Below are 133,292 nucleotides of genomic sequence, written 5' to 3'. Positions count from 1 at the left end.
ACATACAAAAAAATGGAGAGCAACTATCATAGTCCTGACTACGTACAGGTATTTTCAAATATATAAATGGTGGCTTGAACCTAGAATTATAGCGCTAAAACTCTAACTTGTATGACAGTCACATCAAATTCCATGGTATTACCAACGGTGCGTGAACGAAAGAGACATGACTGGTAAAGTAGTCAAAATAAGGGTGAAGCAGTCATCATTGTCACAATCTGAAAACAAACAATTATCAACAAAAAATCGCAAAAACATCTATCAAATTTAAAAACCACAGGCATTGCCTCCTGTGTTTGACGGCAAAAAATGTAAAAGTCACATAGGAAGAAATACAAAAAAACTTTGTCGTTGAAATTATTAAAAAAAAATCATTATTGCACATGGCGAATAGTGGTATACAGGGTTAAAAATCAAACGTAAGTTAAAACTAATTTCAGAAACAGACCGAGATTTTAAGTTATCTAGACGTTCTGCAGAATATTTAAGAATCCAAATATGGCTACAACCACTACGCGAGTAATATATTTTTGTCCTTTGAAGTTCTTTTAACTTTCAAATAGATCAATAACATTATGACATGTAGCAGAACAATAAGACATTGGCGCAATCTTTAAACGTAGATTCACGTCATATGAACCAAAGAAACAAAAAGTCCCACACACCAAACACACCAGTATGAGTTCCTAAATTCACTGAATACCAAAACAAAATTCTAGCAGATAATTAAATTCGTCTCAAAGGTTCATAAATTTCAAAGAAGATCATTTCTATCAAATTTATCAAAGTTATTCTACCTCCCAAGTTTGAATAAATGTCTGTAAGTTTTGTTTACATTAAATAATACTTTCATCCAGATCCAACATTTCCAAACTTTTTTTTACAATCATTACGTTCTAATTTTTTTAACAAAAATCATACAGTAATTGTCAAAATGTTTGAACGAAAGTATGGTATAAAACAGATAATATTCACGAAGGATTGTTTTAATATAATTTAACATGTTTGAATTATAAAAATATAACGAAGAAGAGTAATATAATTTCGTACAAGATACATTTGAAACACCATGACAAAAATTTTTACATAGGGGAGTGGGGCTGGGTTAGGGGGAGGGGGTTCTGATCCTGAAATCCCGGGCTTAAAAACAAGACATCCCGACCTCCCAAAATTTGAAAAAAAGTATTCCCGGATCCCTTTGGGTCAAACCCGAAATCCTGAGCATAAAATAGCCGCTCCCGGAGACTCGATAAAGGTCCTTTCCCCCTCACACATGGGAAGTGACTACATACCACATATGGTATAGGCTATTCAGGGAAAATCATCATAATGTGAATGGAACACAATCTTAATGTTATGACTGTGGAATAAAATACAGGAATGTATTTCTTAGAAAATGCTCTCAGAATATTTAAAGAATAAATTGGTCATTGTATTTTATTTCCTGTTTTACATACAATACAAAAAAAAAGTAGATTTCTCAATAAATAAAGATGTTGCCAAATTAACTCCCCTTGATACCTTAATTGAAAAAATTAAATCAAGACAAATATAATCGTTTTTCGTATAAGTATAAGTTATTTAAAATTAAGATCACGAATATTAGTTTTGTTCAAAATTAACATTACTTAATGTCATTTCTGCATCAAACTTTGCTGACTTGATTAAAAAGCTACACCTATTTTACCTATTTTAAAATCATAGATGACGATATCCGTACTATCCCTAAAAGTTTATTTGTCTGTCATTCACGGTCTTCGTGTCCTCCTTTTTCATGTCGATATCCAACTGTTCTATTCAGTGGTTCTATTCCAGTATATTCATGTTTGGTATTAGCAGATGACGCAACAAGTGGTTGATATGGATTGAGATATCCTGAACCCCTTGGATTTTCATCTGAAGTACTCTGGCTGTCCTCTTCGAACTTTGTAGTGTTATATTGATGGACATCTACCTCAGTTGATATAATTGGTTGATACGGGTTTAGATAACCTTCGTTTACCTCTTCTTCGATTGTGTTACTGTTTTCCTCATCTTCATTAATATCCAAATTGTTTCCTTCATTTGTAGGCATTGGTATATCACATAACAAACTCTCATCAATTTCGTCATAAATATTATCACTATTGTTTTTTTTATCTTTTTTTCAATGGACAGGATTTGTTTCCTTAGAACAGACCTGACTATTTGACTTTACCTTTTCTAATGCTGTTTGTCTTTTCTTTTTATAACAGATATATGTTATCAAGATAAAAACAATAATTGCCAGAATACCTGAACTTCCTATATAGATAGAACTTTCGTTATTCAAAAACCCTGAAAAGTAAAAAATGTAAACAAATTTATATAATTTTCGAAACTGTTAATGATTACAGGAGATGTGAATGTATTGGTTATAAAATTATACAAATACACGGTATATCACTTTGTCTTCAGAGAACTCTACGAATATAAAAAAGAAGACGTGGTATGATTGTCGATGAGACAACTGTTCACAAGATACCAAAATGACACAGAAATTAACATCTATAGGTCAACGTACAGCCTTCAACAACGAACAAAGCCCATACCGCAAAGTCAACGAAGCCTTTCTAGATTATTAACATTAATTTGACACTCACAAAGTTTAATTACCCTCTTTCTCTTGCTTTCTATCAATCTGTGTTATGCATGTGTATATTTATGGAAAGAGCATCTTCCATAATTTTGATTTCCAATATTTAAAATGGTGAAAATATGATCTCTTTTGTGGTGTAAACATGGCAACGATCTGCATTAATTTGATTCACAATATTGTAAAATAGAGAGGGAAGCATGTCAAATATATGTCTATAAAATTTGGTCTAAAAGAGAACTCTAATTTATTAGAGTGGTACCTTTCCTGAAACCATAGACATTCATCTATCTAGAGGTTTAACATTGCTAATTTTTCCATAAAATTTTATTGAAAAGATCGAGGGTCAAATCTCTGTTAAAAAACACTACAGTAATATCTGAACCTATGGCGGTTCAAATGTGAAAATACGGACTGTCAAAAAGAAAAAAAATAGCATATACCAGAGGGACGATCAAACTCATTTATAAAAAAAATAGCTGACAATGCCATCGCCTAAAAGAGAAAGACAAACAAATGATTTCAACTTCACCATTTGGAACTCTTGGTTGACTAGCATCCTGAAAGCAGCAACCCTCTATCATTGGATTCATGATATGAAATACAAGCTCGGGAATATCGTATCAATTTGGAGATATATATTCCTAATGAAGGCGCCGCTGGAATGTTGCTACATAAAATGGAAATTTGAGAATTAGGAAGCTGAAATCATCTCTTTTGTCGACAAGTTTATTCATTTAGCGAGAGAACATCATCTATATAGGGGTAAGTAAAGTTAAAGTATATTGCTAATTTCTTTAGCTAGCTATAAAACCAGGTTCAATCCACCATTTTCTACATTAGAAAATGCCTGTACCAATAATATGACAGTTGTTATCCATTCGTTTGATGTGTTTGGACTTTTGATTTTGCCTTTTGATTTTTGATTTTCCTTTTTGAATTTTCCTCGGAGTTCAGTATTTTTGTGTTTTTACTTTTTTCTTTTGTTTCTTAAAAGAAGTGCATGTATGAATCCAGCCTCATTAGGATAAAAGAAAAAGTCGGCAAGAAGAGGAACACAATTTGTTCTCATGGGAATGACGATAGTTTTTTGAAAAACACGTCCTCCAAACGTAACAAATATCTTGTCAATCAAGGAGTAAGGCATCTTGATAATATCATTTTCAGAGAATCTGTCGTAAAATATTCGGACGCCATCACAATTGCGAGTTGGTTGACCGTTATGGAATGTCCGTTTCATTGATGATAGAGGATATATTCCTTAAGTAGTTACTACAATTCTTTTAGATTTTCACAACCGTGACCTACCGCATTATACTTATTACTGGGTTTGTACTAACATGAGGAATACGACGGTTGATACATTTAAAGCATGATCTGTTTACCATATTGGGGTTAAAGTCATAAAACTTTGATCAGATCTAGGAGCACAAAATTCATGCTCGAAACATAAAATCTAGCATTTTGATATGTTGATTCTTGAGTCTGAGTACCAAAATCATGCTCGAAAGTTTTATGATCGCAAACCAGGAGTACATGAAATCATACCCAAGTTTTTTGTGGAGTTCGTGTTACTTAGTCTTTATTTTTTTATCGTGTGTCTTTTTCTTTTTTAATATTTTTGTAGCCACGGCGTTGTCATTTTATTACGGAATTTCGACTTACCATTATTTGTATTAATCTTTCTCATGGTAGTCGTTGCTGCAAAGAAAATAATAATAAAAAAATCATGCACGTTATATATTTGTATTTTTTTATGTGGACATGAATTAAAAGGGACATTAGCTGTCACATTCATATTCAAATTTCAAGACAGGAAATTTAATATGTATACAATAGTGGACTAAACCTGGTTTTATAGCTGTTTAACGTTTTGGCCAACGTTTTGCCTTTAACTCATATTAAAAGAAATTTCTCATTGCATTCAGATAATTACATTGCTTTGATATTAAATTGTTCTATGCAAAATTGACATTTGATGGATTTGTCTGCCATTTGGTCACATAGCTCTTCGCGTTGTTCGGTATTTATATGTTTTGTCTTTCAAATACTTGGCTTGGACGTTTTTAATGATCAACAGTAAAGCGCTTAGGACAAATACCATTTATGAAGGTTGTTTTTTTCATGTTTTTTTATAAAACTATATTGATACCACTTCATGCACACTGTTCATCTTAGAGTCTACATGTACCATAAACTAAGAAGTCAGGGATTTGTTACTGACTTGTTTTTTTGTACATCTTTCTGAAAGTTTCTCTGTTTACCAATTGATACACAGTTCAAATTTCCAGAGGCAAAAAATAAAGATATATCTGGGTTTCATTTAACGAGTTCCTTTAGTCAACTAGATCATCTCGTGTTTCGGTACTTATACATCAATAACATTCAAATGTTAGGGTTCAGAACTGTACCGATGAAGGTAAATTCAGAAAAGCGCTTCACACGAATATAATTTATGATGTGTTATTTTCATTGTTTTCTTTGCCAAAAGTTTTGCCTCAAATGAAAAACGTAATATTTTGACATCTGTTTTTTTATATAAATTAATATGATATAGGAACGAAGTTGAAAAGAAACTGTCAAAGCGAACGCGTTGAAATATTTAAAACACCGTTAGAAGATGCCAAAGAAACACCAGCGCCCCAAAAGGAAACATAAACAATAGGGAAAGAAAAATCATCTCTTGTGTGGTAAATATTTGTGTAAAGGTTGTGGTGTTGTACTGAAATATTCCAATCTAGAAAAGGGCAGTTTTTGCTTTCACTATTAGATTTATTTAAGAAATTTACTTTAGGTAAATTTCAGCAATTTAGTTATTTTGTAAGATTATTTAACAAAAAAAGTCCCCAGAATAACTGTATCTTTTTGCTGAAATTATCAATTAAAAAGAATTATGACGGTTATCAAATGAATGTATGTGACCCAAAACAATAGGAAAGTATCTGCTATTTAAGGGACACAATTCGTGCATATACTATAAGATTGTGCGGATGTTATGTACTGCAAAGAAGATGAACAGTAAAGGGGGGGATAAATAAAGAGCTGGTGGAGTTTTAATTCCCCGAGGGTATCACCAGCCCAGTAGTCAGCATTATGTGATGACATGAATTATCATTGATATAGTCATATTAATAAATTAACTGTTTACATACTTTTGAATTTTTGAAATACTAAGGCTTTTCTATATCTCAGGGATAGATTACCTTAGCGGTATGTGGCAAAACTTTTAGGAATTTATGGTCCTAAATGCTCTTCAACTTCGTACTTTATTTGGCATTTTAAACTTTTTTGGATTCGAGCGTCACTGATGAGTCTTTTGTAGACGAAACGCGCGTCTGGCGTAAGTAAAAAAATTATTCGTGGTATTGATGATGAGTTTATGTACATGTTTATTTGTGGGATGTTCTCGCTGTGTAGAAAAACTATTAGTGTTTCGGCTGTTGTCTGCTCTTTGGTCGGGTTTTTTGTCTGTTTGACACATTTCTCGATTCCCATATTCAATTTTATTATATGTTTGAACCACAGAAACAATATTTAGTATTCGCATACGAAATATTTTTGATATATATTGAGTGTTCAATAATATACCAACATGCATTGTAGAATTCTTCTCCAATTATTGATCACAAAACAAATGTGTGTGTGTTTGTTTACTGTATAGGTCAAATACCCGTTTAAAGTATTAATTTTGATTCTGTAGAAAAAATATTTTCTTTACAGTTAAATCATTGTTTTGGCTTTGTACGAGTAAATTGTTCAGGGACGTAACGTTTTGAATTTTCAACGGAGTCAGATATTTTTGTTATGTTACTTTTTTCTAATAGAATCCTACTTCAATAACCACTAAACACCCAAATTCTTGGCCAAATGTTTTTTCTTCAAAATTAAACAACATAACGCCTGGACTTATTTATATTGTAGTCTGATAAATATTTGATGGAACCCGAATTTCTAGTGATTCATCAAGTGTAATAGACGTATTTATCTCTTTACATATCTCAACAAAATCTGAGATATAGCGATTAGAAGTAACTGCAGGTTACATTTTAGTACGAACATCAATAAGATCAGTTATCTAAAGTTTTATAGATGGTCCGAAATTGAAAAAAAATCCGACACACTTAAAATAAAACTCCAAGAACTTGAGTCGAACGCCTTCTTCTGTATACAATAAAATATCATAAATTAATGAATCTAGCATTTCACCAGTATATCTTAACGCGTGGATTACATGAATGGCACTCAGGAAAACATTGTTATAACTTTTTTCCGACTGTCTTTATTAATGCTTAGTCTGCACCCAAATGTAAATAACAATTACAAAACAAATCATAATACCCTATAAGGGGAGTGTCTGAACAAAAATGATTTTAATTCAAAAGGAGTAATCTCAATGGACCATAAATCTGAACATGGCATACTGGTTTATTGTTTAGTATTGTAAGACCTTTACATTTATAATTCAAAATCCATTTGCTGCATACAGACAACGCTTGTTACTTTATTTGTAAATAATAAATATTTTGTTTCAAGTATATTAAAAAAAAAATACAAAAAGAAATTGAAACTATCAATACATATCTTCATAATGGAATACTTGTGAATTCAAAACAAAGACAACTTACATGAAATAGCGTCATCAGAAGTGTAGGTGTTTGCATACATACATCCATAGACATTGTCACATCAGAAAACCAAAATATAAATGTTATTGAATATGAAAAAACATCATTAATGTAATATTTATCTATAAATATATATATATATATATCGAATTAACAGTATTAAGTAAAAACAAAATGTACGTTCCCAAATAAAATGCTGAAAGTTGGTGATTTTCGATTGAGGTTTTTGTTTTTGTTTTAGTTTTGTTTATAGTCTCATAACACGCGGTGTTATTCAATGTCCTTCCAAAGCCTTTTATAGATACGTTGAAGTGTGTTTTGCTCATTGTCGTAGGTTTTGTATATACTTTACTAAGAATATTTGGCATTTGACTTCATGCCACGTCTTTGTGTTTAAATTTTGTATGCATTTACAACAATTATGTTAAGCTATTTCTAGTACAATTAATATGTACATGCCATTCCAGCAATATAGATAGTAGTTAATTTTATCCTTGATTTTATTCATCTTTTAAATTTTTTATATTGGTAAAATCGTTAAGTGGAATTGATGACAATGAACAACTAAAATAAGGCTTCAAAGCGACAATGCCTATTGAATAAATGAATGAGAATTAAATTCCAAGATTCATGGTTTGAACAGTGTTTACCACATGATACGTCTTTACCGTCAACTGACCGTCTCGTGAGATGTAAGTTCTTAATGTAATTGTTTAGCATAAGACGCTGCTCATGGCATATTATTGTAGCAAATAAAAACAAATATATATTTCATTATGAGCATGTTTATGTGACATTTTCTTTTCTTTCATATGATTTATGTAGTCTTATTAGAAAGTTGATTTCTTCAGTATATATAATAAAACACTTTATGACTGGTTATGAGGGTAATAGCAAGTGTGTTGTCCCTTTGATACTAACTATTGCACTCGGCTTTGTTTTTTTCTATTATTTTGTTGTTGTAATGTTATAACATAATACATACTTTAATTGAAAAATGTTAGATTAACCTTTCTGGGCAATTTAGATCACCACCAGTTTAGGGTAGTGTTCGAACATGTCTTTGTTAATGTCTGTGTCATTTTGGTCTCTTGTGGACAGTTGTCTGGATTTGACAAAACATTTTGGAATTTTGGTTCTCAATGCTCTTCAACTTTGTACTTTATTTGGCTATTTAACTTTTTTGGATTCGTGCGTCACTGATGAGTCTTTTCTATTATGAGTTTATTGTCATATTGGCAATCATACCACATCTTCTTTATTATATGTAGTGTTTTGAGGACGATGCAGTGTGTATCTGTCTTATTTGTATCATGTTGATCATGGTGTTGTAGGTATGTATATCGAAAATGTAGAATTAATTTCTCTACGTCCACTTTATTTGTTCTTCATATACTAGTATATACATAATATGCCCATTTATAAGTCTAAAAGAATCCTTCTACTTCGATTGGTTTTTGTTGTAAAGTTCAAGTTTCCAAATACGTTCACATTTCGAGAATATACAGAGATTTTATTCATAGTAAACACATGCAAATAGAGTTGAATGGCAATCAATGTCAAGTCACCGTTATAGTCCTGCTTTTTTAACAATCTCATTTATAACGCTTAATTTTTCTCACATTTGAACATGTTGAACATACCGTTTTGTGTGTATTTTGTTTTATAAACTTAAAATCAAAGACTTATTGCACATGCAGTTTTGAGATATTCAAACCATTTGAAAAACTAAACAAACAGATTTGAGCACGCGATGAAAAAATAAGATATGATAAGATTTGGTATGAGTGCCAATGATCACTACAAAAGTCAAAAAATGTGAAAATACCAATAATTGTATAAATTTGCATAAATATTACTCGACACTCTTTCTTTGTCTAAATTATTGTTAAAAATTCTTAACATAGTTTGAATTTGTCTAAGAAGTTACTTGATTTTTCTTGACAAGTGTCTTGATAGTATTAACATTGTATAAAAATTTCTCGACTCTTTCTGATTCATCTGATAAGAGTCTTGATTAGTCTCGACCGATACTTGATTGTCTTAAAATTGTCTCAAACTGTCCTGACATATTCTTGACATTCTTAATAAGGCTTGTTCTCATTTTGCCTTAGCTGTCAAAATTATTATATAAAATTAATCCCATTTCGCCTTAGTGCAAATTTTCAGGTTAAAGAGAATAAACTAAGGTGAAATGGGAACTTGTGTAAACAATGGAATTAAATTATTATAATAATAATAATTAAACTGTCAATTGTTCTTGAACAATTGAGAGGTCTTTCCTTTTTTAATGTAAAATACATGTTCCAACAGACGTAGAATGTATTGAAAAGGTCAAGGGCAACCTTAAAAAGCTTGAAAACACACTAAAAATCCTTTAAATAAGGTTAAAAACACTAAATTCGCTATCTGGGACATGACCTTGACCTTTTGACCTTTGTCAAGGTCATTGGTCCCCAATGCCATTACTGAAGACCCCAAGGGTCTAGGACCTTTGGTTATACAGTAAAAGCTGATTTTGTCTTTTCAAAAACCTAAAACAGGGGTTATGCCCCTTATAGAAAGGTCAAATCTCTTTGGTCAAAATGTAACAAAGTTGCGCCATAATGACCCAAACATTTTCCACCATTTAAAACTTCTGTAAGTATAATGGTTTCTGAGATTATCCCATAACAAGGTGTTAGGTCAAAGGTCAAGGTCAACATACAAATTTGACCTTGAGGTATTTTTTAAAGATACATGAAATGATGATGATTGGTGAAGATCCTATGTGTCTACGACTTACGGTTTTTGAGTTTTGGTGGCCAACCGACACCGGTTAATTTTCATAGGGGCATAACCCTACCAATGAGTCGTTGAATCTTTTCGATCCAAATGTAACGAAGAACCGGGGTCTGGTCCTGAACAAATTTCACCCTTCATTTTTTTTCTACCTATTACGGTTACGGTGTTGGAACGATAACAAGGTTTTTGGGTTTCGGAGGGATTACTCCGAACCGACAAAATATTTCGACTCACAGGGTGAGTTCCGGATAGGTATTCATGACACCGATACAAAGTGTGAACATGAAAGCGACACGTCTTACGGTTACGGAGGGAAATTTTGTCAAAGTTTGGCGGAACAAGAAGAATAATAATAATAATTAAACTGTCAATTGTTCTTGAACAATTGAGAGGTCTTTCCTTTTGTAATGTAAAATACATGTTCCAACAGACGTAGAATGTATTAAAAAGGTCAAGGTCAACCTTAAAAAGCTCGAAAACACACTAAAAATCCTTTATATAAGGTTAAAAACACTAAATTCGCTATCTGGAACATGACCTTGACCTTTGACCTTTTGACCTTTGTCAAGGTCACTACTCCCCAATGCCCTTACTGAAGACCCCAAGGGTCTAGGACCTTTGGTTATATAGTAAAAGCTGATTTTGTGTTTTCAGAAACCTAAAACAGGGGTTATGCCCCTTATAGAAAGGTCAAATCTCTTTGGTCAAAATGTAACAAAGTTGCGCCATAATTATCCAAACATTTTCCACTATTCAAAACTTCTGTAAGTATAATGGTTCCTGAGATTATCCCATAACAAGGTGTTAGGTCAAAGGTCAAGGTCAACATACAAATTTGACCTTGAGGTATTTTACAAAGATACATGAATTGATGATGAATGGTGAAGATCCTAGGTGTCTACGACTTACGGTTTCTGAGTTTTGGTGGTCAACCGACACCGGTTAATTTTCATAGGGGCATAACCCTACCAATGAGTCGTTGAATCTTTTCGATCCAAATGTAACAAAGAACCGGGGTCTGGTCCTGAACAAATTTCACCCTTTGTTTTTTTTCTACCTATTACGGTTACGGTGTTAGAACGATAACAAGGTTTTTGGGTTTCGGAGGGATTACTCCGAACCGACAAAATATTTCGACTAACAGGGTGAGTTCCAGATAGGTATTCATGACACCGATACAAAGTGTGAACATGAAAGCGACACGTCTTACGGTTAACGCGGCTAAATTTGTCAAAGTTTGGCGGAAAAAGAATAATAATAATAATTAAACTGTCAATTGTTCTTGAACAATTGAGAGGTCTTTCCTTTTGTAATGTAAAATAAATGTTCAAATAGACATAGAATGTATTAAAAAGCTTTAGAACACACTGAAAATCCTTTAAATAAGGTTAAAAACACTAAATTCGCTATATGGGATATGACCTTGACCTTTGACCTTTGACCTTTGTCAAGGTCATTAATCCCCAATGTCATTGCTGAAGAGCCCATGGGTCTAGGACCTTTGGTTATATAGTTAAAGCTGATTTTGTCTTTCCAAAAACATAAAACAGGTATAATGCCCCTTAAAAAAAGGTCAAATCTCTTCGGTCAAAATGTAACAAAGTTGCGCCGTAATGACCCAAACATTTTCCACTATTCAAAACTTCTGTAAGTATTATGGTTTTTGAGATTATCCCATAACAAGGTGATAGGTCAAAGGTCAAGGTCAACATACAAATTTGACCTTGAGGTATTTTTCAAAGATACATAAATTGATGATGATTGGTGAAGATCCTAGGTGTCTACGACTTACGGTTTCTGAGTTTTGGTGGCCAACCGACACCGGTTAATTTTCATAGGGGCATAACCCTACCAATGAGTCGTTGAATCTTTTTGATCCAAATGTAACGAAGAACCGGGGTCTGGTCCTGAACAAATTTCACTCTTTGTTTTTTTTCTACCTATTACGGTTACGGTGTTGGGACGATAACAAGGTTTTTGGGTTTCGGAGGGATTACTCCGAACCGACAAAATATTTCGACTCACAGGGTGAGTTCCGGATAGGTATTCATGACACTGATACAAAGTGTGAACATGAAAGCGACACATCTTACGGTTACGGAGGCTAACTTCGTCAAAGTTTGGCGGAACAAAAAGAATAATAATAATAATAATAATAATAATCAGAAGAAATACAGTAAGGTCTTTCCCTTTAGTAAAAGGAAAGACCTTAATAATAATAATAATAATAAACAGAAGAAATACAGTAAGGTCTTTCCCTTTTGTAAAAGGAAAGACCTTAATAATAATAATAATCAGAAGAAATACAGTAAGGTCTTTCCCTTTAGTAAAAGGAAAGACCTTAATAACTTTCTTAAACTATCCTGGATTTGTACCAATCTTGGACAGAAGCTTGTTTATGATCAAAAGCTAGTATCTAGAAAGAAACTTAGTTTAAAAAAATCTTCTTTTTCCGTATTTTACTTATAAATGGACTAAGCTTTTCTACCAGTTACATTACATATAGTTTGCAGTTAAAGTTTGAAAACATTTATTAGATTCATAAACTATCCTGGATTTTTACCAAACTTGGACAGAAGCTTCTTTCAATCAAAAGATAGTATAGAGAGGAATATTTTTATTATTTTTTTCCTCATTTTTGTTGAGCCTGCGATTAACAGCAAAAGTAGGTGAGACACCAGGTTCCGCGGAATCCTTACAAATTAATTAGATATAATTAGCACAGTTTTTATTTTAATTTTTTTTTATTAAAGTTTCTGTTATATAATAAACAAGTCTGTGGGAAGACATGTTTTTTTTTTTTGGTCTATTAAACTTTTTGTGTGTTTCATTATGTAAAGGATAAATAAATTATTTAGATTTTTAGACAATATTTCAAGAGAAGCAACTTTCCTACTCAAAAATGTTTTTATAATTCTAGATTTTTCCTGATTTCACAACTTTCGAAATAAAAAAAATGGTCACTTTTATTAAAAATATTCACTCAAGAGAAACAATTCCCTAATTACATGACGTTTAAATTGCTATAAAAACACAGAGGTTTAATTTGTTTATTTAGTATTTTTATCTAAATTCACATTTCGCCTTAGTTCAATTCCCACCTGGCCTTAGTATATTTTTTACCTTTTTTACCTGGAATTCACAGTTAAGGCGAAATGAGAACACACCCTTAATAATGTCTGAATAATTGTTGACATATTCTTGACATTCTTAGCAATGTTTGAATAAGAGTTGGCATATTCTTGACATTCTTAATAATGTCTGAATATGTCTTGATACATCATTGGCAGTCTTAAAGCTGTTTGAATATATCGCGACACACTCGCGACCGTCTTAAAGATGTCTAAACACTATATTAACAGTATAGATTTTGCCTGACTTGTGTATAGGCACATTCTGATCTGTTTAACCACTTTTGTTTTGTTATATACTAATTTCTAATATTCTTAAACTAAACCTGAAGAATCAAGGATTTGTATAGTAAGATACCCTTTGAGCACCCTGAGTAGGAGTACATCGAATGACTCATATAGTTTAATTTTGATTTATTTTTTAAAAACGTTTGGTTAAATTGGTTTCACTTGGAGTATATGCCTAAGTTATGGACAAAATAGCATTTGGGATTTTTTTTCCAGTAATAAACCTGCCAGTCAAATTTGTTTTACTAAAAATAAAATGGTTGACCTGAGGCAGTTTTTAAAATATGACCTTGTGTCTCTTGTGAATCCCATCAATCCTCTCGTATGTGTGTATGTGTGTGTGTGTGTGTGTTTTGCTAAAAAGGGTATCACTTCATTGTTTTTTTAGGGACAAAGAAATTGTTCCCATCTTGATTCAAAAACTCATTACTTTTTAGTAAAGTCAGATTCCTTTTTATTCAAAATTGAGTGTTGCATTTCATAATTTGATCTCCAATGCTCTTCAACTTTGTACTTGTTTGACTATTTTGATATGAGAGTCACTGATAGGTCTTATGTAGACGAAACGCGCGTCTGGATTACTAAATTATAATCCTAAACTAAATAGTTGTTATACTTTTTTCTAGCTTGTTTCTCTCAAGAAATCAAAGAACAAAAACAAAAGGTTCAGATCTTAATTGTGCATGTTTGTGTGAGATCTATTTTATTAGACCAATGATTTATATGTGAATCATAGAGTGGACCGTTTATAAAATCAGTTTTCTATTATTCTATTTACGAGCAGATAATAAATGTCTTTTAATCTTTGGGAAATTATTCAATTTGTGTTTATGTTACATTATTTCACTTTATAATGCTGATGTGAAAAATCCTTTTTAGTTCAAAATTTTTTAATTAAAATGAAGATTTTGATTTTGTTCTAACGACAAACTTTTTAGTAGTGGCATGGTCATGCGACTTATAAGTTGCATGGCTGATTACAGGTAAAAAAGTAATTGTCCGTATGAAAGTCGTGTGTACCCTTAGTGTGTATAACTTATTTGGAAGTAAGTATTGCAGCGAATGACATTAAACAAATTGTCTTCTGTTAAATCAAGGATTTATGTAGTAAGACTATACAAATCATTGAAAGAATAATGATATAATAATTCTTTTCTATTTATAAAAACCAAATATAGGTACAATTAAAAACCAATTGTTCAGAGAACAATTGAAGGTCTTTGCACCAATAAGGATCTATTTTGATATGAAAATATTAAAATTCAGTTGAAAATGTCAGTTCCTATGGCTTAATGATGTATAAATATGAATTTTGAGCAAAGGTCAAAATCTAGAACGTCAAATTTACTGATGACCTTGACCTATATGTCAAGGTCATAAACCAGGGACCCCAAATAAAAAGACCCTAGGTCTGTAATATGTATAGTTAATGAGTTATATCACTTTACGTTTAATTCTTAATATAGGAGGGGCAAAAACTCCCATTTTATGTCTACACACCCTTTTAACCAAAATATATAAGTTACGACATGTCGCAACTAACAATTTAGTAAAAATAATTTGTCGGTATCTTATAAGGTTAATGAAAATTAGTGAAAATAGGCCAAAATCAAAATTTAGAATATGACTTTGACCTTTGACCTTTACCTAATTTTCATTTTTTTGGACCAATGATCTCAAAACAAAAGACCCTAGGTCTCTTTCACTTATGGTTTTCCAGTTTAAAATACATTTCAAAATTTCAAATACAAAAGGGGAACTAACTCTCATATGGAGTCTCTATACGGCTTCGGTCAAAATAAAACAGAACATCCTGAGGATGTAACGAGCAATTTGGTAAAATAAATTTGTCGTAATCTTTTATGGTTGCGAAGGAGTAGTGGCCACAAGAAAAACATGTTTGGGGAGATAACTCTTACAACGTAAAGTATTTGGTTACGCAGTGGTTAGTTTTAAAAGTGCATACGCTTTACGATATCATATTCCAAATATCTAAGCGACATCTTTTGAAGCATCAATACTACGCAAGAAAAGAATTAGGCGGAAGAATAAAAAAATAATAATAATAATAATAATCAGAAGAAATCCAATAGGTCTTTCCACGGAAAGGTGGAAAGACCTAATAATGTTTATTTACCATATCAACATTGAATATTAAGCATGTCGCATGAAATATGTATTATAACTATAAATCATTCTTCAATCATTTATAAATTTAAAGAATCTACATAAATTTATAGTTATTTACAAATCACATTTAAATTGGTTTATATATCCACATTTGTACTGTTAATGCTTTAAATTTAATACCAAAATTTGTTTTAATAAAAATATTTATATTCCCAAATTGATAATCATTTTATATGTAAATGCCCAAATTTGATTTTTGTTGTAAAAAGTGTAACTTGAAAAGTTTATATTATGTAAAGATAAATAAAGATAATGATAAATCTGTCGACAAATATTTGTAAAAAAAATTAAGACCATATTCAGAATGTCGAATATTTGTCGAACAAATTCGAACAAATTTTAATACGAATCAGAATTTTTCTCGAACAAATTAAAAGAAACAAGTCATACTTTTGGAGAAGGTCCAGTAATTGTTCATGCAAATTAAGACAAACATTATTCTTATAAAACTTTTGAATTTGTATATTGAATGTAACTCTTCATTCAAGTCACATACAAAAGTAATCACGGAGCCTTCGCTCACGACAAACAGCAAGCTACAAATAGCCCCAAAATTGGCTAGTGCAAACCTTACATACCGGAAAACCAACTGTGTACACTAAAAAAAAAAACAAGACACAAGAAATGCTTCGGCGCAAAATCAACAAACGATCATTACTAAACAACAGGCGCCAGACTTCGGATATCAGAAAACAAATGATACGTGTTAACAGGCATCAACCTACACTTTAAGCTGAAGTAATAGCTGCCTGCTTGTTATCAATCTTTTTTGGTTATGGTTGATTTAATCTTTTAAGTAAGACGCATACACAGTAATTTATTTCTCGTCGTAAATACCAGGCTTAAAATATTGTACACCAGACACGCATTCACAAGAATCACAAAGGACGCTCGAATAAGAAACGTTAACAGCTAAATGAAACACGAAATTCTAAAAAACGTGTATGCGTGGTAAAGTATTAAGGAATGACTATAATATTTTTTCTGTCTATGAAGATATAACATAAAAAATGTGGTGCACACTGAATAACGCGGGTTATTTAACAGTATACACCACATTTTTTATGTTAATTCTTCATAGACAGAAAAAATATAACAGTCATTTCTTAAAATTTAACTCTAAATTCCATTTTAAACCGTAGAAAACCATAAAAAAACGAGGATGACGTCACGGTCACATGACTTAATATGTATATGGGCTCATAACAAAATAACGTCAGCCAATCAGAAGACGCGTTACATCCAAAATTAAATTATAACGAAATGGCAAAAAAATGCTAATATTAGTAGTTTCTATTTTGTGAAGACTAATTATTTATCATTTTAATTACAAGAGTGATAGTTCATGTCAACGCGGAAGATCGGATTACTTGACTGAAAAAACTATAGGAATGGAACCCTCACTGGCAGTACCATCGACTAGAGATTAAGATAAACTCAGCAGAATTACAAAGATTATAATATTATCAACGCCAGATGCGTGTTGTGTCTCTAAAATATACATTAATGACGCTCAAATAGAACTTTATTTTGAATGGCCAAATAAAGTAGAGATTAACATGCATTGAGAACCAAAACTGTAATAGGTTCTGCCATATATAAACATGCAACTGCATGTACCTGCAACATGTTAATGTGTTAAGAAAATCACGTACTAGATTGACAGTTTCGTACTTCGAACAGATATTTTCGGTTTTTTGTTAAGTCAATGCACGATGTAGTAGAACAAAAATCTTATGTTAATTTGTAAAAGAAAATACTAAGTATGTGAAATCCAACTTTTCATTAACCAACTAACTTCATGTACATACATTATGTAATTTTACATTAGTGTTTTAACTTTTTGTGAATGTCAGCTTAATGTCAATATATAAAGTCCTTGTTTTCTTTTAGTGAAAATAAAGAAGAAAACAAGAAAAGACAGACGGATTTTTATCAGACCGGCACACATTCTACATACTTTTACATCTTCCATTCTTTTCAACAGTATTTGCGCAACAAAAATACTGTATTGAGTAAGTTGTGACTCCTCCAAATTCTAATCTACAAAATAATAGAGGTGCTGAAAAATATGTGTTTATTATGAAAGCTTCCCTTCTAGAATATATGTAATCAACAAGCTGTAGTTTCCAATCTATCACTAGTTTAATAAGACAACAGTGTAAATCAATTTAAAAGCACAACTACATGTATATACTATAATTATACTACTATACATAATTTAATCTGTGACAGTAGTTTTGGTAAGCATAGCTCTTAAAAAGATCATAAAGCCATTTTTTTCAGACTTATCCATTATAATAAATTCAGTATTGTTTAGACAATTCTGTAAGCCTGTCCTAAGTCAGGAGCATATAGTTCCGTGGTAATCGTTTGTTGCTGTATATAATGTGTTTTTCTTTTATTGTTTTTGAAAATATACATTGTATCAGGTCGGCAGGTCCCTCGATTATATTTGTTTTATATTTGTCTTTTTTACCTTGCGTAGGTTATATTGTGGTATGTGCTTTGCTTATGCTTTTTTTTCTTCATTGAACACATATTGAACTTTAAATAAAATATCTTGATACACTGAAGTCTGCATTATATATTTGGACTAAATTCAAACAATTTACAACGAAGATTGGTTGAGTAGAAAACTTTACGACAAAACAGATAATTTCATCTTCCGAACTGTGAACTTATAATTTCTATGTAGCAACAATTCAGGATCCTCTGCATATTGAGTGTAATTTTCTAGAGCTGGCATTCCTATCCTGATGTCCTTTATAGATTTTGTTTGCTTACACAAAAAAGATATAAATCACGCATTAGAAGTGGTGACGTTGAAATCGTTTCAAGTTGTACGGACACCTTAACGAGTTGTTTGACTATTATGACTTATATGTTCCAAATATGATGAGGGGAGTGTACCCTGTTTCGTAACCACTATCCCGTTCTATGTTTCCCTTTGTGATCTACTCAAGTTTAGTATTCGCCTATTTGTTCTAACAAGAGCAACACGACAGTTGTTACATGTGGATCAGGTTCTGTTTGCCATCTGGAGCATCTGATATCACCTCCTGTTTGGATGGTGTTCCTTTTGCTCAGATATTTGTCAATAGTTTTGTCGGTGTGTTATGACTTATGGGTTTGAATGTACCTTTTGTATCTTCCTCTTTTCCTTATATATATAATAGTGCTAATAGATGTACAGCATTTTTTGACACAATTTTTGAGTTACGTCATTATAAAGATTTGATATAACTTAATTTTTCTAGTATCTATTAACATGTTTTCTAGAAATCGATTTCAGAGCATTTTAAAAAATTTTCATATCGTAGATAATACTACAATACCGAATCGGAACGACGATAATTATTCACCTACATCAAAATTTCAGTGCTTCGTTGGTCTTTTTAATCGACAGTCGAAACAACATTACATTCCAAAACAGAACCTAAGTATTGACGAAAGCTTAATCGCATCTAAAGGCCGGTCATCAATAATACAATACATTCCTTCAAAAGCGGCGAAATTTGGAGTCAAACTTTGGGTATTAGCCGAGGCCGTCAGTGGCTATATTTGTCAAATCAGTGTTTACAAAGGCAAACAATATGACCCAACACCGCAAGGAATGTTACAGGGTGCTTACGTAGTCAACAAACTGTTAGATACCGCAGGATTGTTTAACAAAGCTTATCATTTATTTACTGACAGTTTTTTCTCCTCAATTAATCTGGCTAAAGAGCTTTTAGCAAAAGGAACATTGTTCACTGGAACATTACGCGCTAATCGGCAAATGCCAAACACAATCAAGAACGCTGTTTTGCAGGAAAAGGAGAGCATTTATATTAGACAAGGAAAAATTCTGTTATGTGCATATAAAGAACGGAATGGTCGAAAACCAGTTAGAATCATATCCTCTTTTTCTAAAGCAGCACAAGAAAATGATAAACCGGCTATGATTTGCTCGTATAATAAATTTATGGGGGCGTAGATTTGGCTGACATGATGACAGAGAGTTACAATGATGGACGAAAAACGTTAAAGGTTTGGAAATAGGTTGTTTTTAATCTTATGCACCGTATGGTAATAAATGCATACATTATTTATAAAGAAAACAATTCCGATAATCCGAAATTGTCAAGACTATCCTTCACACAAAGGCTGATAGAGGATCTCGCTAAAGATCACATGGTGCTAAGAAACGAAAACCAAGACGACAATAGACAAAATAAGAACAAACACGGGATCAGAAAGTTGCCCGGTCACAGAGAAAAAGATTGCGATGTATGTTCAGACAGAAATGGTTACGGGGGTCGAAGGAGGAGTAGGACTGTATGTCGAGTTTGCGGAAAAGGTGTTCACCGGCATTGTAAAGACAATCATTTATGTGTTGAATCATGATTAAAATATATTTTTTGTTTCTAATCAAATGTTTTTATTTTATAACAGGTGTTCAGACAACCCACTACAATTACATGAAATAGTCATTTATAATGCATCGAATCCTCACCCCTCACATAAAGATGTCTCTGTACCAGGAGCATGACAAGCACTTTTGAAATTACCCTATTTGACCTATTTCTTGATGGTATTTTTTTTTTTAATTGATTTTAATCGGTCATTCTATTTGGATTGGAATTCGCTCATTGAATGTTTTATGCCTGTTGTATTGTTTGATTTCGATTCAGCGTACTTCTGAAGAATCATTATTCCATAAAAGGTGCACATGCAGTGCATTAAAATTGGTTTCAGTAATTAAACTTTTCGACTGCTATCATAATTTAGTGAAACTGTAATATTTCTTTGATATTATTTTTTTTATACAATACAAAAAAGAAAATCAGCAGAAAATCCACACAAATTAAAACAAATTAAAAATTGCATAAAAGTATGGCCAACGCGGCTTAAGGGCATACGATACAGTTTTGAGCCTGTATTTACAAGTTGATGAAAATTTGCATATAGGCTATTTTTTACCTGTTCAAATCAAATATGCAATAAAAAATATACCTTCATGTGCTACTTTTTGAGTAAAATGAGGCCGAAATTTGTATATTTGCTCAGAATCCAGATTTGTGTCCGTATTTTCTTTTTCGATAGAAAGACATAACATTTTTGTTTTAAAAGATAAACACAATTTTTTGTTTGTTAAATAATCGGTAATTTCTGTATTTTCTAAGTATCATTAAAAATTATGCAATTTTTATTCCGAAATAACTCTATATTTATCAAATGTTCATGAATAGAGGAAAAAACGTCATTTTTTGCTGCATGTTTATCAAAATTAAAAAAATTGCGCTATTTACAGTTTTATAAAATTTGGGTCACATAATCTCCTTGCAAAATGAAAAAAAATTGCTGTTTTAAAAAATCGGGGTCCATGCACTCGTTTTCAAATTAAAGCAGTTTGAATGATAAAAATCAGTCGAAAAATGCGCCTTTTCCCGATATGTCATTGTTTGACGTCGCGAAAATAACATTTTACGTTAGCAACGTCATTACCTTCCCTGTAACTGTATCGTATGCCCTTAAATGAAAAATTGAAAGCACTTTGCATGCAACTAAGCAACGTGCTGTAGCCCCTCCCACAGTACACAAAAGAAGCGACGTCACTGAAACCTATTGTTCGACGTCAAGAAAAAAAACATCGGCCGAAAATCGGCCCGTGGCAGTCAACGTAGTATATACAAATCGGCCTAAAATCGGCCCATGGCACAGAAAACGTTAATTAATGATCAAATTACTTGTTTATTAGAAATAGTCTATTGATTTTTGATTGACGAGAATGAATTTAGTTACTTAAATAATCAAGTGAATCTTGGAGATTTTTCAAAACATTTAATTCAATCTTTTCGAAATTCTTAGTCTTTGAGTTTGTACCTTTCGTACCATATTAGCTGTTCCGTTTGTATCCGACCGAAAGCAACTTATGACATTGTACAAAGTTATGCTTATGGCAGATATTTGTGACGTCTGCCATCTTAATCTCGTGATTGTGTAATGATAGACATTTTCGTTATTGCTATCATGACACATGTATATCATGGTGGTCAGTACTTCGGGAAAGACATGATTTTAAACATATCTTTCTGAAATTGTCTGTTTATTGATTCATTATAGCGTTTGAAAACTTTATTTTACTCTTTTTTTTAAATTTTGAAAACTTATATGTATACATGATATGTCTGTATTGTAATAAACGATTAAAACTCGATACTTTGCTTTGGCTTACTTTTATGCTCAAAATTCATATCGAAGGCGCCCATACAAATGAAAAAAGTAACGTCATAAACATAAAACGTAAATACGGGAAACATTACGTTAACATTTTGCATTATCTTCTTAACAATTTCTTGATAGATACATGCCATACCTTTGACGTTTACTGCAGGTTTTTGAATGAATATAATTGATAACTACAAATGACAAACAGAGAGATAAAATCCAATCCACAGCCATCCTATGTAGAATAATACGGAACTAATTACTAAATATAGTTTTTGAACTTTGAGCCAGGAAGTCAACATATACTTCAAATCAAGATATAATAAATATAAATGTCCGTCTATTTACTGCCATTAATGACATTAAATTATGAAGTTGGCGTGATTACAGTTAACATGAGAGAATCAATCATCAGTGTCACAAATATTTCCATTAGGCATATAAAAAAACGAAGAAATGGTATGATTGCCAACGAGACAATTCTCCAAAAAGGATCAAATGACAAAAAATAAACAACTATAGGTCATCGTACAGCCTCCAACAATGACCAAACCCACACAACATATTCAGCTTTAAAAGGCCCCGAAATGACAAATGTAAAACAATTCAAACGAAAAAACTAACGGCTTTATTCATGTACCAAAAAAATGAACGAAAACCAAATATGTAACACTTCAAGAAACGACAACCCTAAATTACAGACTGCAGACTTGAGACAGGCGCATAAACACAAAATTTGGCGTGGTTAAACATGTTAGAGGACCTCAACCCTCCCCATAACAGTCGTGTAACAGTAAAACGTAATAACGAAACATAAAAAATCAGTCTGGTCGTCACCCGTTACTTGTATATCTCAACAAGAAAAGAAACTAAGAATTGATATGATAGTATTTGCAGCTACTGACAGCTAGTTCAAAGCCACTTACAATTAATTAAAATATATATAATGCAACTGAGACAAAATTATGAGTCTTTTTTTTCATAAATGACTGAAAATTGAAAGACAAGCGTTTATCGATCAAACTAGAGTGCATACATAATACAAGATTCGTATACTAAGTATGATTGAAGTCTGAATATATGCATCATAGGAAACTTGATATTATTAATGATCCATGACTTATAAAACATGGTAGGTGTCGTTTAAAAAATCAACTTTCTAGAGTCCGTATCTCAAAAAAGGCTTTCATTGTCGCCTATGAGAAAATTAATTGTTTATTTCAATCTACAGACGGTACACAAAAAAAACTAAAAAGTTAGTTGTCGTTTACATAAATTATCGCCGTTGAAATATTTTGAAATGATTTGTTTTTAGCAAACAGTTCAGAAGATAGAGAGAAATCAAGGAGAAATAATCGCAGTTACTGAAAAAAGATTGCAATTTAAATAGTTTTTTATAGTGATTGTTGTGAACTTACTTTTTTATAGAACAAACGGGTCTGAGCGGTTAAAATACTACATGGGCATCACAACAAGTGTTTGTCTAATTAAACAATTACCACAACTTTATAGGGCAGTTACGTTTTTATGCAAACAACATGTAAAAATACAATAATTTATTATAAAACACATTGTGAACTTACTTATTTAAAAAAACGGGTCCGAGCGGGTAAAATCATACATGGGCTTCACAACTATAGTCACAGTCACAGGATTATCACAGTGCAATCACTTAAAAGGTAGGTCAGTAGTGATTTTTCGTTTTGCGATTTATGAATGGAATGTGAAAAACTATATCATGAGTGAACGTGGTTGATAGTTTAGATTATTTTTACCGATAACCGCTACGAAAATCAGCTGACGGCGACTATATATATATATATTTGTCTCATTTACAATTACCACAACATGCACAACTTTATACGGCAGTTACTTTTTGGTGCAAACAACATGTAAAAATACAATACTTTATTTTAAGAAATGAACAACCAACGTTAATGTGTTTGAATTGCCGATCGCGCTATATTTAACAGGGGAAACTACGATCTATAAATAGAGCAAAATATATATTTCGAACCTGATGCGGAGATCAGCAAAATACTATAGTGTGTAAAATGTATGCTGTTTACCTTTTATAAACTAGGTATCAAGTTAAATACCAATCATCTTATTCTTCAACTTGTCCAACAGCTCTTCACTCTTCAAAACAATATCAACAATTGCTGGGCGGAAGTTGACGTCAACAATAGGGAAGTGAAAGGACGGGAATAAATATAACGTTACGTCGTGTAAATTGTACTTTCACAACCCTGATTCCTTCCTTTCAACTTTCACTTTTCATTTGCTAAGTATGTTTTATGTAGCTTTACCTATTTTGATAACACTTTTTTTTTCAAAAGTCATAATTATTTTCATTATTACAATATTTCAAACACTGGCAAATTAATTCTATATTGAATTGGCAAGGCAAACTTAAATTTTATGTGACGTATAAAATGTTCTGACGTCAGAGACGCGCGCGAATCAACATGATCAATGAATGTGTTTCTAGATAGATGTTTTTTGTGTTCTGCTTAATTGTTCCGTTTAAAATTGTTACACGATGATGACTGCTGTACCCATATTTTGACTATTTTTTTATTATGTCTGTTTAATTCACACATCATTGTGAATATAACGGATTTTGGTGAGACTGTCATCAAAGTGAGAGGTTTATGCCCGCGTCACACTGTCCCGATTTTTACACCGATGGCAACACGATTATGGAAATTTTCAAAATCGGGACTGATCGTATCCAGATCGGGCTATTCGTAGTGCCATCTTTAACCATCGTAGAACCATTGGCCACTTTTTCTAGCCTTCGGGGACAACTTCGGGAAGGGTTCTAATTTTTTTAACATGTTAAAAAATCCCCGAAGGTGCGTCCGATGCTGAGGGTTCGTATTGAGTTCGTATCACCATCCTCACCATCGTAATGTCACCGGGAATGCATCTTTGAACATCGTATTGCATTCGTGTTACCATCGTTTCCATCGGGGAAATTTGACATTACGATGTATACACGAATGAATCACGAAGCTACTCGAAGGTTTTACGATGGCAACACGACTTCGTGAAGACCTCGTAATCCCGTCGTGTTGCCATCGAATAAAAGCACGAAGGCGACAAGATGGAACTACGACGGCAATAAATCCAGCTAAATGTAAGTTAATTTTTTGCGCTAAAATACATTTAAAGTGCCATGCGCGATATGCACTGGTCAGTCTAATACGACAGTTAAGAAAGACGTTCACAAAACATGGAGCTCATATCATATGATTCTATGAGAACAAGAAAGGCGACAGCGTTGTTTCTGTTAATTCAAATGGAACAAGAAGAGCAGCTATTACAGGCTCAGGATTTACTTTTACAAGTGAAATATTATTTTTTGTCAATTTTTCATATCAAGTAACACAATGAAAATCATAAACGCGCCTCGTACACCAACACTGCAGGTACACGTATATAAGAGGGAAACCAACATTTTCTTCATTATTCTGATTTTTTATGTATCGTCTGAGTTGTTGTCACACGAATGTTTACTCCATAACCATTTTGTTTTCTATATGTCATATTTTGCCGCATTTGTTGCTTTCCCCACATCCTTCCTTTTGTCTATATTATTATGATATTCTCCTGGAAAGAGCTCTTTTTGAATAAAAGGGATCAACGAGCCCATTACCTTACCTTTAAGATAGATCAGTAAACATGGGCATAATTATGGGTGATTATTCAGACTAGTGCACACATTTTACAGTTCAAACAAGGCAATGCCGAGCGTGGCATCCCCTCGTATGTAACATATTGGGGACAAATATGGACACTATATTTGTATATGATACATGCAGAAAATGGTAAATTGAATATGCACATTTGATACATAACTATTTTTTTAGAAATCAACCAAAACATTCAGTAACTGGAAATACCTTTAATATTGTCTTTAGAACCAGTAGGTAAAAAAATGAGCAACCAATTCCCTGTGTATTATGCTATTTCAAGGAGAAAAAACAAGTCCATCTGCATGACCTTGACCTTTGGCCTTGAACGTAAAAAATGTCAGATCATTACAAGGAGGAACAATATACCAAATATGGTTAAAATCTTTTGAAGCATATTGGTTTTAGAGTGTCCACAAGGGTGATATTGCCTTGTATTACAACTACCACTGTGACCTTGACCTTTGAACTTTAAAGTCAATAGCGATTAAGATATTCTTAACGAGTAACACCATACCAAGTTTTCAGCATTTTGGTTCTAGAGTGTCCATAACAATTTTATCTACACGCAATTTACATGTAGTAGGCGAGGGGATAATCAACTAAGTTTTATAAGAATTAGACAAAAAGATCGATTTCCCGCCATGCATGGCAGACTTGTACAGAAACGATATGTTGTCGAAATTCTGTTCGTATCATAAAACGCGTGATGCCTTCGGTATATAATTTAAATGCATCGTAAGCTGTACGCGACGTCTTTTAGACATCGTATGGCCATCGCGCCATCATCGTAATCCATCGTGTAGCCTTCGTAATCCATCGTGTAGCCTTCGTGATCCATCGTGTAGGCTTCGGCTGAAATATGAAGCTTAAATACCCGTCTTTGGTTAACCTTCGTATGTCCATCTTTTGCTATCGTATATAATTTCGGCACCATCGTATAGACTTCGTTATTCATCGTACTTGCTTCGGTCACTTTTTGGTATTTTAACGAGATCGGGACCAACTTCGTACGAACTTACAATTTTCGCATTCGGGTGTCCATCGTATATAAAAATCGGGACAGTGTGACGCGGGCATTAGCACTTTAAAACGCTGTTTAATCGACCATTTTCTCTTTTTGAAAATGTCTGTACCAAGTCAGGAATATGACATGTCTTGTCCATTCGTTTTTTATGTATTTTGTCATTTGATTTTGCCATGTGATTATGGACTTTCCGATTGGATTCTCCTCTGAGTTCAGAATTTTTGTGATTTTACTTTTTATTTGGTTTTTACCTGTTTCTATATATAGCTTTACGGGGAAACCTTCTTACAAAAAAATAAAGATATTACACGAAAGGAATTATTTGACATTCGGAGTACACAGACGTTGAGCTGACATTATGAAATGATTTGTAAATATGGATTAAACAAAGATGTATGCTCCTCAAGACAGACATTTTTTTGTATGGCAATTTTAAGAAAGGTAAGTATGCCATTACCATTATCTACTTCAGTTGTAGAGTCGGTAAACTCTTAGTTTCTACGTGATCATGTTATTGTCTAGTTACACTGATATTACAGATTGTTCTAGGTCAGTCTTATTTGTGAGAATCATGTTTTTATCGAAAGATTGATATGCTGTTTCTGCTAACAAACCTCTTTGTTATTGATAATCGTATGAAAGAATTGAATTAAATGATCATACATTTGTAGCTTAAACAGGTCAATTGTTATCAGTTGAAAATATTGCGTCACTATGCAAAATATATTAAATACACATACATGTATATAACATGTATGATAAAACATGATACGAAATATCATGTGATTGTTTGATTAGTTTAAACATATAGATCATAAACTTTGATGTAATAAGTATAAAAGCTTATCACAAACGTGAATTCAAACAAGAAAACTTTTTAATGTATAAAAAAGAACCAAAAACAAATATGTTGCAAATCAACAAACGACAACCACAAAATTACAGGCTCCTGACTTGGTACAGGCTCATAAATATAGAGTGTGGCGTGGTTAAATATGCTCGTGGGATACTAACCCTCCCCTAACCTGAGACACCGGTTAAACAGAACACATTAACAAGGCCTTGCTCATCAGATGGATACCAATAGAAATAAGTCACGTTGCCAGAGGAGGACTAAAACGATAACATGAAAATTTATTGTCAAATCTTGTGTATTGGGGGTAAACGGGTAATCTAAGGGTAAATACAATGCATATCATCTGAAAGAAAAACTTTTTATGAATCGAATGGTGTATGGGACAAGAAATGTGAGACTGAATTAACAGAGAAATAAGAGTTTTAAGCGGAGAGGTGAAAAAAGTAGTTGGGTACCTTCTCGTAAATGTACGTTGATAGTGGGTCTTCCAATGGATAGAAACAAGTGCCTGTGGTAAAAACTTCCTTTCAACTTAATTTTACTTTTCATTTACTAAGTAAGTGTTATTTAGCTTTATCTATTTTGATACAGCTTTTTTTCAAAAGTCATAAGTATTATCATTATCATAATTATTTCAAACACTGGCAAATTAATTCTATATTGGCAAGGCAAACTTAGTTTTTAACCTGTTTCTATATATAGCTCTACAAGAAAAACCTAATTACAAAAATAAAAAGATATATTACACGACAGGAATTATTTGACCTTCGGAGTACACAGACGTTTAGCTGGCATTATGGAATGATTTGTAAATATGGATAAAACAAAGATGTGTCCTCCCCAAGACGTATGACAATTTTGAAAAAGGTTAGTATGCCTTTACCATTATCTACTTCAGTTGTCAACTATTAGTTTCTATGTGAACATGTTATTGTCTGGTTACAGGCTGTTCTAGGTCAGTCATTGCTTGTTTGTGAGAATCATATCGAAAGATTGATATGCTATCTTTGCTAACAACCCTCTTTGTGATCGATAATCGTGTAAAATAATTGAAGATTAAATGCTCATAAATGTGTAGCTTAAACAGGTCAATTGTTATCAATTGAAAATACGTCAATATACAAAATATATTAAATACACATTCATGTGTAACTGGAGGGGTTTTTACGTTGTGTATTTTCTGTGTCAACTTTTACATATTTCACCCCAGACCGTGTAAAGAGTAGGTATCGGAATCCTGAGTCTCTGATCCTTCATATTTGGCTTTTCAAAACTTAAATAACACTAGCAAGTTTTCATTGTTTATTAGCAAATTACATAATTCAACAAATAACAACAATTTGTAAAGATAAAAACATGAAACATGAATATGAAAAGCAAGTAAAAATTCACATAAAAGTGACATAGCTTAATCTGTCATTTTAACCTTTGTCTAGATGCATTATAATTCTAGACATAATAGGAGAAGACGTTACTAAGTTGAAAAACTTGTGTCTAATCCATTTGTCTCTTTTTGGAACAATAAAATATGTTTAAACTACCTTTCGTGTAGACAACGCCTTTCGTGTAGACAACACCTTTCGTGTACACAGTGAGCAAGGTCTGTGCAAGACCATTTAGTCAGTGAAGTCTGTGCTAGACCTTTCGTTAAGACCGTGACTGAGGTCTCTGATAGACCTTTCGTGTAGACGGTGACTTAGGTCTGTGCAAGACCAGGTTGGCAGTGAGGTCTGTACAAGACGAGTAAGCTCGTAAATAAAAGCTAAAATGAGAGGTCGTTATATCAACCAAAGAGGCTTATGAAAACAAGCCCAGGACATATATGGAAGTGTTTAACGACCTTGAATGCTAAACAACCCTCGCACGGTCGGCTCGGTGCCCGAAGACGATTGGTGAGCATTTAAATATTTTTATGCCATCGGTCAGGAACGAGGGTCGTCGTCATTTTGGAGGTCGCCATCTTGGTTTTGTGAGCTGTTTTGATTTGGTTTGTTTACTAATTTGATGTTATATTCCTCACAACGGCTGATTTCAGGGCCGGTTTGCATTGGTCAGCTTGACAGCCCGCTAACCTCGATGAAGGAGTAGTGGTAGATGAGTCTCGGACGTAGTATTATAGAAGACAGGAATCGTTATCAGGATTAACGCAGCGAGGCAGTGAAAAGAAGGTCAATCACCCAACGCCTAGGATACGGCCCTTGCACGTTAATCGACATAACACTCCCTCATTATACAATGGGTTTTTGAGTGCATGTTAACGCGGGTACGCCTACTACTGCACGTCTACTGTACGGCTTGCCTGTACAATTATTTATCTTAGCAATTATTTAACAAATACTATTCAAATATATACATTCTATAACTAAGGCCACACCAATTTAATTCCTTGTTCGACGGACCCGCCCGCACCTTTTTTTTCAAAACAGAATTTTTTTATTTTTTTTATATTCCCGCTTCCCGCATCCGGAAATGTAATCGTGTCCATTTCCCGCACCGTTTTTTTTTTGGTAAATATTTTAAAAAAGATATCAACAGTTGTTTTTAAACAGTCTAACCTGTATATAACAATTTTAAACATAAAAGCACCCCACCACACTGTGTAAATATCTGTGAGAATATTTGTTTCAGCACGAAACCTATTTATCCAGAGTGGAGTGCTCCTATATAAATTAATTTATAACAGCGGAAATACCTGTAAAGAACAAAAAATTGGTTTCTTTCCCCCTTACTTATACTCCCTATCAAAAAATGTTCGTTGTTAGAATAAAGTACAAAGAACTTCTGAAAGATTTGCTGCAGTTATATTGTATGCTGGCGAAACAAAACTATCCATAGCCGCTGCATGTTTATGCACCTATCCTGATTGATTCAGGGGCCTGTCGTTCAGCAGTTATCGTTTGTTGATGTTGTTCATTGGTATTTTTCCCGTTTGGATATATAAATTAGATCGTTGGTTTTCCTGTTCGAATTGTGTACGCTAATAATTTTGGGGTCCTTTATAGCTTGCTGTTTGGTCTGTATCAAAGCCCTGTGTAAAAGGCCGTACTTTAACCTGTGTTTGTTATTATCAGGTTGAGAACAACCCTCCCTCAGACAAGGGGTCATTTTACTGATGTAGAAAAGAAAATAGAAATACCAAGGATTTGTATAGTTCTTCTATACAAAACCTTTGAAAACTTAGAATGTTGTACTAAAAAAGAGGAGAGTTACATCATATTTTAAACAACATTTTTCTAAAAGAGGGGTCCACTTATTTTGAAAAATATTAAACTGTTAAAGTAAATGTGTTAACATGGTTAAAGTCCAGGAATATTACAAAATTCTTGGACATGTTTTGACCATTTAATACCAGATAGATATATAGTTCTTTAAGAAAATATGAGCCCTTTTGTACAAACAAATATAACTTATATTGATCCCTCATAAAACATGTAAAAGAGATATTTATAACATTAAGGGGTTGCCCCAAACTGATTATGACTTGGATGGAGAATTGTCTCATTGTCAGTCACAAATACATAGACCAGATTTAATTATTTCTTGGTGAACAGGGAAAAAATACTTCAGAAATTAAAGAAATGTAAAAAAAATTGTGATAAATCAAGTTTTAATATTGTCAAAACCTACTATTTTATGTTTACAAAAAAAAATATAATCGCTCGCCTTTACTTTTCAAGATTTGCAAATTAAATATTTTTTATTAAAATTTTCAAATTGCTCGCTCGCCCCAAATTTTTTAGTCCAAAAATCCGTAGAACAAGAAATTGAATTGGTGTGGCATAAATTATAAGTTGCAAATTCAACAAAATCTGAGAATAAATTCAATGAATTATAGCACAAAAATGTAACAAAATATGATTGAAATGTTAAACAACAATTTTTTTCAATAATTCATATTAACAATAGTAATTAAATGTTAATTTTACAACAGTCCATTTTAAAGGGAATTACTACTGTTTCGAAACATAGGATCGCCGTTGCACATGTATATAGAACATGTATGACAAAACACGATACGATATATCATGTGATTGCTTGATTGGTTTAAACATATGTTATTGTTCAGAATCTTTACAAATGGATGAGACACAAGTTTTAACACTTAGTTTTGTCTCCTCTGACAAGTACATTCACAACTTGAATAAAATAAATAAACATTAACACCGTACTGTGACCTTTACACATTGTGACATTGATGGAGAGTTGTTTCATTGACACTCATACCACATCTAATTATACACAAACATTTAAATTACATTTACCAATCAGACATTTGATTACAAACATGACAATATATGTGTAGGAGTATAAAGATAAACCATATATGTTGACTTATCTTCCTTCTACTCCATTTATCACTCGATATGTATTGAAATACGTATACATGCTATTCAGTTATTAAAACTTTCGGTTTTACGTCCTGTCGCTACATATTTTGGTATCACACAAGGGCGTGTTTTCATAGATTGGTAATGAAGTCGTTACAATAAATCCATTGTATGTGTAATTAATGATATGGAGTTTTTATTAGTTTTTGTACGATTTTGCCCCCAGCAGAGCTATAGAAAAACAGTACATTAACGAGTGTTACACAAACTCTTTTTCGACGATACACGGACTCTGTTTAGTTGTTACATGGATACTTTTTATGAATAGAATCACTCGTGCATGATCAACGAGTTCATGGGCACTTTACTTTCAATAAGATTTAATTTTTTGGTTCACCGACATACATGTATTTCCTGTCTTTTTTTTTTTTTTTTATAAAATTGCGTTAGCATCGATATTTTTTTTAACATTTCCAGTAAAACACTATTCATATCAGTACACTAAGGGATTCGCCATTTAACTTCAAAAGAAGGGGGGTTTGTTTTTCTCCTAATAAAAAAAGATATTTTGATCCCAAATTTTATGAGAAAATAAATACTATGGTCAAGCAGATAACCAATTTCTGTTCTGCATGATTCCTGCTTTTTCGAAAACCGTATATATGATAGTGCTAATTTGAAAAAAAATAAATATTGGGTGATGGCGTTGTAAAGGTAAATAGTTAATATATTCAGAAAAGAACATACCGCCACCTTTTGTATGGAGTAAAAAATGGGTTAAAAACGTATATTTTTCAATACATGGACATGATTAGTATTTTGAACAATGCTGAAAGTAAAGAAATGATGATACCGACGTTTATTTTTCAATTAAAAAAGACAGGAAAATTTAAAAATCAAATCTCATCAAAAGATAAAATCCCTATCAACTCACCAATGCACGATTGATCCTATAAATAAGTGTTCTCATGTCCAAATAAGCAGCAACTCTTGACGAAAATCATTGAACTTATGTCCTTAATCTTGGACGGTAGGTTGCGATTGGACCATATAGTAACACGTGTATCATTAATCGCGATCAACACTTGCAGAGACGAGCATGAATTAAAAAAAAGTATTTTAATATGTACAATAACAAGACAGAGTCTATTTTTTCATAATATTTTATTCACTAATGAAGTAGAAAATTCATTATTTTGATACATTTAAATTGTTTCAGAATTTATATACAAATCTATCATGGGCAGATTCAGTCATTTACAGAAAGGAGTTCCCAACCCCGGAAAAGGGGGGGGGGGGTTCTAACTAAATGTCCCCATTCAAATCCATTGATCGTCCAAAAGAGGGGGTTCATGTAATTCATGTATTTGGCAGCAAACGTGCGATTTTAACGAATTTTTTCATAAAAAAAAGGTCCCAGTCTGTTTATTTCAAAGCAATTAAGGCCCCTCTCCGCTTTCCGTTTCACCCATAAAAATCAAACGTTAGCTAATTACCACTAAAATATTTCTTAAATATATTACTTTTTTACGAAGTTGCATTTCAAAAAGTCTCAAATGTGAAAACTTACATCTTTTTCTTGAAATTGTTCTTTTTTTTATCAAATTATTAGATTCCTGATTTTTTTTCTAGAAAAAAAAACTCGGTTGTAGGGAAATGAAAATAAAAATTGTTCATGGTATAACTTACATTTACTGCTTTTAGGCCATTTAAGTTTCTAAAATGTTCAGTCTTGCAAAATGTAATACTTGATCTGACTACTCGTGCAGAAAAAATGTCCGGCAACGGTTGTTACCGGGCTGTTTTTTTGTAACTTTGTATTGTATCTAATACATACCGTACAGCGACACTGATAAATACAACAAATTTGATGTAAAGCTTATCTTAGACTTACTTATAGACTAAGATATTGATGTGTACTCCGACTCGAAGGTCCCTGATGATTCGGTTCTTACTTGCACTTTTAAGTATTGTGATTACGAAAACATCATTGAACTTCAAACAATATCTGAAAACCAATCTCAAGTGTCTTCTGGAAACAAAAAACACTTTCAAAAATATAATGTATCGAACATTCCTAGTGATATTTTTGGCAGCGAACGTTGCGTCAGAAGTCTTGAAAAGGTAGTTGACTCTTTACTAAACATCAGAAATATAGAAAACCGAATCAGTACTATATACAATACCTTAGTCAATGTTCTTCATAAGGAAATGGATGATTAAACGGACTATAAAGACTTTACTCAAAACAGAAGCACACGTAAGCGAAGTAAGACGAGGCCGTATTGGAACGATAACTTACGTAATCAGCTGGCTGATGTGAATAAAGCCGAAAAGGTTTTTATGAAATTTAAAGGAAACCGACGTGAGAAATCGGAACTGAGAAACATATTAAAATAAAGAGAAGACAATTTGACAAAAGTTTACGACAAGAATAACGCAAATACAAAATACAAAGACTAAACAACATAAAATCATTCAACAGCGGAAATCAAAAAGAATTCTGGCGATCGAGAAGTTAACAAACTAGGTCCTGGAAAAACGCGCACTAATATTGACTGCGTAAATATGCTTGATGAGTCCGTGTCTCATAATCCCACAGACATCCTGCAGAGGTGGAAAGAATAGTACTCTAATCTGTTCTCTAGCGAAGTTGCAAATGTAGAAGATGACACCACGGGCATTACGGAAGTTAATGAGTCGATCTCATTCCGAAAACTTAAAAGGGCATTACTTAATTTGAAAAACGGGAAGGCAACTAGTATAGATAATTTGCCTAACGAGTTCCTAATGCCTGGTGCTAAAGTATCATCTGTGCATTACTTAAAAAAGGAAAAGACTATCGTGATCCATTAAGTTACAGATGTATAAGTCTGATGTCAACCGTTGCAAAGGTCTTCCGTCAAATTCTTAACGGTAGATTGATGAAGTATCTGGAAAACAACAAACTATTAAGCGAGGAACAAAATGGATTCCGACGTCTTAGATCTTGACTTGACCACCACATTTATTATGTATGTACTATACTGAGAAACCGAAAATAAACTAACCTCGACACATATCTTTGTTTTGTTGACTTTAGCAAGGCATTCGATTCAGTAAACTACACAATCTTATCAAACAAACTGTTAGGTGCGGGTATTCACGGTAACATGTTCCAATTTATAAAATGTCTTTATTCAAACTTGAAAACAGCAATATGACTTTCGCCAATGATGTTTACAGACTGGTTTTCAGTAGATTCCGGTGTACGCCAAGGACACAACCTCGCACCTACATTGTTTGCGTTATTCATTGACGATCTGGTGCCACTTATTAAAGGTCTTTCGCAAGGAGTATTTGTTGGAAACGACATGATTAGTTGTTTATTTTACGCGGATGACGTCGTTTTCATTTCGGAGTCAAGTGAAGGCTTACAGTCTCAACTCAACGTTGTACATGACTGGACAACGAAAAATCTTCTTAATGTGAACATAGAAAAAAACAAAGCTATGCATGTTCGTAAGGCATCTTCCAGTAGATCAGATGTTTTGTTCAGACTCGGATACAAGGAATTAGATTACGTAGAAAAGTACCGTTATTTAGGCCTAACACTGTCCGAAAACATCGACTAAAGGGTGTCTGTTAATGAACTGTCAGCGGCAGCTAGCAGATCATTAGGATCGGTAACATCCAAATTCTTGCATATGGGAAATATGGACTTCGAAATATACACAAATATATATAACAACACAGTTATCCCGGTTATGGATTATGCGTCTGGAATATGGGGTATCAAGCGCTATGACTCACTTGAGAGACTACAATACAAAGCTATAAGGACATTCCTTGGCATTAGCAAATGTGCTCAGATTCCTGCTGTCGTAGGGGATATGGGTTGGCTACCTGTATATATTCATACGCAGTGTAATGCGATACGCCTATGGTGTTGCCTCATGAAAATGCCAGACAATAGACATTGTCGTAATGTGTTCTGTTGGGACATTGAAACCTCTACACGCTACAAAATACCTGGTTTAACAATATCAAGACAATTTTAAATACTTGTAATCTTATGCATTTGATCAACTACAGTGGCGAGAATATTTCTACAAACTACGTTTTAGAAACTGTCAAAATGAAATGTGTAGATGACTTCAAAGACAGATGGAGTAATGAAGTGCGAACAATGCCAAAACTGAGAACGTATAAAACTTTTAAGTCCGAATTCTCAACGGAACCATATGTAAAAAGACATTTATCAAGGGTGCAACGTTCAGCACTTGCAAGGATTCGTTCTGGAACTTTTCAACTAGAAATTGAACAAGGTCGTTACAGAAACATTCCACCTAATCTACGCATATGTAAATAGTGTAATTCAGGTTCGATTGAAGATGAAACACATATCCTCATCTATTGTGACCGTTATACTGATGCACTTTAAATGTTATAATTTTGACCTCATTTTCTTATATCTGTAATATTTAAAGTTAATACATAATAGTGCATCATAAGCCTATTTGGCTGGCTGAATCATTATGTCAATACTCAATTATAAGTTTATCATTCCAAGTCTCTGCGATTCGGAAAGTGTTTTATCAAAAAAGGTTTCTTTTAATATTTGCGTAAGCTCATCCTGAATCAAGAACCAATATTCCTGATAAAATTATGCAGTTATGCCATCTTCCCCTTGTGATTTATCCCTTTTCATTAATTTAATTGCTTTAAAATTTCAGCTTTTGTAATTTCACTATTGCATAAATAAAGGTAACAGTAGTATACCGCTGTTCAAACTCATAAACCCATGGACAAAAAACAAAATCGGGGTAACAAACTGAGGGAAACGCATAAATATAAGAGGAGAACAACGACACAACACTACAATGTAACACACACAGAAACGGACCAAGCATCAGACAAAATCCGACGAGAATAACAAATATAACATCATAAACGTTTTTCTGTTTCAGATAGAGTTTTATTTACATTATCTAGTAGTTTTCCCCAGCCTTTCTATTACAACCCCCCGAGGTAAAAAGTTTCTCATTCATTGATACAATTTTTGTATGTGCCATTTTCGACTTTTATTTTTTACCATAGTTTTTCTTTTCCTCGTTTTTAATATTTCATCTGTTTGCCTTTCAGAATACAAATATGATCAATAAACACAAAGCGTCCTGCTTTCAATCGTTCCATCTTATCTTAGTAAGTATAATTTTTACGATTGAGGTTTTGATGAAAAGAGCTTCAAATCATTCAATATTTTATCAAAACCTCATAGCTTTGAAACTAGCCGAATGTGACTTGATGAAAGTATTCGGTATGATTTTTTTTAAGCCATTGAGAATATTTGAACAGACTTTATTTCGGGATTTAATATGTGGTACGAGAAGGACCTTGATTGATTTTGGATAAGTTTGTTAGAGATCAAGGTCACTCTATTCACTTGATAGGCTAACATAACACAACATGTCGGCTTCTAGGTATTTTCCGTAAAAAGTAAAATCACAAAAATACTGAACTCCGAAGAAAATTCAAACTGAACATTTCTAACCAAATGGCCAGCTCAAAAGCTTAAATTGAATTGACAATAATCATAGTCATATTCCTGATTAGATACAACACGCTAATTTTGCCTTCAAACTTCTTATCAGACGCTTCCATCAATAAAGTTAGGAGGCCAAATAAAATACAATGGTGAACAGCATTGATGATCCAAAATATCTAATGGTTTTAACAAACGTATCTTATAGAGTAATGTATTCCTAGGATAGAAAATATTTCAAGGAACTCAAATCTTGGTAAACAGATAAAATATTACCATATCAATGATATTTATGTCAACACATGTACAGTTAAACAACAAGCCAACTTCGAACCAAACTTTTTTTCCATAATGTCCTATTCGGAACTAGAAAGATTTCTTTATCTTGTCTGTAGATTCAAAAATGTAACTCCGAGTAGTATGTTGTGTTGTAAATGTTGTTCGTTGAATGTTATCTTTTTTCCATATTTGCATTTTTTACTAAACATGATTTGATATTGACTTATCTTTCTTCAAATTATTCATATATATTGTAGGATCAATTCGTTAGAGGCCAATACCAAATCAGCTGTTAAAAGATTTTTTTTATAAATTATTCCGTACCAGCATGGTGTTGCTGTTTTAATCATATAAGTCTGTATATGACAAACAAATTTATTTTATCTTTATATGGTCAAATCTATGATAAGCAATTCATTGATTGTTATTGTGACGCAACTTTCGTTTGATATGTCATCTTTTAAACAATACGTCAGAACTGCGATAAATCAGTATGTGTGCATAATTTTACAGTATTTTAGGATCTTTTAATCACGATTTAGATAAAATATACCATTATTGCAAGGTAATACTACTTTCTATGGATTTAAGTAACAAACTTAGTTCATGTTCGAGTTCTGTCGAGTTTTATACAGAAGCAAACTCTCATTGGTATTAAGGCTTCCGGTCAAGGTGTCAATAGCTAATAATAGATTGAATGGTAGACCTTTGTTTGCTTTCACCATGACGTTGCATCTTCCATCGGATATGTTCATTATATCGTAACTACAATACACGAGTGGAATTCCCACGATTTTGACCGAATTATACTTTTTACTGGATTTGTAATAACATAAGCAACACGACGTTGCCACATGTGGAGCAGAATCTGCTTATCCTTCCGGAGCAACTGAGACCCTCAGTTTTTGGTGGGGTTCATGTTTCTTAGTCTTTGGTTTTCTGTGTTTTGTCTTCTGCATTATTGTTTGTCTGTCCTTGTTTTTAGCCAAGGCGTTGTCAGTTTGTTTTCAATCTATGAGTTTGACTGTCCCTCTTTGTATGCAAGGTGATGTAAATGATAACATAAGTCAGTTAAAAGTGAAAAGTTTTGTGTAATGTGTCCAAATTATAAATTTTGTCAGAATTCGTTTCAATTAGAACTCAAAGGCAAATTCAAAAAGAAAAACTGACAAGAAAATTGTTTTGAAGGAGTGGAGAATCTTCTTTCTCCAAAGTGAAATATCACTGCATTGTTATTAACATCAACATTTCAATGTAAACAAAATACAACACGATCACGCTAGCATTGCTTATTATGACCAGGATCAACAAATACTGTACTCCCCGAGGGAATATCTTGCCTAAGCTGTATTTTACATAATCTATGTATAACTATAACGAATTTTTGGTCCTCAATGCTTTTTAACTTTCCACTTATTTTACATGTTCAGCTTTTTTTTAATCGAGCGTCACTGATGAGTTGTTTTGAAGACAAAACACGCGTCTGGCACAAATAAAAATTTTCCATCCTGGTATCTATGATGAGTTTGTTCACTAGACACAGAAACTTTTTATTATTATAATTATTATCAGTATTAGACATAGAGATAACAAAACAATTACAGAACCATTCATTAACCATTCACCTTATATCACGAATTGATAGATAAAATGATATTCAGGAAATTATCAAAGCCATTATGTCTGTTAAATCTTGAAGTGAAATGTCAGAAAATACTAGTCTAAAATAATACAAAATAGATGAAATAAATAAAATAAATAAAATAAATAAAATAAATAAAATAAATAAAATAAATAAAATAAATAAAATAAATATGGGAAATCGAATTAAACAATTTATGAACAATTTCAGCGTGAAATTATAAGAAGACTATTATCCTATATCATATTCATTTATTTCATAATTATTGAAAATCATAAAATATATCAAAGTCAAAATCCACATTAAGCATTTTTAAAGTTTAAAATTGTGTCTTGAAAGTTTATACGAAATGAAAAAACATATTTTAGCATCTGCATTTAAAATGAAATGATTACATGATGTGTTTTCGTATAAATTAAAAAAAAAAAAGAATTTTAAGATAAAATATGAACAAAAGCTTTGAGGCAAACATATGTGTAACTAATTCTTTTCAATTAGTAAATTGTTTATCAATGAAATATATGAATGTGAATGTATTTTCTTTTTAGATTTTTATTATAACACCAGTTGCAAGTTACCCTAAGTTTCAGTGTCCAACCCGTACCGAATGGAAGTTCAGAGCTGCTGGAAAGTGCAACATTTCAGGGGGTTATTATTGTTTATTTGACGAGAATATTGACAGCTATACAGAATTATGTGACAAAAAATCATATAACTGGCAATCAGGTTTGTATGTTATGGCATATATATAAGATACATTTGTAATAAGGAAAACAACTGTCAATTTCAAAGATAAAATAAATTGCGTTAGTATGAACAATTGTCAGATGCAGATAGCATATTGTATCAAAGAAACGTTAAAAGATCAAATGGCGGCGCGATACCACCCCACACGTACATGTTATTACTACTATGTTGGTCGAATGAAACAAGTCGAATTTCATTCATCTGTTATTTCGTTTGACATATTCCTATTGAAAATGCTGTATTCAAGTTTCTATTGCTTCATTTTCTTTTTAAACTTTTTAATTTTGCTTATAAATTTGTGAACGAGAAAGTAGGAGGCATTGAAAAATATACAAGAGAAATATGATGGTACTTTCTTTTCATACACGAAAGAAAAATGTTACGCTATGACACCTACATGTAAACATCCAAAAAGGAAACAGAAAATTTCTTGTTTTGTGGTAGGTATTCAGTTGAATCATTGGAAATAATAATAATAATATCTTAAATTGAGACACACATGATTATTTGTTGCTGGATGAAAGGCAATCAACAATACATAATAAAAAATAAACATATTGATATTTTCAGACTTAAATTGTCAGAATACCTGAACGATGTGAATTGTTAGATTGATACATATAAAATTATTGGAGTTTTCAATTGAAGGGGTAAAAGATGGCTTGAACATAACTTCTACATTTTCCTTTACATACAATTTTATTCAAAGTGTTTGAAATTGTTAAAATATCAAATATGGAATATGTTCATGTTTTGATTGACATTATTTCAAATGTTTTTTGAACTTTTATGCAGTAATCAAACAACTCAACTAGCAAAGTACGTCTAGTAATACACTTGAATCTGTTTTTCATGCACGTTTTGTTATACTATATACACATTTACGGTCCGTGTAACACTTATCAATTCAAAGTTTTAAAAAGTTTTGAAATTTTAGATTTTTGGAATTTTGATCAAAGTTTTAAAATATCAAAATTTCAAATTGTGTTAAAGTTTTGAAATTTTGAAATTTTAACCAAATTAGTAAAATATCAAAATTCCAAATATCGTTTATAAATTTGATATTTTAGAAACTTGAGCAAACTTTTAAAATACTAAACCTAATGTGCAATTTTGATTATTTGACTTTTTGAAAGTTTGATATTTTAAATGTTTGCTTAAAATATAAAAAATATAAAGGGGCGACAAGAGGGGTACCTGTAATCACTGATGTAAACACGGCTTTGATAAGAACTATTCTTAGTTATAAATAAATAGCATGAAATATATCAAATCATTCTTAATAACAAAATAAATAATGAAAAGAAGAAGTCGGTTTTTTTTATGAAACATATTAGACATCACATGGGATAACAGTATCCTGAAATTTTAAGGTTGTGCATCTATCCAAAAAAATTATAATTAAACCTATTTAAACCGGAATCAACTACGTTGATTTAAATCTGTTATATAAGGTTAGCGTTTGAGATAAATAATTCAAAGCTATTTTGTGTTCCCAGTGCCCAACATTTAGAAGTATCAGTGAAAAATGACCAACTCGCAGTAAACCATATAGTATTATTCGCCTTTTTGACGTTCCTGATGAAGGTAGATCCAGAAAAAGCGCCTCGGTGGGCTGGCATACAACTTAAAACGTTTTCCTTTCTTGTTTATCGATTGCATGATGATAATATATTGCCTTTTATGATGTATTTCAGTTCCAAGAAATGATACGGAAGGAATACTTAAATATAACGTCGCAATAAAAGTTGTGCTAGGCGTATTTCAGCTGGCCCCTAGACAAAAAAGTGTACTGGTTCAGCGATTATAGACGTAATACTAAACTCCGAAACATAACAATGAACTAAAATCAAAATCATACAAGACATAGAAGGACAGAGGCTCCTGGATTGGGACAGGCGCACAAATGCGGCGGGGTTTAACATGTTTCGTGAGATCACAACCCTCCCCTATACCTCTAGCCAATAAAAAATGAAAAACACACAGTAATACGAACAGTAAAACGCACTTCAATAGGAAATACAAGTCCTATGTCAGAATAGGAAACAAACTAAGAAAGTAATTAACATGCATGACAGTGATAATAAAATAACAAAGGACTACTATATACATAAGGCTAGCAGTTACTGTCATACGCCAGCTCCAGACCTCAATTAAACTAATTGAAAGGTTTTATATGTCCTCATTATGCACACTCTCTCCCTGTTGCATTTATTGCTAATTTGTTCCAGAACATTCATGAAATATTTGTCACTGGCAACAACAAAAAATCGATAATTTAAAATAGGTTGTTTACATACAAATTACGAAGAAACGTAAGATTCAACTTCCGAGGACAAAGTTGCCCTTATAGATGGATTTAAATATGTTTTAACTTCACTTTGGTCAAACACCTCTTTAATTGTTTCGTTCTTATTTTGCTTGAATTTCAAATTTCAGTTTCAGCGTTCCGTATGTGAATTCTTTACTTCAAATTCTGCGTTTAACATTGTACTGGTTTTTCGAGAGTGACATTGGTGTACGGCCAAAAATGGAAAAAATCCATCATGCAGCTGACAGTGTGGCTTCTCTTTGCACGCCCCATTCTGACTGGGTGTACATGTGAACTTTTAGTTTGCTAAAAGTCGATTGTCGTACGATAACTTCAAATATAAATACCCAAATAACAAAATGCAAATACGGGACAGTAATATCCTTTAATACAAAAAAATCTATTCCTTTTGTTTACTATAATAAAACAGTGGTTGATTTAGAACCTATAATGGAGCTACGTGTATGATAACCAGTCCAAACGTTGTCTTTAAGGTAGCAACCATGTAACTTTAAAAGTAGGGTGAGGTTGTTTCGTCGAAGCGCTAACAATTTTATTAAGTTTTTCATCGCCATTAATCAACTTGTCTGGTTCAAAATTTAACACTAAAAGGCATGGATAATTTTTCTTTTGTCCTCTTCTGGCACAGAATATTATATCATCAAATTAGGGATCAGAATATTTAATGTACTATTATCGAAGCCCCTAGTGGTAGTATCAAGTAAACAACAGGGACTATCTAAATATTGGTTCCCCAGACGATTACCATTTATCGCTGATAAAAACTTTTGAACACAATTTTCAACTTTCAAAATGCCGACACCTACAACTGGATAGATGGGTGCTTAATGTAGTACAGCGGCAACTATTACATAAACATGAATGCAAGTTGGGTGCTTAATGTAGTACAGCGGTAATTATTACATAAATATGAATGCTCGTGAAAATAATGTTTATGGTTTACGTTTATATATGATATGAAAGGTTTCAACTTTTACAAAACCAGAGCTATAGTTTTTACGTTGGATTTAAAAGTTTACTTTATTTGGCCTTTTCAATTTTATTTGACTTTATTTGCCTTTTTAACTTAATTTGGTTCGAGTGTCAATGATAAGTCTTTTGTAAACGAAACGCGCGTCTGGCGCAAAAACCGGAAAAATTATATATTCCGGTATTCATCTATGATGAGTTTTTGTAGATACCTTGTAACAGTATCTTGGCTCCAATTTGCTGTTATTGGATTGCCGTCTTAATTTCAGCGTAAAAAAGATTATATTTAAAACCTCCCATACTGTGGACTAGCACAACCTTAAACCATGCATTCAGTATCATGAAGCGCTTTTCTTGATCGACCTCCTTACGGAACGCTTAAAGCTGAATATTTAGGGCAAACAACTTACAAAGAACAGATAAAAACGTTTAAGGTGATCTTTCATTCTGTACATGAAATGATATATTCTTTAGCCAACATGATTGCAGAAAGTAAGAAGTCGTAAAGCAAAACAGAAAAAAAAAATGAAATCAAAAGAGATAATACATCGTGTATTGGGCCTTTTTATGGCTTAGAGTTTAGTAGAAAATGTATATACATGCTCAACATAACCATACTATTTGACCTACTGCGAGTTGTTCAGTTTTTACTGTTACTCCTGTTTCTCCTAAAATATGGGTGCTAGAAAAACCAGCAGGTAAAATGGTCAATATCAGAGCCGTACGTCTGGTTTTTAAATGAATTATCTTCTTTTCGGAAATATTAATTTTGTCATCCAATTTTTCACCGCTTTCAACTGTCCGTTTTATTTCATACATAAACTTTTAAGTATCAGTATGTTTTTAGAATGAAATTCAAAACAGTGTGGCTGTGGCCATTGATTGACACATTAAATTCATCCATTGACTGGGACAATTTAGGTGAACGTTTGTATGTAACGACAACTGCGCATTATGTACTTTTTAAAGACACTTAAACTATGGGGTCACCAAAGGTTCTCAACACCTTAATAAAGTAATTCGAAAAATCAATCAGAAATAACACGATATTTTGATTTATATCAATTATATAAATCAAAACATAAAGGTTATTCCTGATTAACTTTTCGAATTATTTTATGATTAAAGGCGTTAAGAAACCTTTGGTGACCCCACAGTTTAAATGTCTTTCGTAGGTACGTCGTGAACAGTGGTCGTTACAGACAAACGTTCACGTAAATTGTCCCAGTCAATGGATGAATTTAATGTGTCAATCAATGGCCACAGCCACACTGTTTTGAATTTCATTCTAATTCATATTGTTTCGTTTCGTTCCGCTTTTATTTCGTTTCGCTTTTTCAGGTATCCCTCTTATTGCCCCTTTTCTATTTTGATATTTTAAGCAAACATTTAAAAAATCAAACTTTCAAAAAGTGAAATAATCAAAATTGCGCGTTAGGTTTAGTATTTTAAAAGTTTGGTCAAATTTCTAAACTATCAAATTTATAAACGATATTTAGAATTTTGATGTTTTACTAATTTGGTTAAAATTTCAAAATTTCAAAACTTTAACACAATTTGAAATTTTGATATTTTAAAACTTTGATCAAAATTCCAAAAATCTAAAATTTCAAAACTTTTTAAAACTTTGAATTGATAAGTGTTACACGGACCATTTACTATTTAACATATTCATTTCGCATTGAACATTAAGAGTGCTATTTATGCAGTTTAGAAATAAACTGTTGGTTTAATTTTAAAAATTGTGACTTGAATGGAGAGTTGTCTCATTGGCTCTCATACCATATCTTTAACACCCCTGTAATCCATCTGCGTTTATTTATAACAGGGCATAAACTGGTTTTGGTTGGTCATCATCATCACAGGAAGTGTGAAGGTACCAAATATCAGCCATTTTCATTTTCAACCAATGGAATGTCATCTTGTATCTTTAAAAAGACATATTGTAATGAAAAGGGGCAAGTTAACCATGATGATGGTACAGTTAAGTCCGACAGACAGTGTCGCTGTGATTACAACAGAAACTACGACTTCATCACCAAACCAGCGCACAGTTGTTACTGCAGAGCGTCACTGGAAGACTGTTCATGTTACAAGAAACCATGTCCAGTTGGTTATAGCATGACGCCTGGTAATGTTTTTGTCTGTTGTATTTGTTTTTACCTGAATGGAAATGGAGAATGTGTCAAAGAGATAATAACCCGACCATAGAGCAAGCAACAACCGAAGGCCTTCAATGAATCTTCAATGCAGCGAGAAAGTCCAACACTCGGAGGCGTCCTTCAGCTGGCCCCTATACTAATATGTATATCAGTTCAATGATTATTGACGTCATAATAAACTCCAAATTATACACTAAAATTGAAAATCATACAAGATTAACAAAGGCCAGAGGCTCCTGACTTTGGAAATGCGAACAATTGCGGCGAGGTTAAACATGTTTTGAGATCTCAACCCTCCCCCTATACCTCTGGCTAATGTAGAAAAAACAAACCCTCAATAATACTCACAGTAAAATTCAGTTTAAGAGACTACTAGCAGTTACTGACATGCCAGCTCCAGACCTCAATTAAACTGATTGAAAGCTTATGTCTTTATCATATGACCTAACATAATTTTGTTATGAAGACCTTTTACACGCATAATGAAGCTATCATTCGTTGATTAGATTGGAAAATTTAAATATAACTGCGGATTGCGCAAAATTTATAGATGCTTATTACAAAACTACAATATGATAATCTATATAATACTATCATTAATATATTTCAGATTATGAATGTATAAATGTAACTATGTGGACAGGAAAGTTTACTTGTCATCTACTACCTTCTAATGGGTACGATAGCTATAACTGTATATAACGTCATAATGCTACAATTTTTACAGTTCATTTATGTGTGCGTAACCATTCAATGAAAATATGCAAATTTAGTATTTGAATTTCGTGGTATACAAAGTAATTGATTCTGGGGAAAAACACTGGTTTACCGAAATGTGCAATTGAGTGTAAAATCATGCAGCAGCAACTAAAACTATGACAGAAATATATCATACATTGTTTATCTGTCTGAAGTTATCCTTTACAAGTTAAAATAAGGCCTTGTTAATCGACTTCAAATTTACATAGAAACAAGACGACAATAGTGTCGAAGTTCCTTATATGCACTACAAACTGTTCAGGATCTAAAAGGACCATATTATGTGCCTGACCAGACTCGACATAATCCTGAAAGTACTTAATATTGTACTTCACTGAAATCGACTTTTGTCTCGACTTTACGTATTTAGTCTGGTTCAGTTCTTGATAACCTTGGTTTAGTCTGAAATGGTCTCTACAAACGCTCGAACACTCCTGACTGGTCTTAATCAGCCAATCTAACTCAATTATATATCAAACTTTAAAAAATCCAGGTAATTTGGTAGATTTGTTATTTGCAGGTTGAGAAATAAATACTAGGTAAAAAACAAAAATCGAATTTAATCTAGTAATGGCAAAAAATAGAACATAGGGGTAAAATGCAATTTTTGGATAAAATCTCTAGAACTAAAGCATATTGAGCAAAACTGACATGATGTTAAAATGTTCATCAGGTTACCATGACCAAAATTGTCAATTGGTCCATTTAGAAGTAATTGTCATTGAAAGTATTTTTTTTTCCTTAAATCGTAAATCTTTTTAATCTTCTTCTCTGAATTTACTTGCCAAATACAAATAAACTTAGCTATGATTAGAGCATTAATCGAAAATCTATCCGATGACCCTGCCCTACAACCAACATAGTCCTCACTGGTAAAACTATAACATAGGGGTTTACTATAGAAGTCTATGGAAAATTGTAAAACGTCAATTTCAAATGGTCACAACATGAAAACTGATTTCAAAAATGATATGGGGTCTTCGGTCACTATTTTAAGACTACAATGGGATGACTTGATTTTTTCCAGAGGTGAAATTTTCTTAGGATGTTCTTATAACTTTTTACATGTTTGTTAAAATTTTCAAAATTATTCAGTATTTCATTTTTCTATAAACCAATACAATAACAAGTGAAGCTGCACTTTTAGTGAGAAACAACTTATTGACGTGTTAATCAGACAGTCGTTATTTCTATAGCATTTCAGTAAAATACACAATTGTATTTGTTCATGTACAAATAGCCTTTTGCTTGTTATTAAATGCTTAACATCAAATTTCATCTGCCAATTACGCAATACTAAAACTTAAAAGTTTGATATGCTAATTTTGCAGTGAAAAAGAAAATGGACCGACTTCATCATTCGTAATAAGTAACAAAGAGACAGGTATTAAAGGTATTTATTCCTATCAAAGGTTCTTTGTTAGTCTATCCAATTATATCTTCAGTAGGATATTTAAGAGCAAACAAAGCAACATTATATTTGAAAGCAAAACTAACGGAATTTAAAGATGATATATGTTATAATCAAATAAAAAGTTATTGGTTGTATTATATTATCTGAAACAGAGAGTACCCCAGTTATACTCATATTCAGAATATATTCTTTTGAGACAACATTATCACACACTGTTTACTTAAGGCAAAGGAATAAAAGATTTCGAATTTATCATGTTTATTATAGTAACATTATAGACATTTTAAGTGAATCATAAAAGTAATCAGATTTTTTTTCCAGCACATAGTCTGTCAAATGGAATTAAAACTGTCTTTACAGTATTAACTGTGGCTGCGGTCCTATCTATAATAGGTAACTATATCATATGAGCAATTATTTTCCGATTTGTACAAAATAGCGTTTTCATTTTATTTTCAAAGATGCAAATCGTCATTATCATACGGTACAAATTCTTGACTTTGCTTTCAGTTACTTTTTTTTTCTTGGTTGTATCTGGATTATGCTGTTAACCAACTTATTTTCGCGACTTTCGCGAGTAGAAAATATCGCGAGTATAAATCGTCGCGAATATATAAAACTTGGAATTTTTCTTACTTAACTAACTCAAGTAAATTTGCGAAATGGGCTTGAAAGAGTAAAACGCGAAATAAAGTATCCGCGAAAATAAGTTGGTTTACAGTATACGTATCAAAAAATTAACTTTAGTTTGTTAAGGTTTTTTGAATCGTGAAAAACCAACAATGGGATCACCCTCAAAATCTTGCAAAATATATTGCTAGAAATATGAGATATATCATTTTTTGCATTGGTGGATTACAATATTGTACACAAAGGAAAAATTCATACAACAAAAATTATCATCAGGTCAGCTCTACAAATATCACAAAGAAGAAATTGTTGTTTTAATCCGTGTAAGAGTGTTCACCTTCAAATCGGTTTGTTGCATATTTAGTGAAAGCTATCATGAAAAATCGATTAATGTAGACAAGATCAGGATGACCGTAATCACCGGTGGAATTAATCCAGCTATAACTTAAGGAAACTCGCTTGTCATGTTGGAATTTTTGTCAGATATTCGGAATCATCTGGTTCTATCCATTTGAATTCATTAATCAAATTGCCCATTGACCCCCATTATTCCTTTTAATAATTATAAGACATTTAAACTTGTCAATGATAAAGCTATAACAAATCAAGAGAGATCCCCATTTTCCCGCCAAAAATGCAATCAATGGCTAGTAACTCGAAAAACAAGCACATTGATCTGTATTTTATTTTTTGCTCTTTTGGTTTCTTTATCAATACCATATCAATATATACTAGTGCTATGGAAAGTTTATTATTTTAAAACTGAGTAGAGAACTTCTTTAAATAACTATAGAGTGAAACTTTACAGTTTTGACTATCTCCTGGATGGATCACTTCCTTTAAGTCCGCCCCCCCAAACAAAATACCAGAATATTGACCGAAGTTACGACAACGGTGTCTGGTAATGCTATCAACCCGACCCTTTCACAAGGATCAGCCATGCATTTTTTTAGGGACGGGGTCCCTACGTCAACTTCGGTGACACATACTTTATCTAGGCGTGTGAATTCATCTGGTACTATTTGTTCTGCTCCAGGTACAGGTATGGGCTTGAATTTTACAGGTTCCAGACCCTGATTATCCCATTGTTGGTGTATGCTTCCGAACTCGGGCACCCAATCTGTACCCTTATGGGCTCAACCACCTTGGCCACAGTCTTACCCTTATGGTTGGTTTATGTCAAACCAACCAGGGCTTTGGCCTTAAAGGGACAATTTCTATGATCCCCCTTCTGGATAGCTACTGCTCCACCTTTAACTCCTTCTCCACCAGTAGCAGTGTATATGACTCCTGCAGTAGCTCCTTCTACATCCTATCTGACTCTCGAGCTTAGTCTACTAGCTCTTCTCATGGTACTCAGGGTTCTGATAATGCATCACCTTTGGATGGTTTTCAGAAGTTACATTTGGACTTTGGTCAGTCTTGCAGGGTTGAATTTAGTACTCTATCTAGTCGTATGACTTTACTGGAGAATAGAGTTTCTTCTCATCAACCTTTACCAGCTAAATCTGTAGAATATGATGAGAGGGATGATGATGAGCTTTCTGTTTCCCCTGGGAGTCACGAAAGGGCTTTCCTCACTGATGAGGATGTTTAAAGTTCTTCTTCTCCCAAGGTATCAAAGACGGACCCTGAGCCTGCTTTTAAGTCAGCTCAACAACCTCTTCCAAAGGAGACTGAGGATCCTCCATCCTTACAGGATCTTAGGGATTAGGTGTATACCATGATGAGGGATGAAGCCCATATCCCTTTTGCCCCTCCTTCTAAGCCGAAGAAACCATCTTCAACTTTCGAAGTTTCCTGTGGTATTTCTCAGGATACTGCGAGTTCTCACAGTTCCTTCATGAATACGGCCATATGGCTTTTGCTTTACAATTCATTAATGAAGGTATCGCTAATTCTGCTAACGAAAAGGTTGCCAATTACAATATCTCAGGATTTGGAATGTCATCCTTTTCTGATCAGGTTTGGTACAAATATTTTGATATTGGGCAGACTTGTTCCCATTTGTGACAATCTCTTTCATCTTTATTGGGGGGAGGGGGAGCCAGTAAATGGTCTTCGTCTCACTCAACCTCTAAATCTTTGGTCTGAGACTGATAATCTCCTTCGTATAGCTTCTCAAGTTCTTGGCACAGCTGAACATTTTCTAGCTGCAACCGGGCATTTGCTTAACAGCGAAGATACGGTTGTTCCAGCAGAAGTACGATCATTCTTACTTCAACTTGATAAAGCTCTAGGTTCATCTCAGTTGCTTTTAATGGGTTCCATTGCTAATTGCACCCTGTCTTAAAGAGCAGAGTTTCTTAAAAACATTTCTGTTGCTGAGCCTTTGAAAGATTCTTTACTAAACCCTCCTCTTACTGACAAGATGTTTGGTTTACCCATACAGCGGGTTCGAGAGGAACTCAGCAGAAACCCTCCTCCAGTCAAAGTTAGTGTACAAGTTGACAATTGCAAGAGGTCGATTAATACTACTTAAAGTTCTACTAATACGTCTGCTTCAGGTGTTCCTCATTTTTCTGCTAATAAAAGGAACAATTACTACGGCAAACCGCAGAACAAATCCCATAACTCCGGTAAAAGATAAGGTAAGCCTTCTGGTGGTTTTGAGGGTTCCAAGGAATCTGGGACTATTACCTAGGTTATTGCCCCTCGTACGCTATTGACAGCTTCCTAAGGGGAAAATTAACAACATTTTCCTCAAAATATAATACCAGTAGGGGGAGGTTATTTTTTTTCCTAAATCAGTGGAAGAAAATACTTCAGACTGTTATGTGCTGTCGATAATTCGAGGGGTATTAACACTTCAGTTCAAGAAACCACCTCGTCTGTATGCAGTTCCGATAAGTTTGTCTCATAATCAAGACCCAGTCAAGTATCAACTTCTATAAGTAGAAGTGGACAAACTGTTACGTAATCTGCAATAGAGGAAATGTCGTTCTTAACTCTGTTGCCGGGATTTCATTCCCGTCTTTTTCTGGTTCCAGTGAAGACGGGAGGAATGAGACCGGTCATAGACCTTTCTATTCTGAACAACATTCTTATTGTTTCCCATTTCAAAATGGAAACCAACAGGTCAATCAGAGCTTCAATCTTTCCAGGAATGTGGACTACTTCTCTGGAGTTTTCATATGCCTATTTCCACATTCCTATTTCCCGTACTTACAGGAAATACCTTCGATTCGTTTGGAACAACACAGTTTTCCAGTTTAAGGATCTCCCTTTTCGCCTGTTTACAGCCCCTTTGGCTTTTACCAAAAGCATGCAGGCAGCTTTAGCTCACCCACATTCCCTGTCTATACAGATACATTCCTACCTGGACGATTCCCTTCTGAAAGAACTTTGCCCAATCAAATTGAGAGTTTAGATAGATTTGGTCATCAAGTGTTTTCTGTTCCTAAGCTTCCTAATCTCCTGGTAAAGTCAGAGATAGTTCCTTCTCAAGACTTTGTTTTCCTGGCAGAACATTTCCTTACCAATCTAAGACTAGTTCTCAAACCAGAGGAAAAATTTACAAAACCATGTCAGAAAATACATTTAATCCTGACGGTTTGATCAGTCACAGCACGTCAATTCTTTCAACTTATAGGTCTATTGGATTCTCTGGCAGATGTAATTCCATAGGGACGCCTTCACATTTGTCCGCGTCCGCTTTATATGCACAAGTTATGGATTCCAGCTTCACAAGAATGGCAAGCATTGATTTCAATCACTCAGCCTTTTTTCCACATCTTCAATGGTGGTTAGTTCGGGAAAATGTAATGAGAGGCCATTGTCTGTCCCCTCAAGTTCCCAGTCTAACGTTATTCACAGATGCCTCTACCTTGGGTTGGAGAGCATATCTGTAGGGGCTTATAATCTCGGAGTCTAGAATCAAGATATTTTGGGAGAGCATATCAATGTATTGGAAATGAAAGCAGTTTTGCTTGCACATACTTATTTCCAACTGTCTCTAAAGAATCAGTCTGTCATTCTGGCCACGGACAATACAACAGTTGTAGCTTATCTCAAGAATCAGGGAGGAACTCACTCACCTTCTCGTTATCAGATAACCAGAGACATTATCCGTCTGTGTTTTTAACTCAAGGTTAATGGTGGTGACATATATTGCATGGCAACTCAATATTCTAGCGGACACTCTTTTTAGATCCCTTGTTCCAGTAAACACGGAGTGGGAACTACTTCAGGTAGTTTTCAAAGCTGTGACTTTACATTGGGGGTCACCTCAGATAGATCTGTTTGCAACCAGTCTCAATCACAATCTTTCAACATTTGTGTCTCCGTTTCGAAATCCAAAATCGTATGTAGTAGACGCAATGAACATATCTTGGAAAGGAATGTTCGGGTTCGCCTTCCCTCATTTCAGGTATCTCTCCCAGGTACTTAAGAAAATAATAGAGGAAAATTGCAAGATCATAGTTATTGCTCCAGCATGGCCGAAACAGTCTTGGTGTCACGACCTTCTGCGCCTATCATGTTCTTGCCTTCTAGTTCTACCTGTGAAAGCAGAAGTTCTGTCTAAAATCAAGGGCAAGGTTCTTTATCAAAATACAGAAAAACTGCATCTACACGCATGGCTTATCTCAAGGTTAGTCTCAGAAAGAGAGGTTTTTCTGAAGGACCAACCAAGCATCTCACAAAGTCTGTCAGAGATTTTACTAGCATTGTCTATAATGCAAAATGGTCAATCTTCTCAGATTTGTGTAGTGACCGGAACATTGATCCTTTCCATGTCACTGTACAACAATTAGCAGACTTTCTAGTTTTTCTTTTTGAATACGAAGGAGTATGTCCCTCTTCTATAAAGGGCTATAGTTTAGTTATTTCAAAAACTATTCATATTTCTGGTGGCCAAGATTTTGGAAACAATGAGCATATTACACTTTTGGTTCGTAGCTTAAGTCTTGAAAGACCAAGACAAAAAACTATAGTGAGATGTTGGACTAGTTTTGTCCTTTTAAAAACTTCCTCCTTTTGAACCAGCAAAAACAGTAGGGAAGAAGTGAAATCCATGCCTTCTCCATTTCTGATGCGTGCCTTCGATTTTACAGGGATTAATCTTCTGTAACTCTATTAACTTCCCCTGCATTTTTGGCAAAGAATCAAATTCATGCACTCCCGAGTGATTCAATTTCTGTACTTTTATTTCCAGTAAGAATTCTCTCTATTTATCTGGATAGTACGAGTAGTCTACGTACTGTTTCTAGCTCAAAACTCTTTAGTCTTTCAAAAAAGGAATCTCAGATCTTTCTGTTAAAACTATTTCCACTTGGTTATGCAAATGCATATCTTTAGCTTATAGTTTTTATAAGCAGAATTTTTGAACAGTTTTAATATTAAAGATCATGATTTAAGGGTATCTCTACATCATGGGCTCTGTTTAACAGTGCATCTTTAGAAGAGGTACTGCCTGCAGGTTTCTGAAGAAATGAGAACTCTTTTATATCTCATTACGTCCAATCTATGTCTACTTTTTCTCAGAGATAATACTCTCTTGCACCTATAGTTTCTGCACAAAGATTGAACTTTCCTCCTGTTTCTTCTGTTTCATGGGATTCAGATTTACGTTAGATTCTGTTACTCAGAATTAATGATGGTAACGTATTTATATCTATAAAATATTAAAATTTCAAAGTAAATTTGGATTTTATTAGATAAATACTTACCATCATAAATTATAGGTCCCACCCGCATATATTATAATTAAGAACATTACTGGTATCATACAATGTTTTAATTTCCAGAACCAAATTAATATATCTCAAATATATCTGACACTTGATATTGTACATAAATTAACAGACATTAATTGTTGAAACGCGCATCTGGTGTGTTACATGTACAATTGGTATCGTTTATTACTATACTTAGTATACATATTAGATATATGACATGAGATAAACTACCTGAAGTGGTTTTAACACTTCCAATTGAACTACGACCAAGTTTTTTTTATATTAATTACTTTTTTTTAAATACTACTTTCGATTTGCACATGTAGACAAAGTGCCCATAAGGATCAGAACAATCAACATTAATTACATACTAATGATTACAAGTGATTCAATATAGTTAAGACACAATGTTATAAAAAGTATCAATTAAGACAGCAGAAGAATACAACAAGCACAGTGTTTAATAATATAACTAGGTTAAGAAAATTGGGGTCACTGTGCATTACTACATCTATATATCATTAAAGGAAACTTTCCTATATGAGGATAAATTATCCAATAATTCTCCTAGTTTCTGGAGTATAAAATTAAATATCTTCAGAAGACATACGCCAAATAAATCGTGATTAAATGTCTAAACCACTAAATTATTTTGTACCTCCCCCTCTCAAACTCTTAATCGTGAGCACTGATATTGAATTTTGTTAAGTAATTTCTATTTTTAAAATTTTCCTGCAAAAGGTAATTTTCTAAGCAAAATCTGCATTTAAGAAGTCTATAAGTTCTAAGCTTGTTACCATATAGTTTATTGCCTCTGAAATCATTATTGAGATCAGTTTGCCATATTAAATTATATTTTGATTGCATTTTTTTGCATTAACAGTTTTTTAACTTTGTCTTTGAATTAAGTGCATAATTTTCATTCATGCTAAAGTATTTAAATAAAGTTTGTAATTAGTTTTACTTTTAGTTTTCGCACTCTAACTTTAGTAAAAGTGAATAGAAATCTATGAAATTTTAACACAAGGTTTTTTTTACCACAAAAGGAAGGTTGGGATTGATTTTGAAAGTTTTGGTCCCAACATTTTAGGAATTAGGGGCCAAAAAGGGCCCAAATAAACATTGTTTTGTTCTAGCACTATAACTTTAGTTAAAGTAAACGAAATCTATGAAATTTTGACACAAGGTTTATGACCACAAAAGGAAGGTTGGGATTGTTTTTGGGAGTTTTGGTTCAAACAGTTTAGGAATAAGGGGCCAAAAAAGGGCCCACATAAGCATTATTTTTGGTTTTCGCAAAAATAACTTTAGTATAAGTAAATAGAAATTAATGAAATTTAAACACAAGGTTTATGACCACAGAAGGAAGGTTGGGATTGATTTTGGGAGTTGAGGTCCGAACAGTTTAGGAATTACGGGCCAAAAAGGGGACCAAATAAGCATTTTTCTTGGTTTTCGCACCATAACTTTAGTATAAGTAAATAGAAATCTATGAAATTTAAACACAAGGTTTATGACCATATAAGGAATGTTGGGATTGATTTTTGGGAGTTTTGGTCCCAACAGTTTAGGAATAAGAGGCCCAAAGGGGCCAAATTAAACTTAGTTTGATTTTAACAAAAATTGAATCCTCGGGGTTCTTTGATATGCTGAATCTAAAAATGTACTTAGATTTCGATTATGGGCCCAGTTTTCAAGTTGGTTCAAATCGGGGTCCAAAATTAAACTTTGTTTGAATTCATCAAAAATTGAATAATTGGGGTACTTTGATATGCCAAATCTAACTGTGGATGTAGATTCTTAATTTTTGGTCCCGTTTTCAAATTGGTCTACATTAAAGTCCAAAGGGTCCAAAATTAAACTAAAATTGAATTTTTGGGCTTCTTTGATTTGCTGAATCTAAACATGTACTTAGATTTTTTATTATGGGCCCAGTTTTCAAGTTTAAATCAGGATCCAAAGTTATTATATTAAGTATTGTGCAATAGCAAGAAATTTTAATTGCACAGTATTGTGCAATAGCAAATATTTTCAATTGCACAGTATTGCACAATAGCAAGAAATATCTAATTGCACAATATTGTGCAATAGCAAGAAATTTTCAATTGGAGTTATCTTTCTTTGTCCAGAATAGTAGTTGAATCAACTTAAATCATTGTTTTATACAATATACAATGTATATTTACTTTTACATACCAACTGATAAATATAAAACAATCTTTACCATTCAGTGATAACAAGCACTTTTTTACATTTTAATATTTTATGATGTATTTAAATGAGTAGTTATTGTTGCAAACTCCATTAGAAATTTGAATTGAGATCAGTTTTGGAAAAAGGGAAAGGGGTGTGGGAAAAAAAATGGGGGGGGGGGGGTCAATTTTTCACATTTCAGATTTCATAAATAAAAAGAAAATTTCTTCAAACATTTTTTGAGAGGATTAATATTCAACAGCATAGTGAATTGCACAAAGACAAAACATTGTTTTTAGTTCATTAGACCACATTCATTCTGTGTCAGAAACCTATGCTGTGTCAACTATTTAATCACAATCCAAATTTAGAGCTGAATCCAGCTTGAATGCTGTGTCCATACTTGCCCCAACCGTTCAGGGTTCAACCTCTGCCGTCGTATAAAGCTGCGCCCTGCGGAGCATCTGGTTACGATCATCATGTAGAGACTATGTTTTGTATCAAGTTGCGCTAGTATCAGACCATATCAGTTTGACGACAATTTTGAGGTACTGTCTCTTAGCTATATATAGGCCATTGACTTAATATAAATTAATAATTTTAAATGTAAATTATTCTGGTAAGTTACCTTCATATAGAAAGTACTTGTGATAGATCAATGATATTTTGTTTGAACACGGCCGACACTCGGCTAACCGAGAGATTGGTCGGTTAATCTATATTGAGTATGCGGCTATATCGGTGGTTTGTCTGTTAATCGGATTGGTTATACGTCTGTTAAGAGTAAAAGGCTCAGTTTAATGTTACACTCTGTTAAATATACAGATTTCTGAAATATCATAAGAACCAAATCAAAAAAAGAAAAGTGTCTGACAAAATAATATCTATCACAGAACATTTACCACCTGTAAAACTGTTCATAGTCTTAGCAGTTTTCAGTAAAACTAAAAGGCTTCGCGCAAGTATAAATAAATAAATAAATAAATAATCTTTATTATAAGAGGATGATCCCATTAGTTAAAACTAATTCTCCTGAGAGTCCTCAAAATTATAATAACATATTTATAAGTACATAGCTATATAGAGTATTATAAAGTTATATTATACACAATATACAATTGTATTTAAATAATAATGAAAAAGCATATTAATTTGCACAATTGATTGTAACATTTTGTTTTAAAAGATACAAGTGTATTAATCATTTTTATTTCATTTGGTAAACGGTTCCATATTTGAGAACCTGAATATGTAAATGTTTTCTTTAAAAAAAATTGTTTTTGGTTTTGGAAGATTTAATAGTTTTTCATCAGCTGAACGTAAGTTATAATTTTAATTATCAGTAAAATGAAAATGTTCTTGTAAATAGTTAGGAACCATACCATTTAATGATTTAAATACAAGTATTGCCTTTTGGTATTGAATGCGTTTTTCGACATTTAACCAGTGTAAACTATTAAACAATAAACTGGATGATGTCATTATGTCAGCTTCTACTATAACCCTAGCAGATTTCTTTAATAACTTATTAAGTTTATTTTTTCCACTTTCACAACAGCTTCCCCATATATTGCAACAATAATCAAATAATGGCAGATTATAAGCATTAAAAAAGATAATACGTATATGCATACTAGGTAAATATTTTCTTATCTTTTGCAATAAATTGATTCTGTTTGATATAGTACATGACATTTTATCTATCTGCTGATTCCAATTTAGGTTTTTGTCAATATATGAACCAAGAAGTTTTTCACAATGTACATTTTCTATTTGTTCATTTGAAATATTGATATATAAACTGTTTCCAGTTGAACAAAGCCTTTGTTTTGAACCAATAATCATTGATTTACACTTTTTGGCATTTAATTTCATACAATTTTGCGAACACCAGTTTTCAATTACATGAATATCATTTTGAAGGTTAGAAGTTAACTGAAGTAAATTATTACCTTTACAATGTAATGTAGAATCATCTGCATCATCTTCGCTAGCCAAGGGTTACGATCCACTCCCGCTCTCTTCACCCTTGGCGGATTGAGATACAATTTCGGAGACACAAGGTAAGCAGTCAAAACTCGCTGCATCCAATCAAAATGCGCATATAACATGATCACGTGTAAATGTAGAAAGTGTTTGTAAACAATTGCCACGTGTTTTTTGTGCAACAAGTCTTTACATTCCTAAACATACGACTGTATTTAGTGCAAACTTGAATGTTTTTAATCAACAAATAGAAGTTCCTGTGTATGTTTCATGCACAAATGCATGAATGTTGACGTATGTTTTCATTTCCGGCTTTACCAAGTGTGTAGAATCTAGACGCTACCGTGTTTTTACCTCCAAATTGAAGAGTTCAAGTGCTACCATTGGTCAAGAATAATGTATTCGGAATTGGCGTGATTTTTATCTTCCGATAGATGGCGCACCATTGTTATCACAAATGTTGGCTCAATCCGCCAAGGGTGAAGAGAGCGGGAGTGGATCGTAACCCTTGACTAGCGAAGATGCATCTGCATATAAATCTATTAATGAATGTTCTATATTAAGTGGTAAATCATTGATATATAAAATAAATACCATAGGGCCCAGGATAGAACCTTGTATGTAGTATTTATGCTCATACGCATAGCAATTTTGTTTAATAAAGGCGTAACAAACAATTTTAGATATTATCATTTAAAGGACACAAGATAGTACTTTAGTTTTAGAAAATAAATTGACTTTTGAAAATATTTCATGACTGTAATATAACGTGAAGAATACCATGTTTTAGTGAAAATTATGGGAATAAAGTTTCTAAATTGGTTGGTGAATCAAAGTTGTGTCAGTTAAGAGATATGTAGCCACGACTATAGTTTTGCTACCTTTATATTTTCCCATTGAAAAAGTTAAAATTGAAACGTCTTGAGTTAAAAACAAATGACGATACGGTGCAATAGTATCCTTCTAGTAAGAGCATTTTTATTTGAACTTTCTTTGCATTTTATTGAAGAGTGTGTCACTTCACTATAGTGTGATATGGATTGGCCGCTGGAATATGCATGAATTTATTATTAACATTTTCAATAATCAGCCTTAATTTTTGTGTCTGTTCAAAGTAGCACTTTCTTAAATCCGACTGAAAAGGTGTCTTTCTAATACAACACAGGGTACATATAACGTGTTGTCGTTCTCACATGCACATGATATTTGTAACTGGACCCTAAACCATAATTCGTCAGTATCATCCAATTGGTTCTTTTCTTCTATTACTTAATCATATGTTGTTTACAAATCATTCTAAAGAAGTAGATGGAAAGGAGCAAATGCAGCTACGTCTGGTTAGGGAGCTACCATTTGATTTGTATGGGGGGGTTGGGTGAAAATTTTTGTCCTGCATTTTTTTTAGCTGTAATCTCTGTCCTGCCTTTTTATTTTTCACTCTGTTTGGTCCTGCTTTTTTTTTTTTAGTTTATCCTGACTTTTTTTTAACGTAAATTGTCGTTCCCCCCCCCCCCATAAAAATCAAATGGTAGCTCCCTTATCTTAAGTTTTAAATCATTTTTATTCCGATTAGTTCCTTTCTACATAAGAGCAGAAAAGAACTGCAGTTGCCCACATTTAAACTTCTAGCATTTGTCACTAATTTGAGTACATCGCAATCCGTTACTGTTTCAACACTCAAGGGTGATTCATGTCTTTATTTTAAACAATTATTATTTTTTCATTCTTTTTTAGCAATGCATCACTCTCTACTGTATGTAAATACAATAGACAAATATATTTTATAAATTTACATTGATGTCTGCACATCTCGGTTTGTCAATCATTCCCAATTACCAATGTTGCTGTCCATCAGTAAGTTTTTTAAATTTTCATCCGACAGCCGAGAAATATCTCCGTATAATCACTTGATGAATATTGCTCTTGGATATTACAATCGATATCATATCGGTAGAGATGTCTTTACTTGTGCGTAATGTCATATCAATGTATAACTTCCAACTTGTGTAATATCATTTACGATAAAACATAACTATATATCAATAAATTCTACAAATTTCAAAAGGATAGCAAAGTACTTCAGTTTAAATGCATATATTAGAGAGTAAGCAGATGGCGTTTTTTTATACACATTTGTTAGAAACTTAACTCTAATAACATGATTTATAATATGTGCATACATTTTTCAATTTGTCTAATTTGTAGCTTTTACGATGGTTGTGCTTTTCCTGGACAAGTCTTCGAGTGGTAAGTTATTATTAGTACAAGAAAATGGAATGAAGCTTTGAGTAAACTTCAAGGTATTTAAGCAATTTAGAATACTAATCAATTGTTCAAAACAAACATTGTTATTGGCACAAACATGTTTATTATTTTTTTCAATATATTTCAAACAAATCTAGTGTGATGAGCTAATGTTCTTTAGTATCGATCATTGTAATGGTTTGAAGGAATATATTGATTGATACTGATTACTTTGTACTTTGAAAATTTGTATAAATCAACACTTTAAATAGTTAGCCGTTTTAAAAGACTTCGTGGCGTTTGTAGAGAATACACTAACACTGACATGTCCACCAACATCGATTCAAAATATCAAAAAATCTTTTAGAATTTTGATAAAAACGGTAGTGTGTGACTAACATTAAAAAAACAGATGTATTCGTTTGAAGATTTTTTCCAATTTCAGGCAGCGTGAATAGACATATAAAATTTGAAGATATTATGCGAGAAAACTTAGAATTAAAGAATAGGCTTGATAATCCAATTCCAGAAAACATCAAAGGTAAGCATATATACATGTAATAGAGTTTGCTTATCTGACATTGTACGAGTTTGTTTAGATAAATATACTACAATCGCTGGGTGTCCGTCTTCGTTTGTTGTCCACCTAATTTGTAACCTCTAAAATTTCACACAATAAACTTATCTACAATCACACAAAATGTTCTCTCGAAATTCAGTTCGATGCATAAATCTAATAACTATATATTCTTCAAAGTGAGTCGGTACAAAAACAAATGATTAAGCTCAGCCAGTTGCTAAAGTTAGCATCGTGTCCAATATCAATGCACGTAGTTTGAAATTATATTTGAGTACCTCACTTGGAGGCGCCTCAGTGAGATTAAAACACATTGAAACAAAAACTAAGTCTTTTGATTTAAAACTTTGGTATGACTTTCAGTTTTAATCTGTGTAAGTGTGTCCACTTTTGTTAGAAACTCAGGGTTATACCGTATTTAAATGCAATTTCTCTCATAACACTATAAGTAATCAATTCTAAATACAAGGCAAAAGCAATACATATTTCTGCTAGTATACCATTATAGGTCACCATTAAGATCCAGCATCTCATGAGAAATTTCAATTATCATTAGATGAACGAGGATGTTTATTACTGTTATTGTTTACATGTCTGATGGTTTCGAAAACCCTCAAAAATATAAAATGATATACTTAATAGCAAATCTTTATTTTCAACATGAAAATTGGTGTCACCATCATTCTTGTCATAAGTAGAAGTGCAATGCAGTTTTGTACTTTCACGAAAGTTTATATCTTTTTTGTTTGTTTGTTATCGTTCGAATTTCATTAACACTACATATTCACATTAGTGAGAAAAGCATAATCTTTTTTTTTTTCTAGTAGACATGCATTACGATATCACATGTGTTATGATATCATCAAATATAATTTCTATTGAAGATATTTCTATGCATCGTTGTTGTTCTGAATATTTAAGGACCACTTTCATAAAAGTGGACTTCAATAAGCTGTGTAGCAAAGACATTACTAACAGAAACACTAGCATCATTCATTGTTACTCTTTCTAAAGCCGTTTTAGAGCTTGATATTCTAACTGGTCCATGTGATATATCCCTGCAAATACCTGTAAAACATAATACAAAATCAAAAGGGCAATACGTAATAAAAATAGCCGAAAAGTTTGATGAAAGTTGATATTGAAAAGATTTAGTCGTAACAGATTATTTTATAGTGTGTCTTTCTATGTTGTGATGTTATACTATTGTTTTAGGAAAGGGAGAAGGTTTGGTACCATTAAAACGTTTGATCCCGCTGCAATTGTTTGCACCTATCCTAAGTCAGAAATCTGATGTCCAGTGGCTGTCGTCTGTTTATGTGGTACATAAGTGTTTCTCATTTTTCGTTTTCATATAGATTAGACTGTTGGTTTTCCCGTTTGAATGGTTCTACACTAGTACTTTTTGGGGCCTTTAATAGCTTGCTGTTCGTTGTGAGCCAAAACTCCGTGTTAAAGGCTGTAACTTGACCTATAATGGTTTGCTTCTATAAATATTACTCGGATGGCGAGTTGTCTCATTGGCACTCATACCACGTCTGCCTATATCTTTATTCTAGCTTAGTTGACCTATCCATTAAATCCCTAAATTTGACAGCAATACACAAAACTACCAGACAACTTGGCATTAGGTAAGATCAAAATGTTATTGAGATAGGTGTATAGTTTGATAAAAATTCAAGTTGATTTGAAAAAGGAATAAACAAATGTAAAGGTGACTACATTAATTTAGTCTGAACTACCAATTCTAGTAGTTTTTTTACCTACTTTTCCTGAAATTTGACAGCAATTCCGCAAAAGATTCTGCAAGATAAATTTAGAATTCAGGTAACTATAAACTTTATAATAGAAAGTTTAAAAGTGAAACAATGGATTGAAGACGAATTAAATCTATCTGTATTAGATTTTTCAGGCAGCTTTGGAAGCCATTATGTCTTTTATGTGTCATATTTGCTTACAATTTGATAAAATAAATGCTTCAATAAAAGGTCAGGCTAGTCCTTTCTTTGAAGTCTATGTGATATACTTTTTAGCATCACTTTTTGAAAATGTATATTTTAAATGTGATAGACAAGTGTTATTGCTCCATGCCGTTTATACCTTTTCAAACAAATTTATTCCTGATATTTATGAATAATTATGATCTAGAAAAAGATTATTAATTCCTTACTCAGGTCATTATGACTAAATGACCCGAAATATAACGAAGTATGCTGCCACCCTTTCCAATCACATAATGGTGCATATTTTTAATAATTCACCTATCCAGGCTCCTAGAAAATCGAGTTTAATAAATCAAGTAACTTTAACGGGTAGCCATCCTTGTTTTTTTATGTGCTTTTAATACTGGTTATATCTTATCAGTATTTTCTGTTACCGTTACACAGTGTTTTGTTTGTACTCTAAATCTATTCCATCTGATCGGTATACATAAATTGCAAAGTTAAAGGTTGGATTGCTAACAATACTAGTATCATCAATACAAAAGTTAATGCTAAGGCGAAGTGTACGTAATTGCACGCCTCTAGCGGAATACGGGATTAAAAACGTTCGTCGTTAGTTACGCAAGTTATCTCCCGTACTCCAGAAAGGACACACGAAAGAGAAACTACTTTCTGCGGTCTATAATGAATCCAACAAGCACTCCTATGCTGTCTTAAACCTCATAGAAATTATCTAAATAACTCCAATTAGAAATCACAGCATTCTGTACGTTGTTCTGTGTGCATTCTGACTTAAAAACACTGGGTTTTTTGTTGTTGTTGTTTTAGACGCGTAGGAGAAGGCATTTCGTGTTTATGATATCAACAGAAAGAAAAAACGCCTCACAACAAAATTATAAACAAATAAACAAATAAACATGTAACAATTTTTCTTCTTTTGATATCAAATTAATTAAAATGAAACCTGAATTGACCCAACAATATCGTTTTAAAAAGCCGTAGTCTTGAACGAAAAACACAGTACTCAACGTAAAGTTTTATAATAGGTTACAAATACATTAATGAAAGACGTGTGAATTTAATTGTTTAATTAAAAAGACGTTGAAATGTTCGTATTTTGTGCAATTGAAAATTTAAGGATGTAATTTATATTCATATAAGAAATCATACGATACCAAGAGAATAATTTGACCACTAGTGCAACACTTACAGGTCGGAAGAACAAAGACGGAAAACAAACAAAAAATAAACAAATTAGGCCCCAAAAATTATTCAGTAACTTAAAAGTTGTCTCACTCTAACATTTATCTTAAAATAAGTAAAAATTATGATATTCAACTTTCAATTCAATTTTGAAGTATCAAGTTTCAAGATTATGAATGAATAGAATATATAATTACGGGAGGGGGGGGGGGTTAGATAGGACCTTTATCGGAACTGCGGGATCGGGTGTTTTTAAGCTCGGGATTTCGGGATTGACCCTTTCGGGATCCGGGAATTCTATATCCGAATTTCGGGTAGTCGGGATTTATTTTTTTTTAAATTCAGGACCTCGGGATGTCGTGTTTTTAAGCCTCGGATTTCGGGATCTGGATCCCTCCGTCCCTCATCCCTCTATTATGGTTAAAGAAAAGAGATCAGGGAAGTTTTGTGATACTTGTAACTGCAATTTAATATTTAGTGGAATGAGAGGTGAAATGTGTTCAGACTATTATATTTCGATTTTTTTCGAAATTTAACCCTAGTTTACTGCAAGGGGTGTTTAACGACCTCGATGATTATCCATGAGGATCGCGCACTCGGTCAGCTCTAGGTTTTCATTCAACGTTTTTTATCGAATATTTATCGTCCTATAAACTTACTGGTATTCGAATTTGTTAAAAGAAAAAAATGATATCTCTCATATTGATTCAATACCGTAATGCCGAAAAACAATCATTTGTTTCCACGAATTCCGAACAGCTAGAAATATATTCCCGAGTTTCAATTTGAGTAACTCGAATAATTCAAGCCCTTTCCATGTCCGATTTTCTCCCACACGAGAAATGTAGCATTCGTACATTAGCTGAATAATACGACTGAATTATTCGGGTTACAATTTGTGCAAATCCCGAATGCACATAAAAGTAAACTTTTAAGGTCCAACCCGACTTTCGGGAAAGGACTGTTGTAGATTTCAGATTGATTTCCAGAAATAAAAATCATATAAAAATGTTTCACGCAAATATTCGTCTTCAGACGTGTAAAGTTATACAACGATTACTAGCCGGTCTGGATTGTGATAAAAAGAAGCGCATGCAATGCATAAAATATTTAATATCGTGGCTCAGGGATGTGTTGAATTATAGAGATGCTTATGCGGCACAAAGATAAGATTAATTTACCCAAATGTACTAAGAATTACCACACAACTTAAATTTACTTAAATATTGATTTGTTATCCTGTGAATATTGACTTGTTATCCTGTGCCAGACAGATGGCTGATATTCTGAGAAGAGACCTTGATGAAATGAAGTTTTATGGGAACAAAGATTTTGAAAACACGTCGCAGTGTTTAGATTTTAACAAAAATAAGGCACCAAGGTCGAAAATAGTTCTAGTTCATAATGAAGAAAATGTCAACCGTTTTCTAGCTTGGTGATCTCCGCACGCACCCGAATATAAAAAACAAATACAATACAACAGTACACAAAACGTAGCATAAAGAACTAAAGACCGAGCAACACGAACTCCAACAAAACGGTATATATTTCATACAAGTATAAGACTATATGAAGCGTCGTAACTGTTGCGGCGACGTCAATAACGTTGTCGTTGTTTTTTGTTTTTATACACTCAAGATTCAACTTTAACAGGGTATAGCTTGAAAAGTAACACGGTTGCTAAGGACTTTCTTTGCACCAATCGATTCCTCAGACATTTTAGAATCGTCTCATAAATTTAAAAAAAAATCAATTCTCTAATATACATGTAATAGAAAATCTTGGAAATGTAACAATTCCTGCCGAATTTCACGATTTTCCCTATATATATCCTTTGTAATTTTGGTGTATGATGCGATGCTGTTAACTTCAACAGCTCGTTTCCCAAAAACGAAAACGGTTACCCACTTTTTTTATTTTATTTTCCGATTTATTTTTACAAGCAGAATCTACATGTAAAATTTTTGAAAAATCCATTGTGTAGTTTAATTACGTAGTACTACACTTCGCCTTAAGTTGCATTGTTCGATGCATTTTGCTGCTTATTGTAGTTTGTTCGTCCCTCGCATGTACAGATGATTTATTCTAGTTAAATCGATTACATATAGAACCTGTCTACACTTAAAGATATTGGTCCCTGTAGCTCATCATTCATTTGAAAAGTAGAATATGTATTCTGCAGTTATTTTTTTAAATTGGTCATTTGTCTAAGGGTCAATAAGACTCGTGTGTTGGCTCAATTATTAATGAAAAGTTTTCATGCATATATTTTTCAAAAACACACTTAAATACAAAGTATTCGGGAAATAAAAACAAAGGACCCTTTTTTGTCTTAAAATATACAAGTTTAAAAAAATGGTTAAAATGTAAACTTTTAGCTATTTGTTGGAAAGTAGAATACTTCTGTTACATAAATATTGGCTGTTTTTGACAATAAAATTCACATGTCTTCTATAATGAAAATACCACGTTATAAATGTCATGCGTCCGAGGCCTTTTCTCGATTTACCTTCATCAGGAATGCTCAAAGGCGAATATTTGATAGAGCAAAAGGACTAATAACGTTGAAGGTGTCAATCTATACCAGCAGTAGCAATACACTTTCCCGAGAACCAGAGTACTTTTATGTTATTGTTAGAATGCAAAAAACAGCAATGATATTGTTCAGAGGATACCCTACAAACTCTGCCTTTGAGAATCTTAGGTTAAAACGAGAACCAACTTCAAATGACATACCATGACGATAACTCTCTTTGCAGAGCAGTACATTTGAAATAGTACGTAATGTTGATGTTTGTTTTTTCTTTTACACGATTACAATTTTGTATCCGCAACTGTTCCCATTTCCCTTGCCGACTTAAATATATTTTGATTTTTTTTTATAAATTCTTCTTGCTAGCTTACTTTTGCATTTTAATTCCTATCAATCATTTGAAACTATTTGCGTATGAATTTTGTGTTGAAATAAACACCGTCGCAATGGAAGATTCTTTTGTATGGGACATATGTTGGACCCACTTTTTTTATCCTGGGTTGGAACCCCCTTTTAAAAATGGCTGGATCCATCCTTGCCTCGGAGGCGCGTCAATGCACTTTATATTACAATTTCATGAAATAGTACTAACCTCCAAACAGGAGTTAAAGCTTGTATTTCGAGCATTCCAGTCCAACCCATGTTTATGGGGGATCATTATTGACACCGCGAATGTACACCGTTCATACTGTAGTTAGATAAAAAATAGCAAATTTTAACAATTTTTTACACCTATTCTTATATCTCAACCGAGTACATATATGACGAATAGTCTAAATTAAATTACCGACATAAAGAAGTTCTTTGATAACTGTTTTTATTCCCGAATAGTTGTGATTGTTTTTACTTCTTTTGAAACAAAAAACGCAGGCCAAAGTTTTTGTCCTAATCAGGAAAAAATAAAAGATATAAAACATGTACAGAACAGCAAGTGAAATTCCATTGAGATTAAATAGCTAAAAAAACACCCGTCCACTGTATCCCATCATTCTCTTTACAGCCGATTTGAATGAGTATGTAGCTAAAGGTAATATCTTTTGGTTAGCTTGCATGCTAGCTGAAGCATGAAGTCATTGTTAGGTTAGGTAAACTACCCTCCTTTAAGAGTCGACTTGTCCCACGGATAACCAATCTATCTGTCTGTAGGACTAGGCTACTTCGAGAGGAGTATATTACCTTACCTTACAATGACTTTACGGTTCAGCTAACAGGCAAGAAAACCAAGATATAACCTTTAGCTGCATACTCATTGAAATCGGCTGTAAACAAAATAAAAGAGATATTGTATGTCTTAGCATAAATATGCCAAAATGCTCCATGATTGATAACACCTTTCCTATAAAACACAAAGTCTTGCTGATTTTTTTTCAGCAATAGTTGTTCCTATCTAGTGTGAACAATATTTATTCAGAAACAGATAAATAATTGCGAACATACAAACAATACAATGGATTCGAAAACAAGTGACAAGTCACTTAGTTCTTTTTAAACGACAAAATCAATTACAATGGACAGAAAATGTAAAATAATATAATATAATATCATAAAAAAGAAATCAAATGTAATGGAAATTAACATATAATGCAGATAGTATTTTTTAAGATTTTTTAATATTGGGTGACATGTTGTTGGGCCAACAAGAATAATTATGTGAATCTCTTATTTTTCAATATATAGTCTTGGACAATAAGAAAGTTGTTTTTATTGTCTTTATCGGTAATAAATGTTCGGATCACAATAAAATAACATATCTATGTTGCGTGTACCAACTAGGTTAACAAAAAGGGCTTCACGAATTCGATGATAATTTGGACAGTTTAGAAGGAAGTGTTCTGAGGTTTCTATCTGTTTACATTTACAAAATGGGTCCGATTCCAATTTTTCTGATACAAGTGATCTCAAAGACTACTGCTCTCGGTACGGATTTGGGCATGATATATTTGGCCTAGTCTACTGCCTGTATAATAATAATTTGGTATAGAATGATTTATCTTGAGAAATGCTTTTAGTGGAGCGATAGAACCAGCATTTTGTTATATCTGGGGGAGGCTATTCCATATTCGAACTGTTGATGGAAGGAAACTATTCATATAATAAGTAGTTCGACAGGGTACTGATGGAAAACTATTTGCAGAACGAGTTCTATACTGATGAATGTTTATAAATTGATCGGGAAGGATATCATTTTAGATACCATAGGGTCTTTCCATTCACCATATTATGAAAAAGTAAACTTTTATGCTTATCTCTTCGCTGTTGAAGAGTCTCCAATCCGCATTCTACCAAAAGTAAGCGTAGACTGGTGAGTTTTGTTGCACCAGTAACGATGCGCGCAGCATCGTTATTTACATGTTCAAGTTTGGCTTTTAAGTATTCGGGACAGTTAACCCAGACAACAACATGTTCAAGTAATGGGTGAACACAGCTAAAATATATATTTTCAAGAGATCTTCTGTCAAGCCTAAATTTTAGGCGACGCAGTAAGTGTAGTCGAGGTAATGTCTTTTAAATAATTTTTTCGATGTGATGATTTCATGTCCTATCACTCAAGAAAGTTAATCCTAAGTGCTTATGAGTTTGAACTCTTTTTATAATGACGCCACTCATATTCAAAGGGGGTTGATAATCTGGTGCGCGAGAATACAATGGATTCTGTCTTTGACGGGTTAAAATTAACTTACCATTTATTTGCCCAGCTATTTATTTTACACAAGTTGTTGTTTAAAGAAATCGACGAAACTAGTGGATTATCTACAACAGCATAAATGCATGTATCGTCCGCAAATAGTTTAATCTTACAGCTTACTTTGTTTTAATGTCATTAATATAAATAGGGAACAACAAGGGCCCGAGAATTGAACCCTGGGGTACTCCAGCACTTACATCAGCCCAGGAAGATTCTACTCCGTTTATGACAACCCTTTGTTTTCTGTTCGACAAGTAATCTTTAAGCCACAGGAGAAGGTTACCAACAATCCCCATCATTTGCAACTTTTGGAGCAATCCCTTATGCCACACACGGTCGAAGGCTTTACTTATATCGAAAAATATGAACCTGATATCTTTGCCTTCGTCTAAGGCTTTGCTAAGAACGTTACAAATGCATGAAAGTTAATTTCTGGTCGAATCGTTAGGCATGAAACCAGACTGGTGCTCGGTAATCAAAACTCGTATGAAGTTAATACATGCTTATATACACAACGCTCGAAAACTTTACTCATCACCGATAGAAGAGATATTGGACGATAATTACTAAGTATGCCTTTATCGTCATTCTTGAAACAAGGAATTACATTAGCTAGCTTCCATGCGGACGGGAACAATTTTGTTCTAAGACTTAAGTTAAAAATAGCGCATAGTGGTTTTGCTATGATATTGGCAACCGGCTTGAGAATACGACCGCTTATAGCATCTGGCCCCGAAGCCTTGTTGACATTTAAAGTTTGAAGAATGTCCTTAACTTCGTACGTTTCGAAAACTATCCTACTTAATCGTCTATCTGGAGGGATGTCGTCCATAGGCAGTAGTTTGTTGCTATCGTAGATATAAGACTGCCACGCAAAATAGTCATTGAATGCCTCGGTCTTTTGTGTATCGCCATCAATGATAGTTCCTATCTAGCTACTGAAATGACAATTGCATTATTTTTCTCGTGTAATCATAACTTCAACATGTTTAACCTTGAAAACACAATATACAATAATTAATGTTTACACTTAACTGCAAATATATATTTAAAAAAATCATTGTTCAACTATTAAAAAAATTATCATAAGAGTTACATTGTTTTGGATCGACGGTTTATATTTACACTTTGAGACAGCCCAAAATTTAAATGTCACCTGTAAGTGTAATCGAAATCCTAATCATAGATGTATGAGAGTTTTCGCAAATGTCTACTAGTAGTCGTAGTACACATTTCTTTTTGTACAAATAATTGCCTGTATGATAAATGATTACAGTTGTAAGATGGGGTCGTTTGTTTATGTGTCACATATTTGTTTTGCGTTCATTTTTTTATATAAATAAGGCCGTTAGTTTTCTCGTTTGAATTGTTTAATATTGTCTTATCGGGGCCTTTTATAGATGACTATGCGGTATGGGCTTTGCTCATTGTTGAAGGCCGTACGGTGACCTATAATTGTTAATATCTGTGTCATTTTGGGTTCTGGTGGACAGTTGACTCATTGGCAATCATACCACATTTTTTTTTATATTGAACTCTCATCAAGATAAAAAGAATCATATGTGTTACCCTTTATTCAACTGAAAGATACTTGCAATCGTCAAAAAATGACGGATGTCAAGTTGGTTCAATATTCAACATTCAACATTCAATTTTTTTTAATTTTTTTTTCTTGTATCCATTTTCAACATTTAACATTCGATTTCAACATTCAACATTCGATTTCAATATTCAACATTCAACATTCAAATTTTTTTTTTTTAATTTTTTTTCTTGTATCCATTTTCGATTTCAACATTCAACATTCGATTTCAACAATCAACATTCGTTTTCAACAATCAACATTCGTTTTCAACATTGAACATTGGTTTTCAACATTCAACATTTGAAATCCAATGTTGAATGTTGAAAAAGGATACAAAAAAAAAATAAAAAAAAAATAAATTTGAATGTTGAATGTTGAAATCGAAATGTTGAAAATGGATACAAGGAAAAAAAAAATGAATTTTGAATGTTGAATATTGAAATCGAATGTTGAATGTTGAATGTTGAAATCGAAATGTTGAATGTTGAAAATGGATACAAGAAAAAAAAATTTGAATGTTGAATGTTGAATATTGAAATCGAATGTTGAATGTTGAATATTGAAATCGAATGTTGAATGTTGAAATCGAAATGTTGAATGTTGAAAATGGATACAAGAAAAAAAAATTTGAATGTTGAATGTTGAATATTGAAATCGAATGTTGAATGTTGAATATTGAAATCGAATGTTGAATGTTGAATATTGAAATCGAATGTTGAATGTTGAAATCGAATGTTGAATGTTGAAAATGGATACAAGAAAAAAAAAGAACAAATTTGAATGTTGAATGTTGAATGTTGAATATTGAACCAACTTGATATCCGTCAAAAAATGTTAAATCAAAAGATTAAATTGTAGGTTATTTGAAAATCAATGTAAACACAAACTATCTAATTTATTTGGAACACCGCATTTTATAACAATAAAGGCAGTGGCAATTTTTGTTTAAATATCTTGATTACGATACAATGAAGTCTTACCCTTGTGGTCATTCAGTCGTAGTTATTTGGTACATGGTAAATGCATGTACTATGAAAATCGAAGGGCAATTTAAGCAATTTAATTGGACGAGAAGTTGCAAGTATGTGCTAAACTATGTATTCTGTGGTATATTGAGCGTTACTAAACGATCTTGTTAAGAATAAATTCACTAACAAGAGAAAATTGTAGTCAATTATTAGTCCGGTGGTCATGTTTGTAGTTTTTTCTATACAACTACCAGCAAGACTTGACAAACTGACTATAAAACGACTGTAAGTCATGCTAAGTTACTGAAATATTCACAATCTTAGCGTTTCAGTTAATTTTGTATGGTTTCCGTCTTAAATGGAAGTGGCTGAATTTGTGTTCATTCCTGATATTCAAATGTAAGATGTAAACCTTTTTTGTTGATAATACATAACATGTAAAAAGTTTTAGACTGAACACGGGTGCGGCCACTTTGTTTTTTGACAAAAAAAAAACATCTAAAAAGAGACGTAGTTATTTTGATAGATTTTTCATATTTGAGCTTGGATTTGAACGTCTTTAATGACTTAATCAATTCGAATTTTTCATATGAATTAATTGCACCAACTCAAGTAGACATTTTAAAAGTGTTAAAATTTGTCAAAAAATTTGTCAAAAACATTTCATCAGAAGAACCTGAAGTTTGAGGTCAAAATCGGCCAGTTCACTAAATTTTTTGTATTTTTCAAGATGAAACATGTGAAATTGTATGATACAGTATTAGACACAAAGTATAAAAAGTTAAGTTACACGTGTAAGCTCGATTTAATCATAATGGTATTTATGCTTTCCTCCTTCAACCCAAACAAACAAAGAGAGGTTTACCTTTCACTTGAATGAATCGGCGAGTATCTCATGTATTTAACATTTATTGGACCGTTTAGGCAATGCATGAATGAAAAGAGAAACAAGAAGTTGAATTGCAATATTTTTACTTATTCAGAGTAAAAATGTTTCTCATACAAAAATAAACAATATATAATATATACATATACATTTTCCAACAAGATAATAACAGAGACATATAATGTATTATATGTCTCTGATAATAATGAATGCAAAACATAAAACGATAATAAAATAATACAGAATACAATAGCTTGGCCTAGGAAGGGGTCAACTAAGCCACCAGGAAAGATGCAATAACATAAATCTTTCCTACCCCACAAAGGCCAAGCACTTGGCAAAATTCAGAACTGTTCGTCATATTTGATGTTTAACAAGTTATTAATGCCTTCACAAGATGTTCAATTTCCCATATTAGCTATATTAGTTCAAGCTCAATCTTTGTTTGTAACTAACAGTGAAAATACTGAATGTGATTAAGAATATTTGAAAAACCTATAAATAACTTGCAATACAGTACCAGCCCAAGCAAGTTCTGCAAAATAACAATGAGACAATGTCCTTGTCAACAATCTTTTCAGTGATTATATATATATTACAATATCAAACTTCAATAAAAGACTGTTTTCACCTAAACAAAACAACTAAATGAGCAAGACATATAAGCAAATATCTGAATGAGAGATTAAATCAAGCATTCATTTTGTAATAATGACTTAACGGTCCAAGCAGTTAAGTTTAGTTAAACTAGCATGATATCCTACTGCTATGACACATTCATATTTTGTGCATAAAAATTATTTTTATGAAAGGCTTACTTTAAGTAGAACTTTTGAAAACAAAAACAAAAAGTTCTAAAACTAACTACCGGCCCATGCAGGTAATTATATTAGAAATGTCAAAACATTGTCTATTGGAGTCTCTTTTAAAGCATTTTATCATTGCAGCATAACTGTAACTCAGACCAGCATCTCCTAGCTGTACAAATTTTTAAAGCTATATTCCTTATATTTTGATCTATTGTCCATATGAAACATGTATGATCTAATATATGTGTTATGTATATCTGAAAATGAAATTCTACTAACCAAAAATATGGTTTATAAGAAAAGGTTCATTTTAAAAAATGTATGCAAACATCAAATTCTGTTGACCAAATACAGGGTTTATATTGAATGCATAACTGAGCATCAACTTTATTTGACCAAATACATGTTCTATGAAAAGTAAAGTCTATCAATAAATATATGGTATTTTATTGTAGTTCATCTATTAACTAAATACATGGTCTAAAAACAACATCTATTGAACAAAATCAACAAATACATGGTTTACATCAAATGTATATGTACAATGTATATTATTACTATATATCTAAAAATCATATTGTGTTGATGTTTACATATAAAATATAAATACTATTTAACAAATGCATTGTCTACATAAATTGTACACTCATTAAATAAAAAAACGGTTTACATAAAATGTATAGATATCTAAATTCATTTTCTATTAAACAAAACATGATTCACATAAAAAGGTCATGCTTGTATCTAAACATCATAATATATTGAACAAATGCAATGTCTACCTAAAATGTATATATCTAAAAATCATATTCTAATGAACAATACCAGGTTAAAGTAAACTGGTCATGTTTGATTTTAAAAATCATATTCTATACACAAATGTTAGGTCACATAAACTTAATATACATTTAATCATATTCTATTGAACAAAAAATACATACACATAATTTATATAACTTAAAATATATTCTATTGACCAAAATAAGGTCTAAAAGTTATATATATTGACCAAATTAAGGGTCTGTTATTAACTCTATTGACCAAATACATGGTCTTAAAGTAATATACATGATATATATTGACCAAAATCATGGTTTGTTACCAACAGCTTTTGACCAAATACATGGTCTGTAAATAATATATAAACCAAATACATGATCTGTTATCAACATCTATTAACCAAATACATGATCTCTGTAACACATACTAATGACCAAATACATGGTCTGTTACAAATATCTTATGACCAAAACCATGGTCGTATGTGACATATAATGACCTAAATCATGGTTTGTTACATCATTCAAATGACCAAAAGCATGGTCTATACATAACATATAATGACCAAATACATTGTCTGTTACTAAAATTTATTGACCAAAACCATGTTCTACGTAACATATAATGACCAAAACCATGGCCTGTTACTATAATATATAATATAAATGACCAAAACCATGGTCTAAACTAAACAATTAATGACCAAAACCATGGTCTGTTACTAATATCTATTGACCAAATACATGGTCTAAAAGTAATATCTATTGACCAAATACATGGTCTAAAAGTAATATCTATTGACCAAAACCATGGTCTACGTAACATATAATGACCAAATACATAGTCTGTTACTATAATAATATCAAACGACCAAAACCATGGTCTCTACGTAACATATAATGACCAAATACATGGTCTGTTACTATAATAATATCAAATGACCAAAACCATGGTCTACGTAACATATAATGACCAAATACATGGTCTGTTACTATAATAATATCAAATGACCAAAACCATGGTCTACGTAACATATAATGACCAAATACATGGTCTGTTACTATAATATATAATATAAAACGACCAAAACCATGGTCTACGTAACATATAATGACCAAATACATGGTCTGTTACTATAATAATATCAAATGACCAAAACCATGGTCTACGTAACATATAATGACCAAATACATGGTCTGTTACTATAATAATATCAAATGACCAAAACCATGGTTTACATAACATATAATGACCAAATACATGGTCTGTTACTATAATATATAATACCAATTGACCAAAACCATGGTCTACGTAACATATAATGACAAAAATAAAAAACATGGTCTGTTACTATAATAATATCAAACGACCAAAACCATGGTCTCTAAGTAACCTATAATAACCAAATACATGTTCTGTTACAATAATATATAATATAAAACGACCAAATTCATGGTCTATACATAACATATAATGACCAAATACATGGTCTGTTACTATTATATATAATACCAAACGACCAAAACCATGGTCTACGTCACATATAATAACCAAATACATGGTCTGTTACTAATATCTATTGACCAAAACCATGGTCTACGTAATATATAATGACCAATTACATGGTCTGTTACTATAATATAATATCAAACGACCAAAAACTAAGGTCTCATGTAACATATAATGACCAAATACATGGTCTGTTACTATAATATACATGTATAATATCAAACGACCAAAACCATGGTCTCTACGTAACATATAATGACCAATTACATGGTCTGTTACTATAATAATATCAAACAACTAAAACCATGTCTATGTAACATATAATGATAAAAACTATGGTCTTTTACTAATATCTATTGACCAAAACTATGGTCTATGTAACATATAATGACCATATACATGGTCTTTTACTATAATATACAATGTATAATATAAAATGACCAAAAACGAAACATACATGTATAATAACAAAATTAAAACACACACAGTATTAAATGTATGTATCAAATAAACAAAAAACCAAAAAAAAATAAATTCTATTTAATAAAAATAGATTCTGTTCATAAAAAGTACATATCTTTATAAATCAATTCATATTCTTTTGAACAAATACATATCATACATAACAATCTTATTCTATTAAACAAAACATAGTCGGTTACCAACCTCATGGACCTAATACATGGTTAATATACTGTATTATAATATACATATACATGTAACAGGCTATTATTTGAACTTGGAATTATTTTTAATTATGGAACCTGCCCGATTTCTTGCTATTGAAATTTTTAATAAATTCCACGTTTATTCTGTACTGAAATGTTCTGTGCTGCGCACAACTCTTTCTATTACAAAGAAAATAGTATTTTTCAATAGAATGTACTGTGCCGCGCACAACACTATCTAACCAAAATACATTGTATGGAAAGTGTTATTAACCGCTCAAAAGATCATAATACCAAACATTACATGGAATTTATCAAAAATTCCAAACACAAGAAACCATGCAAATTCCATAACTAAAAACAATTCCAAGTTCAAACAATAGCCTGTCATGTATTGACCAAAACCGTGGTTTGTTACTAACATCTATTGACCAAATACATGGTTTAAAAGTAATATAAATTGGTCTTTTACCAACATGCAACATTGTATTTACATGTAGTTTACATAAATTGTATGTATCTAAAAATCAAATTTTAATGAACAAATACATGTACATTGTATAATGTGTACATCAAATATATATATATCTCTAATAATAAATAAAATTCATATTCTATTGAATGAATAAATGATCTAAATAAAAAGTATATACATATTGTATTTATAAAAAATGTTCTTTGAGAATAAATACATTAAATTAAATTGAATAAAATGTATAAATATAAAAATCACATTCTATTGAAAATAAACATGTTCAACCTAATCTACAATGTATATACATTATATATATCTAACATGCAAAACTAGAATATTCTATTGACATTGTAGTACATGTAAATATAAATTGATTATATCTAAAAATTCTATTCCATCTAGCGATATGTACATGTACATGTATATTACCAACAGTGGGATGAAACACCTATCAATCAATCTTTTATGAACATCAATTTACAAATACAGTGTACATACGCTATATAAATCTATTATGTCTATGGAAAAAGTATCATGAGTATATAATATTTAACCAACAAATATTGAACAAGTGCATGAACATGAGTTTTAATTAATATACAATGTTTAACTGAATTAAATATATATGCCAATTTATGTTCTATAAAGAAATATATATATATGAACATGATGAACATGGTCTAAATATCAACTGATTAACTAAATATTTTGTTTTTAAAAAATTATGTTTTTTTTTAGTTTTTTTTTTTAAATTCAAATATATAAACCTTATTAAACAAATACATTTAACATGTACAAAAAAAATGTATGAACCATTGATGCTTCTTCAATAAAATAACACAAATATACAGTAAGTGTCCCTGTAGTTTTATTCATTCTTTTAACCAAATATATTGTATGAAAATACATGTACATGTGTATACATTTTGTATATATATAGTTAAATTGTATTCTTTTCTCTCTGACTTTTCAATCTGTACTGAATCAGGGGTTGTTCATGAAAATAGTTTTCACACAAACAAAATTTACCAAATTATAATTTATTTTATGAATCTCACATCAAATCTACATGCTTATGCATGTATGTGGTTTTAAGATTGCATCGCACATGCCATTACTTTCATTTTCAAATTGATCACTGATGGTTTAAACTGTATGATCAATGTAGGCTGCATTATTTTGCAACTTGTCCACTGTGCCTCCACCAATACCATTACATTCCCACTAAGTTGCACTGAATTAAAGCCAGGTTTAACACATTCAATTATTGGTTAAAGCTTGATGATGAGAACGAACAAACGAAACGTCCTCTGGATAAAGTTTGTACATGTTTAAAATCTACCAATGTCATTACACACTCATCTATATGTACATGTATGTGACGCATAATTCCGGTTAGGTTGTAACTTCAAGTCATTTGTTAAAGCTTAAGTGAGACAGGTAATAAAGCTGTTATTTAGTATCAATACATTCGATAAAACGCCAATTTATAGGACGATGAGAAACGAACAGACAACACTCTTTCAAAATAAAGATGGAATAAATCCACCAATGCCATTTCACACTATATATCTACCACTACGTTGTGCTGAATTAAAGCAAATGTTGTAGCTTTGGGTAATTTGTTAAAGCTTTAGTGAGACGTAAAATCATATTTTTTGTTTCTTGTATTATCAATACCTTACAAAAAATGTCGGTTAATAGAACGACTACTGTAGAGCGAACCAACTAAACATCTTCTGAATACAGTTTGTATAAAATCCACCAATGCCATTACATATTATAGCTACGTGAAGCGTAATTAAACACAGGTTGTAACTTTGGTTCATTTGAAAAAGCTTGAGTGAGACGTGAAATAAAACTGTGTATTAGTATCAAAACATTAGGTACGATGTCAATATTTAGGACGACGAGAAGGGTTACACTAATGACTGGACCGAATGACAGGACCGAATGACAGGACCAAATGAAAAATGCTAATAACGTTTTCATTTCTCAAAGGATTGAACTTAAATTTGAAATATAATAAGATTTCATCATTTGATAAATAGATTTAAGAAAAAAAAATTAAAACAATTTGTAAGAAACTTTAGAAAACGTGACATGACCAACTCTGATAATGACAGGACCAACATCGAGAATGACAGGACCAAATAAAAATGATAATAACTTTTTTATTTTTCAAAAGAATTATCTCAGATTTGAAACATAAAATGATATGTCACATTTTGAAACATTTATGTTATAAAAAATATAGATTTATTTTCAAAAACTTTCAAAAACGTGACATGACCATCGCTGACTGACATGACCAACCTCGACAATGACCGCACCAAATGAAATTGCTAATTATTCTTTTTTTTTCGCAGAATATTTCTCTGAAATTTTAAATTACCATTTCATACATAAATATAAGAAAAAGGTATAAAAAGCTTGCTGAAATGTGACCTGGTTAACGTTGTCAATAACAGGACAATCCTCGACAATTAATGACAGGACCAAATAAAAATGCTAATTATGCATTACATTTGTCAGAATATTCCTCTCAAATTTAAAATAATGACAATTTTGACCATTTTGCACATCATATTAGAAAAATATATTAAAAAAAAACGTATAGAAAGCTTGCGGTTGTGTGACCTGACCAACATCGGCTACTGATGATCTGGCCAATGAAAAAATCAAAATTTCTTTCTTATTTTAATGAAATTGTTCAGTTCTGATCCATAATTAGTAAGATTATATCTTATAAATACAGGAAAATATATTTTATGGTGGTTAAAAATCTTGACCTAGCTACTTAACGTATGTTGGCAGAGAGTCACAGGTCAAAAAGACACGAATTATCACTATATTTAAGAAAGAGATCGTGAAATATTTATGTGTTATTACATATAATCATTTTATATAATATATCAGTTCATTAAACTATAGATAAATTCAGATTTATTGAATTATCATCCTAATATTTCTTGACATAATGAAGCCCTATTTAAGCCACTTTGGAAAGGTATCAAACCTTTTAAAGTAGTCCGTGAAAATGTTTGATTCAGTGTATTTTATGAAAATATTTAAAACTACCAAGAAATCATGCATGCAAGGGTCGGGCACACTTCAAGAAATGTTTATTTGTTTATTATTACTATCAAGATAGACCCTGCATTTACTCAAACATACATGGAAATAATTATTTACTGTTCTGAAAATATTAATAAAACAACGACATGAACTATTATGTGATTTCAATTACTGTCATCACAATCTTTATTGGATTTATCAACTTATTTATGGCTTATGTCACACCTTTTGTTTGTTACCTTATAATTATTTTGAGACGTGTCAGATTATGACCGGTAATTAATATACAAAATATTTTGAATGAATGAATGAATGAATGATCTTTATTCTCATCAAACCAAATGCATAGTTACAGAGAAGATATTACAGTGATATATCTAACATATATAAGATATAGCATGTGTGAAATATCAATTAATATGATAAATATTTACACCAAAGATAAATAAACATATAGTTGTACTAACCAGGAGGATAGACTTTCGCAGAAATATATTTAATAAAGCTACAAAGTTTCTCAGGCTGAGAAGTGCAATATTTCTACAACTCGGTTTAATACAATATTCCAATAAAAAAATCAAATAGATAGATAGATAGATAGTTTATTAACGTCTCACCATTAATATACACAATACAATATTTACATATATCATAAAACGGAAATATATATTAATGCCATTCTTAAAAGAATTATGAGAGACAAAAAGTAAAATTTCATCAAACAATAAAAGGACTTTATAAAACTATATACATGCACTTATTAAAATTTCTAAAACAAATTACAAAAATTTAACAGTCTAAAAAATTTATCGATATAAAAAACGTCTCCTTCAAATAACGCAGTGGGTGTTCGCAGACCTAACGTTTTCCCCCAGTAATAGCTTTATTCTAGATTTTTTTCTTTAATTGATATATTTTAAATCTGACATAATTTTCTTTTCAAAATTAAAAAGTGAATAGCATTTTTATTTGGTCCTGTCATTGTCGAGGTTTGTCCTGTCATTGTCAGCGTTGGTCAGGTCACATTACAGCAAGCTTTTAATATTTTTTTTTCTATATTATTCCTATCTTTATGTATAAAATGGTTAAATCTGATTATATCTCAAATTTCAGAAAAAATATTTTTTAGGAGAAAAAAGTAATTAGCAATTTCATCTGGTCCTGTCCTTGTCGAGGTTTGTCCTGTCATTGTCAGCGTTGGTCAGGTCATATTACAGCAAGCTTTTAATATTTTTTTTCTATGTTATTCCTATCTTTATGTATAAAATGGTTAAATCTGATTATATCTCAAATTTCAGAAAAAATATTTTTTAGGAGAAAAAAGTAATTAGCAATTTCATGGTCCTGTCATTGTCGAGGTTGGTCCTGTCAGTCTGCGATGGTCATGTCACGTTTAAACTTTCTATATTTTTTATAACATTTATTTTTCAAAATATGACATATTATTTTATATTTCAAATCTGAGATAATTCTTTTGAAAAATAAAAAAGTTATTAGCATTTTTATTTTGTCCTGTCATTGTCGATGTTGGTCATGTCATTATCAGAGTTGGTCATGTCACGTTTTCTAAAGTTTCTTACAATTTTTTTTTATTTTTTTTTCTTAAATCTATGTATAAGATGATGAAATCTTATTATATTTCAAATTTTAGAAAAATATTTCGAGAAATAAAAGAGAAATTAGCAATTTCATCCGGTCCGGTCATTGTCGAGATTGGTCCTGGCAGTCAGCGATGGTCATGTCACGTTTTCGAAAGTTTTTGAAAATAAATTTATATTTTTTATAACATTTTAGTTTCAAAATATGACATACCATTTTATATTTCAAATCTGAGATAATTCTATTGAAAAATAAAAAAGTTATTAGCATTTTTATTTGGTCCTGTCATTCTCGATGTTGGTCCTGTCATTATCAGAGTTGGTCATGTCACGTTTTCTAAAGTTTCTTACAAATTTTTTTAATTTTTTTTCTTAAATCTATTTATCAAATGATGAAATCTTATTATATTTCAAATTTGAGTTCAATCCTTTGAGAAATGAAAAAGTTATTAGCATTTTTCATTTGGTCCTGTCATTCGGTCCAGTCATTAGTGTAACCCCGACGAGAACGAACATACAAATCAACTTCCGCATAAAGCTTGAATAAATTCCGACTTACAACAATAGTGGTAAAAGTTCAAAAACTCAAGTGCTTAAAAGATTTATCGTATATATCATCATGATCATTGTTGTGGAATACACTATTACATAATGTTCCTATAATGTGTACGATATGTTTACATATTCATAATCTATGTTCGTGCACATAAAATATCCAAGATGGCGATCGAGAGAGCTGCATCATCACTACATATTAAGTCCTATCTACATGTAGCTCCTCTTTAAACCGTCCTATGACTGAAAACTGCATTAAAGGGTCCCAAACATTTTTCCACTCGCTCTGCTCGGCGGTAGTTGGCTTGCTTGCACATCGTTTTCTTCTAGCTACGCCCCTGAAGTGTAATAAGATACATAGTGAAGAAACTAACCAATGGGCATTCAGTCAAAAGAGCGTAATGCAGGGGTTCCCCAAAGGATTATGAAAATAATCAAAAAGAAATGAATAAATGGTTTTCGTCGTTTGCATAAAATAAGTTATTAAAATAACTTGCCTATAAATATAAATATTACAATTGATTTTGTTAATTAAAATGCTGCTTCTAACAATTGCCACTTCTGATCCATTTTTATTTTTGTGCAGGGGTTAAGAAACATACAGAGTATTTTTCTATATAAATCCAATACTGTAAATATTCTATCACACCATATTGTGTAGGCAATAAAATCTTACATCTACATTTGTATACTAGATAGTATTTAAATAACAACAAGATATTATTGACTTTTTACTGTTGACAAAATCCTCAGACACACCTAAAATGACTTCTTTTGCAATCAATAATGGATAACCAGAAGTTCTGTGTTACATTACATTCCCAAAAAAAGTGAAGAATAGTTTCTCTATTTTTTTAACAAAATATACATAGTTAAGTTTCTTTTAATTTACATTTTAATAAAAAAGGAACTATATAGTAGAATATATCTTAAATTGAAAATTTTGTAAATGCGAATTTCTGCTTACAATTAAGGAAATGGAATATATAGCATTCTAATCTACAATCTGCATATTTAAATCTAATTCCCATTTATTATGGGAAGACAATGACAATACTTTAATATCTCCCAGAAATAATTTACAGAAAAATTACAAGATTTTGGTTCTTTTTTTAACTTTATCTACTTAACTTTATCTTCTAATTTAATTTCAATATAATAAACAAGTTTAAAACTACCTGTTATCATACTTGTCCATTTATTCAGAATAACACTTTTAATACCATAAAACTCTACAAAATAAGTATTGATATTGTACATTTTTTAAATTCTTCATATGAGAATAATGTAGTATTATCTGACACCAGATTACTGATAAGAAAAAATAAAATTTTCAATAATTTAACCTTTAAAATCATCTTGCCATCTATTTTAATGTTTGAGTTTAGCCATATGGTCTGGGTCAGAATATCTGTATTGTTTTCAACTCTGAACTTATTTTTCAACTTCATATAGTTACGATACTGTTGTCAGGTCATTAAAGATTGCATATTTTGGCTTTAACATTGATTCACTGATAGGGTCTTTGCATCGGAACTAAACACATTTATTTCTAAAAAAACAGTTGTTGGCATGACACGGGTTATGTTCTTCTCATATATTTTATGATAGTATGATACTAAACCCCTAACGGGAGGGATTGTACCTGATATTCATATGATGAAGACATAATCTTTTAATCAGTTTAATTGAGGTCTGGAGCTGGCATGTCAGTTAACTGTTAGTAGTCTGTTGTTATTTATGTATTATTGTCATTTTATTTATTTTCTTTTGTTACATCTTTTGACATCAGACTCGGACTTGTCTTGAACTGAATTTTAATGTGCGTATTGTTATTCTTTTACTTTTCTACATTGGCTGGAGGTATAGGGGGAGGGTTGAGATCTCATAAACATGTTTAACCCCGCCGCAATTTTGCGCCTGTCCCAAGTCAGGAGCCTCTGGCCTTTGTTAGTCTTGTATGATTTTAAATTTTAGTTTCTTGTGTATAATTCGGAGTTTAGTATGACGTCCATTATCACTGTACTATTATGCATATTTTAGGGGCCAGCTGAAGGACACCTACGGGTGCGGGAATTCTCGCTACATTGAAGACCCATTGGTTGCCTTCGGCTGTTGTTTGCTCTATGGTCGGGTGGTTGTCGCTTTGACATATTCACCATTTCCTTTCTCAATTTTATTCAAAAATTTTACAATTTTCCTGCAAAATAAAGCAATCCTTCCTTACTTAAATACAACATTTTGCCCCCTCCCCCTCCAAATTTTTTGAATATAACTACGCAGCAAAAGTTCGAAGGACAGTAATTTTGGGGGTCTAATTATTTACCCGGTCAAGACATTTTTACACTATAACAAACATAGAAAATGTTAATCATCATAAGGCCACCATCACAGTGTTCGGGCACTTTTTTTTTCACTTGATCGGGATTTCCTTTCAAAAAAATTGAAACATACATATTTTGAATCATCCTCAAAACACCTTTCGGGGGGTTATGAAGGACAGTCAAAACATAAAACCAAGATGATTAGTGCTAAAGTTTTAATCACTATACAGCCCTTCCGATATATGTTAGTTTTATTTTTAGCCCAAGTATTGAGAAGTGACTTGATACTGTTTATCTTGGCTGTAAAATGACATAGTCTTAACCATTTTAGTAAGCTCAAGCCATATACCTAATAGTTTGAACCTCCCAGAAAGGTTCCAAACAAGATATTTTATCAGACAAAAGTTTTTCCATATTACCCATTTTGGACCCAATTCACATTGATTCAGTTTTGTCAACATTACACCCAAGTCCCGAACATTCTGAAAATTGATCAAACATTTTAACATTAATTTAGAGACTTTAGGTCACCATCCAGGACTAGGGAAAAATAATCAGCAAATTGACTAAACAAAAATTCTGAGTCATTAATTGTTACACCAGTAACATCAGGGTAATTTTCAATAGCTGCATTGAGTAATTCCAACACTAACATATATAAATACATGGTAGATACGAAGACAGAGAATCTCCCTGTCGAACCCCTCTTTTCAATGAATTTTGAAATATATCTGAAATTTAACACTGCACTAGAGGCATCACAGTAGCATGCCCTTATTCAACCAATAAATGGATGGTCAAAGTCATAAAACTGCAAAGCCTCTAGTATAAAAAGCTTTTCCAAATAGAGTCCAGAAATGTCGCCTTCCTCCATGTTTTCCATCAGACTATAAATGCATAGAGTTCATTCGCTATAAACATTCGTATTGAGTTTGATTAATGATATTCACCAGCACCTTTTGTAGTCTTTTTGCTAGACTTTCTGTAGCTATCGCATATAATCTACACACAAAAGTGTGATAGGTCGCCAGTTCTTTAGATAAACAAAATATTTACCCTCCTTTGGTATACAAGTAACGAGTCCCTGCCTTTGAGTAATAGAAAACTTTCCATATTCTAAAGCCTCATTTAAACTTCTTACCAGTGGTATCTTAATATCATTCCATAAGAATCTATAAAACTCAACAGTGAATCCATTTGTACCAAGTGATTTGGAGTTCTTCATAATTTTAAGATAAGACAATGATTCCTACGCTGTTAAGGGTCCCTCACAGGAACCCACCTCTTCCTCATTCGATTTTGAAATAAAAGGATTATGAAGCTGAAGAAATGTCCCTGTGAGTTTCAAGTAGCAATGGATAAGAACTAGTATGTATTTTTTCATAAAACTGTTTTTGTTCATTCCCAAAAGAACTTGGATCTGTTATCTCAGTCTCGTCCTCTAATGTAAGTTTGGTAATATTTTTTTCTGTGTAATGTTTTTTTTTTTCCAAGTTACAAAGAAATGTTACTTCCTTTTCACTAAAAGTGTTGCTATAATAACAAACGATGACAAAATGTGCATTACTAGTATATGTAAATTTCAGTTAATTTTCCTTATTTTACGTCAACATTTTAGTATATATAGATTGGACAGTATATGCACATGCACTCTAGAATCAACTTGATACTTTGTTATAATATTTCAATTGTTATAATAAGCTCCTTTTAAGTTACATCGCTGTTTTGTGCCTGTGTACAATGCTAACACAAAGGAAGTATTGACGATTAGCTGCATACAGATTTCTTTGTTTTCGTGACATTAGTGAACATTATGACGTATTTGTGGCGCCTATACACAAACATAATATGTAATTCGTCCATATTTTTTTTATTTTATATATATTCAAATATTATGTGCAGTCGGAAAGCAAGCCCTTAGAAACGACTGTTGTTGCTACTTTCTTAAGACAACAATGGGACTGATATTAAAACCCGCCATTCTGAAATTGCGTTAATTTCGCGGATTTTTTTTTTTTTTTTTTTTTTGGCGCCAATTTGGAAGTTTATCTTTTTTTCAGTTTCCTACTTGCCATTAGGGTCTGAAATAGATTTATTTCGATTTGTTGAGCATGGAGTTTATTATCAAAAGGAAAAAAAAATCTCAAACATGTCAAATTGGCCATGTTTTAACGATCCCGTAAAGCCGTTGATCGTCGTTTAAAATTATTTTCTTCTATTTTTCACAGATTAACAAAGACTATATGTACTATACAAACAATTAATAATACGTATCTCAAAATTTAAAAAAATCATAAAGTATAACTTTCTATTACCGCTTGGGAAACCCCGTTTGAACTAAATTCCAAAAGAAAGACATTTTTTGACATTGTAGTTTTTCGGTCTTACACATCGATGTCACCTGGCATCTGAACACAGTCAATGTACACACATTAAGTATGTTTGTTTGAAAAAATAATGGCGAGATCAGCTGTGAATATTTTACTGGATTAATTATTCTCTTTAAGTCAGTGAAATGTATGACTTAACTAAACCAAGGTAAGGAAATCTTATACTGTCTTTGCACAACCTTAACTGCTTTAGATGCACTGACATAAAAGATAAAACACATTCGTTGTTTAAAATAATACTTTTTTTTTGTGATAAAGGAATCCTGCAAAAGTAAATGAGAAAGTATTGTCCTAAATTTCAACTTAGGCAGCCAACAACCATTTGATTTTCTGTAGGGGGTAGGGGTGGTGGCTTTTGATTGTTTTGAAGAAAAAAAGTTTGTTTCCAATTTTTGGATAAAAAATAATTTGTTTTTGACCCTGAGAAAAAAAAATGTTTGTTTTACCCTCAGCTGCCATTAAATGAAATGCTAAAATTGAAAGAGAATAATTGTTTTCAACTTGTCTGGAAAAAAATCCATAGTCCCCCCTCCCTGAAAACAAATGGTTGCTGCCTTCAAACAATCTCTTTCAGAGTATCATTTTAATCAATCTTATTCAAAGCATTATCATACTGACATGAAGTGTGACTTAATTTTGACTTGTGATCTAAAACATAATTGTTGACTTAGCCCCCAGAAACTGCTCTAAAATACTTTTATATAAATGTAAAAATGCATAGTTTTTTTAATGTTATTTTTATTTTTTTCAAATAGAAAAAGAAAAATATTACTAAGTCTATTTTGTTCTTATTTATTTTCAAGTTCATGACCAGCACCATTTATTTATTGGTTTAGTGTGTTATTTTTATAATTTGAGTCCATTCATTAGAACTATAACTTGCATGAAATCAATGAGACAACATGTTCATACAAGGATTGCAAACTAGTTTTACTTTTATAAATTTAAAATAATGAAGATTTTACATTCAGAATACTTTCATTTTGATCTCTTTTATGTTTAAACGAAAAAGGTAGGACCAACTTGCAAGTGTCAGTAATGAAAAGGAATTCCTGTTTTTTTTTATCATTCTAATACTGTCTTGATCCATTATTCATGAATATTTAGACTACCCCTTGTATAAATTGAGTAGACATTTATTTCTGTGTTAAAATAATTTGGTTGCAGCAGTAAAAATACTTACCAAAACATGAATATTAAATTAAATCTTGGAATATTAAATTAATATTAAATTATTAACCCTATTATGGCACATAGGGACACATAGGGCCTATTTCACAGGGACTGAGTTCTGACAAGTGATAAAATGTGTTTCTCTATTTTTTGGCACATGTTTACAGTATCAAAACATATTTAATAAGATAATTTTTAATAATATCCACATGTAAATAACAGCATATTGCTTGATATAACAATAGTTTGTTCATGATAGTGTCAAACAAAGAGACGTAACTCGTGAATTACCGTCGGCCCCGCTTCGTCAGAAATATCGACACATCTAACTGGCCCATTTGCGTATCTTAGCATATCAACTGGCACAAATTTGACACATCATAGTCCAAGTTATGTTACATAACATAATTTAAATTCAGCATAGCTCCCCGAGAAGTTAAGAAAGAAAATTACGATTTTAATTTTCTGTGACCAATTTTTTTCGTCAACACCTTGACTTTGAAGACACATTTTGAGAGAAAAAAATGAGTTTAATCCATAATTGAGTTGAGTAATATATTTCTTATATACTCAAGAATGTTCACTTAAAAGGAAATTAGTTTTAATTCATGCAAAAAACTACAAATTCCAAGTAAAAAAATGCCCATATATCACATCACATCCATTGCTGCTTTCAGAAATGGGGTCAAACCGGGGTCAGCTTTCCGACTGTGTGCAAACAATCTTGAGACAAAAATATGTATGGATTGGTTTTTGTAGATTTGATGATTTTAAAACCGATTTATAATCTGTTTTCACCTATATAATGTGCTTTTTATTTAAATTTATAAAAATGAGATGTGTTATGATTGTTAAATCACTTTCATTAATATTTCAAAAAATAAATCATCATTTTTCAATTTGGAATTGAAGTTAAACGAGCTGAAATTACATGCACATTTTAACGACATCTGTGACATATATATGAAAAAGAAGAAGTGGTAAGATTGTCAAATAGACAACACTCCACAAGACACCAAATGCACATTCTTGTGTACACGTTATATTTGAGTTCCTAACTTTGAGGCGCTTTAGTGATATTGACCCATATTGAAAACCATAGTTTTGATTTTACCAAATATTATTGTGATCTTCTTCGGTATGACTTTCACTATTTTTATCCTTGTCTATAAGAAAATCAGGTAGTTAAGGCAGTTTAAGACAATGGCTCCTATAACGTTTTACGTTATCAATTTTGAATACAATGTGTAAGCATTACATATTTCTGCCAGTATACCTTCATAGGTCAGCATATAGATTAAGAATCTTATGAGAACTTTCAATTACAATGTTGAGACCTATTAAGGCATTCAGAAAAGTTGTATACAGAATTAAAGTACATTTTAGTTGAAAAGTAATTTCATTTGATTGAAGTTTTTGAAAACCATTTAAAAACGAAATATTGTACCCACTTGAACTGTGGTGAACATCATTCTTATCATAAGTAAAAATCACAATGAAGTGTCAAATTTTGAAAAAAAATTGTTCTATTACAAAACAATTGTGCACTACAAAATTGGTAACAACAAATCATTTAAAAAAAATGTATGGATTATGAAATTTTTAACTGAGATAATATTAGATTTCTTTAAATAAAAATTAAAAACAAATGAAAGAGATAAATTAACACTTTTCGATTTTTTGTTTTAAAACAACGCGATCAAGTTACATGATAACTATACCAACATTTGTGACATAGCTAATTAACGTAGCTTGACCTGGAAAACGTTTGGTGTCACAAGCAAGTATAAAATTTTAAAACATACGTTATAATTGCTCAGGTGATATTATTATGTATTTTAGAACTACAGAATTATGAAAAGAAGCAGTGGAAAGAACGTTTGTATCGATTTGTTGAAACCAAGGCATCCAAAACGATATTGAAAAGCATGAAGAAAGATCAGTGTATCCTTGTTACAGGACCACAAGGCAGTGGAAAGTCGTTCCTGGCTTATCACGTAGCATTAGCTATGGAGGAAACCGAGGAATTTGAACTATTGATTGTTACAAATCCAGATGACATAGTCAAATATGCATCTAAAGATAAGAAGCAGATATTTATCATTGATGATATATTTGGAAAGTATAATATACACGAGTATGATACTATGTGGTGGAATAAGCAAGGTAATTTGGTGCCTACGCTTAAGGATAGAAATAAAGATTTTAAAATATTAGCAACTTGTAGGTCATATATTTATAGGTCAGTTGACATTGTTACAGTGAACTCATCTTTTGTTCACCACAACCTTATTGCAGACGGCTTGCAGTTTACTGAAGACAATCGGCGCACAATAGGAAAATCATATTTAAGCTCAAAGACAATAGACCAATTAGGCAGTGAAGTCATTATGAAATTTAGCTTCTTTCCTACACTGTGCGCAGATTATTCATCCGATATGAAAGAGACTGTTGTAGAATATTTTTCAACACCCTATTGTTATGTGGCCGCAGAGATGGAACAATATAATAAAACCAAAGATTTTCATTACTTTTCATTAGCACTATTAGTGATTTTGAACAATAATGTTAAAAAAGACAAACTTATCCATGATAACAATAATCGAATTCAAGATGGAAATTTTAGTGAACTTATTCGTTGTTTGGCAAATGAAATTGGTTATACCCAAACGCCATCAAAAAATTCAATACTGCTTTGTCTAAATGCATTAGTTGGATCTTATTGCATGGAAACGGAAAATGGGTTTTCCTTTATGAACGAAACTTTATTGTATATAATTGCACATGTCATGAGTCAACATATCCTACGAAGTTTACTGAAATATGGTAAGTCGTCGTTTCTAAAGGATAGAGTTCAGTTTCAGTCTCTGGGGGTACGTCCTCCAAAGCTTACAATTATGATTCCACCTGTATTAGAAAAAACATACTTTGACAGAATCTTAATTGATATTAAACAAGGGTTGTTCTGGGATGTTATAACGGATACGCAGAATGCCTTTCCTCAATTCAGAAAAGCCTTTACTTTGTATATGGAAACCATATTAAAAAGGAATGATTTAAATAACTCTGAAGACGGTTCAACAGTTTTGCATGCTGTATCCTTAGAAGGTTATGACGACTACCTAATATATTTCTTGGATTTAGACAAATGTTTGTTAAACAAAGACGATAAGTTTGGTCAGATTCCGTTGCATCTGGCTTGTCGTAAGGGACATAGTCATACAGCACAGTTATTACTAGCGAAAGGAGCATTTATTAATAAAACGGATAAAAATGAAAATACACCTTTAGATTTGGCATGCGCTGGTTGTCATACAGATACAGTAGCTGTGCTTCTGTCGAAGAACGCTATAATAAAACAAAAACAACAAGATCTGAAGACGGCATTGCACGTAGTTTGTAGAAATGGACATAGGAGAATAGCTGAAATGTTGTTGAATAGAAATGCAAAGGTTAATATAAGGGATAAAACTGGACAAACTCCTTTACATTTGGCTGTATTTAAAGGATCTGCAGAAGTAGTTGAATTGTTAATTCAAAATCAGGCTGATGTCAATCTTGCTGACAATAAAAGTCGAACTCCGATATATTTAGCATGTAAGAAGAAACAAAAAGAGATTGTTGAGTTACTTATAAAATGTAATGCAAGCACATTGATAGATAATGAAGAAGGAAAGCGTCCAATACATTGTTGCTGTGAAGTAGGAAGCAGTGAAATAACCGATCTGTTACTTTCTCATGGTGTTGACATAAATCAACGTGATTCACATAAATCTACTCCACTCCATTGGGCTTGTAAAAAAGGTCATGAGCTAATTGTTAAAAAGTTATTAAATAACAATGCAGACGTTTTTCTCCATAACGAGAATAAGAATACGCCGCTTCATGTTGCGTGTAATGAGGATAATGTCAATATCATCAAAATTTTGTTAGACTACAAGGCACATGTCAACTGCACAAACATATACGAAAAGACTCCACTTCATCTGGCATGTACAAAAGGTCTACAGAAAGCAGTTTCCCTCCTTCTGTTAAACGGAGCAAATGCTTGTGCTAAAGACAAAAAATCAACCACTCCTCTACATCTAGCTTGCTTCAGTGGAAATGAACAGATTGTTGAAGAACTATTTCAGCATGATGTTTCAGTTGATGAAACAGAAAAATATGGTAGGACACCTCTTCATATTTGTTGTGAACGCGGACATTTAAACTTGATACCAATACTGTTACAACATGGAGCAGATATGAATAAAATGGAGAAAGATAATTTAACTCCTCTGTACATTGCTTGTCGCGACGGAAAGGTAGATATCATTAAACTACTTTTAAAGCACGGTACACATGTAAATGAACCGGATAAAGATGGATGGACGCCACTGTATTTAGCATGCAAAAAGAGTTACATAGAAATAGCTAAAATTTTAATACAAGAAGGAGCAAACGTAAATCAAGCTGCAAATGATGGTTTCACACCTCTTCATTTGACTGCTCAGGCTGGAAATATGGAACTTACGAAATCTTTGCTTGAAAGTAAGGCTTCTGTAAATATGGTAGAAAAATTAGGACAGACCCCTCTTTTTAAGTCTTTATCAGCAGTTCATAAAGAAGTTACTGAATTACTGCTTCAAAATGGTGCATCTGTAAATGTGAGTGACAAGTTCAACATGACGCCTATTAGATTTGCTCTTCAGAAAAAGGACAATGATATTATAAACTTGTTACAGCAATACAATGTCGAGTAATATGAAAAAAAATATGTTATTTTTGTCTATAATAGGCAAACAGAAAGTTTAAATCGTAAAATTTCCCTTTAATTTGATACCATTTCATGTATGTGATGTAACAACATATATATACAGTCGTCCCCTAGTATGAATCAAATGTATGTGTATATAGAATAAGGAAAGAATCCTTTACTAACATTTTTTTCTAAGCTAATTTAGTTCGGCTGTGTTATGAATTGCCTATGCCTTCTATTTTTTCTATTTGTATTTTGGCAAGTAGAAACGGAAGTTAAGACACTAATTGATTACAATGTATTACATTTGGATGTAACTATCTTGCATATTTCGTATAGTAAACATCGTATATGTATGTTCCATGACCGGAAACCGTTGTCTTATAGGTTACATTGTGACAAATCAATTGCAACAATAATGCTGTATAAGTATAAAATTAGCCACTAATCAGCAATGCATTTGCTCAAAAAAATAATTCCTCGTGTCATGTGTGTAGTCAACACTTCTTTTCACACCTGAGCAATCACATTTTCTAGAAAGTATCGTTGTTTATCATTTTATGATGTGTATTACATTTTGTTTGCAGTCTTTCCAAATAAAAAATCACAGTAATTTGTTAGCAACATGTTTATATATATAAATGTTTCCTTTTATTTCTTCTGGAACATTGTATTTTAAATACATGCTATATATTTATTACTGGTATTTCAGGGATTTCATTACCACAAATTACTTAAAACCGTACCCAATTTTCAACACATAAACCACTTTGATTTGTAAGTTTGGCTGTACCTGTAGAAACTTATTTTAAACGAGAGATTAAAGCGGATGCTTTATTATTTGAAAATGTTGTTTACCGAGCATGGAAAGACTAATCGGTCATTGAAATGACTTATTCTAAAAAGGTTACCAATTTAAAAATCTAATTATATCTTTGAATATTTTTTTTTTAAATAAAAATTTGTACAATCTGTCGATTCCTGTATTTTGGTACTGTACAAGGCATGTTATCTCAAACTCTGTATGACATATTTTCACCAAATTCATTAGATATTGGATGTGTACTGTATCTATTGCTTTTGAACTTTTTTGCAGTAATTGCTCAATACTCTCAATCTTAGGGTCTTTTGTTGTTGGGATAATTAAATAACCTGCCATTCTGAGTCTATGGTTTTATTATTTGTTTTTATACGACCGCAAAAATTGAAATATTTTGGGTCGTATATTGGTATCACGTTGACGTCGTCGTCTGCGTCGTCTGAATACTTTTAGTTTTCGCACTCTAACTTTAGTTTAAGTCAATATAAATTTATGAAATTTGAACACGAAGTTTATGACCACAAAAAGGAAGGTTGGAATTGATTTTAAAAGTTTTGGTCCGAACAGTTTAGGAAAAAGGGGCTAAAAAGGGCCCAAATAAGCATTTTCATGGTTTTCGCACTATAACTTTAGTTTAAGTCAATAGAAAACTATGAAATTTTAACCTAAGGTCTATGACAACAAAAGCAAGGCTGGGATTGATTTTGGGAGTTGAGGTCCCAATAGTTTAGAAATTAGGGGCCAAAAATTGCCCAAATAAGCATTTTGGTTGGTTTTCGCAACATAACATTAGTATAAGTAAAATGAAATCTGTGAAATTGAAACACAAGGATTATGTCCATATAAGGAAGGTTGGGATTGATTCCGGGAGTTTTAGTCCCAACGAATTAGGGGCCAAAAGGGTCCAAAATCAATTAATTTTTGGTCCCGTTTTCAAATTTGTCTACATTTAGGTCCAAAGGGTCCAAAATTAAACTAAGTTTAATTTTAACAAAATTTGAAATCTTTGTGTTCTTTGATATGCTGAACCTAAACATGTGCTTAGTTTTTTCGTCATGGGTCCAGTTTTCAAGTTGGTCCAAATCGGGGTCCAAAATTAAACTTTGTTTGATTTTAACAAAAAATTAATATATGGGGTTCTTCAATATGCTGAATCTAACCATATATTTAGATTTTTAATATTTATGACCGGTTATCAAATTTGGTTAACATTGAGGTCTAAAGGGTCTAAAATTGAACTTTATTTGATTTCATCAAAAAATGAATTCTTGGGGTTCTTTGATATGATACATCTAACCATGTATACTGAGCCAAAAAAGTTTAGCAACACTTTTTTTTATAAATATTTTTTTGTTGTTTTTGGAAAAAAATATTTAAACATCATTGATATTATCCTTAGTTTTACCTGTAATTTAAAACAGTCGTACTTTTTTCCTGCTGATTGATTTTGTGCCATTTCAGCTTTGCACGTGTAAATGATGTTTTACCTTCTATACCTGTACTTTTAAAACGATATTAAAAATTTCTTTTTCACTAACGTTCAGAAACACACCATTGGTAAGAAAAACACAAACACCTTTGAAAAAATTGCATGGGGCGTCAACCAGGCCTCCCCGAAAATGACAGTCAGGAAGGTCTTGAAATTGTTGATGCCGGAATGAGGGTTGCTGACACATGGCTCGATTTAATGTGCAAAAGACAACAGTTTAGAGACTAACAAACAGATATTGACAAATTACAACTGCACAGGATAGGTCGATATCTCGTAGACAAAAAACACTATCGTCAAGGGAGGAGCGCATCCTTCGCTTTAATCAACACGTGACAAGTTTTTTTTCCGGCTAAAAAAGTAGTGCATTGACTAAGGGAAGCTGCTGATGTGCCTGCCAATCCTTCATTGGGGCACTTAGGGCATGGCTGGGAAATTGATTTTGAAAAACACTATACTCATTTACGCATTTTGAGCCTCCCGCGCTGCATACAAAGAAAATCCTAATGAATGTGAGTGATTCACATTCATGTTGCTTCTGACATATCATAATTCCATTTTTTATTATTAAAATTATATGTTGTTATGATTTTGTAATAAAATAAAATTTCACATTTTTGTTGCTAAACTTTTTTGGCTCAGTATATTTAGATTTTGGAAATTTGAATACCACAAAGGGATGGTAAGAATCGTCTTTGAAATTAATGGCTCAAACCGTTTAGGAATAAGGTGCAAAAAGGGGGAAAAGAGTTTCCTGGTTAATGGACAGTTACTTAAGTACAAAACATAATTTAAAAGCAGTGTAAGGTTGGTAGTTGAAACTCATTCTAATATCTCACCTAAACTGCTCTTAAATTATGTATATTGGAAATTTGCCAAAAACTTTATTATTAATAAATTCCATTGGAAAAAAACTTTAGGTTAATGAACTTCATTCGAAATTTGCCAATATAAATGTTGCATTGGAGTTATCTTTCTTTGTCAAGAAAAGTAGTTAAACTAATTTAAATCATGACTGTATGACATTTTATATTTAATGATGTTTTTAAATGAGTAGTTATTGTTGAAAACTCCATAAGAAATGTGAATTGAGATCATTTTTGGAAAAAGGGAAAGGGGAAGGTCAAAAACATTGGTGGGGTTCAATTTTTCTTATTTCAGATTTCAGAAACAAAAATGAAAATTTCTTCAAATATCAAAGGATTAATATTCAGCAGCATACTGAATTGCTCAAAAGCAAAAAAAAACATTTTAAGTTCATTAGACCACATTCATTCTGTGTCAGAAACCTATGCTGTGTCAACTGTTTAATCACAATCCAAATTCAGAGCTGTATCCAGTTTGAATGTTGTGTCCATACTAGCCCCAACCGTTCAGGGTTTGACCTCTGCGGTCGTATAAAGCTGCGCCTTGCGGAACATCTGGTTCAAATTTGTATTGATCGGATGAGTTAAGCCTTTTTCAACTGATTTTTATAGTTTGTGCATATGCTGCGCTGTGCTGTTACACCAATGTCCCGGATTAAGGGTTCGGTTTGGTGTCGGCAATCAGGTTAAACCCCGCCACATTATATATGTTTCTTTCCAAAGTCAGGAGTCTGTAATTCAGTGATTGCCGTTTATTTCTATTCAACATATTTTTAGTTGTTCGTTTACTGTTGTTTACATATATCAGGCGTAACCTTATCTCGTTTGAACATTTTAACAGTTTTCATTTTTGAGTCTTTTATATATGACATAGCGATATGAGTTTAGCTCATTGTTAAAAACTATACGGTGACCTACAATTGTTAGCCTCTGAGTAGTTTTGTCTCTGGTTGTAAAATTTATCATTGCAATCATATCACATACTCTTATTTTTACGTTCAGGTAGTCTATGCATAATATAAACTGAAAGATAAAGCAGAACTAATTAAAGTATATATGCTTTCTTTTTTCTACCGTTTAGAGTGTGATATAGTGGACGTTATGTCGATAAAAAATATCTTTTTATTTCATGCTATAATAAAATCATTCGATTACATACAATTGCTACTGTGTCGCTTCTGGATCAAAATGGTTTTACTTAGGCTGCCATTCCTAAATACTAATTAAGTATTAATAAAATTGAGAATGGAAATGGGGAATGTGTCAAAGAGACAACTGTTTATAAAGGCGTTTTTAAACTAAATGCTAGTCCACAAAATATTTCTAAAAGGCAACTACCTTAAATCAAAACCAGTCAGTTGATATTATTTATGTTTTAATCACTCAATATGCCTTGAACTTGAACTCATTGATAATAACTACATACGATATCTACGCGACAAAACACAATTTTATAAAACGGCAATAATACATTTACACACATAACACTACAGTGGTTTCAGCAAAAAAGACCTAGAAGATTGTTCGCATATTTTAGTAACTTAAATGATAATTTTAAATTTAAAAATTTCGTTTCACTGGTTCATCAGTTTGATTTTGAACTCAAATATGAACGCAAGACCGATAGTGTGTATCCTGATAGTATAAAGTAAAAAAATAATAATACCGAACTATGACAAAAATTCAAAACGGAAAGTTCCTAATCAAATGATCAAACACATACAAAAAAATGGAGAGCAACTATCATAGTCCTGACTACGTACAGGTATTTTCAAATATATAAATGGTGGCTTGAACCTAGAATTATAGCGCTAAAACTCTAACTTGTATGACAGTCACATCAAATTCCATGGTATTACCAACGGTGCGTGAACGAAAGAGACATGACTGGTAAAGTAGTCAAAATAGGGGTAAAGCAGTCATCATTGTCACAATCTCAAAACAAACAATAATCAACAAAAAATCGCAAAAACATCTATCAAATTTAAAAACCACACGCATTGCCTCACGTGTTTGACGTCATAAAATGTAAAAAGTCACATAGGAAGAAATACAAAAAAAACTTTGTCGTTGAAAGCATTTAAAAAAAATCATTATTGCACATGGCGAATGGTGGTATAAAGGGTTAACAGTCAAAAGTAAGTTAGAACTAATTTCAGAAACAGACCTAGATTTTAAGTTATTCAGACGTTATGCAGAATATTTAAGAATGCAAATATGGCTACAACCACTTCGCGAGTAAAATATTTTTGTCGTTTAAAGTTCTTTTAACTTTCTTATAGAACCATAACATTATGACATGTAGCAGAACAATAACACATTGGCGGAATCTTTAAAAATAGATTCACGTCATATGAACCAAAGAAACACAAAAAGTCCTACATACCAAACACACCAGTTTGAGTTCCTTAATTCAATGAATACCAAATCAAAATTCTAGCAGATTATTAAATTCGCCTCAAAGGTTACTAAATTTCAAAGAAGATCTTTTCTATCATATCGATCAAAGTTATTCTACCTCCCAAGTTTGAATAAAAGTTTGTAAGTTTTATTTACATTAGATAATTCTTTCATCTAGGTCCAACATTTCCAAACTTTTTTTACAATCATTCCGTTCTAACTTTAAAAAAAAACTTACAGTAATTGTCAAAATGTTTGAACGAAAATACGGTATAAAACAGATAATATACACGAAGGATTGTTTTGAAATAGTTTAACAGACGTTATGTTTGAATTAAAAAAATATAACGAAAAAGAGTAATACAATTTCATACAAAATACATTTGAAAACACATTGACAAAAATTTATACATAGGGGAATGGGGCCGGGCTAGGGGGAGGGAGTTCCTGATCCCGAAATTCCGTGCTGAAAAACAAGAAATCCCGAGCTCCCAAAATTCGTAAAAAAGTATTCATAGATTACTTTGGGTCAAACCCGAAATGCTGAGCCTAAAAACAGCCGCTCCACGAGACTCGATAAAGGTCCTCACCCCCCTTACACATGGTAAGTGACTACATACCACATATGGTATAGGTTATTCAGGGAAAATCATCATAATGTGAATGGAACATAATCTTAATGTTGTAACTGTGGAGTAAAATATCATTCAGAATATCTAAAGAAAAAATTGCTTATCGTACATTATTTCCTGTTTTAAATACAATACAAAAAAATGTAGATTCCTCAATAAATAAAGATGTTGCCAAATTAACTCCCCTTGATACCTTAATTGAAAAAACTTAAATCAAGACAAATATAATCTCTCTTTGTATAAATATAAGTTATTTAAAATTAAGATCACGAATATTGATGCTGTTCATTTCAATGAAAATTAATATTACTTAATTTCATTTCTGCATCAATTTTTGCTGACTTGACTGAAAAGCTACACATATTTTACCTATTTTAAAATCATAGATAATGATACCCGTACTATCCTTAAAAACACATGTCTCTGTCATTCATGGTATTCGTGTCCTCCTTTTTAGCTCACCTGGCCCGAAGGGCCAAGTGAGCTTTTCCCATCACTTGGCGTCCGGCGTCCGTCGTCGTCGTCGTCGTCCGTCGTCTGTCGTCCGTCGTCGTCCGTCGTCGTTAACTTTTACAAAAATCTTCTCCTCTGAAACTACTGGGCCAAATTAAATCAAACTTGGCCACAATCATCATTGGGGTATCTAGTTTTGAAAATGTGTGGCATGACCCGGCCAACCAACCAAGATGGCCGCCATGGCTAAAAATAGAACATAGGGGTAAAATGCAGTTTTTGGCTTATAACTCAAAAACCAAAGCATTTAGAGCAAATCTGACAGGGGTAAAATTGTTAATCAGGTCAAGATCTATCTGCCTTCAAATTTTCAGATGAATCCGACAACCCGTTATTGGGTTGCTGCCCCTGAACTGGTAATTTTAGGGAATTTTTGCTGTTTTTGGCTATTATCTTGAATATTATTATAGATAGAGATAAACTGTAAACAGCAATAATGTTCAACAAAGTCAGATTTACAAATAAGTCAACATGACCAAAATGGTCAGTTGACCCCTTTAGGAGTTATTGACCTTTATAGTCAATTTTTAACCATTTTTCGTAAATCTTAGTAATCTTTTACAAAAATCTTCTCCTCTGAAACTACTGGGCCAAATTAATCCAAACTTAGCCACAATCATCTTTGGGATATCTAGTTTAAAAAATGTGTGGCGTGACGTGGCCAACCAACCAAGATGGCCGCCATGGCTAAAAATAGAACATAGGGGTAAAATGCAGTTTTTGGCTTATAACTCAAAAACCAAAGCATTAAGAGCAAAACTGACATGCTGTAAAAGTGTTTATCAGGTCAAGATCTACCTGTCCTGAAATTTTCAGATGAATCGGACAACCTGTTGTTGGGTTGCTGCCCCTGAATTGGTAATTTTAAGGAAATTTTGCTGTTTTTGGTTATTATCTTGAATATTATTATAGATAGAGATAAACGGTAAACAGCATTAATGTTCAGCAAAGTAAGATTTACAAATAAGTCAGCATGACCAAAATGGTCAGTTGACCCCTGAAGGAGTTATTGCCCTTTATAGTCAATTTTTAACCATTTTTTCGTAAATCTTAGTTATCTTTTACAAAAATCTTCTTCTCTGAAACTACTGGGCCAAATTAAACTAAGCTTTGCCACAATCATCATTGGGGTAATTTGTTTAAAAAATGTGTGACGTGACCTGGCCAATCAACCAAAATGGCTGCCACGGCTAATAATAGAACATAGGGGTAAAATGCAGTTTTTGGCTTATAACTCAAAAACCAAAGCATTTAGAGCAAATCTGACAGCGGTAAAAGTGTTTATCAGGTCAAGATCTACCTGTCCTGAAATTTTCAGATGAATCGGACAACCTGTTGATGGGTTGCTGCCCCTGAATTGGTAATTTTAAGGAAATTTTGCTGTTTTTGGTTATTATCTTGAATATTATTATAGATAGAGATAAACGGTAAACAGCATTAATGTTCAGCAAAGTAAGATTTACAAATAAGTCAGCATGACCAAAATGGTCAGTTGACCCCTGAAGGAGTTATTGCCTTTTATAGTCAATTTTTAACCATTTTTTCGTAAATCTTAGTTATCTTTTACAAAAATCTTCTTCTCTGAAACTACTGGGCCAAATTAAACTAAGCTTTGCCACAATCATCATTGGGGTAATTTGTTTAAAAAATGTGTGACGTGACCTGGCCAATCAACCAAAATGGCTGCCACGGCTAATAATAGAACATAGGGGTAAAATGCAGTTTTTGGCTTATAACTCAAAAACCAAAGCATTTAGAGCAAATCTGACAGCGGTAAAAGTGTTTATCAGGTCAAGATCTACCTGTCCTGAAATTTTCAGATGAATCGGACAACCTGTTGATGGGTTGCTGCCCCTGAATTGGTAATTTTAAGCAAATTTTGCTGTTTTTGGTTATTATCTTGAATATTATTATAGATAGAGATAAACGGTAAACAGCAATAATGTTCAGCAAAGTAAGATTTACAAATAAGTCATCATGACCAAAATGGTCAGTTGACCCCTGAAGGAGTTATTGCCCTTTATAGTCAATTTTTAACCATTTTTTCGTAAATCTTAGTTATCTTTTACAAAAATCTTCTTCTCTGAAACTACTGGGCCAAATTAAATTAAGCTTTGCCACAATCATCATTGGGGTAATTTGTTTAAAAAATATGTGGCATGACCTGGCCAATCAACCAAAATGGCTGCCACGGCTAATAATAGAACATAGGGGTAAAATGCAGTTTTTGGCTTATAACTCAAAAACCGAAGCATTAAGAGAAAATCTGACAGGGTTTAATTGTGTATCAGGTCAAGATCTATCTGCCCTGATGTTTTCACATGGATCGGACAACCCGTTGTTAGGTTACTGTCCTGAATTGGTAATTTTAAGGAAATTTTGCCGTTTTTTGTTATTATCTTGAATATTATTATAGATAAAGATAAACTGTATGCAGCAATAATGTTCAGCAAAATAAGCTCTACAAATAAGTTTGCATGACCAAAATAGTCAAATGACCCCTTAAGGAGTTATTGCCCTTTATAGCTAATTTTTAACATTTTTCATAAATTTTTGTAAATTTGTAGAAAATATTTTCCACTGTAATTACTGGGCCAAGTTCATTATAGACAGAGATATTTGTAGCAACAAGAATGTTCAGTAAAGTAAGATCTACAAACACATCACTATCACCAAAACACAATTATGTCATGAATTTATCCGTGTCCATTATTTAATATGCACAAGACCAAGGTGAGCGACACAGGCTCTTTAGAGCCTCTAGTTCTTATTTCCTTTCATGTCGATATTCAACTGTTCTATTCCAGTATATTCATGTGTAGTATTAGCAGATGCTGCACCAAGTGATTGATATGGATGGAGATATCCTGAATCACGCAGATTTTCATCTGAAGGAAGTGAATTGTCATCTTCGTTCTTCGTAGTGTTATACTGATGAACATCTACCTCAGTTGATATGATTGGTTGATACGGGTTCAGATAACCTTCGTTTACCTCTTCTGCGATTGAGTTACTGTTTTCCTTATCTTCATTATCATCCAAATTGTTCCCTCCGTTTGTAGGAATTGTTATATCACTTAACAAACTTTCATCAATTTCGTCATAAATATTTTCATTATTGTTCTTTTTATCTTTTTTCCAATTGACAGGATTTGTTTCCTGAGAACAGACCTGACTATTTGATTTTGCATTTTCTAATGCTGTTTGTCTTTTCTTTTTATAACAGATATATGTTATCAACATAAAAACAATAATTGCCAGAATACCCGAACTTCCTATATAGATATAACTTTCGTTATTCAACAACCCTGAAAAAAATGTAAACAAATGTATATGGTTTTCGGAACTGTTGATGATTACAGGAGATGTGAATGTATTGGTTATAAATTTATACAAATACACGGTATATCACTTTTTCTTCAAAGAACTCTACGAATATAAAAAAGAAGATGTAGTATGATTGCCGATGAGACAACTGTTCACAAGATACCAAAATGACACAAAAATTAACAACTATAGGTCAACGTACGGCCTTCCACAACGAACAAAACCCATACAACATGCCTTTCTAGATTATTAAAACGCGCGTCTGGCGTATTAAATTATAATCCTGGTACATTTGATAACTATTAATATTAATTTCATCAACAATTAACGCCATGCTACACATTTGTTTGTGAAACTGCTTATTCTTGTGGTCGCGTAAATCAGATGTGACTACTGAGCATTGAGGACCAAATAATACATAGTTAGGAGAAAACATTAAATTGACACTCATAAAGTTTATTCACCCTCTTTCTCTTCCTTTCTATCAATAAAGGCTTAATATCTGTGTTATGCATGTGCATGTTTATGGAAAAAGCATCTTCCATAGATTTGATTTCCAATATTTAAAATGGTGAAAATATGATCTCTTTTGTGGTATAAACATGGCAACTATCTGTATTAATTTGATTCACAATATTGTAAAATAGAGAGGGGAGCATGTCAAATATATGTCTATAAAATTTGGTCTAAAAGAGAACTCTAATTTATTAAAGTGGTACCTTTCCTGAAACCATAGCCATTCATCTATCTATAGGTTCAACAAAGAGCTTGCATTTTGCACATTTTTCCATAAAATTTTATTGAAAAGATCTTGTTGAAAAACACTACAATAATATCTAAACCTATGGCGGTTTGAATGTGAAAATACGGACTGTCAAACAGGAAAATAGCATATACCAGAGGGACATTTAAACTCATTGATAAAAAATAAGCTGACAATGCCATGGTCTGAAAGAGAAAGACAAACAGATGATTTCAACTTCACCATTTGGAACTCTTGGTTGACTAGCATCCTGAGAGCAGCAACCCTTTATAATTTGAGTCATGATATGAAATACAAGCTCGGAGATATCGTATCCATTTGTAAATATATACTCATTATGAAGGCGCCGCTGGAATGTTGCTACATAGAATTTAAATTAGACAATTAGGAAGCTGAAATCATCTCTTTTGTCGTCAAGTTTAATCATTAAGTGAAAGAACATCATCTTTATAGCGGCAAGTAAAGTTAAAGTATATTGCTAATTTCTTTTGTTTCTTCAAAGAAGTTCTTGTTTGAATCCAGTTTCGTAAGAATAAAGGAACAAGTCGGCATTAAGAGGAACACAATTTGTTCCCATGGGAATGCCGATAGTTTGTTGAAAAACACGTCCTCCAAAGTGACAAATATCTTGTCAATCAAGAAATAAGGCATCTTGATAATATCAGTTTCAGAGAATCTGTCGTAAAATGGACGCCATCAAATTGCGAGTTGGTTAACTGTTATGGAATGTCCGTTTCATTGATGATAGCGGATATGTTCCTTAAGTAGTTTGTATACTACAATTCTGTTAAATGTTCATGACCGTGACCTACCGATTTATACTTATTACTGGGTTTGTACTGACATAAGGAATACGACGGTTTATACAATTGGAGCGTGATCTGTTTACCATTCTGGGGTTAAAGTCATAAAATTTTGATCAGTGCCAGGAGCACAAAAATCATACTCGAAACATAGAATCTAGCAGTTTGATAGGTTGATTCTTGAGTCTGAGTACAAAAATCATGTTCGAAATTTTTATGACCGCAAGGCCAGCAGAACCTGAAATAACACCCGAGTTTTTGATGGAGTTCGTGTTACTTATTCTTTATCATTTTATCTTGTGGTTTTTTGTCTTTGTGTCTTTTTCTTTTTCGTTATTTTTTGTAGCCTTGGCGTTATCATTTTTTTACGGAATTTACAACTTACCCTTATTTGTATTAATCTTTCTCATGGTAGTCGTTGCTGCAAAGAAAATAATAATTAAAAGCATGCACGTTATATATTTGTATTTTTTATGTGAACATGAATTAAAAGGGACATTAGCTGTCACATTCATGTTTAAATTTCAAGACAGGAAATTTAATATGTATAAAATAGTGGACTAAACCTGGTTTTATAGCTGTTTAACGTTTTGGCCAACGTTTTGCTTTTTAATTCATATTAAAAGAATTTCTCATTGCATTCAGATACTTACATTGCTTTGATATTAATTTGTTCTATGCAAAGTTGACATTTGATGGATTTGTTTGTCATTTTGAGGTTTCATTTGGTCACATAGCTCTTCGTGTTTTTCGGTATTTATAGGTTTTATCTTTCAAATACTGCGCTTGGACGTTTTTGATGATCAACAGTTAAGCGCTAAGGACGCATACCATTTATGAAGGTTTGTTTTCTTTTTCATATTTTTATAAAACTAGAAGGATACCACATGTATACTGTTAATCTTTGAGTCTACCATAAACTAAGAAGTCAGGGATTTGTTAATGAGTTGTTTTCTATACATCTTTCTTAAAGGTTATCCGTTTACCAATAGATACAAAGTTCAAATTTCCAGAGGCAAAAACAAAACAAAATCTGGGATTCATTTTACGAGTTCCTACAGTCAACTAAGTCAACTAAGTTTCAGTACTAATACACCCTTAACATTCAAATAATAGGGTTTAGAACTATACTAATGAAAGTAAATTCAGAAAAGCGCTTCACACGCATATGATTTATTTTCATTGTTTTATTTGCCAACAGTTTTGCCTCAAATGAAAAACGTAATGTTTAATATGATATAGGAACGAATTTGAACAGAAACTGTCTAAAATCCCAGTGAGTATATTGTTATCTTCTTTTGTGACGTAGATTTGACGAATATTTCTAAATCTTTATGAGAATTTACGTTAGAATCTATCTGCATGATGACTTCATTAAGTTATATTCGGATGAAATGGTTATTTTTCAATTTTCTTTATCTAAAACATAATTATTCCGTCATCTCTCTTTTCATCTTACTTTCTATACACTTTTACATGTAGGAATATTAATGGCTAGAAGCGGACATTTAAACCTTGTATATACGATACAAGTTCAGTTGGGATATTTTTTTTGTTAATGCCTTGAAATGCAGGCACTGCTTGAATGTAAATTTTGTCGTGGTCTATATTTTTTTCTCCAAATATTCCCTTTCACACAAAGAAAGGAAATATTCACTTTATGAATTTCTTAATTTAAACCATACCGTTGCCAAACAAATCTGAAGCAGTCAGTTGTGAACATATATAAATATTTCAGAGAAATTGGTATTGTAAGTTACAAAAGTATTGGATTCAGATTTTTTATGCAGGATTAATGTAGAAATAATTTACACCGGAATATGAACGTCCTAAATGGTAGAAAAAAACTTTTGGAGATCATTTATTGAATTATTAAATGTTATTCTGTTTTTCTTTTGTGTATACCTGTGAATGTATACTTATGACAGTATTTTTCTGTCTAATCCAGATTTTCAATTTATACAGGGTTAAGTTTCTATCTTTGTCGTACACCAACACCGTCAGCCAGTAAGTATACAAGGAGAGGGTGTATGATTACAAATTAGATTACTATCCCACAAAATCAAATGAATCAGATTTGAGCAACCACATGCTACTGTGCACTACAGGCTACTGTGTAGTCTTCAATAAGAACCAAACCAATACCAAAAACTTATTTATTTAAAGCTTCGAAAACGCAAAGTCGAACGAAACCAAAAAACCGGCCTCTCTCTATATATATATATATTGTTTTATTAAAGTGCAGACTGATATAATATGTCAGCCAGCCTTCATAGGTTTATGATGCACTGGACTTCTAAAGTTTCCATAGTTGTAATGACAAACGTTTTCATTATATTTTCTAAACATCTATTAATATAAAACAATTACGTTTTGTATCATGTAAATACTGAATCACTGCCTATTGATATGATGGTACAATCACGGATTGGTATAAACTGCCAGTTTGGACTTAGTTACTATAAAAGTTAAATTTCAACCACATATAGTATAAAATTAGGAAATGGGTATGATTGTCAATGAGCCATTATACAGCAAATGACAAATGAGGTAGATGTGAGCAATTATAAGCAGCAGTACGGCCTTCAACAATGAGTAAAACCCAATACCTTGTGTTTGGTTATACAAGGCACTGACATTAAAAGTATGAAAATAATCCATTGTGAAAACTATGACCTAGTTAATATTTGTGGAAAACAAACAGAAATGAGACACCGACAACCACTGAACTAAAGTCATTTGCCTTTAAACAAGCACTCAAAGAAATTGGCGGGATTAAACATGTTTGTGGGGTCTCAACCCCCTTCAAACAATGGGACAGTACTACATAAGAACAAAGTATATAAATTGATTGAAAAAGGCTAAACTGTTCATCAGATAGAAACAAATATAAATACATCTAACAAAGAACAAGGACGGGATGTGGACGGATTTACATGTACATCCCACCAAAAAACAACAATAAGTACCGATTAGACAGTACTCACAGTTACTGACATCTAGTTCAAAGCCAAAAACAACTAATTAAAAAAATATGAATCAGTAAACATCAAACACCCAATGGATTTAATGTAAGCACGTCATTAATAGATAATAAAACAAAGAATTTCGCAACACCAAACTATAGATACCGTCATATGTTATTACATGATAGTACATATGTATACTACCGTTTAGAATAGGTTCAGCCAAATTTGCAGTGCAATTGAAATTCAAAACGTCAATAAGGACACGAACAAAGCAGACGAGTTGAGATATTTAAAACACCGTTAGAAGATGCCAAAGAAACACCAGCGCCCCAAAAGGAAACATAAACAATAGGTAAAGAAAAATCATATATTGTGTGGTAAATATTTTTGTAAAGTTTGCGGTGTAATACTGAAATATGGCAATCTAGAAAAGGGCAGTTATTGCTTTCACTATTAGATTAATTTAAGAACTTTACTTTATAGGTAAATTTCAGCAATTTTGTTAATTTGTAAGATTATTTAACAAAAAAAGTCCCCGGAATAACTGTACTTTTTTGTTGATATTATCAATTAAAAATAATTATGACGGTTACATGTATCTAATGAATTTATGTGATCCAAAGCAATAGGAAAGCATCTACTATTAAAGGGACACAATTGGTGCATATACTATAAGATTGTGCGGATGTTATGTACTGCAAAAAAGATGAACAATAATTGGGGGAAAATAAAGAGCTGGTGGAGTTTTAATTCCCCGAGAGTATCACCAGCCCAGTAGTCAGCACTCATGTGATGACATGAGTTATCATTGATAAAGTCTAATTTTATAAATTAACTGTTTACAAACCTTTGAATTTTTGAAATACTAAGGCTTTTCTATCTCAGGAATAGATTACCTTAGCGGTATGTGACAAAACGTTTAGAAAGTTTGGTCCTAAATGCTCTCCAACTTCGTACTTTATTTGGCCTTTTTGACCTTTTTGCTTTCACTTTTTTTTACCTTTCACTGGTGAGTCTTTTGTAGACGAAACGCGCGTCTGGCGTAAGTACTAAATTTATTCCTGGTATCTATGATGAGTTTATGTACATGTTTATTTGCGGGATGTTCTCGCAGAAAACCTATTAGTGTTTCGGCTGTTTTCTGCTCTTTGGTTGGGTTTTTGTCTGTTTGACACATTTCCCGATTCCCATACTCAATTTTGTTATAGGTTTAAACTAAAAAAAAAAATGAATATGGAAATAGAGAATGTATCAAAGAGACAACAACCCGACCATAGAAAAAACAACAGCAGAAGGTCACCAACAGGTCTTCAATGGAACGAGAAATTCTAAACACCCAAATTCTTGGCCAAATGTTTTTTCTTCAAAATCAAACAACATAACGCCTGAACTTGTCTAAATTTATATTGTAGTCTGATAAATATTTGATGGATCTCGAAATTCTATTGATTCATCAAGTGTAATAGACGTATTTATCTCTTTTTTAGTACGAACATCAATAAGATCAGTTATCCAAAGTTTTATAGATGGTCCGAAATTGAAAAAAATCCGATACACTTAAAATAAAACTCCAAGAACTTGAGTCTAACGCCTTCTTCTGTATACAATAAAATATCATAAATTAATTAATTCAGCATTTCACCAGTATATCTTACCGCGGGGATTACATGAAGGGCACTCAGGAAAATATCGATATAACTTGTTTCCGCCGACCGTCTTTATTAATGCTTAGTCTGCATCCAAATGTAAATAACAATTACAAAGCAAATCATAATACCCTATAAGAGGAGTGTCCGAACAAAAATGATTTTAATTCAAAAGGAAAAATCTCAATGGACCATAAATCTGAACATGGCATACTGGTTTATTGTTCAGTATTGTGAGACCTGTACACATGGAAATGGCATTTATAATTCAAAATCCATTTGCTGCTGAGAGACAACGCTTGTTGCTTTATTTGTAAATAGTAAATCTTTTGTTGTCTAGTATATTAAAAAAAATCATAATTGAAACTGAAACTATCAATACACATGTTCATAATGGAATACTTTTGAATTTAAAACTAAGACAACTTACATGAAATAGCATCATCAGAAGTGTAGGTGTTGGTAGACATACATCCATAGACATTGTCACATCAGAAAACCGAAATATGAATGTTATTGCATATGAAAAATCGTCTTTAATGTACTATTCGTCTTTAGATTTATTATAAATATCGAATTTACAGTTTTAATCGAAAACAATCTTTTGTTTTTAAGATAAAAGGCTGTAATTGGCTGCTTTTCATTTGAGGTTTTTGTTGAGTTTACCATATTATAACACGAGTTACCACTGAATGTTCCGTCAAAGCCTATTGTAAACACTGATATGGTTTAGTGTGCTTGGCTCATCGTCGCAGGTTGTATTGTTTCAGTGCGTTCCTTGAATTCGTTTCAATGAGGAAAGTGTTGGGCATTCGCAATTATGTCACGTCTCTGTGCTTTATATTCAAAACGCATGCATAAACAACAGTTATGCAAAGCTGTTTCTGATACAATTAATCCGTACAAGCAACTCAAAAAATATAGATAGTAGTGAATATTATCCTTGATTTTACTCATCTTTTGAATCTTTCAAATAGTTAATGCGACAACGTCAATTGAATAAATGAATTATCATTAGATACCATGATTCAACAATGAATAACCGCTTTTAGGTTTTTATATGTAGTAAAAATAAAATCAAATCAAATGTATCGCCAATTTCAAAACAAAAGTAAATTCACAAAAAGAAACTAAATCGTTGCTCGAACAATCATTGCCACAGTTATAGATAGACAGAACACACATTTTTCGTCTTTCCTTTCAACTGATTCTATCGTGATATGTAAATTCTTGATTATTTCATTGTTATGAATATGACACTATCCTGGGCATTGTACTTTTGAAATAAAAGCCTTAATTCTAGCATGCAATTTATACATTTGTGTACTGATTGTGGATATTTCAATCGAATTTGATTTATTATTCATTGTACATATCAACAGAAACATTTGTCTTTCCCTGACCAAAATTATTTCGTCGAATAAGTTCAAGTATTGAACATTAAAATGTTTTAATGAGAGTTATGTTCTTGTTTTGAATTGATCAGGATTTAAACGTAGCATCAATGCTAATTTGTTTCATAGCTTCATTTGTATTCTTTAAACTTACCTTTCGTTTTCTTTACAGTAACAATCGAATGCACATGCCTCTCCATAATAACCTTCAGCACATATTGTGCAATGCTTGTTTCCAGATATGTACCCTGCTGGACATGCTGCAGGCAAAATGCAACATAAAACAATTAACTGTAGAAAAATAAATGTAGGAAATATTTCCTTTCAATTTGGCTATATTATGTATCTTTCGAAAATTAGAGGTAAACGATACCAGAGGGACAGTAAAACCCCCTAGCTTATAATCTGTTCTTTGTCTTTCAGGTCGAGTCGTTGTTCATACAAATAAAGACATAAATTGTTTTTTTTAGACTTGATTTTTTGTATTGGATGTAAGTCTTCATCCAAGTCACACTATATAAAAAGTAATCACGGAGCCTTGGCTTACACCAGCAAGCCATAAAGGGCCCAACAAATGGTTAGAGTCAACCATTCAAACCGGAAAACCAACTATCTACCATTTAACAAAAACATGACACAAGTAACACTTCTAAACAAAAGCAATACACGACAATTACTGAACAACAGGTGCCTGATTTTGGACAGCGGAAAAATATTGATACGTTTTAACAGACAACAACCTACACTTTAAGCTGAAGTAATAGCTGCCATCTTGTTACCAATCGTTCTTGGCGATGGTTGGTTTAATCTTTTGAGTAAGACGCATGTATAGTAGTTTATTTCTCCAAGACTTGTTATTCTAATAATCAAACTAAATCTAGATATTTAATTATCACTATAATGTTTGCGAACCGCCAGAATTTTTAAATCAAAAGATATAGTTGTGTAAATAAATACTTCGTAAATATCAGGCTTAGAATATTGTATACCAGACACGCTTTCACAAGAATAACAAAGGACGCTCGAATAAGAAATGTTAACAGCTAAACGTAACACGAATTTTAAGGTAATCGAGATATCGAAAATATGAAAAACAAAATGGCATAAACTGCTAATATAAGTAGTTTCAATTTTGTGAAAGCTAATAATTTTTAATCAAATTATAAGAGTGATAGTTCATGTCAACGCAGAAAATCTGATTACTTGACAGGAGAGACTATGGGAATGGAATCCTAGCTGGCAGTACCATCGACATAGAGATAAATATAAACTCAGCATTATTATCAAGATTATATCATTGTCAACGCCAGAGGCGTGTTGTGTCTCTGAAATATTCAATTAATGGCTATATTTACGGATTATTCAATGTGAAGGGTCAAAAATTAGTATTATGGTTCAATAAATTCAAAATAAATTATTGTCATTCATTTCAAATTAATAAAATAAAAAAAAAGGCTCAAAGAACTTTTTATATTATTTATATTAACAAAAACAACGAACACATATGTTGGCGTATGGATACACAACGTCAGAGTGGGCGTGTCGCCATCAAAATTGACAACATTGAAAATAAAACAAATAATTTTAACCAATCAGAAGACAGTAAAAAAACCAAATTTATTTATACATTAATGTCGATAAAAAAAAACTTTATTTTGAATGGCCAAATAAAGTAGAGATTAAAATGCATTTAGAAACAAAACTGTAGTGAGTTCTGCCAGATATAAAAATGCAACTACATGTAACTGCAACATGTTAATGTATTCAAGAAAATCACGTAAATAGACAGTTTCATACTTCGGACAGACATTTTCAATGTTTGTTTAGTCTATGCACGATTTATCGAATTTTGTAAAAGAGAAATACGTAAAATCCAACTTTTATTGACAAACTAACTAACCAAATGTACATACACTATGTATACGTAATTTTACATTAATGTATTTTCTTTTTTGGATGTCAGATTAATGTTAATACATAAAGTTCTTTATTTCTTTTAGTGATAATAATGAAATAACAAAGAAGAAAACAATAAAAGACAGACGGGTTTTATCAGGCTGGCACATATTCTACATACTTTCACACCTTCCATTCTTTTCAACAGCATTCGCGCAACAAAAATACTGTATTGAGTAAGTTGTGACTCCTCCAAACTCAAATCTGCAAAATAATGGAGGTTATGAAAAATATGTGTTTATTCTAAAAGCTTCCCTTCTAGAATATATGTTATCAACTAGCTGTAGTTTCCAATATATGACTAGTTTAATAAGACAACATTGGACATTAATCCAAAAGCACAATCATATACTATAAGTATACTACTATACACAATTTGATCTGTGACAGTCGTTTAGGTAAGCATAGCTCGTAAAAAACTGAATGATAAATCACAGTGATTTTTCAGTCTTTCAGTAAAATGTTGACCTATCAATTGTTTTATATTCAGTATTGTTCAGACAATTCTGTGTGCCTATCCCAAGTCAGGAGCATATAGTTCCCTGATAATCGTTTGTTGCTGTATATAATGTGTTTTTCCTTTATTGTTTTTATAAATTTACAATTCAACAAATCGGCAGGTCCCTCGACTAAATGGTTTTATATTTGTCATTTTTTGACCATGTGAAGGTATTAGTGTGGTATATGCTTTGCTCATGCGTGAATGTTGTCCGTTGAACTATAGTTGTTACATAAATGTATCACAGCATGAGGTACCTGGTGAAGGACTGTCTAAAAAAAAAGCCAAATAAAGTACAAAATTGTAGGACCAAAATTCCTAAAAGTTTTGCCAAATCCAGCTATGGTAATCTATGCCTGAGGTAGAAAAGCCTTAGTATTTCGAATATTCTAAACTTTGTAAACAGTTAATTTATAAATATATACCCATATCAATGACTACTGGGCTGGTGATACCCTCGGGGAAATGAATCTCCACCAGCAGTGGCATCGACCCAATGGTCGTAAATAAACTCATCATAGATACCAGGACTAAATTTTATATATACGCCAGACGCGCGTTTCGTCTACAAAAGACTCATCAGTGACGATCGAATCCAAAAAAGGTAAAAAGACCAAATAAAGTACAAAGTTGTAGAGCATTGAGGACCAAAATTCCTAACAAAATTGCCAAATCCAGCTGTGGTAATCTATGTCTAAGGTAGAAAAGCTTTAGTATTTCGAAAATTTTGAATTTTGTAAACAGTTAATTTATAAATATAACCATATCAATGATAATTCATGTCAGCACAAAAAGTGCTGACTACTTGTTATATTCTAGAGCTAGCATTTCCTATCATGATATCCTTCATAGAGTTTTTTTGCATACACAAAACAGCTAATAAATCATGCATTAGAAGTGGTGACGTTGAAATTGTTCTTTCGCAAATTGTACGACCTTTACGAGTTGTTTGACTTTAATGACTTATTTGTTACAAATATGATGAGGGATGTGTTCCCGGTTTCGTAACCACTATCCCATTCTATGTTTCTCTAACGTGATCTACCTAATTTAACTATTTGTTCTAACAAGAGCATTACGACAGTTGCACCTGATTTCACTCCCGGGTTTTAGTGGAATTCGTGTTGTTTCTTATTTATTATTGATATCTGTTGATGCAAATGTCTTTTGAATTTTCGAGTCCTTGTTTACTCCTTGGTTTTGATTGTTATTGTCTTATTACAAGTGGAACAGGTTATGCATGATGTCTGAATCATCTTATATCATTCCTTGTTTTGGTGGAGTTCTAACTGCTCAGACATTTGTCAATAATATTGTCAGACTTATGAGTGTGAACGTACCTTTTGTATCTTCCGCTGTTTCTTATATATCTACTACATGTAGTGCTGATAGATACATTTGTAGATATACAGCAATTTTTGAGTTACGTTATAAACAAGAGTTGGTATAAGTTAACTATTTTCTGGTATCTAATCTATTTTAATGACCATATTACTTGTTTATTAGAAAACAGTCTATCGATTTGATTGACGAGAATGAATTAAGCTAATAACTAAGTGAATCTGGGAGATTTTTCAAAACATTTTATTTCAATCTTTTCGGAATTTTTAGTGCTTGTATCATTCGTACGTACCATGTAAGCTGTTCTGACGTTTAAATCCACCCGAACACATCGAGTGACATTGTACAAAATTGTTTTTATGGCAGATGTTAGTGACGTCTGCCTTTTTAATATCTGGGGAATGTGTATTGGTCGACATGTTTCTTATTGCTTACATGATAAATTTTAGGTCATTTTTTAGTAGCAATAAACAAAAAAACTATGTTAATTGGACATGCTTTGATACTATATATGCCCTTGAATTTTTACTAGATAACATTTTTGTTCGCTTTGGGGACTCCGTATATCGTCAGATTATCGGAATTCCAATGGGGACTAACTGTGCACCCCTTATTGCGGACCTCTTTTTGTATTGTTATGAGTTACAATTTATGACAAAAATAAGCAAAGACCCATCAAAACAACATCTGATAAACAAATTTAATAATTCTTTTAGATATTTGGATGATATTTTGGCTCTAAATAATGACGACTTCAGTATGTATATTAATGAAATTTATCCTGCTGAACTTACTTTAAATAAAGCTAATACTAATAATGACCACTGCCCTTTCCTCCATCTTGATATCTATATTACTAACGGAAAGCTGAATACTAAAATTTATGATAAAAGGGATGATTTTTCATTTCCTATCGTTATGTATCCGTTTTTAGATGGTGACGTTCCCTTGTCACCATCTTACGGTGTTTATATATCTCAACTTGTACGATTCGCTCGTGTTTGTAACAATGTTTTAGATTTTAACGAGAGAAATTTATGTATTACTGAAAAATTATTACACCAGGGTTTTCGATATCACAAACTAGTCAAAACTTTTACTAAATTTTATCATCGGTATAAAGACATCATTCGTAAATATAGCTCAACATGCAGACTTTGTATACGTTCAGGTATTTCACATCCAATTTTTTATGGAAATATTCTTTATAAAGCACAAAGGTGTCAGTATTCACCTCAGAAACTTACAAAACCTTTAAATAGACTGATTAAGAAGGGATATAATTACGATACTGTTGTCAAGTCATTAAAGATTGCATATTTTGGCGTTAATATTGAGTCACTGATAAGGTCTTTGCGTCGGAACTAAAGACATTTATTCTAAAAACAGTTGTTGGCATGACACGGGTTATGTTCTTCTCATATACCTTATGATGGTATGATACTAAACCCCTAACGGGAAGGATTGTGCCTGATGTTCATATGATGATGTTGTTATTTATGTATTATTGTCATTTTGTTTATTTTCTTTGGGTACATCTTCTGACATCAGACTCGGACTTCTCTTGAACTGAATTTTAATGTGCGTATTGTTATGCGTTTATTTTTCTACATTGGTTAGAGGTATAGGGGGAGGGTTGAGATCTCACAAACATGTTTAACCCCGCCGCTTTTTTGCGCCTGTCCCAAGTCAGGAGCCTCTGGCCTTTGTTAGTCTTGTATTATTTTTATATTAGTTTCTTGTGTACCATTTGGAAATTAGTATGGCGTTCATTATCACTGAACTAGTATATATTTGTTTAGGGGCCAGCTGAAGGACGCCTCCGGGTGCGGGAATTTCTCGCCACATTGAAGACCTGTTGGTGCCCTTCTGCTGTTGTTTTTTATTTGGTCGGGTTGTTGTCTCTTTGACACATTCCCCATTTCCATTCTCAATTTTATATCACGGTGGTCATTACTTCGGTAGACATGATTGGAAACATATCTTTCTGAAATTGTTTGTTTATAAATTTTTGATAGCGTCTGAAAACCTTTTTTGTTTCACTGTTTTTTCTAAACTTTGAAAACTTATAAACATGAAATGTCTTGATAGATAAATGTCATACCTTTTACGTTTACTACACGTTTTCGAATGAATATAATGGATAACTACAAATAAGATACAGAGAGAAAAAATCCAAGCCATAGCCATCATTTATATAATAATACGGAAATAATTACTAAATATAGTTTATGAACTTAAAGCCAGGAAGTCAAAATATACTTAAAATCAAGATATAATAAATACAAATGTCCCTCATTTACTGCAATTAATAACATTATAATATAAAATTTGAGTGGCTACAATTCATGAGAGAATCGGTAGTCAGTTTCAAAAAATCTTTCCATTAGGTTTATAAAAAGATGATTTGATATGATTGTCAAAAAGACAACTCTCCACAAGAGACCGAATGAAGTAAAATAAACAACTATAGGTCACTGTACGGCCCTTAACAATGAGCAAAACCAATGAAAAAACTAACGGCTTTATTTACGTAAAGAAAAACAAATATGTAACCAATCAAGAAACGTTTTTGCACCTTATACATGCACTTATTAGGTCTTTCCACCTTTCCGTTGAAATACCTATTGAATTTGTTCTGATTATTATTATTTAGGTCTTTCAACCTTTCGGATGAAAGACCTATTGTTTTTGTTCTGATTATTAGGTCTTTCCACCTTTCCGTGGAAAGACATATAGGTTTTGTTCTGATTATTAGGTCTTTCCACTTTTCCGTGGAAAGACCTATTGAATTTGTTCTGATTTTTATTAGGTCTTTCCACCTTTCCGTGGAAAGACCTATTGAATTTGTTCTGATTATTAGGTCTTTAAGACCTATAGGTTTTGTTCTGATTATTAGGTCTTTCCACTTTTCCGTGGAAAGACCTATTGAATTTGTTCTGATTATTATTTTTTTTTTCTTCCGCCTAAATTTTTTTCTTGGTAGTATTGATGTTTCAAAAAATGTTGCTTAGATATTTGGAATATGATGTCTTATAGTTTATACGTTTTAAAAATTTACAACTACGTAACAAAATACTTTACGTTGTAAGAGTTATCTCCCCAAACACTGTTTTTCTTGTGGCCACTACTCCTTCGCAACCGTAAAAGATTACGACAAATTTATTTTACCAAATTGCTCGTTACTTCTTCAGGATCAGGATTTTCATTTGGACCAAAGCTATACGGAGACTCCATATGAGAGTTATTTCCCCTTATGTATTTGGTATAAGTGATTTGCATTACTAACTGGTAAACCATAAGTGATAGAGGGCTACGGTCTTCGGATTTGAGGTCCTTGGTCCAAACAAATGAAAATAAGGTCAAGGTCAAAGGTCAAGGTCATATTCTAAATTTTGATTTTGGCTTATTTTCTCTTATTTTCAACAACCTTGAAAGATATTGACAAATTATTTTTACTAAATTGTGAGTTGCGACATGTTGTAACTTATAAATTTTGGTTGAAAGGGTGCGTAGACAATAAATGGGAGTGTTTGCCAATCTTACATTTAGAATTACGCGTAAAGTGATATTACTAATAAACCAAACATATTAAAGACCTAGGGTCTTTTGATTTAAGGTCCTTGGCTTGTGAACTTGAAATTGAGGTCAAGGTCATAGGTTGATATGACGTTCTAGATTTTGACCTTTGCTTTAAATTCATATAAATACATCATAAAACCATAGGAACTAACATTTTAAACTGATTTTTCATATTTCAATATCAAAATAGATCTTTAATAGTGGAAAGACCTACAATTGTTCTCTGAACAATTGGTTTTTAATTATTATTTTTTTTTTTTTTTTTTTCTTCCGCGTAGTTTTTTTCTTGCGTAGTATTGCTGTTTCAAAAGATGTCGTTTAGATATTTGAAATATGATATCGTATAGTTTATACGCTTTAAAAATTTACAACGACGTAATAAAATACTTAACGTTGTAAGAGTTATCTCCCCAAACACTGTTTTTCTTGTGGCCACTACTCCTTCTCAACCGTAAAAGATTACGACAAATTTATTTTACCAAATTGCTCGTTACATCTTAAAGATAAGGATATTCATTTGGACCGAAGCTTTATGAAGACTCCATATGAGAGTTATTCCCCCTTTTTCATTTGATTCAAGTAACATGCATTTCTAACTAGTAAACCATAAGTGATAGAGGCCTAGGGTCTTTAGATTTGAGGTCCTTGGTCCAAAAAAATGAAAATGAGGTCAAGGTCAAAGGTCAAGGTCATATTCTAAATTGTGACTTATTTTCAAATGCCGTATGACATATAGACAAATAATTTTTCATAAATTGTTAGTTGCGACATGTCCTTACTTGTATATTTTGGTTGAAAGGGTGCGCAGACAATAAATGGGAAATTTTCCCCATCTTACATTTAGAATTACGAATAAAGTTATATAACTCATTAACCAAACTTATTAAAGACATAGGATCCTTTGATTTAAGGTCCTTGGTTTGTGACCTTGGAATTGAGGTCAAGGTCATAGGTTAATAGGTCGTTCTAGATTTAGACCTTTGCTTTAAATTCATATAAATACATCATAAAGCCATAGGAACTAACATTTTAAACTGATTTTTCATATTTCAATATCAAAATAGATCTTTACTAGTGGAAAGACCTTCAATTGTTCTCTGAACAATTGGTTTTTAATTTTTTTTTCTTTTTTTTTTCTTCCGCCTAATTTTTTTTCTTGCGTAGTATTGATGTTTCAAAAGATGTTGCTTAGATATTTGGAATATGATATCGTAAAGTTTATACGCTTTAAAAATTTACAACGACATAACAAAAAACTTTACGTTGTAAGAGTTATCTCCCCAAACACTGTTTTTCTTGTGGCCACTACTCCTTCGCAACCGTAAAGGATAACGACAAATTTATTTTACCAAATTGCTCGTTATGTCTTAAAGATTAGGGTATTCATTTGGACTGAAGCTTGACGCAGACTCCATATGAGAGTTATTCCCCCTTTTTCATTTGATTCAAGTGATTTGCATTTCTAACTAGTAAACCATAAGTGATAGAGACCTAGGGTCCTCAGATTTGAGGTCCTTGGTCCAAAAAAATGAAAATGAGGTCAAGGTCAAAGGTCAAGGTCATATTCTAAATTTGATATTACTCATTAACCAAACATATTAAAGACCTAGGGTCTTTTGATTTAAGGTCCTTGGTTTGTGACCTTAAAATTGAGGTCAAGGTCATAGGTTAAAGGACGTTCTAGATTTTGACCTTTGCTTTAAATTCATATTAATACATCCTAAAGCCATAGGAACTAACATTTTAAACTGATTTTTCATATTTCAATATCAAAATAGAACTTTACTAGTGGAAAGACCTTCAATTGTTCTCTGAACAATTGGTTTTTAATTATTAGGTCTTTCCACCTTTCCGTGGAAAGACCTATTGAATTTGTTCTGATTATTATTATTATTATTTTTTTTTTTTTTCTTCCGCCTAATTTTTTTACTTGCGTATTATTGATGTTTCAAAAGATGTCGCTTAGATATTTGGAATATGGTATCGTATAGTTTATACGCTTTAAAAATTTACAACTGCATAACAAAATACTTTACGTTATAAGAGTTATCTCCCCAAACACTGTTTTTCTTGTGGCCACTACTCCTTCGCAACCGTAAAGTATTACGACAAATTTATTTTACCAAATTGCTTGTTACGTCTAAAAGATTAGGGTACTCATTTGGACCAAAGCTTTACGGAGACTCCATATGAGAGTTATTCCCCCTTTTCCATTTAATTAAGTGATATGCATTTCTAACTATTAAACCATAAGTGATAGAGACCTAGGGTCCTCAGATTTGAGGTCCTTGGTCCAAAAAAATGAAAATGAGGTCAAGGTCAAAGGTCAAGGTCATATTCTAAATTTTGATTTTGGCTTATTTTCACTTATTTTCAAATAACTTCTGACATATCGACAAATAATTTTTCATAAATTGTTAGTTGCGACATGTCCTTACTTGTATATTCTGGTTGAAAGGGTGCGCAGACAATAAATGGGAATGTTTGCCCATCTTACATTTATAATAATGCGTCAAGTGATATTACTCATTAACCAAATATATTAAAGACCTAGGGTCTTTTGATTTAAGGTCGTGGGTTTGTGACCTTGAAATTGAGGTCAAGGTCATAGGTTAATAGGACGTTCTAGATTTTGACCTTTGCTTTAAATTCATATAAATACATCATTAAGCCATAGGAACTAACATTTTAAACTGATTTTTCATATTTCAATATCAAAATAGAACTTTACTAGTGGAACAAAATGTGGAAAGACCTTCAATTGTTCTCTGAACAACTGGTTTTTAATTTTATTTTTTTTTCTTCCGCCTAAATGTTTTTCTTGCGTAGTATTGATGTTTCAAAAGATGTCGCTTAGATATTTGGAATATGATATCGTATAGTTTATACGCTTTAAAAATTTACAACCGCGTAACCAAATACTTTACGTTGTAAGAGTTATCTCCCCAAACACTGTTTTTCTTGTGGCCACTACTCCTTCGCAACCGTTAAAGATTACGATAAATTTATTTTACCAAATTGCTCATTACATCTTAAAGATAAGGATATACATTTGGACCGAAGCTTGATGAAGACTCCATATGAGAGTTATTCCCCCTTTTTCATTTGATTTAAGTAACATGCATTTGTAACTAGTAAACAATAAGTGATAGAGACCTAGGGTCTTTAGATTTGAGGTCCTTGGTCCAAAAAAATGAAAATGAGGTCAAGGTAAAAGGTCAAGGTCATATTCTAAATTTTGATTTTGGCTTATTTTCACTTATTTCCAAATACCGTATGACATATCGACAAATAATTTTTCATAAATTGTTAGTTGCAACATGTCCTTACTTGTATATTTTGGTTGAAAGGGTGCACAGACAATAAATGGGAGTTTTTCCCTATCTTACATTAAGAACTACGCCTAAAGTTATATAACTCATTAACCAAACTTATTAAAGACATAGGGTCCTTTGATTTAAGGTCCTTGGTTTGTGACCTTGAAATTGAGGTCAAGGTCATAGGTTAATAGGTCGTTCTAAATTTTGACCTTTGCTTTAAATTCATATAAATACATCATCAAGCCATAGGAACTAACATTTTAAACTGGTTTTTCATATTTCAATATCAAAATAGATCTTTACAAGTGTAAAGACCTTCAATTGTTCTCTGAACAATTTGTTTTTAATTATTAAGTCTTTCCACTTTTCTGTGGAAAGACTTATTGTTTTTGTTCTGATTATTATTAGGTCTTTCCACCTTTCCGTGGAAAGACCTATTGAATTTGTTCAGATTATTATTAGGTCTTTCCACCTTTCCGTGGAAAGACCTATTGAATTTGTTCTGATTATTAGGTCTTTCAACCTTTCGGATGAAAGACCTATTGTTTTTGTTCTGATTATTAGGTCTTTCAACCTTTCAGTTGAAAGACCTATAGGGTTTGTTCTGATTATTATTATTATTATTATTTTTTTTTTTTTTCTTCCGCCAACTTTTTTTTCCTTCGCTGTTTTTTTGTTTCACAAGATATCGCTTAGATATAAGGTAAATGATATCGAACAGTTAATACGCTTCTGAAACTGACACCGCGTAACAAAAAACTGTACCTTGTAAGAGTTATCTCCCCGAACACTGTTTTTCTTGTGGCCACTACTCCTTCGCAACCATATAAGAAACCGACAAATTTATTTACGAGTATATTATTGCTCGTTATATCTTTAGGATGTTCTGTTTCATTTCAACCGAAGCTATCCGTAGACTCAATATGAGAGTTATCCCCCCTTTTATATATGATATCAGTGATATGCATTTCTAACTGGTAAACTATAAGTGATAGAGACCTAGGGTCTTTTGATTTAAGATCCTTTGTCCAAAAAAATGAAAATTAGGTCAAGGTCAAAGGTCAAGGTCAAATTCTAAATTTTGATTTTGGCTTATTTTCACTTATTTTCATTAACCTTATAAGATATCGACAAATTATTTTTACTAAATTGTTAGTTGCGACATGTCGTAACTTACAAATTTTGGTTGCAAGGGTGCGTAGACAATAAATGTGAGTTTTCGCCCCTCTTATATTTAGAATTATGCGTAAAGTGATATCACTCATGAACCATACATATTAAGGAACTAGTGTCTTTTGATTTGAGATGTTTAGTCTATGACCTTGAAATTTAGGTCAAGGTCATAGGTTAATTGGACGTTCTAGATTTTGACCTTTGCTCGAAATTCATATTTCTACATCATAAAGCCATAGGAACTGACATTTTCAACTGAATTTTAATATTTTCATATCAAAATAGATCCTTTTTGGTTGAAAGACCTTCAATTGTTCTCTGAACAATTGGTTTTTAATTATTAGGTCTTTCAACCTTTCAGGTGAAAGACCTATAGGGTTTGTTCTGATTATTATTATTATTATTATTTTTTTTTTTTTTCTTCCGCCAACTTTTTTTTCCTTCGCTGTTTTTTTGTTTCACAAGATATCGCTTAGATATAAGGTAAATATGATATCGAACAGTTAATACGCTTCTGAAACTGACACCGCGTAACAAAAAACTTGACCTTGTAAGAGTTATCTCCCCGAACACTGTTTTTCTTGTGGCCACTACTCCTTCGCAACCGTATAAGAAACCGACAAATTTTTATTTCCAAATTGCTCGTTATATCCTTAGGATGTTCTGTTTCATTTCAACCGAAGCTATCCGGAGACTCCATATGAGAGTTATCCCCCCTTTTATATATGATATCAGTGATATGCATTTCTAACTGGTAAACTATAAGTGATAGAGACCTAGGGTCTTTTGATTTAAGATCCTTGGTCCAAAAAAATGAAAATTAGGTCAAGGTCAAAGGTCAAGGTCAAATTATAAATTTTGATTTTGGCTTATTTTCACCTATTTTCATTATCCTTATAAGATATCGACAAATTATTTTTACTAAATTGTTAGTTGCGACATGTCGTAACTTATAAATTTTGGTTGCAAGGGTGCGTAGACAATAAATGGGAGATTTCGCCCCTCTTATATTTAGAATTATGCGTAAAGTGATATTACTCATGAACCATACATAATACAGACCAAGGGTCTTTTGATTTGGGATCCTTGGTTTATGACCTTGAAATTAAGGTCAAGGTCATAGGTTAATTGGACGTTCTAGATTTTGACCTTTGCTTGAAATTCATATTTATACATCATTAAGCCATAGGCACTGACATTTTCAACTGAATTTTAATATTTTCATATCAAAACAGATCTTTATTAGTTGAAAGACCTTCAATTGTTCTTTGAACAATTGGTTTTTAATTATTATTATTTTTTTTTTTTTTTTCTTCCGCCAACTTTTTTTTCCTTCGCTGTTTTTTTGTTTCACAAGATGTCGCTTAGATATTTGGTATATTATATCGAACAGTTAATGCGTTTCTAAAACTGACACCGCGTAACAAAAACCTTTACCTTGTAAGAGTTATCTCCCCAAACACTGTTTTTCTTGTGGCCACTACTACTTCGCAACCGTATAAGAAACCGACAAATTTATTTTTCCAAATTGCTCGTTATATCCTTAGGATGTTCTGTTTCATTTCAACGGAAGCTATCCGGAGACTCTATATGAGAGTTATCCCCCCTTTTATATATGATATCAGTGATATGCATTTCTAACTGGTAAACTATAAGTGATAGAGACCTAGGGTCTTTTGATTTAAAATCCTTGATCCAAAAAAATGAAAATTAGGTCAAGGTCAAAGGTCAAGGTCAAATTCTTAATTTTGATTTTGGCTTATTTTCACCTTTTTTCATTAACCTTATAAGATATCGACAATTTTTTTTTAGTAAATTGTTAGTTGCGACATGTCGTAACTTATAAATTTTGGTTGCGAGGGTGCGTAAACAATAAAAGGGAGTTTTCGCCCCTCTTATATTAAGAATTATGCGTAAAGTTATTTTACTCATGAACCATACATATTAAGGAACTAGTGTCTTTTTATTAGAGATGTTTAGTCTATGACCTTGAAATTGAGGTCAAGGTCATAGGTTAATTGGACGTTCTAGATTTTGACCTTTGCTTAAAATTCATATTTATACATCATTAAGCCATAGGAACTGACATTTTCAACTGAATTTTAATATTTTCATATCTAAATAGATGCTTATTGGTTGAAAGACCTTCAATTGTTCTTTGAACAATTGGTTTTTAATTATTATTAGGTCTTTCAACCTTTCTGTTGAAAGACCTATTGTATTTGTTCTGATTATTAGGTCTTTCAACCTTTCAGTTGAAAGACCTATAGGGTTTGTTCTGATTATTAGGTCTTTCAACCTTTCTGTTGAAAGACCTATTGTATTCGTTCTGATTATTATTATTATTATTATTATTATTATTATTTTTATTTTTTTTCTTCCGCCAACTTTTTTTTCCTTCGCTGTTTTTTTGTTAAACAAGATGTCGCTTAGATATTTTATATATTATATCGAACAGTTAATGCGCTTCTGAAACTGACACCGCGTAACAAAAACCTTTACCTTGTAAGAGTTATCTCCCCGAACACTGTTTTTCTTGTGGCCACTAAGGCTTCGCAACCATATAAGAAACCGACAAATTTATTTTTCCAAATTGCTCGTTATATCCTCAGGATGTTCTGTTTCATTTCGACCGAAGCTATCCGGAGACTCCATACTAGAGTTATCCCCCCTTTTATAAATGATATAAGTGATATGCATTTCTAACTGGTAAACCATAAGTGATAGAGACCTAGGGTCTTTTGATTTTAGATCCTTGGTCCAAAAAAATAAAAATTAGGTCAAGGTCAAAGGTCAAGGTCAAATTTTAAATTTTGATTTTTGCTTATTTTCACTTATTTTCAATTACTTAATAAGATTTCGACAAATTATTTTTACTAAATTGTTAGTTGCGACATGTCGTTACTTATAAATTTTGGTTACAAGGGTGCGTAGACAATAAATGGGAGTTTTCGCCCCTCATATATTTAGAATTATGCGTAAAGTGATATTACTCATGAACCATACATAATACAGACCTAGGGTCTTTTGATTTGGGATCCTATGTTTATGACCTTGAAATTGAGGTCAAGGTCATAGGTAAATTGGACGTTCTAGATTTTGACCTTTGATGGAAATTCATTTTTATACATCATAAAGCCATAGGAACTGACATTTTCAACTGAATCTTTATATTTTCATATCAAAATACATCCTTATTGGTTGAAAGACCTTCAATTGTTCTTTGAACAATTGGTTTTTAATATTGTTCTTACATCTCTTCTGAAAAAAAAAATCCACATGTTTGTTATCAGTTGAACTCTGAAACTACAAGTCCAATCGACCCCAAACTTTACAGTCAGCAGGGCATACATGTACTAAAGGTTCATAAAACAACGTGGTGCAGATATCTCTCAAGACTTTTCCTAGAGAAAAAAAATGGCAATGCTGTAAAAATCGCTTGCTAGGTCCGTAAATCTCAGTAAAAACCTACAATAAAATGTCCGCTCCTAGATTGAAATACTTATCTGTGTTACAAACTGGTGCTGAAAAATGTACATTATCAGAAAATAATCCTTAAATGTGTATTAAAGTTCCACTGGATCAATTAAATCCAAAACATGCACTGCTGGTGAACTGTGATCAAAATGTCAATTTCCTCCTACAATGACAAAAGAAATTACATTGTGTACATTCCGTCTCTATACATGTTGTCTGTTCAACATCCCGACCTAAAGAGAAATAAAAAGACTAAGTTTTCGTTATTATAAACCCAAGTCACGTGGTGTCTCCTCAATCTGGCGCGCGCGCTGGACCTAAAATAAAATAAAAACTTTCCAAACTAAACATGAAACTTCCCCGGAATAATATAGACCTCTCACAGAAACAAACAAACAAACAAACAAACACACACACACACACACACACACACACACACACACACACACACACAACAAACACTCATGTTTCTAAGGGGGGAAAGACCGTTTACAATTGCTTTTTGAAAGCAATTGATTTATATTTATTATTATTATTTTTTTTTTTTTTTTTCTTCCGCCAACTTTTTTTTCCTTCGCTGTTTTTTTGTTTCACAAGATGTCGCTTAGATATTTGGTATATGATATCGAACAGTTAATGCGCTTCTGAAACTGACACCGCGTAACAAAAACCTATACCTTGTAAGAGTTATCTCCCCAAACACTGTTTTTCTTGTGGCCACTACTACTTCGCAACCGTATAAGAAACCGACAAATTTATTTTTCCAAATTGCTCGTTATATCCTTAGGATGTTCTGTTTCATTTCAACGGAAGCTATCCGGAGACTCCATATGAGAGTTATCCCCCCTTTTATATATGATATCAGTGATATGCATTTCTAACTGGTAAACTATAAGTGATAGAGACCTAGGGTCTTTTGATTTAAGATCCTTGGTCCAAAAAAATGAAAATTAGGTCAAGGTCAAAGGTCAAGGTCAAATTCTTAATTTTGATTTTGGCTTTTTTTCACCTTTTTTCATTAACCTTATAAGATATCGACAATTTTTTTTTAGTAAATTGTTAGTTGCGACATGTCGTAACTTATAAATTTTGGTTGCGAGGGTGCGTAAACAATAAAAGGGAGTTTTCGCCCCTCTTATATTAAGAATTATGCGTAAAGTGATTCTACTCATGAACCATACATATTAAGGAACTAGTGTCTTTTTATTTGAGATGTTTAGTCTATGACCTTGAAATTGAGGTCAAGGTCATAGGTTAATTGGACGTTCTAGATTTTGACCTTTGCTTAAAATTCATATTTATACATCATTAAGCCATAGGAACTGACATTTTCAACTGAATTTTAATATTTTCATATCTAAATAGATCCTTATTGGTTGAAAGACCTTCAATTGTTCTTTGAACAATTGGTTTTTAATTATTATTATTATTAGGTCTTTCAACCTTTCTGTTGAAAGACCTATTGTATTTGTTCTGATTATTATTAGGTCTTTCAACCTTTCTGTTGAAAGACCTATTGTATTTGTTCTGATTATTATTATTATTAGGTCTTTCAACCTTTCAGGTGAAAGACCTATAGGGTTTGTTCTGATTATTATTATTATTATTATTTTTTTTTTTTTTCTTCCGCCAACTTTTTTTTTCTTCGCTGTTTTTTTGTTTCACAAGATGTCGCTTAGATATAAGGTATATGATATCGAACAGTTAATACGCTTCTGAAACTGACACCGCGTAACAAAAAACTTTACCTTGTAAGAGTTATCTCCCCGAACACTGTTTTTTTTTGTGTCCTCTAAGGCTTCGCAACCGTATAAGAAACCGACAAATTTATTTTTCAAAATTGCTCGTTATATCCTCCGGATGTTCTGTTTCATTTTGACCGAAGCTATCCGGAGACTCCATATGAGAGTTATCCCCCCTTTTATATATGATATAAGTGATATGCATTTCTAGCTGGTAAACCATAAGTGATAGAGACCTAGGGTCTTTTGATTTAAGATCCTTGGTCCAAAAAAATGAAAATAAGGTCAAGGTCAAAGGTCAAGGTCAAATTCTAAATTTTGATTTTGGCTTATTTTCACTTATTTTCATTAACCTTATAAGATATCAACAAATTATTTTTACTAAATTGTTAGTTGCGACATGTCGTAACTTATAAATTTTGGTTGCAAGGGTGCGTAGACAATAAATGGGAGTTTCTGCCCCTCTTATATTTAGAATTATGCGTAAAGTGATATTACTCATGAACCATACATATTAAGGAACTAGTGTCTTTTGATTTGAGATGTTTAGTCTATGACCTTGAAATTGAGGTCAAGGTCATAGGTTAATTGGACGTTCTAGATTTTGACCTTTGCTTTAAATTCATATTTATACATCATAAAGCCATAGGAACTGACATTTTCAACTGAATTTTAATATTTTCATATCAAAATAGATCTTTATTAGTTGAAAGACCTTCAATTGTTCTTTGAACAATTGGTTTTTAATTATTATTATTATTATTTTTTTTTTTTTTCTTCCGCCAACTTTTTTTTCCTTCGCTGTTTTTTTGTTTCACAAGATATCTCTTAGATATAAGGTAAATGATATCGAACAGTTAATACGCTTCTGAAACTGACACCGCGTAACAAAAAACTTTACCTTGTAAGAGTTATCTCCCCGAACACTGTTTTTCTTGTGGCCACTACTCCTTCGCGACCGTATAAGAAACCGACAAATTTATTTTTCAAAATTGCTCGTTATATCCTCAGGATGTTCTGTTTCATTTTGACCGAAGCTATGCGGAGACTCCATATGAGAGTTATCCCCCCTTTTATATATGATATAAGTGATATGCATTTCTAGCTGGTAAACCATAAGTGATAGAGACCTAGGGTCTTTTGATTTAAGATCCTTGGTCCAAAAAAATGAAAATAAGGTCAAGGTCAAAGGTCAAAGTCAAATTCTAAATTTTGATTTTGGCTTATTTTCACTTATTTTCATTAACCTTATAAGATATCGACAATTTCTTTTTACTAAATTGTTAGTTGCGACATGTCGTAACTTATAAATTTTGGTTGCGAGGGTGCGTAAACAATAAAAGGGAGTTTTTGCCCCTCTTATATTAAGAATTATGCGTAAAGTGATTTTACTCATGAACCATACATAATACAAACCTAGGGTCTGTTGCTTTGGGATCCTTAGTTTATGACATTGAAATTGAGGTCAAGGTCATAGGTTAATTGGGCGTTCTAGATTTTGACCTTTGCTCGAAATTCATATTTTCATATCATAAAGACATAGCAACTGACATTTTCAACTGAATCTTAATATTTTCATACCAAAATAGATCCTTATTGGTTGAAAGACCTTCAATTGTTCTTTGAACAATAGGTTTTTAATTATTATTATTATTATTAAGTCTTTCCACTTTTCTGTGGAAAGACTTATTGTTTTTGTTCTGATTATTATTATTATTATTATTATTATTAAGTCTTTCCACTTTTCTGTGGAAAGACTTATTGTTTTTGTTCTGATTATTATTATTATTATTTTTTTTTTTCTTCCGCCTAATTTTTTTCTTGCGTAGTATTGTTGTTTAATAAGTTGTCGCTTAGATATTTGGAATATGATATCGTATAGTTTATACGCTTTAAAAATTTACAACTGCGTAACAAAATACTTTACGTTGTAAGAGTTATCTCCCCAATCAATGTTTTTCTTGTGGCCACTACTCCTTCGCAACCGTAAAAGATTACGACAAAATTATTTTACCAAATTGCTCGTTACATCTTCAGGATAAGAATTTTAATTTTGACCGAAGCTATCCAGATACTCCATATGAGAGTTATTCCCCCTTATGTCTTTGATATAGGTGATATGCGTTTCTAACTGGCAAACCATAAGTGATATAGACCTAGGGTCTCTTGATTTGAGATCCTTGGTCCAAAAAAAATGAAAATAAGGTCAAGGTCAAAGGTCAAGGTCATATTCTAAAATTTGATTTTGGCTTATTTTCACTTATTTTCAAATACCGTATGACATATCGACAAATATTTTTTCCTAAATTGTTAGTTGCGACATGTCCTTACTTGTATATTTTGGTTGAAAGGGTGCGCATACAATAAATGGGAGTTTTTGTCCATCTTACATTTAGAATTACGCGTAAAGTGGTATTACTCATTAACCAAACATATTAAAGACCTTGGGTCTTATGATTTAAGGTCCTTGGTTTGTGACCTTGAAATTGAGGTCAAGGTCATAGGTTAAAAGGACGTTCTAAATTTTGACCTTTGCTTTAAATTCATATAAATACATCATAAAGCTATAGGAACTAACATTTTAAACTGATTTTTCATATTTCAATATCAAAATAGCTCTTTACTAGTGGAAAGACCTTCAATTGTTCTCTGAACAATTGGTTTTTAATTATTATTTTTTTTTTTCTTCCGCCTAATTTTTTTCTTGCGTAGTATTGTTGTTTAATAAGTTGTCGCTTAGATATTTGGAATATGATATCGTATAGTTTATACGCTTTAAAAATTTACAACTGCGTAACAAAATACTTTACGTTGTAAGAGTTATCTCCACAATCACTGTTTTGCTTGTGGCCACTACTCCTTCGCAACCGTAAAAGATTACGACAAAATTATTTTACCAAATTGCTCGTTACATCTTCAGGATAAGAATTTTAATTTTGACCGAAGCTATCCAGATACTCCATATGAGAGTTATTCCCCCTTATGTCTTTGATATAGGTGATATGCGTTTCTAACTGGCAAACCATAAGTGATATAGACCTAGGGTCTCTTGATTTGAGATCCTTGGTCCAAAAAAAATGAAAATAAGGTCAAGGTCAAAGGTCAAGGTCATATTCTAAAATTTGATTTTGGCTTATTTTCACTTATTTTCAAATACCGTATGACATATCGACAAATATTTTTTCCTAAATTGTTAGTTGCGACATGTCCTTACTTGTATATTTTGGTTGAAAGGGTGCGCATACAATAAATGGGAGTTTTTGTCCATCTTACATTTAGAATTACGCGTAAAGTGGTATTACTCATTAACCAAACATATTAAAGACCTTGGGTCTTATGATTTAAGGTCCTTGGTTTGTGACCTTGAAATTGAGGTCAAGGTCATAGGTTAAAAGGACGTTCTAAATTTTGACCTTTGCTTTAAATTCATATAAATACATCATAAAGCTATAGGAACTAACATTTTAAACTGATTTTTCATATTTCAATATCAAAATAGCTCTTTACTAGTGGAAAGACCTTCAATTGTTCTCTGAACAATTGGTTTTTAATTATTATTTTTTTTTTTCTTCCGCCTAATTTTTTTCTTGCGTAGTATTGTTGTTTAATAAGTTGTCGCTTAGATATTTGGAATATGATATCGTATAGTTTATACGCTTTAAAAATTTACAACTGCGTAACAAAATACTTTACGTTGTAAGAGTTATCTCCACAATCACTGTTTTGCTTGTGGCCACTACTCCTTCGCAACCGTAAAAGATTACGACAAAATTATTTTACCAAATTGCTCGTTACATCTTCAGGATTAGGATTTTAATTTTGACCGAAGCTATCCAGAGACTCCATATGAGAGTTATTCCCCCTTATGTATTTGATATAGGTGATATGCGTTTCTAACTGGTAAACCATAAGTGATATAGACCTAGGGTCTCTTGATTTGAGATCCTTGGTTCAAAAAAATGAAAATAAGGTCAAGGTCAAAGGTCAAGGTCATATTCTAAAATTTGATTTTGGCTTATTTTCACTTATTTTCAAATACCGTATGACATATCGACAAATATTTTTTCCTAAATTGTTAGTTGCGACATGTCCTTACTTGTATATTTTGTTTGAAAGGGTGCGCATACAATAAATGGGAGTTTTTGTCCATCTTACATTTAGAATTACGCGTAAAGTGGTATTACTCATTAACCAAACATATTAAAGACCTTGGGTCTTATGATTTAAGGTCCTTGGTTTGTGACCTTGAAATTGAGGTCAAGGTCATAGGTTAAAAGGACGTTCTAGATTTTGACCTTTGCTTTAAATTCATATAAATACATCATAAAGCCATAGGAACTAACATTTTAAACTGATTTTTCATATTTCAATATCAAAATAGCTCTTTACTAGTGGAAAGACCTTCAATTGTTCTCTGAACAATTGGTTTTTAATTATTATTATTATTATTTTTTTTTTTCTTCCGCCTAATTTTTTTCTTGCGTAGTATTGTTGTTTAATAAGTTGTCGCTTAGATATTTGGAAAATGATATCGTATAGTTTATACGCTTTAAAAATTTACAACTGCGTAACAAAATACTTTACGTTGTAAGAGTTATCTCCCCAATCACTGTTTTTCTTGTGGCCACTACTCCTTAGCAACCGTAAAAGATTACGACAAAATTATTTTACCAAATTGCTCGTTACATCTTCAGGATTAGGATTTTAATTTTGACCGAAGCTATCCAGAGACTCCATATGAGAGTTATTCCCCCTTATGTATTTGATATAGGTGATATGCGTTTCTAACTGGTAAACCATAAGTGATAGAGACCTAGGGTCTCTTGATTTGAGATCCTTGGTCCAAAAAAATGAAAATAAGGTCAAGGTCAAAGGTCAAGGTCATATTCTAAAATTTGATTTTGGCTTATTTTCACTTATTTTCAAATACCGTATGACATATCGACAAACAATTTTTCCTAAATTGTTAGTTGCCACATGTCCTTACTTGTATATTTTGGTTGAAAGGGTGCGCATACAATAAATGGGAGTTTTTGTCCATCTTACATTTAGAATTACGTGTAAAGTGGTATTACTCATTAACCAAACATATTAAAGACCTTGGGTCTTATGATTTAAGGTCCTTGGTTTGTGACCTTGAAATTGAGGTCAAGGTCATAGGTTAAAAGGACGTTCTAGATTTTGACCTTTGCTTTAAATTCATATAAATACATCATAAAGCCATAGGAACTAACATTTTAAACTGATTTTTCATATTTCAATATCAAAATAGCTCTTTACTAGTGGAAAGACCTTCAATTGTTCTCTGAACAATTGGTTTTTAATTATTATTTTTTTTTTTTTTTTTCTTCCGCCTAATTTTTTTCTTGCGTAGTATTGATGTTTCAAAAGATGTCGCTTAGATATTTGGAATATGATATCGTAAAGTGTATGCGCTTTTAAAACTGACAACTGCGTAACCAAATACTTTGCGTTGTAAGAGTTATCTCCCCAAACACTATTTTTCTTGTGGCCACTACTCCTTCGCAATCGTAAAAGATTACGACAAATTTATTTTACCAAATTGCTCGTTACATCTTCAGGATTAGGCAATTCATTTGGACCGAAGCTTTCCAGAGACTACATATGAGAGTTATTTCCCCTTATGTAAATGATATAAGTAATATGCATTTCTAACTGGTAAACCATAAGTGATAGAGACCTAGGGTCTTCAGATTTGAGGTCCTTGGTCCAAAAAAATGAAAATGAGGTCAAGGTCAAAGGTCAAGGTCATGTTCTAAATTTTGAAT

At 32.2% G+C, this 133,292-nt stretch overlaps 1 protein-coding gene across 1 annotated transcript; it reads left to right on the top strand.

Annotated features, from left to right (window-relative positions):
• Positions 1–26,907: 26,907 nt before the first annotated feature.
• LOC143085125 (uncharacterized) lies at positions 26,908–93,802 on the top strand. Its single transcript, XM_076261307.1, has 11 exons — positions 26,908–27,011; positions 28,180–28,293; positions 36,879–36,938; positions 39,748–39,925; positions 45,076–45,378; positions 46,020–46,086; positions 47,500–47,561; positions 47,904–47,975; positions 60,275–60,316; positions 60,759–60,854; positions 89,896–93,802. Exons 2-11 carry the CDS (start codon positions 28,276–28,278, stop codon positions 92,793–92,795), a joined length of 3,798 nt encoding a protein of 1,265 aa, XP_076117422.1. The 5' UTR covers positions 26,908–27,011; positions 28,180–28,275; the 3' UTR covers positions 92,796–93,802.
• The last annotated feature ends 39,490 nt before the right edge of the window (positions 93,803–133,292 follow it).

Source organism: Mytilus galloprovincialis, chromosome 8 (genome assembly GCF_965363235.1).
Source record: "Mytilus galloprovincialis chromosome 8, xbMytGall1.hap1.1, whole genome shotgun sequence".
NCBI classification, from domain to species: Eukaryota; Metazoa; Mollusca; class Bivalvia; order Mytilida; family Mytilidae; genus Mytilus; species Mytilus galloprovincialis.
The sequence above is the reverse complement of the archived record's forward strand: the minus strand, read 5'-3'. Positions and strand labels throughout refer to the sequence as shown.

Bases quoted from the DNA above. Each gene is read 5' to 3' on its own strand.
- LOC143085125 (XM_076261307.1), top strand. The intron at 60,317-60,758 runs GTAAGTTATTAT...TTCCAATTTCAG, and splicing joins CCTGGACAAGTCTTCGAGTG to GCAGCGTGAATAGACATATA. The intron at 60,855-89,895 runs GTAAGCATATAT...TATGTATTTTAG, and splicing joins AATTCCAGAAAACATCAAAG to AACTACAGAATTATGAAAAG.